Below are 143,807 nucleotides of genomic sequence, written 5' to 3' on the forward strand. Positions count from 1 at the left end.
GAACAGAACCCCCAACTATGACCCTTTTCTTGACTGAATTACATAAAGGCTAGATTTGTGAATACCTGTAGCTCCTCTAGAGTTACTAGGTTCCAAACAAATGGTTACACTGGATTTAATTTTATGTATATCGGAGTAAAAAAAAAAAAAGGTTGAAAATGAAATTTTTTCCTAATAAAATACATTAAATTTCGTTGTAACAAAACAGAAATGTGTCAGTACTATTTTTCCAAGGCGCTGGATGTTCTGTTGAAGAATCAGAATTGTTGTTGTAGAACCGAAAGTCCTTTGCTGCAGCTGGGTAAACACATCATCATGTACACGTGACCCGGCAGACTAAAGATGTTGAGGTCAAGCCAGTGTAGGACTTACACCGCCATGCTGACTATGTAAAGGATTCCGTAACAGGAAAAAGACCGGCTTATGTCCGATGTGTTGGACTTGGACCAGCAAGAGCTGCAGGCGTCGTGGTAATCACAGGAGTTGCCTCTCTGCTTATATTTGGAGCTTCTCACCTTGCTGAACTAAGAGTTTGTACCGCACCCTTGGTTATTATTCTGTCTTGGTTGTGCAAACCAAGCATGAGAGTCAAACAAAATTATCTCAACAAGGGACAAAAGACATCAAAGCTGCTTTTATGGTGCTTGAGACTGCACAAAGATGGAAGTGAGAGATCAGCGAGTCTCATGTAACCGCTTAGTCGAAGACCACAAAGGAAGAAGTGAAATGCCTAAAGGCTAAAAATGATTCTTTCAATCATAGCATGCGGAGTTCGCTTTAGTTGACGACATTATGTTTGAAGAACTTGCGTGAATGCCAGTAGGGACAATAATCTATAATTACATTGAATTAAAGAGTAGTTTTGGAACATTGTATGGTCATTTACCTCAATATTTGCTAAGAATACTTATAGAAAAATAAACTGATGTGTGATGTCTTCACAGGAGTTTGTTCACAAACACATAAATGGGTGAATTGCCATTAAAAGACACCAACAACAAGCCGCCATGAACAAATGCTTCATAGGAAAACATACATTTAGAGAGCATGTTTTATTATTTTATTTAAATTCAAACAAGGTCATAAATCAAAACTTAGAAATCCGCTTTTCCAGTCCATGTAAAAGAGCAGCTTATAGCCACATGAGCATAAAACACACACATTGCACGGCAATGCTTCCCTTTAGCCGGTTCGTGTTACAATGCTAACGCCAAACAAGTGACACTTGAGTTCTTCTGCTAAAAGGAATTAACGCAAATGTTTTTTTATTTGGAATAAATACAACTTCACAGACGCACAAAACACCGATAAAAATACAGCAGAGAGGCGACTAAAACCTGGTCAGTTCATAGTCACTGGACCTGTGTGTTCCCGGCCGAGTCCTGCAAGCTTGTCGAAGAGGGAAGATTGCGAATCCTCAACGGTTTCCGCACAGACAAAAAGCCCATCTCCTCCGTTTCTTGTTCATATCAGAACAAACTCGTCCATGCTGTTGCCGTCCTCGTTATTCAGTTTGTCGTTTCTCTGGATGCAAGTGATGCTGCTGCTGATGCTTTCCTCCTCCACGTCCCGACGCTTCTCCTCGGAGAATATAAACATGGGGTACGTCTCTGCCGACGTGGAGACGGCCTGCGGAGCAGAACGCGTCGATCAAAGCGCTGAGTTTTAAGATTAAAGCACATCGAAATATCTGTTTAAGCCTCTCTGAATTTAAAGGGGCGGTATTATGTGTTTTCCAGCCACATTGTATAATTTTATAGCAAAATCAAGTAATTATGTTACCCTCAGTTATAAAAATGCTTTATATATCAAATATGACTTAGAAGAAATTTGACTTTGTAATTCAACACCTCGAAATTGGGCCTCTGTCTCTTTAAGAAGCTCCGATTCTTTCTGAATCACCGCCTTCAGGAAATTATCAGATGGCTCCTCTATTAACCCATTAGCAACATTTTTACTGAGAAGTAGCTCAAATAATAAGCTCAGCAGATTTGCAGTTCCACCAAATGTTTGCCAATTGCTGCTGGCTAGCAGGGTTAGAACAGTTTTGGGGTTTCTTTATTGTAGCTTAATTTAATTTTGTTGTGACTCTAATAAGTTTGAGCTGGGTTTTAGAGTGAGTTTTCTAGTTTTCATTAGTTAGTCAACATTGTTTAGCTTTAGTTTAGCTTTTATAAGTTATACAATTTTACAGTAGTTTCATACTTGGTTCGTTTTTGGGTGCAGAATGCAAAAAGGTCAAAGCATCCTATTGTCATTACGTATACATTGATTTAGAGTCCCCCCCATTAATTAACGTTTTTATTCATTTTATGTCACAAAGATGTTTTCTGAATTTAATTTTTGTCATTTTGTTGGTTTTAGCCATCTTGATGGCTAGTCTGAAGGAGCCGAGTAGGGGAGTCGTGGGGATTGCTGCTCTGTCAGCGGAGGAGTTTGTCTCAAAGGCGGAGCTAAGTCCACCCAAGCGTTTAGCACAGCTGAGTAGTTGCCACGGGAGATTAAAGGATTTCTCAAACATGCATGAAAGAATTAAAGCAACACTCCAAGTGTGTTTTTGATGAGGGCGTAACATTATAACATTATGTCAAAGCCAATTTTACACAACACAGCCCCTTTGATAAAAAAATGCTACCTTTGATGAATAGCAAGAAGAAAATCGTACCTCGTTCACAGCTGCACACATGAGCTCAAACTCACTTTGATCTTTTGCATAAAATCCTATGGTACAGCTGGGATCCATGCGGGAAAAGGCCATTTTCCTGGGTTGCTTACAGTGAAACGACTGCAAACAGAGACGAGAGATGAGATCAGAAAAACATTCACATTGATATGCAAATACTCACACAACTTTCCCACTTTTTGCCAAATTACCACCAAGAACAACCACATATCTTATTGGGATTTTTTTTTTTTTTGTCGTAGACTAATTTTAAAGTAAAAGAAAAATAAGTTTGAAAACATGGTTTTCAAAATTATGTTTACTGTTTGTACTGACAGAATTTGTGTACGCAAGTAATTTTAACCTTGTCCTGTTTGTTTTTAGCTAGATAAGTTAATCATTGTTCAGGCGTCACAATTATGCGCCACCTTTTTTGGTTTGTCACATAAAAGCCTCCCCATAATACATAAAGTTTGGCCTTTTAAAATGAGACGATCACAGTGAAATTTAGAAAATGATCAGCAACGAGAGATTTTTTTTTTTAATAGTGTAGAACTAATTTGTGTCAGTTCAGACAGAAATCTGAACTGACAGAAAAATGACGAGCTATATTTGCAGGAATGGTTTTTGCTTTACTATGTTTTAACGGCTGATAAACTGAGCAGGTGTCACCAGACGAAACGAGACAGAAAGTGTTAAAAGGGGAAGGAAGTGAAATGCTAACTCATACCTCTAAGGGAAAGTTGTCCTTTTTTATGTTCACTGCAGGCTGGCAGTAGTGAGGGTCTAAGTACAGCAGATGGTCGTCTTTATCAAAGCAGGGATCGAGGGAAGGCAAAATAAAAAAAATATATATATATATTATTTAAAAACAGTGATTAGATGGATCAGATATTGTCGTGACGTCACCAAGTGTACCCTGGAAGCCAACGAAGAACAAAGAGTGCTTTGGTTTGCCACCAATGATCCCGATGCAGCACTGCAGCATCAGAAGTTTCTAGAAAGAAAATGCATGAATAGAACATACCTGTTGGTTGTTGTTTTAGCAGGTAGAACAGAATAAAAATGCAATTTCTGGACATTTTAGCCTATTTTATTGAGCAAAAATGGTCTCAGTCCAGACTCTCGCTGACTGATTAGCACATCTCTGGTCAGAGGATGCCAATTCTCTCCTCATTAACAACAGAGCCATGTATAGTTCAAGTACTTTGACGCAGGGGATGTAGGAAGGATTGAGCTCCTGTCCTCCGAGCCGGACAGGAACCAGGACGATGACGGACTTCCAGCTTTGAGGGAGGGGCCGTTCACACAGCCCTCTGACATCCTGGAGGTAGACTAAAATAAAAAAAATAAAGAAAAGTAATAAAAACTATTAAACTACAGCATGCTGAGCTAAAAGGGTAATTCAGCTTCATATTTACTATTAGAAATACACCAATTGGAATTAGATTGAAAACTGACCGTTTTCTGTTGATCACTTTTTTTTTCTCATCCATTAAAGGCATCAAACCAAAGAAATCTCATTATTTTCAGCTCTGATTCACTTTTTTGAGTTTAATAGAAATCAAATATTGTTTTAGCTGTATACAGATTGATGGAATCATTTTGTAATCCTGCTGGATTCAAAACTTCTCCAACCTATTAAAGGGGTAGCATTACATATCTTCCAGGCATGTAGTGCCATTTTATAGCACAAAAAAGTTATTATGTAACCTTCAGTTGTGATACAAATGCTTCATATATCAAATATGACTTTAAATAAATTTCACATCGTAATTCAATGCCTTGAAATTGGGTCTCTGTCTCTTTAAGAAGCTCCTGCTCTTTGTGAAACTCCGCCTTCAGGAAGTCATCATGTTGTTAACCCTTTAACAACGTTTTTAAATCAGCCTTTCACGGAGAAGTAGCTCCTATAAAGAACTCATGATGCTAACTGGTGTTTGCTAATTGCTGTTGGCTAGTCTGAAGGAGCTCAAAGGCTCCTTTAATCTCCCGTGAAAGGTTGCCACGGGAGATTAAAGGATTTCTCAAACATGCATGAACAAATCAAGGCAACACTCCAGGTATGTTTTTGATGTGGGAATAACTTTAAACACAATGTAAAGCTATAAATAGCCGACTTTACATGACATGGCATCATTATAGTTGTTAGACCGTAATAAAAAAAATTGGAAATCGGTTTAGACAAAAAAAACCTGACCGGCACATCTCTAGTTTACACATGTAATGTGGAAACCACTTACTGGTGCAGTCTTGTGCAACATAAATGACCAGATTGGGGAGATCCACCGAAGCCGCCACAGCTTTCCTGAAAACAGGACCACATTCACCATCAGAGTATGAAGAATCTCTCGCTCTGACGCTCCAACAGCTGCGAGGGATTCATTCAGTTCTCACTTCAGGATGTGAGCCACGATGGATGGGCCGTACCAGTCGCCGGCCTTCTTCCCTGAGCTTTGCCCCAGCTCCACCAGCTTGTGTATGCCGAACGGGGCCGTGGGGTGGTCAGCGAACCAGCCCACCACCCTCCTGTGTGTGGCTTCCATGGGTCTGTCCAGGAGGGAGCCGACGCTAAGCTTCCGCCCCCTCTTACTCCCGACTTCCCCTGCCGTCCAGTCGGCTGGGTGGAGCAGGTCCAGGTCGTCCTTGACGGAGGAGTACCGCACAGGCCAAGTCCAGTCTAGAAGAAGTTCCGAGACTATTTTTTCCCCCCAAAATGTTACTCAATTACATCATGCACAGTCATGGAAGTAAAAAGTTTTTAGCAGTTTGGCAAGCTTTGTAGCTGCAGTTTTTGCTGCGACCATTTTCCCATTTTATTCGATTTTGAAAGAGTTGACGTCTGCGAGTTCACTGCAGCTACGCCTGTCGCCATAAGCAGTTAAACAATTCATCAAATCGCAGGATAAGTTAGAATGAGCTTGATCATTTCCATTCTGATGATTCATATTTTTTTTAAGGGAAATGTTGTTCATGGAGACTTCATGATTCCATTTTATTCATGATTTCAGTTGTGTGTGGTTTTTATTTGCGTTTTGTTCGTTGTTTTCATTCGCTGCGTTTCACTCTGGATATTTAAAATGTCTTACCGTTCCAGAGTGAAGAGTTCTGTACAAAGTTAATTTGTTCAGTTTAAGAGTGAACTTGCATTGTTATGCCATTACTATTATATTACTTGAATATGGTCTCAAAATGACAATATTATCATTTATCGCAGTAATTTCTGTGATAATTTATCATCCAGCAAACTGTTTTACTGTGACAGGGCTAACTGCAGCGATACAATCTTCTATAAAATTGCATCTTGTTCCTGCTCTCAATGTTGTCAGCAGTTATAGGTGTGACAGTTCTCATGCTTACTCACCGCCATGTGTGACTCTGTGACAGTTTCAGTGAGGTTCTCTTTGTAAATGAAAAGGGTTTCATTTGAATGTCGTAACATTTAAGTTAGCAGCGTGAAGCTAATAACTATTTTAGTTATCGATTAATCTTCTGATTGTTCTGATTAAATAGATTTTTTTTTAAAACTGGCACATTCTGCAGATTTCTCATTTAAGCTTTTTTATAAAATATTAGAAATACATAAAAATACGCAAATAAACAAATAATTTAATTCTATTTTTAAACAACAAAGAAGGCTTCTTAATCTTAAAAGCAAAAATGTGTGTATTTTTGTACATTCTTGGCTTAATTACCGCTCTAAATGTGTTTTTAGCAAATGACTTGTTGAGTCTGTACACTCGAGTCAGCGATTAATTGAATATTAAATTAGTTGACAATTACTTCAATCATCGATTCACCACGATTAATCGAATCGATCGTTTCAGGCCAAACAACAACTGTGCGATTTGTGGACACTTGAGGCCAACGAGCAGTTTAAATGAAAGTCATTCAAACTGTGAAAAACATTTAGATTGTCATGTAAAACAAATAATTAACAAAATACCATGCCTGGCCCAAAATACACACACAAAAAGTGTCACATCAACAGTTTGATCAAAACAGCTAATTAAAAGAGCATGTTTTCATTTTCCTTCTCCCATTACATTATATTTGCTTGTTTAATTGTGTGTGTTGTATCAAGAAAACCCGAGATCATCCCACTTCCCCATGCTGGAGATTTTAGTTTAACAGTAACAATAAAACAAAGTTATCTTTAAAATCAATCACACAAGTGACATCGAAGACCCAACAGTAGACTCAAACTTCAACGGAATCAATCTGGTTGTGTGTGTCGTTTTTGTCTCCTGCAAACTTTGCTTTGTTTTCACCTGCGGGCATCAGGTGTATGAGCAGGCCGTGAGCCAGCAGCATCTGGCCCGTACGCAGAACACACCCCCAGCCGCTGTCTGTGGTCAGAGAGGAGCCCGGCAGCTGAGGGAAGCCCCGTCTGTACGTCAGCCACAGGAAGGACGCGAAGGAGCGGCGGAAACGCTCCCCGTCCCCTGAAAGGGTTCAGAGACGGAGTTGAAAACTTTTTCGAAATGTTACGAAAAGCCGCGCGGTCGAATGTTTGGTTTGGTTGACCGCACCGCTGTCTTTGAGATTGTAGGTTTTCCCCAGCATGATGAGTGGCGAGCTCTTGTTAAATTTGGATTTCTGCTTCAAGGACCAGCCTGGTGAAGTAAAGAGAGGGGTTCATTAATTCTTCTTCTTCTAAAAAAAAAAAAAAAGAACTACGTATTTGTTGTACGGATGCAAAGTATTGATTAATAAATTAATTTAAATTTGATTAGTCTTATGCAATTAAATGATAAGCGTCCATTTTCTCAAAAACAGAGCCTTTTATGTCTGTCCACAACATGACGAAGTTAATTTTTTCTAATATGCTGAATAAAAAAAAAATTATTACATTTTAACATTATTTTGTGTCAGTTGTATAACATACTGACTGAGTAAACTGAAAACTGTGGTTCTCAAGTAATTAAACTTAGTCATATTTATAAAATATAACCAAACAAGAACCTTTTAAGTTCCTGAGCAGAAAAACAAAGGATGAAAAAAAATAAATAAAATATGTGAAAAAAATTAAATTCCCACGAACAGAAAAATATTCACATATTAGTCCCGTCTGTGGTTGCTTTTGAAGAAATATTAAAATTTGGCTCCATAAAGTGCATTAACGTGGGACAGCTTTCAAAGCTCAACCGTGCTTATCGGCACAATGTTTATTACTGTCATGTTGCAAGTTTTTAATTTTATGCAGGGTCGCTGTAGATATAGAAAAAGAAGAGTAAATTTCCGACAAAACTCAAGAAATTTTCTAGGAAAAACACGGTTTTTTCCGGAGAATTAATCTAACATTTTTTTGAGTTAACTGGCGGAAATTTACTCCTATTCTCCATCTGCCGCGACCCTAATACGCCGTCGTAGATATCCTCCCTTTTGTAGCATATCAGTGATATTGATACGCTTTGCCATGCAGCTCGGCTGAATGAACGCAATTAAGGTCAAACTTAACGAGCTTGTCGAGTGTTTATTTCAAAACAGAAGCGCATAAAGTGCATTTTGTGTCCCGCACCGGACTCTGAACAGTCATTTGTTTTTCCCGTTCTTCTGTACCGTCACCATCTTTAATCCTGGAACCCCACGGATGACGCCCTCTGCTGGATGGCGGCCAAACTACAAAACTAAAAGAAGGTCTAAGCGGATGTCAGTACTTAATCGACTAAAATGAATTTTAACCTAATAAACCATTAATTAATACTTAATCGTAAGTAGATTAATTGTATCTCTAACATGTAGGAAACAATAAAAAAACAAAAAAAAAAAACAAACTGACCATATCTGACGCTGTTCCATGCTGAGACCAGCTTGGATTTCAATTTGCTTTTGTCCTCTGCAACCCGGTCCTCGTAGAACCTCTCCTGACTCAAAGACCCAGCAGACACAGAGGGGAGGAGGTCCCAGTCATCCAACTGGTCGACCGCGGCGGACCTGCCGTAAACATAGGTGGAGGACGTGGTGGGGTCCATGACTACAGCCAGCCGATCACCATGTCCGAGTGAGTAGTGCTGCTCCCATCTCTCCTGATCACCACAGAGGTCTATGCGCCATAAAACACAGAACATAAAGCGTTAACCGTTTCCTACTGCCCACACGTGACACAAGTAGCCGTCCACAATGAATCCCACTGCTTCTACTGGCACAAACGAGCTCCTTTCCCACCGCGTCGGATCAGCCAATAAAAACCAAAGCAAATCACTTAGTGAGATAATAAACGGAGACAGCAGACATGTGACAGCACCCTGCGACTAATGGAATTTCAGGTATGTCACTTTAACTGCTGCAGCTGCTGCTGCTGGTTCCCAGCGACACTTGCACAGTCATAGTTGTCACCACACTGTGGTTGATGTGAAAGACTTCACACACTATCAGAGAACGCTGCGGCCGGGCACTGGGTCAGTCAGCTGCAGTGCAAAATGGAGGAAACGGACGAAAATAAATGAAAAACAAAAACACACCAAAAATAAATTAACTTGTTTGTAATGGTTGGTTATAACAAAGATTGGCATTATTGAACTGCTTGGTTACAGATGCTTTCAGTCTGCTGATTTCCAAGCTAAGGGTCAGGACCCTCACAAGATAAGCCCTTAGGCAGGTAGTGTCCAAATGTTTTGCCCAAGTTCAAAGTATTCAGGGGCCAACATTTTATTCCCCCACCCCCACAATTGAAAACTTTTAATTATTATTGTGAATTCTTTCTCTTTTACCTCCACAACAATAAATAAAACATGTAATATTTGACCTTTTTTTCGTTCAGAACTTTTGTTTGTGTCAACATGTTCATTTTAAACTGTAAATGAATGCAATAAATGAATAAAAAAAACTATTTGCCTTAACATTTACAGTCATTTCACTGTTTGAGCTTATTAGTTTCTTTTTTTTTTCTTTTAAAGTCTGATGTGTAAAATGTTTTTTTACTTTATTTCCAGCAACAAAAATACAGATCTTCTTCTGCAACTTTGCTATCTGATATCCATTATCAGATGTAATGCATGAGTGTGCCTGAGTCTGTGTTTGAATACAAACATGACGGATGTTTGCGACACAGCTTATTATGAGATAGAAATAAAAGCAAAAAAATAAAATATTCTAAGTAAAGAAAAGTTATTGGTATAATTTTCAGCTTAAAAAGTTATAAACTTGGCATGGAAAATTTCATCCTGCAGAAAAGAAAATTACAAAGAGTGTCAGAGGGCTACATGTTGCGGTCAGGAGCCACATAAAATGATTCCAAGGGCCATCAATGACCCCCAGGCCGCACTTTGGACACCCCTGACCTAAAAAGAGAAAATGTAATTGATGCAGAAAAACAAGGTTTGCTCCTGTTCAAGCCTCACCACACCATCCCACTGTGGAGAATCGGCTGCTGGACGGATGAGTTCACGAAGCTCCACTTCCAGCAAGTCCATAACAGGCATGTGACCGACTCTTAAGTGGTGGAGAAAATTTTTGAAAATAAATTCACTCAAAGGAAACTTCAATTTCAACAAAACTCTTGTTTTTTTTTTTTTTTAGATGAGGTGAGTTTTTTGGCCACATTTAATTTGGTAAAACTGCGATGGAAGCACTTTTTTTCCCGCATCGCACAAGTCACATGATCAACAACTGGACGTTGCCACTGGTGCAAACCACGCAGAAGACGACGACAGGAAGTAGTTGGAGGATCGTGTTATTTTCTGACTTATCTAACTAACTTATTCACACGATTTTAATTGTGTTTCTTACTTAAAGGAAAAAGCGCAATTGCAAAATTAAACTTTTTCAACATACTGAAAGTTGTACGCTCATTCGTAACGGAAAAGCAGCTTAGTTATGATCAAAACAATATCATTCTTTGGTCAATTATTGGAACATGCCAAGTTATAGTCATTACAGAAAAAAAAACTGAATAAAGTTAGATTTAGCAGGTTAGACCACAATCAAGGTCTACCAGGAAAATGTTCTTATTTTTAATTTATTTATTTGCTTTGTTATGTAGGAACATTAATTTTTTTTCTTACGCATTATTAACATTTTAATTTTCTGGGCGGAAACGTGAAAAAATGGGTGAGAGGAAACACAATCTATTTCTTATTATCATAATTAGTTTAATAATCTAAATAAGTAGACTAAAAGCAAATAAAAAGTGTAAGTGAAGTAAAAATTTCAGACATTTGATGGCTTAAAAATATTAATATTTCATCATTTTAGGGAGAATGGTTAAAAACATAAAAATCAAGATGAAACATTACTTTGTTAGATCCGATCCGACTTTCTATTCTGAACAGTAACAAAGTCAACGTGCTTTGTGCTCTTCGTGCAGGAGTCTTAAATGCAGGTAACACACATCTGGGCCATTTGCACGTGATTTGCAACGACAATATATCACCATGGGACCATTTTAATGACTTCCAGCCGTTAAAGTACACTTTTAAGCGGGTCCTCGTCAGTAAAATAAAGCTCACCTTCTCTGTGGTGTCGTCATTTCTCCTCCGTCCAAACTGTGATACTTTCTGACTACATTTACGAAGCACCGCCGCGCTGGTTGTTGTTGCGTTGCGGTTCCTTCGACTCCAACCTGCGAACCGTCGAGCGTTGAAACAGCAACAGAGGACAGAGCGAAGTCATTTCCTGTTTACGGTGGTCACGTACTCGACCTTCTGTGATTGGTCTCTTTTCCTCTCTCTCTTCTGCTGCACAAGCTGTGGCAGTATGGCAAGCCGTTTTAGCATAAATTCGGTTTCGTCTGACTATGCATTTGGACTAGACAAAACTACATTTTGACTATCCGGAATGGTAATTTAAGTTAGCTGCGTTTACATTCTGACTAGTAAGAATAATAATTCGAGATATCTTCAATTACATTTTGACGAGTCACAATTCATTTCAAGATATCTCAAATTACGACACTGGGTCCGTCATTTGACGGGACACGTCCGTAATTGCAATTTAAGATATCTTGAACTTAATTATCACTAGTCAAAATCACAATTTTTAGATATCTGAATGAAGAATTGCGTGGAAGGCCCTTTGTGCTGTCCAAACAGTTGCCTGCAGAATTTTATGTTTCCTGCACAAAATTGTCAGTAGGCTAAATGCCACAACGTAGAAAGAGCTCGGCGATGTTGGATATGCGGAGAACGCAAAACTTCATTAACTAGAAGACTGCTTCTCAAATCTGCAAAGAATTTCCTGTTTATTCATTTCCGACAAACCGAATGCACTTATCTTTTGTCAGTTTTTCTATTTGTCATTGTTTTATCAAACTTTCAAATTGCCACATTAGTCAGGGACGTTTTGACTATACAGAATACATATCCAGGATATCAGTAATGTCATTCTGACTAGTCAGAATGTTAATTTAAGATATCTTAAATAGAACAGCTGTGTAATTCAAGAGATCTCTAGTTCATTTAGAGATATCTTAAAAGGACTTTTGACTGGTCAAAATTACAATTCAAGATATCTTTAATTTAGTTTTATCTAGTCATTATTTGCTTTTAAGATATCTATAATTTAGTTTTCACTAGTCAAAACTACATACCTCCTATCCAAAAATAAATGTAAGATATCTCGAATGATGTCACTCGAGATATCTTTAGTTAGAATTATGACTAACTAGTCAAAACTAAAATAGAGGTATCTTGAATTTACTTTATGACTAGTCATAATTTAATTGTACATATCTGAAATGTGCATTTCAGATAGTCAGCAATTCATTGTAGATATCTTGAACTGAAGTCTCCATACAACTCTATGGTAAATCTGACGTCATTTCGACTAGTCAGAATGTAATTAGAGATATCGCAAATAAGCATTTTGTCTAGTCAAAATATAATTAGCGATATCTTAAATCGCTAAAACGTCTAGTCAGTGGCGCAAAAGGTGGCTATGCAGTGTATGCAATGCATAGGGGCGCTGCACTAGAGGGGGCGCAAAAACGATGTGGGGAATTTTTTTTATATAGTCAGCATTTTATGTACTTAACAGCTGTTTGTGTATGAAATGATCAATAACAGAGGAACAGCACTGATTAGGCGCCCCCCTCCCATACAGGCAGCTTGGGCAGCGGCTGAGGCGCGTTTTGTTTTCTTTTAAATTTGTAGTAATGCCTCAACAACAGGGAGCTAAAGATGGGGCGCAGAAAAAAACTCCGGGGCCCAAAACAGAAAACGGAAGAGGGGGAAGGATAAAGATGTTGGAGAGACGAAGAAAAGCTTTTCAAAGTGGCTGAAAGACAGAAGGTAAGAAATGTCCGTGTATCAGCAAGAGAGTTGTAAATATTCAGGTTAGCTTAAGCTAGCCTACAATGATGATGTTCGCATCCACCTCAAAAATATGTAGTTGCGGCCCTGGCTGCAGCAAACACAGTTTGACTCTGATAATGTGTCGGATGAATGAGCACGTGACGTCAGCGCAGCAGGTGCAAAGAGCCCATTGGTACATTGATCCTGTAGCCAGAGAAACTGTAATCTGTTTTGGATTCTTTAAACTGGACTGCAAACATTTGTTTTTGTTTTATATTGGCAATAAAAATAAAGGTTTTAGGAGCAGAGCTAATGGTGCATTTGAAATCCATGAAGGCTATGTGTTCCTCTGTTTGATCAATGACTATTTACCAAGAGAATTAGTTTTAGTTTCACTGAATCAATTAAAAGTAAGTCCTGTAGATTTAATATTTCTCTATCTTAATAAAGTTTTGTTCATTATTAAAAGAATGTTAAGATGTCCAGAATCAGCTGCAGCTTGTTTTTTTTTTAATCTGCGCAAAGAATAATTAACATTCTTATCTAATATTTTAATTCTTATAATTCTACATAATTATTACTCAGATTTTTATAAACATCCTTTGGACCATGCAAAGCATTTTAGCTGTTTCTCTATAAGATCTATTTTCTATTTCCAGTTATTAAGTTCTTCCAAACTGCTATGAGAGCAACTTGAACACAACGATCATTTTAATTTGATATTTGTTCAAATCATCTTTCCATTCTCTTACTTTGACTCACTTGCTCCTTGCCTTTCTCCTTATTTCCAAATCACCACATGTGCCTACTTACCAAACCTACTACTGAGTTTATTAATTCCTGCAAACCATGAGCTAGTAGTTTTCATCATTATTTTTCTTTCTATGAAACTTTAACTGTTTAAAGTTTCCTCATCCTTTTCCTTCTTAAAAAAACTTTCATATTCCCCTTTCTTGTGTTTCACATTCCTGTCTGTTACTTGTTTTCCTTTATGACTTTTGTTCCAGTTTTTAGATATTTTTTTATTTATTATATTCATCTACTTATTCCTGTATATATTTATTTAGTTAGTGTTTCATTTAGTCATCTATTTATTTGCCAACACACTGTTATCACAATCTTCTGTTTCCTTAATTTCTTGGCTCTTTCTTTAGTTTTTAATTTTATCCTATAGTTCTAGTTCTATTTTAGTATTTAATTAACCTTTTAACCTGTACTTTACTATCCATTTATTCAGATATTTTCTATTTTATCAGGGTCCTGCCCTTCAACACACTCCCAATATTTTCACTGCTGTTAATCTTTTGATTTACATTTACTGTTGAAATATAAAGCAGTAATTCGTTCAATGGTTGTTAATGGCGAGTTTGCTATGCCGCCATCTGCTGTGTATTCTCCAGTACTGCAGTTATTTTGCTACCATTCCGGACAATTTAAATGAATTCATTTATAAAAGAAATTAAACGAACACATATTGAAACACTTCTCTCCACTTCCTGCTATTTTTACCCATTTTAAACAATTTAGACCAGTTTGTCAACACCTAGGCTGTTCTAAAAACTGGTTTCTTTTTTATAGTGGGTAACAATTAAAAATACCAATTGTGGTAATCCTTTCTTGGACTCTTACGAGTGGAGGATTCTTGCCTCTGCATCCTCAATTGGTTTGCTCCTTCCAAACCCGCTACTTTAAATGAGATAAAATACCTAAAGGTGTTTATACCTCCAATCACACTTCAGTTCCGGAGCTGAAGCGTCTTCACGCAGGACTCCGCCGCCCTGTTTTTTACGGAATGAAACTTTTAAGACGGATTTAAGCGGCTGCTCGCTGGACTCCGCCATCCAATTATCACCACAACAGCATTAAAGTTAAAGCCGTTTAGTTTCAGCTGTTAGAGCCCAGGATTCACGGCGTTTCTTACACAGGATTTCTTTTAACGCGAACGCCATCAACTCATTCACGCTTTTCTTTTAAAAGAGAATTTACTCTCAGTTAACGGAGTCCCGTCAAGCGTCAGATTCCAGCTGGTAAACCAAATACCAGTCCCGGAAAAAGATCTAAACTCATTCTGAAGAGTTTAGCCGTGCGCACGGTCCTTCTGGATTCGGTCTCACCCGCTGGAATCCTTCAGGATCTTGGGATCCGGCTTCGAAGGACCAAATTAATGTCAGGTTCATCTACCTAAGCATTCTCAAACTGAAAAAGAAGAGAGAGACAAGTGAGTTTTAGATTTACTTGCAAGGAGAACAGACAGCAGCGTGCTTTAGTTACAATCTACCCGCTCTAAAACAGCTCCTCCCAGAGACTTTCTGTTTATTTCCTTAGGGCGGTCCTAGTTACAGAGCCTATTCAGGGGTCTCAAACTCCAGTCCTCGAGGGCCGCAGTCCTGCAACTTTTAGATGTGCCTCTGCTGCACCACACCTGAACAGAATAATTAGGTCATTAAGGCTCTGGAAAACTACACAAGGAGGAGGTCATCAAGTCATTTCAATCCAGTGTTTTGTACCTGTGGCACATCTAAAAACTGCAGGACTGCGGCCCTCGAGGCCTGGAGTTTGAGACCCCTGGATTTGGTTATCTTGAGTTAATCACATAGCAGCTGCTTCTTCCGTTCTCTTGAGTCACAGGTGTGTTGCACCTGCAAGCTGCCGTAATGTAGAATACAAAATTCAGAGTTCTTGTTTATTTCCTTCTGTAGAAACGATGCAGGAACTGATGAACCCACAGAACAAGGAGGTGTCTTGTGCATCCGTGTCTCATGTACAGTTCCTCTGTTTCTGGTTCATAAACTTCGACCCTTAATCATCCGTCAGTCATCACTCTTGCTGCAGACCATCTGGTGTCAGCTTCCAGTTTGACCCGTTTAGATGTCTTCCTGCAAGCATCTCTCACTAGGCACAAATTCCAAAAGCAAACAAGAGTATTTATATTTGTAATTAATTTAAACGCATCACTATCCCACAAACATCCTGTTTCCAGCAACCCAAAATACCCTTTTCTGTTAAAAAAAAACCCAGGGTGGCACCCAATACGCCAACGTACTTGAACTGTACAAATGCATAAAAATTCTCCCTACTTTCTGACATGCTGATAATTCCTCTTCCTGGATATTTACCCTGACTGGTTCTTCCCTTTGCTGGACATCTTTGCTTTTTTCCGCCACCCTGGATTTGATCCTGTCATTTTTGATCTTCAGAGATACAATCTCTTTATTTAACTCTTCATTTTCTCTCTCTAGCCACTCGAGTTTTTCTGTTGTTTCTCTTAATTTATCCTCTGCAGTGTTTCTCTGTTTTTTCCGGTCCTCTTCCAGTTTATGTTTTATTCTTAATTTGGCTTCATTATCACATCTTAGTTGGCGTATATTTTCATTTTCTTCCTCCAGGTCCAGATGAATTTTTCTGATTTGTTTTTTGTAAAATGCATTTGATTTTAAAAGTAAGCTATTTTCCTCATGCCAGTTGTGTGTCTTGTCCGTTCTGTTTAGTCGCTCTAGTTTAATCTTCAGACTTTCTACGGTTTTCTGAAGCTCTTGGTTCTCCTCCTGCAGCTTGCTGCGATTCTTCTGTAAATTGTTAATTTTTGCCAGCAAAAAATGTTCTTCTTCCATCTTTGCTCTCTGGTTCAAACTGCAAATGAATTTCTCTGTGGAATCTGGCAATACAAAGGCAGCCGCCAGTGATGTCATAGACAGGATGAGTGACATCACTGTGACATCAAAGCCACAAGAAGTCTGTTGGGTGTGGGGGAGGGGGGGATGTTTTTTTTTAAAACTTTATTCACAGACACACTGTACAACGACAGAGTGAAACATTTGTTCTGCCTCCAGAAAAAAAACAAATACAGATAAATATATTCAAGATGAAGAAAAAGCTACGGGGCTTCGGTTCCCAACTGTTCATTCAAAGCAGTACAGAGTTCAATTGTTTTAATAGCTATTTTCTGTCTTTGATAGTCTGGATATAAAACTTAAGTTCATTGTAAAATGCAGCAAAGCATGGCTTCCCCTACCTGGAACAATGAATATGATATTTAAATAGTGACAATAAAGGATTTATGAGAAACTCTGAACTGTTGGGCTCTTTGCACCTCAGCTTCCGCGTTCGGGGCAAAGCGGCTCAATCTTTTCCGATCTATTGAAAAAGGCTCTTTCCACTGGGCGTCTGCAGGGCTTGTCCAAGGTAACAATTAATGATGTACATCGATCCGAAGCCCCGACAATAAGCTGGAGAAAGGTTTTAAGATGTTCGCCTCGTTATACACAGATACGAAGGTGAGTTTTACTTTCTTTAAACTTTGTGGCTAACATTAGCTTTAGCTTATGCTAGACATTTTTCTTGTAAAAATGTGCTATTTAAGTATCTAAACATTTTTCATCCATTCTAACGGACAATGTTTTTACCTTGTTTTCAAGTATATTACCTGCGTTTATTGTCGTTAGTGTCAGAGACCAAGTAACGGTCTAGGGTACTATAATGTCCCCTCCAGTTCTCCCCGGTTCCTACGCCTACGGCTCTGACTGTATTCCTGGACCTGTGCTTCTGTCTGCTCTGTCCTCTCAACCCTCAGCTGATCACAGTACAGTCACAACGCTCATACTACTGTTCCTTCCTGTTGAAAGGGAGTTGTTCTCCACCACAGTCGCCCCGTGCTTTAGATGTAGAAATTGTTGGTAAATCAACAATCAGATGGGCTTAATTTATATCCACTAATCAGTTTGTAACAGTGATGAACTAAAATTGTGACTGGATCTGAATCTAAGTATTTTTTGTTCAAATGAATTGAATTGATTTAAACTGAATTTAGGCCAAACCAGACAAAAACTGGTTTGGATGAATTTGACCTGGTTGAATTATAAAGTGGACTAAGCTGACAGCAGTGCAGTAAATTCCCTGGTAGATGGCTTTGCTGACTTTATATTTGATAAAAACAAAGTGGACATGAACAGCAGATGGCGTTGCTGTCCAAATCCTCTCTGACTGTGGAATAAACTTCACACTGGACTTCAAGCACGGTCGATTCTGTGCCTCTACACTTTTCCTTTAGGTTCTGGGACCTTAATTCCCAAACTAAAGTCAAAATGTATTTTCATCTATAAAGGCAACTGGGCAACTTTATATCCCAAGTATGACGCTCATGATGTTGTCAGATTACTTTACGACTAAGTGTCTTCAGTCAGAGGCTTCATCAAGTTTGCTGTAATGCAGACTGCTACAAGAGATCCTTCCTAACAACCATTTGAAGAACCTTGAATAACATGATATTTAACCATATTTTACTTAATTTTAGGATCAATAATGTATTCTTGAATTCAAATTGAATTTAACTTTGTATGTCTCTTGAGACTCCAGTGGTTGTCTACACCTTCTGAATCTCTCCCAAATTCTTTATTGGGCTTCGTTTCACAATCCTGACAGATGTGCACATTGTCCTACCACACTTTCTTTCTTCCACTCAACTTTCCATTAACACGCTTGCATATAGAGCTTTGTGGCGTACCCTTCAACATTTTGTCAAGATAATAAAAATAACGTATTACATAAATCAAATATATAAATGAGTTTACTTTTTCTAACTCAAGTATTCAAATAAAACTTTTAGACAATCTTCTAATTTATTTAAACCCCTCCACATGCTGGCTTGCACGCCGAACCTCCCGACAACTTGCAGGTGTTGTAGCCAGTGGCGCAAAAGGTGGCGCATAGGGGCGCAAAAACGATGTGGGGATTTTTTTTTTATATATAGTCAGCATTTTATGTACTTAACAGCTGCTTGTGTATGAAATGATCAATAACAGAGGAACAGCACTGATTAGGCGCCCCCCTCCCTGCCAGCCGCTCTCCCCTCCCATACAGGCAGCTTGGGCAGCGGCTGAGGCGCGTTTTCTTTCTTTTAAATTTGTAGTAATGCCTCGACAACAGGGAGCTAAAGATGGGGCGCAGAAAAAACTCCGGGGCCCAAAACAGAAAACGGAAGAGGGGGAAGGATAAAGATGTTGGAGAGACGAAGAAAAGCTTTTCAAAGTGGCTGAAAGACAGAAGGTAAGAAATGTCCGTGTATCAGCAAGAGAGTTGTAAATATTCAGTTTTTCTTAAGCTAGCCTAAAACGATGATGTTCGCATCCACCTCAAAAATATATAGTTGCGCCCCTGCGTCTAGTCATAAGACAATTTGAGATATCTGGAATGCAAGGGCGTAGGTTTGGTCTACGTTTTGGTGGGACCTTACAACTTACTAAACTAATTAATGTAGATTTTCGTTTATTTATTTTGTTTTTGTTAAAGAATACATATGTTTTTTTTTTTTTTTAAATTAATATGGCAAAAATTGGTCGGGACTATTTTATATCCCTTGAATATTGGTCGTGACATGTCACGACCGTCCATACCCAAACCTACGCCCATGCTGGAATGTAAGGGCGGCAAAACCGAATTTATGTTAAAACGGCTTGCCATACTTGCCATAGAGGAACCGTTGGCTCAGAAGGTGCGTCTTGGTGGTTTTTTCTTCTTCAACCCTCCCGCAGTTCCAGGTCGACGCTCGGTAAGAACCAGGTATACGTCACTGTCGGACGACGGGGAAAGCGAAGGCGGTGTCCCTTGTTCAGCCCGTCAGTTCCCGAAGCCACACACACAAAAAATACTGTAGTAGGACACCTCAGGCTGAAAGGTCAAAAAGCTCACGCGGGGGTCAACTCGACTACTTCTGAGACTGCGGCAGGGTCAAGTATGGCAGCAAGGCTGCCCAGACTTTTTTCACACTGGAAAACACCTTTCCCATTTCAAATAAGTTTAATCATTTTATTGGGATTATTTTTCTTTTTATTTACCCTGCAAGTAATTAAACATATACAATATTTTAATGAAAAGAAAAGGAAGAAAAAGAGCATATTATAGTAGGTCCATATAAGAGTCTCGTATATTTTTGCCTACCAAAGAAAACTGTACAAAAACATGTCTAGTTGGCATAGAAATAGTTTTTAAGGCTACATTAAAAGTCAATGAGATCCTTCTGTGAAAGCACTGGCTGTTTTTAGCCAAACTTTATACGTGCCCAAGTCTGTTTTTAAATAAAAAGTCGCTGGATGATTGTGGCCCTGAGTAAGAGGGGGGAAAAAAACATGACTCACGAAAGAAAGTACTTTGTATCTTTAAATCTAAGAAGATTGGAAAATCTTCTTAAAGATGAGCTCAAATGGCTGGAGGGCCAAATTTGCGGTATATTTAAACTACGTTCCAGGGCCACGCAAAATTTTCCCCAGGCTGCACTGACCGAAATGGAAAACAGTATGCATAGAGATTACAGCAAGCATGCAGGTTCTCGACTCAAGATAAGATCTAAACACAACTTTTTGACCTAGATGTGCACCACTATTCAGTCGAGAAAACTTAACACAAAATGCACCATTGAAGAAAATCTCAGATAATACCAAGGGTTTCTGACACATTTTATTTCCTTTCTAGTTGGAATTTCATTTGACATTAGTTATTCACAAGAGCTGCTGTAAAAAAAAGAAAGAAAAAAGGTCAAACACTTGGACACACTTGGACACACATGGACGCGACAGTAATGTTAGCAACTTCGACCACACATATATGGTGGGGGTATTTAATGATCTATTTCAATATTACGCGGAATATTTTCAACAGTACATCGGCATCTTAAATAAATAAATACAAAATTCAATAAATAGAATTTAAAAGAAAGAAATGTAAAAAAAAAGCTGGAACTCTTCCCACATATACGCTCGAAGCCAGGTGTTTATGTTCGCTGTATGAAGAAAAAAATGAACCCGTTTTTTAAACTGTCCCGACATTATCTCAAACTACATTTCCTCCTTTTGGTCAGTTATGATTACCAAAATTATTTGTGTTTGCTAAATGTCAGAGAGAGGATTTTTAACAATTTGCTTTATAAGATATGAAGGCCATATAAAGTATTGATATGGTCTTTTAAAGCTTCTGATAGGTTAATTTATGCTGAATTTAAGTTAAGAGGGCAAGATACTGCTTCATTATGTAAAATCACAAGAAATTAGGAAAAGAATTATACAAAGTTTTGCACACATTTAATGGGACACTTTGAAAAAACTCGTTCTTTTGATTTAGAAAAAGTTTTACCACTAGGATGGGGCGGTTTGTGTCCATATTGAAAGTAGTTTATCTCGCAAAATTGCAATGGAAAGCCCTTTTACATCATCAACAACTGGATGTTGCCACTGGCGCAAACCACGAAGAAAACGACAGGAAGTGGTTGGAGAATCATGGCGGCATGTTTTTTTGATTTTTTATGACGTTTTGCGTGAACAAACTTATTCACGCGTGATTTTAATTGAGTTTCTTGTTTAATGGAAACACCACAGTTGCAAAATAATTTTTTTTCCACTTCTCAACATCTCAACTGTGAAATACAGGGATGGCATCATCATGATGGGGGAATTTTCTTGCTGCGGGAGGGACAGGTGCACCTGTCAGATTTCAAAACATCATCTGGGACTTAAAGTTTGGGCACAAAGCGGTCTTCTAAATGGACAATCGTCCTACTCATGGAGCCTAGTTACAAAAACTGGCTTGAAGACCACAAGATTAACGTTTTGTAGTGGACATCATAAAACATCATAGTAATTTTAGGCAGAGCTAAAAAGGTGTATGTCAGGCGACCTACAAATCCAGGGCAGGACACTCTGGGGAAAAAAATATTTTTAATCTCAATTAGTTTTTTCCCTGGTTAAATAAAAACCTGAAAATCCTGACTCTGTTGTATCAGCAGTAATGGGCCAAAATTCCAGAAAACTGTTGTTGGAGAGAAAGAGACGAATCTAAATATACATTTCTCTCATAATTGCAACATATAATTAATAGAGATAATTTTAGCAATCTTGACAAAAGGAAACTTGGTTGTAAACCAGACAACAACACACACAAAAAAAACAAACTGTCTTTTCATACAGTGAATGTAAAGTACTGACTATAAATGTATTGATGAAACGCAACATAAAGTGCAATTTGGTCACACACGAAACACTGGTGTTTATTGCTAAAACTACAACATCATGAGAGATAAGATGGAGATTGTAATTGAAATCAATGTAAACATGTCTGCCTATGCATAAAAACTATAAACTATGCACAAACAAAAGTTCCACAGACTGAGGATATGGGACACTTAACGTTCCTGTTCTCTAAAATTTCTGGCTCTATGTCATGTTGTCCACAAGGTGGCAGTCTAAGACAGGTCCGATACCTTGACACTACATTTTAACACACAACAACAAAGAAGACCTCACCACTAAGGTACTCTGAACAAATCTATGCTCCAGGCTTTTCTCACAGACAGTGATGCTCAGTGTTACAGGACTGAGCACTGATGGATTGCATATTGTTTAACATTTAAGTAAGAAAAAACCCAACAACAACAATGATGACCACATAACCTTTAAGTAAAAACACTGGCCCTTCCCGTTTCACCTAATATGATACCACGAACTGTAGCTTAGCGTGAGAGAAAAAGAGTGACAGAAAACCTGCTCTCTCCTCTAAGTGCTACTTTCCATGTGCGTCTTTACTTGCTACCACGCTCTGAGCGAACATATTGTACATACTGTAATCTAAAATATAGAATTGCACATATCACTATAACCAGCAGACACCACCTTTAAAAATGAAACAATATATGTCTGCTTGAGTTATTGTAAGCTTTATGCTGTTTTCTGTATTTGTCTGGAGCACAATGTAAACTTGGATACCCAGGAGACACAAAAAGACGGGACAATAGTGGCATTGGCAGCGCATTGCATAGTGTCCCTGTGCAAGTTCATCTAATGTATTCCTCTCAATCCCATTGACAGTCGGCCCTTAAACAGAGCCGAGGGAAACTGTCTGATCCATCCTTCAACTCTGTCACTGCAAGCATTTTGGTTTCTTGGTCCAGTTTCTGCTGTGTGTACAGCGACTCCTCAGCCCGCCATACAGAAGGTGTCACATTCTGTTTGTGACACCTTCAATTACCTAAACAAAGTACAAAATGACAATGCCATACAAAAGTATTTATACCCCTCAAACCTTCTGCGATGTTACAACCGCAATGTATTTTATTGAAATTTGATGTGTTTTGACGGTTTCGCTGTGGTGACGAAGTTCAAGCCCAATAGCGGAGCTAGTTTTTTGTTTCGTGCGTTTGCCAACTTTAAAACGTTAAGCACATTTAGCTTCCCTTAAATTAAAATTTCCAGATAAACTCTAAAGCTAATTTACTTGGCTGTTTTGCAAACTCACTGAATAAAACTTTCAAGCTTTATTCCACTGAATAAAGCTTGACTTTGGCCAAAATCATAATATTCCAGTCAGAGGTGGGAGCACTAATTCGCTAACATGCTAATAGCGGAACTAATTTTTTTTGTTTTTGCTAACTTTGAAAACGTTAAGCACACTTAGCTTCCCTTAAATCAAACTTTGCAGATAAATTCTAAAGCAGTAATTTACTTGGCTGTTTTGTAAACGTTCAGTTGAATAAAGTTTGACATCTGTGTTGAAGTTTTGGTTATTGACTTAAGAATCCTTCAGGTAATTAGACATTTATATTTACTACATTATTTACTATTGACATTTACCATGTTCACACCGAACAAAATAAAAAAACCTATTGTATTTATGTCTTTATGTAGAGAGCAACATAAATGCAATCTCTTGGTAGATTATAGAATATGCAAATTATAGTGTCAAAATTAAATTGGTGCTTGTAGTCTTTTGAGGACAGACATAATTTGAAGTACAGAAAAATACTAGAAGACAACCTGTTGAATGATTTAGCTCAAAGGGCATGGCCCAGTCAAAGTACAGACCTAAATCCAATTTAGAATTTGTGGCGAAAGCTTTGAAAAAGCATTTTTTTTTGCAAGGCGTTGAAAGCATGAAAACTCACTCTATCGGTGACACATTTTAGTACCTGAACTTCAAATAAATACAGCATAGAACTAAACGACATCCCTGGAACCAATAGCTGAAATGTGAGTAATGCCCTTTTCTACCAGAATCCCACTTCTACACAGTCAAAAGTCTGCTTGTCAAGTTGAAAGGTTGTTCACAGTGTTTTCTATCTCAAGGTCTGCAGTATATTATTCATCTTGTTTAAATAGTCTGTCATTCTCCTTAATCAGACATGCATGAAGACATATGCATTTCTTTTTTACAATATACACAACATGTTGAGATGACCATACAGTACATACACAGGCCTACATCAAAACACCATGTACACATTTTCACAACAATAGTTGATCATTGTTGACATCTTTTCTACTTCTTTTTGATTTGGTGTATTTTTTTTAATATAGTTTTGTTCAGGCATTGCTATCTCTGCCTCATACAAATTCATATGTTATGTCAGTCTGATGCTACAGTTAAAGGCATTACATGGGGCAGTCTGTGTTTCTGAAGCTTTCACATCACGAGTGATGTTTAGCGCTCCGACTGTTACCTTTCTCAGAGTGAGCAGTGGCCGTGGTGAAGCCCCGAGCCCCTCGGTGGACCCCTGTGGATGAGGCCTCTGCTTTCCCCGCTGTGCTTCCCTTCTTCTCTTCACTTGACTTTGAGGCGTCTTTCACTTTGCTGCCCTCTTGAGACCCTCCTTTCATGGGACCCAGGACCGTCTTAGCCACACTCGTGAGTTGGGTGACGAAGCTGGTCTTGTCCCCCGGAGACATGGCCCGTAGTTTGCTTGAGCATGGCGAGGCAGCGTTTGAGGAAGGGGACGCTGGGTTTTCCTCCAGGACTTCCAGTTGAGCCTTCTCCTCTTTGACGCCACGGCTGCTGCTTGCCGACTTCTCTGCTCTGAGCCTGGGTGCTGAGTGCGTTTTAGCCAGGGATGGAACTGGCGGTCCAGGTACTTTGGTCTTCGTCGTATCAGTTGCCCTGTCGCCGCCACTGATTCCTCTTTTATCTCCAGTCTCTGAGCCTATATGCTGCTTGAACTGCTCAGTGGTCAATGTTTTCTGGAGGTTTGCTTTCTCTACACCTACAGTGCTTTTTTCTTTCTCTTCTGTCTTCTCCCGAGTTTTGGTAACATGTAACGCATCTGTCTGCACACTCTGCTGCTTTGTGTCTTGTTGTGGGCTCTTGGATATGTCTGGAGTTTTCTCGCCAGCTTTGGCCTGAAAGTCTGTTGCCTCCAAAGTTGACACTTTTGTACCTAAATGCTTGATCCCAGCGCCTGTTCTGATGTCTGTAGATGAGGTACTAGTCTTTGTTTCAGCTGCCTTCGTACCACCGCTACTCTTTTCAACCTCATTGAGTGGTGCCTTGCTTGTATCAACACTTGTCTTAGACTCTGTTGGAGAAACCGACCTTACATTTGGCAACTCAGAGAGCTCAGACGCTGACGGAACAACATCTTTCTCCTTTACTGTCACAAGCGTGTCTCTGCTGAGCAGCGATTCCTGCCTCCCCAGCTTCCTCACATGGTTCAGCGATAAAATATCTGCTCCCATAGGAGAAGAAGGGGAGGAAGACGAGGACGGAGAGGGTGGAGCAGGTCCATTCTCTCCTTCTATCTCCAGCAAACTCTGCAGACTGTGTTCGCAGTGGAAGGACTCTCTCCTGTAGTCCCCGTGAGACACCTCTAAGCTATGCTTGCGCAACGACACTCCTCCGGTCAGAGGGGAGGGTGACGACGACGACGAAGAGGAGGAAGGTAGGACGGGTGCCCCGAGCTTTTCCGCAGACTGTACCCGCTGCAGCAGGGGAGACCTGGGTGGCTCGGCACTCTTGGGACGAGGGCGGGCGACTGGAGGCGAGGAGTGCAGCTTGGCGGGGAACATTTGGGTGGTGTTGGAGCTCCCCACCGTGTGGCCCGTAACAGGTGGAGGGGAGGAGGTGGTAGGGGACGGGGTGTGAGCCAGAGGGGATAGCGGGATGTTACCGGCGGATTTGCAGCGGGCCGAGCGGTACTGGCGGTGAAGCTTGGGGGACAGGCCGTGCAGGGAGCTGGGCCTCATGTGGTGGGAAGTCGCTGGGGAGTTGGGAGTGCTTGATGCCGGAGAGCTGCTCTGGGATGACGTACCTGAGGACACAGTCATGTTATCACTGTCTTTGATACTAAGACAGTAGGTGCGTCTTAATAAACAATATCGTTAAACATTGTATAGTAGGCTACCTCTATGATTTTGCGACTGCCTTTTTGAGTTTTTGGAATCAATTTCACTGACTTTGTGGTGCTACGTTAGGAATATTTGCAAGAAATTTTGCAATACAAACATTTTGATCTCAGACTTGACTTTAAGGAAGGCTGAGGCAGCAGTGTACTAGAAGTAAGAAATACTGCCGTCTGTAGGTGGGAGTTTGCAGCCTCTAGCTGTGTTTCCATTGACCACATATTTGTGCAATTGGACATTTTGAAAATAAATTTGCTTAATTTTGGAAAAAACTCTTTTTTTTAATAAAAAGTTTTGGCCATAGGATGAGGCGGGCTTTCTTGGGCGTATCATAATTTATTTATTTCGCAGAACTGTCATGCAAATGCTTTTTTCACATCATACAAGTTATATGATAAACAACTGGACTTTGCCGGTGGCTTTATTTTACAGACAGTTGTCTTACTAACCCAGATAAGTGGATTCCAGAGTGGAGCGGTAGCTCTGTGTGGGGGAGCGGGCAGAAAAGCTGTGGGTAGGGGACCCCGGCAGGCTGTCTCCAGATGAAAGAGAGCGATTTAAGGACGAGAGGCTCCGGCTGGTGTGGAGCAGGTTGGACTGCTTTGTGATTTTCCTGAAGAGTGAACTTCGTTTTTTACTGAAAAATAAACAAAACAAAGTGCGATAAGGTGAATAAAGCCTCCTAGTAGAGTTAGAGAAAACTAATCTGTTTTTTGGGGACGCACTCTTGGCCCTCCTTGACTCTGGTCCTTTTGCTGCGACGTGCCATTTTAGATTTGTAGCTGGACTTGCGGGCAGGCCCCACCTTTATGGAGGTATTCTCAAAGGGAGTAGTCGCGACTGTAACTTTGTTTCCGCTCTGTGGATCGCACATATTTACACATTTTTAATCAGTTTATGACAAGCAGTGTAATATCAGGGAAGTGTTTTCCTCCCAAATGTGGTTTTATTTTACCTTCAGGATGAGCTCCACTACTTCTGTATGGACTAGGCCGTGGACCGACTCCCCGTTTACGTGAGTTATGAGGTCTCCAGCTTTAAGACCAGCCTCCTGGGCAGGACCTCCATCTTCAACATGCTGCAAAGAAGTGGATAGTATAACATAAATGATCTCCAAAAAATGTAAATACCACTTTGACGCTTCAACTTTTTTGCAATTTGTTACAGTACAGACACAAACTCAAAGGAATTTATGTGGGTTTTATGCTACTCTTACCCAAACCATGTGATGCACGCTGTAAATGTCACTGTCTCCTATGTAGACCCGGATCGCCCGGAGGGTGAAGCCGTACTTCTTCCCGGAGCGGTGGATGGTGATGGGAGAGTGCAGGACGTTCACCATGGGACAGAAGTCTCTGCTTGGAGACGAGTCGCGGGAGGACGGGTTGGACGGCAGGGAGCGAGGCGACATGGGGCTGGGCAGTGGGGACGCAACGTGCTGCTCCACTGGGCAGAAAGACGACAGAATGAAAGTTACGATATGTAACTTTTGTAAAAAATATGTTTTTTACATATTTGTTAAAACTGTCACCACGTTGTGACAGTATGGTATGAAGCAGATGATTTGTGATTAGATCGAGCTCCTCCACCGCCAGGTCAGAAACAACCAATCAGAGCAAGGAGGAAGGTCTTAGCACCGTCAATCACCCTCATGTACACGCGTGGAGAAACAACTGTTCCAGAAAAACTGTTTATTGGCAAACCAGTCGCAGTGCGCAATAAATCAATTAATCACATGATAAATTAAAGCAAGCTGGATCATTTTCATTTTGTTTTTCTTGTGTCTTTGTTTCTACCAAAGACTGTATGAAGAAAGGCTTCAGTCTGATGCTTTGGGCCCCGCCATCCCCCGTTCTGGAGGGCAATTTTGTTTATAGAGACGTCAATATCTATCTCATTTGTTATTTTAGTTGTTTTGGATGTTCAAAAGGTCTTCCATTTCCAGTATTAAATGTGCTTTACAAATGAAAGTTTATTGATCTTTGAGAAGGGTGTACTTGCGTTACTATGCCAGTAATATACTTGAAAATGATCTCAAAACAACAATATTATTGTTTATCGCAATAATTTCTGTGACAATTTATAGCAAAATTTTCAATCGTAACAGGCCTAGTCGTCGGTGGGCATGCTAACTAACATGACTATTCAGGGTAAACACTGCTATCAGGAAGAAGCTGTAGCGTAGCAAAGAGCAATGGGGAGGGAAGCTGTGGCCAGCGCGTATATAAGCATGATTAACAGCAATAAGACCTTCCTCATAGCTCTGATTGGTTGTTGCTAGTTAGCACTGGAAGCTCTGGAAGAAGGCAAAGAAGCTCAATTTTTTTCACAGATTATCTGTCTCATGCCATATTTTCACAACATAGAGATAGTGCAACAAACGTGAATTAATATTTTTTTTTGTAAAAGTTACATTCAGCAGCTAAAGTGAGGCTTCACCTGCTGGAATGATGACAGACAGAGCAGTGGCCGACGCAGACTTGATGACTTTAGTTCCTGGTCGCGAGTTTCGCTTGTCTCCTTCGGACGAGAGCTGCTGGTGTCTGACCCTCCGCAACACCAGGTCCGTGGCGGCCCCACGGGGCCCCTGGAGATCAGGAAGACCCAGACTGCTCGTACTGCCTGGCAGCGGCAGCGACGCGTCGGCAGGTCTCAAAAGTTTGTCTAGGACAAAGCAGAACCATGAAACCAAATGGCGCATAGACGCTCCAGGGCCTTACCCGATGCCATGTGGCCCCTACCATCTTTAAGGAGCGTCCTCAGGTCTCCGTGGGAGGGGATGGCCCCTTCCAGGGAAGTCCCCCTGGTCTTGACGGGAGGCTGCTTCCCTGGACCCAGCGGCTCGGCGTTCAGCTCCTGAGGTGAGGCGAAGCGGCTCATATCCATCAGGGCGGAGAAGCGCCTGCGAGCCCCGGACGGCGGGCTGGAGTCACTTTCAGTAAAGAAGGACTCCGAACAGGACAGGCGCTTCCTAGAAAAGCGAGGCAACCACACTTAGAGCATCAGCGGCAGATGGCAAAATATGAATAAAAAAAGTTAAACGTAATTTGGCCGGGGGTTTTTTTTGTGTACATTTCCGGTGAACTTGTCCTCCAGCTCTTGTCTCGTAGGGTGACGCTTCCCAAGCTTTCTCGCTTGGCTACCCGGTCCTCCCTGGGAACCTTGTGCTCCCGTAGAGTCACAGTGTGGGGTTTGTGCTCCAGCTGGGACAGATGCTCCATACTGCTGTACACCTGCAGGTCGGTGCAGCAATCCAGTTAGGGGATTAGAAATTAACAGAAAATCTGGTCAGAATTTTACATCCACTCATATTATTTTTGGCCTTTTTAATGTTTTCCTCAAACTACTACACACAGACTCAAATACATATACTCCTAAAAATAGAGTATTTATATACCTGAGAAATTCACAACCATCTGTATGGTGGGATATTTGACAACTTTTCTTATCAAAAGGATTCATTTAACTTAGCAATTTTTCTGGCACAAACTTGGAATTTAAGTACAGTTCAGAACTTTTTAATAGAATTGCAAATTGAGTCATTCGAGTGGCTTCTCAACCTGGTTTAACTGCTTCAAAAGCTGTTTTGATTTACATTTTAGGGATGTGCTCAGTTAGACATTAGGAGGTGCTAGAGCACCTGCCCTTTTTCCTCTGGACACAAAAGGTGCCCTTCTGAAATCATTCTTTTGTTTAATTTTCTGGTGAATTTGGTAGTCGCTATAACAAGAGCCCCACATATTTCTAATTTTGCTTGACACGACACCATCACCCCCAACTATACTTGCCTATAGAAGAGGATTAGGAACACCGAAAAAGAATTCCAACTTTAAAGTTAAATTCAAACTTTTTTTTTTCTGACTTCAGAAGTCAGAATTCCCAGAAAAAAGTCAGAATTCTGAGATGCTCATAACGAGTGGACGCAACCGTCTAACCGGCACTGATTCTGACGGGTTCAGACCTTGCTGAAGCGAGGGGAGCAGGACGAGAAGCGATGGATCTCCACCGGCTCATCGTCGTTGGTGTCATCCTCGTCGTAGGACTGGACGTGATGGTAGCGTTCCGACCGAGCTGGGGACGAGAAGGAATTCATTTCACTGGACTCATCTACCAGTCTGATGATCCGTTTCAGCAGACTTTCAAACTTTCGACTTGACTCCCACTTTTCCAGGAATGCTACAGGGCGAACTTACTGTCAAAATAACTGGTGTCTTCTTCTGACTCCAGGTGAGGGATGAACTCAGCTTTCTGTCTCAGCAGGCTGTTCCAGTCCACCTCTGCAAAAAATGAGTGCTGCTTGACTTCGAAAGCACCACCTGCAGGGGATGGGGAGGGGGGATGGGGAAACGCAGGAGAAGACGGACAGTCAGGTAGGCGATAAATGTGGCCCGAAAGCCTGCAGGCGGACTCTGACCCCAACAGAAGCTGACTTGTCTGACTAAACTCAGCTGACAATCAGAAATGCACGACGACAGCCCGTCTGGGTTTAAGATACCCAGGAAGAACTCCCTGTGGTACTTCAGCCAATGGTGTACCATTTGCTGAAGCTAGTGTACATATAACACAGTCTGAAAGTGCTGTGCTACAAAATGCTGCAGTAACAACATTCAAACCCCAAATCATACATTGTACTTTGAGTCCGAATATGATCGAAACAGACGTCACAGTTCCATTCATTTGATTCAAGCGTGTTTAATGTGTTCACATCAGGAAAGCCCTTTGGCCCACCTGTTTAGTTTAGTTTGGAGCAAAAGCGGACTTTATTATTTTCATTTTGTGCGGTTTGCTTTCACATTGTGCTATTTCACAAGCGGAAAACTGTGAATTTGAAAACAAAGCAACAGAAACGACAACTAAAATGTTGTAAATGTCTGTAAATGAAACTGCCCTTCAAAAAAAAGGACTGCTTGACACCAACGCACCAGACTGAAGACTTTTGCCAATTTTTGGTAAAACGAGAGAGAAAAATGATAAATCATGCAATAAAATTATTAAGTTTGTTTTATTTGATCATGCAATTAATTGATTTCTTGCTTATTGGGACAGGCTTATGAATCAGCTGGGACTCATAGTGATTGAGTCCCATACATGCTACTATAGCATGTATGATTTCATTACAATCACTACATGCTGTAGTAGCGTTAGCTACACTAAAGGGATCATTTTTACCACAGATCCCAGCAACGGTGGCTCATGAAGTGAATAAGACGCATGTTTCCTGCAGCTGGTTCGGATCTAGGTAGATTTGTTCACCAGAAGCGAGCCGCACCAGACTTCTTTTGGAAGCGGACCGAGACCACCTGAAAAAGTGCGCCTCGGTCCGGTCGTCTGGTCTACACCGGAATTCACTTCAGCGTATTCGCACCGGCACAAAAGGTCCGGACCAATGGAGGGAAACCGTTTAAAGCAAACCAAATGTGCCAGGCGTGAAAAAGCATTGAAAAGTTGCAGGGCTCAATCTGAGTTAGATTAGAATACCTCATCGAGACCATGCAGTTAAAGCTGTGTGTGGAGTGGAAGGCGCCTGACCTGTGCCCAGTCGCACCAGAGGATTCGTCTGCAGCAGAGAGGAGATCAGGTGCTGGGCGTCCACAGGAAGAGCCTCGTCTCCATCTGGCCACACAATGTCATCTGCAGCGAAGACGCAATACGAGGATGAGTACAATTTACATTCAGAGCCTGTGTTAGATCCACATGGAGGACATATGTTAACGTCAACAGCTGCGTTTCCATTCACTGTATAATTACACAATTTGACATTTTGAACTCGTGTTTTTGGATAAATAGTTTTGGTGGTACGACGAGGTTTTTGTTTTAGGTCATATCAAAACTGGTTTATTTTGCAAAACTGGAATGGAAACACTTCTCACAACTGAATGTTGCCACTAGCTCAAACCACAAAGAAGAGGACAACAGGAAGTAATTGGAGGATGATGTTTTTTAATAACTTATCGCGTGAATACTCTTAGTCACATGGGATTTTGATCCAGTTTCTCAGTGAATGGAAACACCACAGTTGCGAAATTGTGTTTTTCCAAGTTTTTCCAAGAATTGATAGTTCTGTCTGTCTCTATGTTGCCCTGCGACAGACTGGCGACCTGTCCAGGGTGAACCCCGCCTCTCGCCCAGAACGTTAGCTGGAGATAGACACCAGCACCCCTCCCGACCCCACTATGGACAAGGGTGTTAGAAAATGGATGGACGGTGTTTTTCCGACATCAGCAGAAGATCGACAACATTTTCAATGGAAGCGCAGCTACGGAGACGTGGGATCCCTCACCTGTGATGACTTGTCCAAACAATTCCTCTGGCGTGTCTCCAAAGAAAGGCACGCAACCCACCAGGAACTCATACAGGATGATGCCCATTGCCCACCAGTCCACTGGCTTCCCATAACCCTGACGCAGAATCACCTCCGGCGCGATGTACTCTGGGGTTCCACACACCTAAAAGAGGAACAAGACTCGACTGAATCAGCTATTACCTTATTTTGTGACAGTTCCTCTCAGTCTTGCTTTACTGATAGAGGTGTGTGCATTTCCTTCAACCTGTCTCGGACTAATATGTTGCGGTAGAGGTACAGCACCTACAGAAGCGTAACGTCTGGTCAGGTAAAATCCCCTCGCAGATGCCAAGACTAGATGAAAGCCCCACTGGTGTGCGTTTTCATGTGCAGATGGGCGCGCGTTGAACGCTAACAGCTTTTTTTTGTCTACAGCATGGGAAATAATGAGGTGTTCAAAGCAGGAGCAGAGAATAAAAGAACATAAAGCCGCGTAAAAGAGACGGCGTGTGATTGTGACGGCTGGCGGAAATACTGCTCTATTGTTCCGCCAGCCGCTAAAGGTCTCATTTTATCAGGCTTCAAATATGCCTGCCGCACAACGAGAGGGGAATAGCTTTTCACAGAAAAAGGAAGACATCAAAGCATCCCCTTATGTGTAAAGTTTGACTGGACCGTAAATGAATCCTTCTACCCCTGTGTTGTTGGCAAAATAACAGAAACGGCAGTTACATTGTGAATTTGAGTTATATTTTTTAAAGGAGCAGGCAATTCTTTGAGTTTTATAGCATGTTATAATGTTATTCTCTCATCAGAACCATACCTGGTTTGTTGCCTGGACTATTTCATGCATGTTTGAGAAATCCTTTAATCTCCCATGGCAACCATTCAGCTGTGCAAAGCGCCTACTTGGACTTAGCTCCACCTTCAAGGTGCAGCTCCTCCTCTTTTTGAGGCATAGCTAACGGTTTCCAAGCTTCCACCTCACACGGCAGCCCTCCCGTTTGACTCCCCCACTCAGCTCCTTCAGACTAGCCAACAGCAATTAGCAAACATCTGGTTTACTTCTCAGTGAAATGCTGGTTGTTAGAGGGTTAGTAGAGGAGCGATGTGATAGCTTTCTTAAGGCGGAGTTACAGAAAGCAGTTTTTAAAGAGACAGAGGCCCAATTTCAAGGCACTGAATCAGAAAGTAAAATTTCTCTTAAGTCATATATGATATATACAGCATTTTTATAACAACTAAAGGTAACAGAGTTACTTAATTATGCTATGAAATGTCACTATGTGCCAGGAAAACACACAACATTACCCCTTTAAGTGTTGCAGAATTACTCATATTTCTTCTGCATTTTTCTTTTTTTTTTATGTCAAACCTTAAAAATTGACAGGTTTTATTGGATTTTATTGTGCGCCAGTGAAACATTGGAAGGATTTTCTTCTTTTTTCTTTCTTTTAAATTCTCTTTTTTCTTCTTTACAAATTAACTTCTTTAGCTTTAATAAAATTACGAACAAGTGGACCAGTTATGTGACTTCCGAGGCAGCTGGTTGCACTTCACTTTATTTCAGAAAAAGGGAATTTCCTCTTCAAAAACATGGATTTTACAGATGGACACATTAAAACATTTGCCAGTGAGATGATATGATTTGTTTTACATACTGGTGCTGCATCATGTAAGACGGGTTCCATCCCTCTCCATTTTTCTACACATACCTGTTTATCCAAAAACTCCCGTGTGTCCTTCTCTATGTGCCCTTCATACAGGTTGGTGGTCAGACTCATCAGGCCGATCTTAGACAGACCGAAGTCAGTCAGCTTGATGTGTCCCATTGACGTTATTAAGAGGCTGTGAATAGAAAACACGCAATCAAGCACCTTAAACACTTCAGCAACGTTTCGAGGTGAAGCAACTCCGCCTTACTTGTCAGGCTTGAGGTCTCGGTGGACGATGCCGTAGTTGTGCAGGTACTCCAGCGCGAGGACAGTCTCTGCGAAGTACATGCGCGCCATTTCCACAGGCAGAGCCCCGATGTTCTTCAGCAACGTGGCACAATCCCCTCCTGCAAACAGAGAACCCGGAGTGTCTTCAGTCTCTCTCTCTCAGGGCGTTTTCACACCTGGTACTCCCGTAGACTCGCTTCGATTGGAGACTAAAGTTACAACACTTTTTTTTCTTTCGAAAAAATTTATTGTTACTTAACACATTTTAAAAACATGGCTTTTTACATTTATACAGAAATGTTCCTTTTTTTCTTTAATAAATACAATTCATTCTCACTTGCTACACTTTCAGTTGCTGCTGTTCACTTTCATTCTGCACTGTGTCAAACGACGCGAACCCTTTGAAAAATCTGATCCCCTTCCTCGCCTGTGGTGGCGCTGCACCAGGAACCACTGAATTAAACAACACAAAAACCTCAGAAGAAGACGCGAGTGAAACTTCCTTTTTTATGAAATGGAAAAAAAAAAGGTATAGCTTCAGATTTCATCGGTTGTAGGTCAAAGACCGCGATCCATTTCTCCTGCTGGCACTAGACTCACACATTTGTTTTTGTTGTATTTACCCAGAATGCCATGTGCTGTTGTCCCCTTCCTGCTTTTGAAGACATGTCCAGTCTGGTTGGGTCGACATATTAACTTGTACCACTTCATAGTTTACTTTAGTAGAATCAAGACCTAGGCTGCGGGCGGACCAGAGTTGGTTTGGTTCAAAGTTAGAATACGCATTCACACCTCTTAAAACGAACCGGACTTTCTAGGCAAACAGACAAGAGTTGGCGGATAAAAGCGAGCTAAACAGGGCTGGTGTAAACACCTCCTTACCCAAACCTTTAAACCTTCCACCTAAGAGAAAGTGCAACAGTCCAAAGGCAGGACAGAAAAGTGAGTAATTATTAGTCTATAAGTGAAGATGGCTGCTCTGAGTCAGCCTGCATGGAGTGACTCAAGGACGATTGGTACATCTGGTGTTCAGACCTTAATAACCCAGACAATCACCTGTGAATGCAATAGAAAAAATGCTCACTTTTGTGTGTAGAGGTTGGACTCACTGGTGGCTCATTTTGCAGGCAGTAATAAAATAGCAGAACTGTAAAAGCCTGTTGAGGATTTGCCTGGAGGTCTTAATCTGCCCGGCAACGCTTCATGCTAAAATAAAACGCCTCCAAAAAGTGAGTACGCCGTTTCAACTTTTCCACATTATAAACAAAAGCCTTAAGCCTAAAGGTATTTGTTGTTTTTCCCCTCCTTCGCTAACAAAAATAGTGCATAACAGTGATTCCTAAGAAGAAACATATGGGCTTGTCATTTGCAAAGTTACAAAATCAAAAATTAACAGCAATAATTTGGGTTATTTAGCCTCAAAAAAGAGAGAAAAAACTAGGGTTTATTTTTCAGTCATATTTTCAGTGTGTTTAGTTAGCTTGCTGGCTAAATATTTAGTTTGAAGCTAAATATGTGGAGCGAAATATTTAGTTCCAAACCTTTATTAAACCTAAAGCTAAATATTTAGTTTGTAAACCTATTACTTAGCTTGCTAACTAAATATTTAGTTTGTAACAAAATATTTAATTTGTTAATAAAATACTTATCTTGCTAACTGAGTATTTACTTTGAACCCATGAGATTTATAAATGTATGAATAACATGGCCGAAATCTAAGTGATATTAACTAACTTGGTTTTACGTGTTTTTTAAATAAGTTTTACAGTATAAGAAGAATGAATAGTAAAGACACATCTACATGTCTGAAACAAATTGGTTCCTCCCTAAAAATGATGCTCCTGCGGGTTGAAATTTTAGAGACAAATTCTGAAAAGCTTACAAATAGTTTATAAACTAATTACAAACTAGATTTCTTTCTCAGACGCTTCCAAACGCTTGTACATCCCAGTCTCCGTCTCCAAGCGCTCACCTTCCACGTACTCCATGACCATGCAGAGATGGCGGCGCGTTTCGAAGGAACAGAACATGGAGACGACGAAGGGGTTCTCTGCAAACGTCAGGATGTCCCTTTCCACAAACGCCTGCTGGATTTGGTTCCTCAGGATCAGGTTCTGCTTGTTGATCTTCTTCATGGCAAACCGCTGGCGCGTCTCCAAATGACGCACCAAGTACACGGCGCTGGTTCACATGTAAACACACATGAACACGCACACACACAGACGCCTGGTTCACTTCTGTTTAAGGCAGACAGACTACAGAGGATGCTACGTTGAGCTGCTTACCCGTACGCTCCGTTACTGATCAGCTTGATGGTCTGGAAGTCTGCTTCTCCTGGAGGTTTTATTGCTCTGATTTTTCCCTGTGGATCACAGAGGAGCAGCTGCTGTGATGGATGGGATTCAGGTTGAGCAGAAATTATTTGTATAAATGCTAAAAATGTTGATTCAGAATGTAAAAAAAAAAAAACAACATTTTTTTTAAGTTGGAAGCTTGCCTAATGCTGAAAGGAAAGCCCAGAGTGATCCAGGTTTCTGAATGCCAGCAGGAATTAGCTTAATTGGTTGCTTCCATGCAGAGTCATTAGGAAATGGGGCAACAGGGTAATAAAGTAAATCAAACAGGTCTGAGGGAAATAAAAAGAGAGGAAATTCTAAAACAGATGCCTCTTTTTTTATGTATTAGCCTCTTCGTGCAAAATGTTTCATGAATGCAAAAGCAGTTTTCAAAGCAACCCTTCGCTGTATGGAAATGTGAGAAGTGTTTGAAAGGGAATGTTGTTAGGAGATGGGACGGAAAATCTCTCCATGCTGCAAGGATGGAAAAGTATGGAAGGACTGGTTAAGATAAGGAAACGTGTTTCAATTTACAGAGTTTAATACTGATAACTGAACAGTTATCATCCATCCATTCATCATTCATCCACCCATTTACCATCCATCCATCCATCCATCCATCCATCCATCCATCCATCCATCCATCCATCCATCCATCCATCCATCCATCCATCCATCCATCCATCCATCCATCCATCCATCCATCCATCCATCCATCCATCCATGCATGTCAGGATCTGTGTTTTTCTGTGTCCTTAAGTCTCTTCGTTGTCCTGTCCTCCCCTTGATTGTTCCCAGGTGTGTCTCGTCTCTGTGATTACCCTCCCATGTATTTAACTCCACCTGTGTTCTTTGTTCCTCGTCGGGTCCTTGTCAATGTCTTGTCGTTTGTCCATTTGTGTAGCCTGTTGCTACCAGTGCTGAGCCCTAGCCTTCTGCTCAACTGTGCTGCCAGGTTTTTGGATTTTTGAGCCTACTTTCATCATTAAACTTCCATTATTCATCTCATCTGGGTCTACAGCGTCTGCCTCACCACCTCACCCCGCACACCGTGATAATCCATCCATCCATCCATCACTAACTCGTCCTCCCTCCTCCTGATCTTCAGCAGGTCCTCCAACACAAGGAGGCGCTGTTCTGTAGAACTGACGAAACATTTTGGTCTCACCTCTGTGGAGTCGTCTGTTTCAGGCGTCACTGGTCCCTCGCTGTCGTAACTTTCCAGCTTCACCATGTCTGATGACAGACAAGTCAGTGGTCAGTCATTCTCTTTCCAAACTGGGGATTTTTTTATTTTATTTTTTTACAATCTTTTGGTCCCCAACCTTCTACTGGGTCCCTGGTCAGTCCCAGCTGGCTGATGATGTAACGGGGAATGTCAGTTTTCATCAGATGACCCTCCTTGGCATGGTCCTCCGCTGCCTCCAGGAGATGGTAAAACTCTTCCGGGTTAAACTCCTGGGGACCAGAGCCGTTCAATAAGCTGCTGTAAACTAGCAGACATTTTTTCATTCTCTCTGTAATAACACTAAGGAGCAACAAATTCTAAGCTTTCTGAAATCAATTTAGGGATTGAGCTTCCTGTGAAGTGATATAGTTAAACTTAAATGTATTTAAATCCCTTGTGAATTTAGGCCAGAGCTCAAATTATGAGGGATAACTACATGAACTGCAAGAGATAAATATATATATATTATTTTTTATTTACTATTTAAGTTCATTATTAAGATTTGAAATGCCTCGCCAACACAAACGGTTCCGCACAAATGCGCCAACGCTAATAAGTCGCGAGCGTGTGATTTGCGTGATCAATTCGTCTCCGCGTTGTCGCTCTTTTTCGACTGCCAATCTGAAACCAATCCGGCATGGAGCGCGTCCTGCAGGGCTGCAGCGTTGAGACACAGTCAAACTGCGCTCCACGGATAAACACACGCCTCAAACGACGCCACGGTCACGGCCCGACCGACTCAGACTGGAAAGCAGCCAATCAGCAGGTCTGCTGGAATTAGCTGCACGGCAGCAAGACGAATTTTAATCTAAATGCAAATGTCTTCTCTGGCTGCACAAACAGCCTTCAACCTATGGGGTTCCCCCCATTTTTGATTTTCCAAAGCCTCTCCTCTCCTCATGCGTAATAGATTACGGTACTTAAAAAATTGTAATGGGCTTAGAAATCAACACACGGGCTCGTGTTTATTTAGAGAAAAAATCAATTTCCACCTCAAGTCTCGGGAGCTTGGCCGACGCCTTGTAAAGAAGGTCTTGGATCATCGCAGTTAAATGAAACTCACCAGACACTCCAGGAGCCTCGCAGGTCGGGAAATGATGATTAGAAGCTTCTTCACCAGCTCCGTCACAAAGGCAACTTCAGAGCTTTCAGAGCGCTTGAAGGCCTGAGAGAGAGACAGAGAAAGAGGCACAAACACGCTAATGTAGAGTTAAAAACAGCAGTCTGTGCAAAGGGAAGAAAAGAAAGGCATGATCACACATGAGGGAAGAAAAGAAACGCAAAATAACAGCAAAAGAGAAAGTGTTGTGGAACAGTGAGATCTTCAAATTCTGCATCACAGTTTAAAATATGTGCAGCTGAGAGCAGAAGTTAGCATACCCCAAATAAAACGTGTGGAAAACATGCAAAAAAAAAAAAAAGGAAATCAGGAAGGGGGCAAACACTTTTTCACGCCACTATATGCATGCCCATCCCATATTTTCCTTTTTTTTATTTGCAAGTGAAAAGGAATACATGAATCATTTATTTTCTACGACGCCATATTAGGGCCATGGCAGATGTATAAAAGAGAGGTACATTTCCGCCAAAGAAATCTCAGAAATCTTTGAGAAAAAACTTGGACATTTCCGAAAGTCAAAAACTTTCTCAAAATTTCTGAGTTTTCTCTGGAAAATTGTCAACATTTCAAACTCACAAATTTCTCTGTTGTTTCTGGAAAATTCCTGAAATTAATCTAAAGATTTCTGAGTTTTTTCTAGCAAATTTTCAACTTCTCAAACTCAGAAACGTCTAAGTTTTTTTTTTAAGAAAACTTCTGAAGTTAATCTCAAAATATCTGAATTTTTTCGTTGCCAATTTACAATGACCCTAATACGCCATTGTACTTTTCCACTTCATAGACACGGACTACTTTGTGTTGCTCTGCAACATAAGATCCCTGTATGTGTATGAAAGTTTATGTTTGTAACATTACAAAATGAAACGGAGAAAAGAGCGCTTCTACAAAATACCCAATAAGATCTGTTTTTACTAGCTGCATGCCAGTGCATTATTTTGAACTCACATCATGAAGCAGCTTCTCCAGGTTCTCTTGCAGTTCAAAGAAGTAGACAGAAGTGATGAGGCCCTCGCGTGATTTGGCCAGGCAGTCTCTGGCCAGCTCGGCGATCTGGTGATGGATGAAGCTGAGGACCCCGTCGGCCAGAGGAAGAACGCTCTCGGGTGAGAAGGCGTGGGTGAACTCGGCTAGCCTCTCCTCCATCTGCGCCGTGGCCTGGCGACAACGAACAGAGAGAGAGAAACAATAACAAGTGGAAAGATTAATGATCCAGGATGTGGTTTAAAAAAAAAAAAAAGATTCCTTCCTATATAGCCAAGAAAGCGTCATTGCGACGGTTGTACTCTGCCGTATATTCTGATTTTGTCGCGATGTCTGTTTTTGCTAATCAACTTTTATGAAAAAGACGCCAGAAAAACAAAACGTTTCTATTACCGATGAAATCCTCAGTGTGATTTTTATCAGGGTGAAAGCTTTCAGCTCACGTCCTCCTGACGTTAACCTCAGGCAGAAAGCATGAGGTAGGAAAACCAAACAGTTCGGAGCTGCACAATGTTCACAGTAAACATTTCTTTTATGAGGACACAGCTAAAAAGTTTGGGGGAAGAAAAGAACTAAAAGGAATAATATTTCTTTCTTAATATTATTGAATTTTCTAAATTTTATTTTTAATTGTGTAAATATTTATTGGGTTTTACAATAAACCCAATAAATATTTATATGGGTTTACAGTATGTCTCGATTAAACAAGATGACTCTGTATGTCTTTGTATGACTTTAACATTATTCTCTGAGGGGGGCAACATTTTTTAGAAGGGGGCAATGGGCCCCACAGACCCTGTTTAGGGCGCGCCACTGCCAACCCGTGGGAGAGAGCAAAGTTAATATTGTCCCTGAATAAGTAGCATTTGTAGCATCGCTTAATATGATTTCATAGGGTTTTATCAGAGGCTGAGCTCCCCTCACTGGATCTGATGTTCAAGCAGGAAGGATATGTGTTTTATAGGATTTGTCATACTGAAATTCTGCTTTATTGCTTTAAGATAAAGCAATTACTTTGGAACAGAACCGATTACAATTGGTTTCATTCTCGGTGAAGAAGAAATGTATTGTGGAATATGCCAGAGTTACCTTTGGAAACCGTTCTTTGTACACATGGTTCATCATGACGATCTCATTGTCATAGCAGGAGGAGGAGCGTCCCGGGCTGGAAGAGGGAAATACACCTCAAAATATTACAACATTTTAAACAGAAATGCACTGAGAAATCAGCCGGTGTCCAGAATGTCTTTTTTAGCTTCAACGGACCCGACGCTACCCTCTTCAGTGTGAAAACTTTTACCAAGGAAAGAAGTTAGGTGAAGTTAGCTTTTTTACTAGCACTGCGGTAAATGAGTCACAAGATACTTCGAAAGAAATGGATTCTCCAGGAGAGACGAAGACGTCTACAGTAATTCAGGCTGGGAGTTAGCTGAACTTTCTACGGAAAATGGCTGTTTTTTTTGTGTTTTGGGGTTTTTTTGGAACTAGAAAAGAATTAGCAACTCTAAGTTGTTACGGTTAGAATATCCATTTTGGAAAGAACACAGAGAGTAAATGCTGTTTGTATCATGCTAGCAGCGCTAAGCGCTAACATAACAGAGAAATACAGTCATTATCTATTACACACACAAATACACGCCGTCTGACATCAAGTCTGCTTAGATAGAAATACTCATGGCAGGAAGACTTAAAAAAACACAATTATGGATTCAAGTCCTCCTATCTTATATTGTAGAGAAACCATAATCAGCTACCATTAGCACAAAGGCTTACAAAAAAAACCTAGATCTGAAATCCCATACAGCGTTCTGATTGGTTCATCTTGTCATTTATAATCTTTAATCCTGAAAATATGTTTGATTAAGGTTAGAAACAGATCAAGGTCATGATTAAAGCAACACTAGTCTTTATTGCCAAGCCAAATTCTTGCTGATACAACCATAAAATCAATTAATTTTACTGTGATTTGTGGTGATTGACCAAACTACAAAACAAGTGGAGCATTTCAAATGGAGGGAAAACATTGTGGCGTGGCAGGAATCTGTATTCATCCATTAAAAATGTAATCAGATTAACCACACTAGCGCTGTGATTAATCACGATTAATCGCTATGCTTAACTTTGGTTGTAATGCATGTTTTAAACCCCCCCCAAAAGGTTTAAGAATATGTTCTCGTCTCAAACCAAACATCTCAGTTTTCCAGGTCTTCATGTTCAGGAAGGTTAAAAAAAAGTAATTTTGTATCACACATAATCTAGAAATGTTAACTATAAACTGGCTGAGCTTCAGTGGAAGGATAATTCACAGTTCTAATGAGCAGGCTACATGCTAGCTTGCTTTTATCCAAACGTCCATCGCTGTGTTTTTAAAGTGAAATTTGCCGCTGAGCTCACCAGTCTGACTCTCCTTGCTCATCTTTTCAGTCGCGTTTACAACTCTGCATTGTTGACCGCAGTACAAGACCCTTCAGCGCGCTGCTTTGAACTAAGCAAGACTCTAGGTGAGATGCTTTTAGGTCAGAATAAGTAATCTGCATTATGTAATATTAGCAGGTTAAATGTTTTAGATTAATCACATGCTTTAATGCTTTGACACTGGCAGCCCTGATATATGTGAATATGTCTAAATTTCTGGAGAAGAATACGCAAAAATATTAGTGTCCACATGTGGAAAGCTACGGAGCCCCTAAGGGGACATGGAGAGGGGAAAAAAAGGGAAAGAAATCCCGACTTATTATCTCGAGATCCCGACTTATTATCTCGAGATCCCGACTTATTATCCCGACTTATTATCTCGAGATCCCGCGACATTTCTGAAAAATCGCGAGTTACTTTTTTGGGGGGGAAAGGCATGTTTTTATGCGGTAAACGTGGGGGAGTGTGTCTACATTGATTATGGAGGACGACTTATATCATTTTCTGCGGTCCAGAGATGTCCCAGAGGAGGATATCATGCACATGCAAAGAGACAAGGTAAATATAATCGCATAAAACATTGTTTGATAAATATCCGCTCAGTGAAAAACTACGTTTGATAGCCTTAGCTAAGAACCGCTTTGTATTTTATCAAGAAAAACTTGTTTTATCTGTTAAAGTTTGACCACACATTCTACAATTTGTCTTCAAAAAAGGGGGTTACTATGGCAACGGCACAACAAATTATGCGACCCATAACTAGCAGCGATAGTGCTACACAAGAAGTCTTCGCATGGCTTTCTGAAATACAACTATTACTATATATATATATATATATATATATATATATATATATATATATAAAGATGTGGATGTCTTTATTCTAATTATTTTTTTTTTTTTTATGTCTCCAGGTGGACAAGGCTGTGCTGTCTATAATGACAGACGAACAGATGACCAATTACATCACTTCATATGGTGACAGAATAGCAGTTCTGTCTTTTTGTCAGCAAAGTACACTTATTGCAGAAAAAGATACTCTTCTCCAGAACTTAAGAGATAAAATTGGAGCACGGAAAATGAGATCTAGGACCAAAAGAGCTGTTTGTAGCACATCTGGTTTGTTCCAAATGCAAGGGGTGGAGATGGCAAGAGGAAGAAGTAAGGCAGCAGGGAGGACTTCGAGAAAAATTGAAATTGGGTGGCTTCATTTTCACATTGATGAATACCAACAAGTGAGAACAAGAAATGGTGGAGGAACGAGGCATGCAACAGTGGATAAAAGTACAACTGTTTCTCAAATTCTTGAAATGGGAAAGGAGCTTTTTTTTCCAGATGGGACCTCCACCAAAGGGGTAATTGAAGACTTTCTTTTTGAAGTTTGTGACTTCAAAAAAAATCTGATTTCTTTAGATGAAACAGTCGGAAATCTTTATGAAAAAACCAAGCTGAAGCTTCTACGGTTTTACATGTGCACAAAGAAAGAAGAAACAGTTCAGTATTCATCTGAAGAAGATTGTCAAAGTCCTGAACAACCAAATGACATGGATTCAACCCCAACAGCTAGAAAAGGATCTTTTGGTGAAATGGAGGATTGTGATGATCAAACTTTGAATCACCTAGACTCTTCCTACAACCATTCTGGAGTTGTTGATTTTACAGATCCACCTCATTCTGGATCCACACCTCGGCAGCCCCAGCCCTTCAGCTCTGAAAATTCTGGATCTGTTCCACACATAGATGAGGGAGACACGGTTGTATGGAATCCTGAAGAGGACCTAATTGGATTGGATGATGACAGTGACATAGTCGTTGTAACACTAAATTATGACAACACTGAAGAAGTTGTACAGGTAAGATCAGAAACGCTTTGGCGTGATACGATTTAGATACTTATAGAAGTGATATGTGACATTTGAATTGAGGTAAAATAGTAACATATTATTTGGTAGAATTTACATAGTTTTTTTGTGATGTATTTTTAATCAACTGTGAAATAAATATCTATCTTAAGGCAAAGGTATGAATAGTTTAACACTTGTGTTGTGTGCTGTAATCAAACATAACTTTATATATTACAATACTGTACAACTTTGTCATTCAGGACGATCTCAGCAGTCCCTTTGGACACGGTTCCCCGATACTGTTGCCTTCAGCCAGGAGTCTCTTCTCATCACAAATGCAAACCAGTAATATGAAGGCAGGACAAACTGGCCAGGTGAAATGGACACAGTCAATACAACCCAGAGCTCATTTTCTCCTCTGTAATGAACAACTCAGTACCACCTTTTTTTTAAAGGTCATGCAATTATTACATCTTTTGAATTGAATACATATTTTTTTATTGAATTGAATATATATTTTTCATTTAATTGAATTGGTATTTTCTATTTAATTAAAAAAAATCATATGAAAGTATTAAAGTATGGATTAAGCAGAAGGGTTAGTGTTCCACCAGATCTTCCAAAGTTCTACAAATTAGCTTGGTAATCATAACATAGTAATGAAGAGAATATTAACAAACAAATGTCCAATCTGTTTGTAGAAATCTTATATTTGTATCTGTGTTGTTAATAATGGTTATTGCTTTATCTTTTACCCAGGACTCTGGCTTGATTCCACCCGAAGATTCTCACCCAAGTTCAAGCGGTCTACTGCCCCAATCTGTTTCAGCTGGTAACTCAGAAAATCTAGCAAACCATCTACATGTGTCAATTCGCAGGATCAAGGTTGTGGAAGATCTTTTGGCTGTGTTTATGGAAAACAACCTTTTGAATCAGACTTTAAAAATGGAGTTTGTGAATGAAAGAGCAATCGATGATGCTGGGGTATCAAGGGAGGTTTACACTGCATTTTGGGAGCAGTTTTTGGAACAGTGTGAGGGTGAAACAGAGCGAGTTCCCAGGTTGAGGCCTGACTTTTGTGAGTCTAAATGGCAAGCCATTGGACACATTTGGGTCAAAGGATTTCTAGACCATGGAGTCATTCCAGTGAGGCTATCGAAAGCTTTCATTTTAGCTTGTGTCCATGGAATTGAATCAGTGGATGATGATGTATTGATCCCATCATTTCTCAACTACCTCCCTCTAGTAGAGAGATCAGCTGTTGAGAAGGCTCTACAGGGCACCATGGATCAAGGTGATGAAGAGGACTTGCTAGACCTCTTCACAAGGATGGGGTCCCACTTCCTGCCTCCCAATGAGAACATTCAGCAGGCCATTGAAACCATGGCTCACAAGGCAATTCTTCAAGAGCCAAAGTATATATTGGATTGCTTCTCCACATCCATGGCATGTGTACAAGTGGAACTTGCTGACAAGAAAAGTCTGTTGTCTTTGTATGAAAAAAAGAAGGCCTCAGGTAAAAGACTGTTACAGCTGTTTGAATCAGCAAATGTGACGCTGTCCCAGAGAGAACAGACAACCTTTAACCACCTTCAACGTTTTGTAAAAAATGCTGATGAAGACAAGGCCGAAAAAATACTGCGTTTCTGCACCGGCTCTTCTGTAATCTGTGTTGACAAAATTCTCATTTGTTTCAACACTGAAACCGGGCTTAATAGAAGGCCTGTTGCTCGCACCTGTGGAGCTACCCTAGAACTTCCTTGCACTTATAGTTCTTACCCAGACTTTCGCACAGAGTTCGACAACATCCTCTCCAGTAATTACTTTGAAATGGACATAATTTGAAGTTGATGGGAGGTATTTACAGCACCTTTTTGTTTTGGTTGGAAATTTTGAATGCAGTTTTTTTTTTTTTCTAAATTTCATATTTAAATATTTAATGCATTCAGTCATATAGCAATTGATTTTATGTTTTCATGGTTTGGCTGTATGTTTTTGTTACTTTACATTTCAATTGTATTTATTTTCAAAGATACCTTGTGAATAATACAAATTAATGTAAAAATTACTTTTCCGCAAGATTTTAAGATCTTGTTTTAAGTAAATAATTCCTTAATATTGATCAAAAAGTACTGTTTATATTGGAAAATTATTTAACTTATAACAAGATATTTTTCCTATAAGTTAATTTATCTGCCAATAGAGCAAGTACTTTCTCATCAATATTAAAGAATTACTTACTTAAAACTCTATATGTTGCTGAAAAGTTACTTTTAAGTTAATTTGTCTTATTTTAAGTGTAATAGGATATTTTCACTAGAAACTAGACCAGAATTACTTGTTAAGATTTTGTTTTTCAATGTATGAAGAAGTGCTCCTTTGATTTGATCATATTCTAACCCCTTTTTTTGTAATTAAACAGAAATGTGTTCTCATTTTCTTTCAAGATGCTGTACTACAAGACCGATCTGTTGATGTAGCCTCTGTGCAATGTTGCTTTAAGCAGAGTTTGTTCTTTCAGTAAGGTTTACTGTTTAAGCTTTTAGATGTTTTTACAGATTTTTTAAAAAGTTCATAATTGTGTTTACAACCCTTATTAACTTCAGAGGCAAGAAATATGCATTTTGCTTTGTATCATGTTGATTGTTTCAAATACTTTTCCTTTCTTTATAGCATTTCAAATTTTAAAAAGTTAATTAATGCAACATTTATTTTAAAAATAGAATGGCAGGACAGAGTTTATCACTTAAAAGAAGCATTTTGTTTTGATCACAGAATTACATTTTCAGATAAGTATTATTTATACTAAATACCCTTATTTTCCTTTTATGTTTATCTTTGTTTGACAAGTAAATATTTGCTTTCACAGAGTTTATTTTCATCTGAAACAGATATTGCATATTTACAAAATGGTTAGAAGCAGTTGAATAAACTGGCAGTTCATGAAACTCAAATGAACAATACATTTCTTCATTGTCCCTTCTAGAGAACATAATGAAATACTTTTGAAAGAAAAGAAACACAGTTTGTTTACATCTGCATGCCATTCTAAGTGGGCTTGTAAAGGTGCTGAAAAATGTTCTTGCTTGCAGTCAGCACATTTTAAAGTGATGCAATGATTGCCTCTCTTAGATGCATATACAAGTTCAAAGCCTGGTAAGCGTCTGTGGGTAAGGTCAGATGGGACTCTGCCATAAGGATGTTGCAGAGGTCAAAGACATCTGGATCACATGGTTTGGTCAGTCGAGAAATGCACTCATTTTTGCATACTTCAACATGTTCCTCTTCAACAAGGCAAAGAAAGTCTCTTGTCCTGTAGAGCTCAGGTAATGCATACATCACATTGGGTCGACCACTGGGGACATTTCTGTTGTTTGATGGCCTGATGGAGTGTGCATTCCAAACCTGGGCAGTATCATCCAGCTCATCCTGTCACAAAGAACACATGAATATGAGAATCATACACACTCATCTGTCTTAAAATTAGTAAATTATAAGAGTCATAAATAGGGATAGGAATTCCTAAAAACTTTGCAATACCAATTTCATTATGATTATTAATTATTGATTTTATTTTCATCAATTCTCAATGAGTTAGAGAATAAAGTCCTTAATTTAAAATTTGCACCATGTTGTATTCAATTCAAACAAAACTGAAGGTGGCTTAAAAAAGAAGAATCCTGCAGTTAGATTACAATTTTAACATGAAATTCAACTTTTTGCACATCAACAATGTTTGCGAACACAATTTTGCATGTTTCACATCTCAGGAAAAATCTTTCAAGACTTACAGTGTCTCCAGCTATGGTTAAACACATTATTATATGTGTATTGTTATTTAAACATCTGAGAAAGCTACGCAACTTCAAGTATGCAAGATCAAATCATGGTCATACTGATTTATTTAGTCCACTGCTTAAACTAGTGGACTTAACACATAGCATTTATGTGTTAATGAAAATGATGTCTTGCTTACAGCTAAGGAAAATATAACATTTTAGATTAGAATATTACATCACACCAATAAAAACACTAAACTCCTGCTTTAAGGTTATTTTAAAGTGCTTTTAATTTGACAATACTCATCCCAAATTCTAATTTATTGAATATGACTGTACATATAACTGAGATTGAGACTATTCATACAGTACAGAGCTGATATTAAAACAATAACCTTGATATGGAAGCATCTAAACTTGCCTGGCAGAAGAGCCAGAGTCCATTCCTCCCCCAGGGACCCTCAGACCTCCCTGAGGATCACGGCTAAGCAACATGTCAAACACTGTACATTCAATAGTCATTTGCATGATGTGTGTTAATTTTTTGGGACGTTGGAAGGATTTGTTCCCTTTATTGTGATTCAAGCTTTGTTTGGGTCCTAGTCTTTTTTTGTAGAATATAACCACACTTTGGAACCCATAATGTGTCCTCGGTCCAAAGTAGACTGATCTCGCTATTCTGTTGAGTTCTCCAGAGTTCTGGTATGACTTTATTATTTGATCTGAATGTCAAATGAACTACGTTGGGACTATTTGTTTGGAAACACAGCGGATGCGTGTGCGAGCACCGGCCACCGGCTCTTGCTGCAGTTAAGTTGCGCAGCATCCGCTGTGTTTAAAAACAAGTAATCCCTCTAGGATCTCAGTTTGCTATTATTATCCAAACATAAATAAATTATTAAGATTAACTCACCTGTATGATCCCCATGCAGCAAAACTGAAGAAGGTTTTTGTCTAAAAATCCACCATCAAAGTAACCGTTGTCTCTGATGTCTCCAAAAAGGGACAACCAGAACTCCACACACTGGTTACGAAGGAAACGCCACCAATATTCAATTCTTTGATTAGCTGTACTTGCTCCTTCCAGGTAACTGTCAAGGGTCTCGTTTGGTTCCGTTGGTACAAGGAAACGCTGGAAACTTCTCACATGGCCATTTTCGGTTCCAAGATCACCACGTACAACTCTAGGGCAGCCATTTAAACGCTGCACCGCTTCGATGTAATACCCCCCGATCACCTTTGGATTACTACTTGTTGTGTAAGCATTAAGCCAGATTATTTTTCTTGAAAACCCATCAATACTTGCGTTGATGCATATTCCATATGGTTTAAGTTTGTCGTAGGAGTCCATGTGCCAGATGAAGTTTGGTCCCTTTGAAAAGTAATTTCTCCGTCTGAGACGTCTTGCCTGCCTCAGTGCCACCCCTTGGGGATCCAATTCCTTCAACACAAAGCGCACATCTTCTTTTCTCACACGAAGTCCATGCTCTCTGCATTTAGCGTACATCCATCGGTAACCGTGAAGCTGTCCAGAGGACTGTAGCTGGTTATTAATGAATTCTACCAAAACTGCCAAGTCGGAAAAGGACTTGCGCCGAATGAGTCCCCGCGCTCTGAAAACTCTCTTCAGATGTCTCTCACTAATACTAAATCCATGTCTGCTGTCAAGCACTGATTTAATGTGTTTATACTCAAGCCCAAGCTCGAAATAAAAATCTATATATCTACCCCATGGGTGGGTGTCCTCCATCACTGTGATTAGGTCGTTATGTACTGATGTCGGGATCTCGAGATAATAAGTCGGGATCTCGGGATCTCGAGATAATAAGTCGGGATCTCGAGATAATAAGTCGGGATAATAAGTCGGGATCTCGAGATAATAAGTCGGGATCTCGAGATAATAAGTCGGGATTTCTTTCCTTTTTTTTTCTCTCCATGTCCCCTTAGGGGCTCCGTAGAAAGCTGATAGGGTGGTATCCCAAAATGTTTTTACAAAGTTATATTCAGTTTGGGGGACTGAATATAAATGAATGCCACACTTACAGATTTTTATTTGTAAAGAAAATACAAAATAACATTCCTAATTTTCCTTTCACTATACAAGGATGAAATAGTCTGTAGGTCTGGCAGATAAAATCCCAATAAAACCCACAGAAGCCCGTGAGTCACTGTCAGGATCAGAGTCCAGAGAAGGAAGGACGGGTTCGTGATGATTAGCAGTCGCAGCAAAGTTTCGCCTCATTCCCATTCTGACGTCAGTTGCTACTGGCTGCTAGCCTCGACGGAATTAAACAAGCGTATTCATGTCTACGTAAACGAGCACTGCTCTCCGTTTCTTAACAGCGAGGCAACTTAGCGTTCTGTTCACTCCGGAACGTTATTGAGAAAGAGAAACAAAGCGGGCGGGGGAGTGTTTTTGGCGGCGGACCGCTGCCTCTAACTGCCGGCGCCATAGACATAATATAAGGGTAGACGCCGCATTGGTCGCTCCGGCGCAGGAAATACGGCGGCCATCTTAGAGCGGTATACCCTCGTACTTTGCTGAACCAAAACAACAGAAGATGCCTCAGTTCTGCTCGGCTTATTCGTGTTTAAATCTACGAACTGTTGATGTCAGGGACCGGGGGATAACTTTTCACAAGTAAGAATGACATATTATTGTTAGTATGTTGTGAATGTAATATTACTGTACTGTATTTATGCCCACCAGCGAAATGACAGCAAATGTTAGCTATCGGTCTTCAGCCGGAGATTTGATGACAGGAATATGTTTCAAACAGGCCTACTCACAATTTCAGTAGCTTTGTTTAATTATCATTATCAACAAATTTTAATCAAATTTGGAGTTTTATGTTCTTTAAAATATGAAGATCAAAAATAGTGAGTGTAACGTTTTTCTGAATGCTCAGCTTAAGCAGGCAACAAGGCTCCTTAGTTTCAACCGTTGCAAATAACATGGACCTCATTCGGACAATGTTTTTGTGTACACACTCCCAGATATCACGTTTTTGTTTTAAAGGTTTCCAAAAGATAAAGAGAGGAGGAAGAGGTGGGAAATAGCTTTGAGGAGGGATGGATTCACTGCAAGTGATTCATCTGTACTATGCAGTGAGCATTTCAAAACGGAGGATTTTGACAAAACAGGTCAGATTGTCAGACTGAGAGCTGATGTGATACCATCAATTTTCAGCTTCCCAGTTCACCTTCAAAGAGTAGGTGCATTATTAAAAGTTCATTAGCATTCATAAATGTGCATAATGTTAGCCTTAAGGGATATATGTGTGTTTATGTACAGGTAGTATATACTGTGAAGTCCATATTCATAAGGTTTTTACATTTAAGGTTGAAAACTACAGAACTACAATAACCTCCACAAAAGCCCAAAGTAGTGAGTATGTGGCCTCTCAAGATGACCCAGAAACTTGTAGTTCAGACCTGCAACCTCAGTCTAATGATGTGAGTATTTTTTCTATTGTAAATATCATATCATAATGGTCAAGATCATATTAAAATCTAAATTATTTTCTAACCCTCATGTTGAATGTTCTCACAAATAAAACAAATAAAACCAACATAGTTGAAGACACACACAGTGCTGCTGTCGTCTGAAAGAAAGTGTGCCATAGTGATGTCTAAGTGATGGGTGATGTCCATCTCTCTGTCTTTAGGATCATTGCTATGCTTTGCCAGCTTCTCTTACCGCTGTCACTGCAAAACATAAGAGAGCGTTGGCAAGAGTGGAATATCTGGAGCGGGACAAGAAAAACACCATGGCCAGAGAGAAGAGGGCAAAGACCACAGCAAAGTCACTTTTTATATATATATATATATATATATATATATATATATATATATATATATATATATATATATATATATATATGTGTGTGTGTATGTATAAGGCTATTAGATTGTGTAAAAATGTAATGAATATGTAAATACTGTCACAACAGATAAGTATGCATGTGTGTATGTGTGTATATATGAGATTATCGGAATATATACATAATGTGTGTGAATAAATTGCATCTTTGGTTGTATCTTGCAAAACATGTCATACTTTAAAACATTGTATTCCACCAAAATTATTTAAATATGCTAAACTATACGTTCCTATACATGCAATTTTAATAGCTGTATGCCTAAAATTTAATTATGTGACAATGTGATTACTATTCAGCGTGTTATGATCTATTAAATGCGCTGATCCTTTATTGTGCCTGCCAAATATATAAGGCTGAGTGGAGTGGTATACCGCTCCAAGATGGCCGCCCTAAATCTCGTCAGCTCCAATAGGCGAGAGCGGCCCATGAGGCGTCTATCCATATATTATGTCTATGGGCGGCGCTGCTGACCTGAGGCTGCGGGAGCGAGGGCGCATGCGCGGGGAGCAGCGGCCCCCGTCGTCGTCCGTGATGCTCTCGGTGCTGCCAAAGTGCTTGGATAAGAAGTGGAGCTCGTCCATGGTGGGCTGGGAGGGCAGCTGGTGCAGCCGCTCCTGAGAGGAGCTGGACGACTGGATGGACAGAGAAGAAGAAGAAGAAAATGGAGGGGAAAAAGAGGGTAAGAAAGGGCAGAACACGACGTAGCCGGATTGGAGAAATGACGTGCCAGAAAATGAGCGGCAGCTAATGTTCTTGGAAGGAGGCAAAATAAACGAGGCTTTGAAAGGTATATAATTACAGCGTCTGTAGCTCCACAGCAGGATGACAGAGCGCAGCTGAAACGTTAATGAAGTCGTCCTGTGAGCCTCACGAATCTGTCCATCACCAGCCTTTTTTAATATTCATATAGCCGAACAAATCAGTTCGGCCTCATCAGAGCAGAGACGCTGGACCTCGTCCAATTATTCGTTTCGCTAAGAGATCGATCGCCAATTCATCAAAAGTGACAGGCCAATTCAAAACGGGAGGCCGGATGAACTGCAACTCTTTTGTCACGAAAAGGGCGCACAAATCCTGGGCGCTAAAATGACCGCAGCTTTGATTATGAAGGCGATTCTTCCGGAGAGACCAGGCAGTTTTATGAGTCAGTATAGATTCATGGTGTGTTCTCTTTGAACGCAGAAGTGGGATTTTCCCACTTTGTTTCGATTATTGATTATTCTGACGATTAATCGGATAAACATATTTGCCGTATTCCGCACATTTTTCATTCCACCACTTAAATCTTCATTGTTGACATGAAAAATGTGAGTAGAAAAATTATTCCAATCCTTTTTCAAATAAAAAAAAAAATTAAGCATTTTATTGGGTAAAATGCAATAAGATCATAATTTTTTTTAGTGAACGCTTCTGATCCATTCGCAGCTATAGACACATAAAAAGCAGTTGATTCATTTTTTAATGAATCATCGGAATAGTAAAATGTGCGTAGTAGGAGATTTTTTTTTACAGAATTTGAGAGAAGTGAAGCTAAAACAACCACTCAAATTAATATATCAAACGCAAAAAAAACAAACTGCGATACAAAATGACAGAGCAAACAAAGGAGTTATTCTAAATCTAGTTATGCCATCTACCATCTCATAGTAAGAGGAGAACAAGCCACTCATTTAGGAGTTTTTGGACAAATAGAATTACAGAAAAATCTTAAATGTAAAATGTCTGTCCCTAGTACAATGTTTCCTTATTTACTGGTCTGGGTGTGTTGTGTTTATTTTTTATTTTTTGCCATTTTTGAGTCTGTACCAATTACTAAATTAGTTGACAGCAATCGATTAATCACGATTAATCGTTTCAGCCCTGTTGGAAATACCACACGAACGCCCAACCCAAGTCGGAACTTCCCAAGTTTAGCATTCAGCCTTGAGTCGTGAAAATAATCAATACTTCAATTCAATCAATACTGGAGAAATGAGTTGTTCAAAGATGCTTGGTTGTCTCAAAAATAATAATAGACAAAACATAATAAAACTTTGCCCAATCTGTTGCACTTCTTCCAATAGTTGCTAGAAATTTTAAATTCTGCTAACACGACTTTAAAAACCACATGTGACACGTTTTAGATAAGGAAAACAAAAAACATTTTACAGCGTCAATGCAAATGAGCACATGAAGGAGTCGAAGAGGAAAAGTTTCACATTCTTTGTGGAAAAAGATTTGAAACAAGTGATCAAATAAAAATTGAATGTTCATCCCAAAAATGTGCCAGGTTTTATAGTCCCGACAGCTTCATGGATTTTCATATTGGATTCTAAGCTGGAATTTCAACTTGAACAACTGGGATGTGACGGATTAGGTAGGAGAAAAAGTTACTACCGTTGAGCTGGGAGTGTTGGTGCCATATCCAGAGGAGGGCAGAGACGCCAAAGACCATCTCCTCCCGTCCGCTCTGCAGGGAACACAGATATCAAAACCACAGCCAATTACAACCTTAATTAAATGTTAGGATCCACACCAAGTACAGGATAACTGTCCTGAAATGTTTTGGAAATAAAAGACTAAAAGGTTCGTTTTCATATTTTCGATTCACCCGCTTTGTTGCCCTTGTAGGTGCAAGCGTTAGACAGAGATGTCTTCTGAAAATAACTCAATCAGATTGGATTTAGATGATTCATTTCCAGGTCATTGTGTGTCTATTTGATGATCAGATTAAATCAAAAGGCAATTTGCTGCATTGAATTAACAGGCTAAAAGCATCATGGGATTTTTTAAAACAAACATTGTGTAATTATTACAGAGTCCCTAAAGAAGAAATTGAAGGGGAAAAAACTTTCTTGTACGCAAAGATAGTATATGTTGTCAACCAGAAAGTATCTAGTGAGCTAAAGAACGTTTTTTGTTTTTTTTTCCTTGCATTGTCCCTTTAGGGATGCCATACATTTTTATACATAGTCATGGTCTTATTTTGCGTTGCTTTATCACAGAAAAAAATAAATACATTATTCTAGCAACGCATTTATATTTTGATCTAAACTCTATTTGAAATTACTTGATTTTAACCTAAATTAACACCTCAAGTGTAAAAAAACAAAACAAAAATCTTTAACAACCTCAGATTTTATACTGCAAAAGTGCGATACAAAATGACACAGCAAACAAACGAGTTATTCCAAATGGAATTCTCTCCGTAGTAAAACGAGGACAGGCCTCATTTAGTGAGCGTACAGTCGAACAGTGACATGCAGGCGGGAAGATTTGATAAATGAGGATGAAGAATTGCAGTAGTGGTAGCCGAGCCGCGAGCGTCTCCGCTGGCAGCTCCACGTCTGACCGAGAGCAAACGACGACGGTCAGTGTAAGTAGACTTCCTTATACACATCTCTGACTTCAGAAAGCATCTCTGCATGCTCTCATTAAAAAGTTTTTTTTTTTCTTTTTTGCTCATTCATTATAAGTCACTCAACTTCCATTAGAAAACTGCGTGAGCGACAGCTGCCATGTATTTATTTCCATGCCAGACATCAAAGAAAACCTATTTTCAAACTGAAAAATGTGTTCAAGAAATTTCACTACACATCCGGTGGGATGTGGGGTAAAAGGGCTCGATTTCATTGGCTGAGCAAAAAAAAAAGTCAATCCCAGATGATTGGTTGTGAACAAACCGAGCTCAAACACAAAGAAAATATTAAACCGGTAGCATCAGATTGTAACTATGGCAACACAACAATCAAATAATGATCATTTTACAAAGTAAACTTGCTAAATTCATGTAAGTATTGAATTAAAAAGATATATTTTAATGAATCTATGCTGAAACCACCAAATAAAATTGAATTGTATTCCCAATATCAATAAACAAATATGTAAGTTTTTGATGATCTGTTTTAAAATGGAAGCATTTGCAGGAGCCCAGACGTGGATTAGTTCACTTTTGCCTCTGTTTAGAAACACAGAAGTTCTCCAGCTGGTGGTTCACAGTCAGTGTGCAGTTCAGCTGCTGCTGCTCTGGTTAATATTTATCTGCAGTAAGGGACCTCCAGCCACCCGACACACCAAAACGCCAATTTCCTGCCTTCAGTGTCGGGAATTTGAACGTTGGAGCGACAAAGTCGGAGCATAAATTATAATCTTCCAGGCTGAAAACTAATTAACTGGTGTTATCAAAAACATAAGAGCAGATGTTATGTTTCTCCAGTGACAGTAATGTAACCTATTAATAATTACAGCTATGTTTTCAGTTATAATATTTTCATTTTGATATATAGACACATATGATGCACACTTTGATTCAAATGACCCAAATCTGGTATGTAGGTGGTATACAAGTATCTGTTTGAACAGATTGTTTTAAAGTATTTAGTAATATTTTTAGTCTGATCTACTTGGTGGTGGAAGACTGTAAGAAAATTTGAGATAAAAACCCGCTGAATTTGGTAGACTTTTTCAGTAAACGTGCTTACTCCTCAGGATACGATCACTTTTCGCCATTCTGCTCTTTATAGAGTAATGCTGAGAGTCTAACACCACTGATACTCTGGCCTCATTACAGCTAATATGCTATCTGAACTTTAAGAAACTGCTTCCTTAATTATGAACTGCTTTGTGTTGGTTTATCACATAAAAGTTTCAGAAACAATGAAATCCACACCCTGAAGGCTAAGGCTTTAGGGTTAGCATCAAGAAACGTAACCTATTAGCTCTAAATTTCCATAATAATGTGTTTTTATCAATTTCTGTATGAGCTCAGTGGTTGTGTAGATCGGTTAGAGCTACCAGAAAACAGTTCTTGCTCGCAGGTGTAGTTCTCCTTAGCAGATGCCGTTCTTATTAGCATAGCAGGTATTGTTCTCGTTAGCATAGCTTCTATTCAAATTCAAATATACTTTATTAATCCCAAAGGGAAATTAAATGTCGTTGTAGCTCATTATAGTTCTTGTTAGCATAGCGGTTACAGTTCTCTTTAGCAGGTACATTTTCATCACCTCCAAAAGCACAAAAACAACCTTTAACCACGTGTATGGAACTGAACACATCACTATAGTACAGGCGTAATGACCATCATATTAATACGATTTTTACTGATTTAACATGAGCTGTGGATTAAATAAAGCGTAATATGAACATACTGACAGTATGTCAGTATGTTGACAGACTGAAGCCTCCTTGTCTCAACACTGCAGCAAGCTGAGTAAACACAGGTGCTGTGATTGTAATTGGGCGGTCCGGTCACACATGACTCGGCTTGCTGTGTTGTGATCACCTGCGACATTCCACAGGAAGCGTGAAAACGCTAACAACAACAGACCAACACCTCTGGTCCTCTGAGACTCATCTGATCCCCGGCTATTTTCTCTCTAAGCTAAACTGACTTCTGTCTGCCGTTTTTATTATTATTATTATTTTACATATATGATGTACATCTGCTTCACAGTGTATGAGAATATCATTTAAAATGCAGTATTTTGTGACTTCTATGTACCATATAGATTAATTTTCCTTGGGATGATGCATTGCAAGCGTTTATTTCTGTTCATGTGAATCATAAATCCTTTTTTTTTTTTTGTAATTATAGTTTATACCTAATGGGAATCCAAAATTCAGTTCCTCTGAAAATTAGAGAAGACAAATAAAAGATGATTTTTTAAAGGTAGAAATGTTATGTAGGGATGTTATGGCCTACATAATCATCGGCAATCATAAGACTGCTTTTTGAATGCAACAATAATGATTTTTTTCTGAATAAAAGCTACCATTTATTTCAATCACTGAAAAGGCAAAAATAAAAAGTATCAGATAATCTGTGGAACGTTTAACGCAATAAACACTTTTTAAAAATAATGATTTTTTTTAATACAAAGCATTGTCAAGCTATTTATTCTAAACACTGACAAAAGATAAAGAATAAATTCCTTCAAGATCATTTTTGGAACCGTTTAACGCAATAAGCACTGTTTAAAAAATAATCATGTTCTTGTGATATTTTAATCGCAAAAACATCATGTTTGATTGTTTTCATTGTTTCATTTCATTGTATATCATTGAATTAAGGAAAAATAATAATAAAAAAACAACAACAACAACAAAAACCAAGATATTTTTGCTACAGTGAAATCAAATTTGTGACAACATTCCAGTCTGATGAAGGGCACAGAAATGTCAGACCTTCTGGAGGAGGCGAATGAGAAGTGTGCAGGGTTGCTGGGGGAGAAGTTTCTGGGGCTGTCCAGGGGGCTGCTTCCTGAGGGGACAGCGAGACAAAAGGCAAACAAGAGTCAGAGAAGGTCACAGCAACGGGGGACGTTTTATCCTGTAACGCACGCTAAACCTGTGGATCTAAATGGCGATGCATCCTAGTTGGTACGGAAAGCTGTATGGGACAAAGGATTGGGAAACTGATGGAGGTTAAGACGCATATTGTTGATTTTTACAGCTCAGATTCCTGGAGGACAACCCCCACACCCCTTTGTCCAATTGAGTTTGTTGTTTTGTTCAACCAAACTCAAACTCCTGACTTTACTAATAATTAAAAAATTAAATGAAATTCTCCTTTCACTTTTAAGCTGTTGTCACAATGTTTCTTATCTTTCCATACTTGGTGACATTTTCGCTTAAAGAAATGAGGTGTTTTGAAAAATCAGCTGCGTGTTAGTATGACCAGTGCTTCACTACAAAAGGTGTAAATCAGAGTTGGGTTATATTGCAAATCCCACAGTATCAGATAGGGCAACAGGCAGTAGTTGTGTGGTTATGTTGAAAAGCCATAAGAGACTGTGGTGTGATAGGAATATTAACAACATGATCCAAAGAAAGTGTCCTTTTTTGCAAACTAATTGGATTGACTGAAACATGTATTATTGATCCGCTGAAGGATGGCGTCACAGATCAATTTCACTGAGCCAGAGGGGTCAAGCTCATTTTCATTTTGGACCAAATCAAGTTCATGAATGTCCTCAAAGGGCCTGTTGTGGTAGAACATATTGATGAACCTACAGTTTGTCTGTCTCTGTGTCACGAAAATATAACATGACACAGATAATCTGTGAAACAAAACTCAGGTCCTCTGCCTTCTCCAAGTGCAAACTAGAAACAACCAATCAGAGCCAGGAGGAGGGGCTTAGCGCTGTCAATGAAGCTTGTGTACACGCTGGTCACAACCTTCTTTCCCCCTCTCCCCCTCGCTCTCCGCTACTCTACAGATTCTTCACGATAACAGTCTACAAGGAATGCTAATGCTAGTTAGCATAGCCACTGATGACGGCGGATATAAAAAATACACATTTAGCCCCCTGCTAAATGAGCATGTGCACATTTAGCAGGAAATACCCAAGCTTGAATGAGAGCGCTAAGACCCGCCTCCTGACTCTGATTGGTCGGGTCTTGACAGAGAGCTATGCATTTCTTCAGATGGCAATAGTAGCAGGTGGAGGAGCTGAACATTTTCACACATTATCCGTCTTATGCTGTCACAACATATAAGATGGCATATGTTTTATACTGTCGGTTAACAAATATGCAAAAGATGTATATATATATATATTTTTTAATAAAAGTTACATCCTGCAGCTTTAAGATCGTGAGCGTACCGAGGTGACCCGGGAGAGGGGAGTGCGGGCGAGGCAGCGTGGGAGACGTGGTTGTCAGGATCAGACTCTTCCTGTTGCTCGTGCGGCAACTGCAGAGAAAAAAACAACAACATAAAAACAGCAGGGGAAGGAAAAAACACGTGTGAAGTTCCACCAGCAGAGTTTAGTTGGGATATTATGCTGCCGAGACGGCAGTGATGAAGAGAATTTAATTTCCTCGCCCATTCAGACCCGTCTCCTCGGAGCTGACATTACACACAGGAGAAACGTGCAGGACGGAGCCGCTCTGCTACGACTTCAGTTAAATATATTCAACCAATCATCACGTCACATCGACAATAATCCAACTCTAATCTAATTCATCTACCAAATATTACATCCAACAAATGGAAAACTAAGAACTTTCCAACCTTCTTTCATTGTAAACAGTGAAAAATATTAACAAATAAATTAGTATTTGTTTATTATTTTATAAAGTATTAACATAGCATCATAGTTATTATTTAATTTTAGTTCCAATCTTTTTATTAGATTTGATATTTTTCTCCTATTTATTTATTTTGACATTTAAAAAAACCTTAATGTCACATTTTCTTTTATATTTATTTTTTATATCTAATCTGCATTTATTTCACTTTCTTAAGCATGAGGGGAAGAGGAAATATTAGAGGAGCAAATAAATCAATCTATGATTTAAAAAATCATAGTGAATAGAGAAATATTAGAAAAATTCTCAATATTTAGAAAAATTCTGAAAAATGTGACGGTAAGTAAAAAAAAATCGTATTGAATATTTTTTTCGATACAATATGAAAAATTAAACCATTAATAAAAGAATAGTTGACCCGAACCTTGTACATGAACAGAGAACATATTTGTTTAATGGAGCTAAAAAAAAAAAAACATTAAGAAAAATAGCAAACACACAAAATTCTTTGGATCTAAAATGAAAATTTCTTACAAAAAAAAAGGCTTACTTTTCGTTAGATTTTTATTTCTTAATACTTTAGACTTGACAATTTTGACTTTTGTGACAAAAAGTTTGCTCACCTCTGTTCTAGGTGGGGGAAAAAACAGTAGGGATTCTAAGTATATTCAACCTATAGCTTCTTTAAACTTTACGAACTTCTCCACAGAACAAATAAAACAAAAACAGAGTAATGCACAATGTTAGCAGCAGAGTCACTCGTGTTTAATGGATCGCCAAGAGAAACCTGCTGAAAACAAACACAGTGCCGTCCTTGAGCCAGATTATAAAATGCTCTCAGAACAGCAGCAAACATTCAGACAGAGCGCTGCCGAAGCAAGTTCAAAATTTTAAGCGTGACGCCCGAGGCCTGCTTTCCACCGGACGGTCGGTTAAGATAAAATAAATAAATAAAAAGAAAAGCACTCCGACGTACTTAGGAATGATTTGTAGCCCAGAGATCTGGACTGACGTTAGAATGATGAAGCAAAAAAAAATAAATAAAAAATGGAGAAAGAGAGAAAGTCTTGTCTGGAACAAGCAGGAGATTAAAGCTAAATAAACCAAAATGGTAGTGGAGAGTCAGTAGAAAAGAAAAAGTCGTGTCGGAAAAGGTTAAAGGTGTTGCTCATTCGACCAAAAATAAGTAAACATGGCCCAGATTTCCTTCTCCAGACCCAAACGGACCCATAAAGCGCCAGCTGTAGGAACAAACGACCCTTAAAGAAGGAGAAGCGTAAAAAAAAAGAAAATTTGGTTTGGGTTGAAAATCAGAAATTTAGCTCATTTAGTTCAGGAGAGAAAGAGAGAGGGGGCGGGGGGAGAAAAACTTTGCCACCCTCTAAAAGCCCAGAGGAGATGTGGTGGAGAAAAGGAGGAGCTTTCACGTGACGGCTTGTTGCTACGCAGAGAGCGTCGGGGGAGACCGCCGAGAATGCCAACCAGGGAGGAGGGGAGGAAGAGGACAAGGAGGAAGAGGGCGAACACAAGAAATGATCTAATGGTGACACAATGTGAAACGGCAATGAGGTCGTCCGCGTCAGGAAGAGGAAGCTGGCAGCAAATTGTTGCGTTAGGAGGCAAGTTTGGAAAAAGGGTTTTGATTCCCCCCCCCCCCCCCCCCCCCCCAGGAAGTGAAAGAGTTTGAAAGAATAAACTCGTTTGTTCTGATTGTGAAAAGATTGGCAGCAGCAGAAATAAGCAAAGCAAGACAACAAGAAAAGAAAGAAACAAGGATGAGAAGTTAGAGAAGCTGATTGGGTCGGTGGAGAACAATGCCCCCAAACTTTTACTGAATGTAAAAATGGAACATGAATACGCAAACAAACAACAAAGAGTTACGGGAGAAAATGACTCGTATCGCCATATACGACATAAAAGTTTTATATCGGTCGTTATTGATAATTATTGATTAGGGGTTTTTTTAAATATCTGAAATACTACTAAACTGGTGTGCTGTTATTTTGTATTTTTAAGCAGCTAAGAGAAACGGTGGGAAAACATGAAACTGTTGCTGCGCAAGATACTCAGCAGGTCGTTGCCAGGTAACCAAAAAGCGAGTAAGTTGATGGGACCGACCGATCTTGCTCAGCTGGCCGTGAGAGGTTGACTAAGTAAAGCCTTTCTTCTGCCTACATCTCCCAGAATGCTGTGCGGCTCTGGATTGGAATATTCCAGAATATATTTCTAAGGTTATCTAACCGTATAGCCACAGCTTGTGAAGTGTCGTTTGGAAATGTTCGGTGAAATAATATCCACAATACAGTTCTTCTAATAATAATTTAAAAAAAGTATATTTAAGCTGCAATAAATTCATGGATTCTTCAAGCTGCTGCTGAATAGAAATGAGATCTAAAGAGAGTGCAAGCATTGGTTTCACTGTTAAAAAACCAATGCTGTCACACCAAAAAAAGTTATTTAATTTGAATAATTCTAAAATCAGATATAGCTTGAACAAAACCAATAAAATTAGCTGTAACAAATTTTATATATATATATATATATATATATATATATATATATATATATATATATATATATATATATATATGTGTGTGTGTATTTTAAGTCTGTTCAAAGAAACTTTTTTTTTTTTCAGTGTAGAAAAATAAAAACAAACAGAAGCAAACAGAATCTTGCTGGAGAGAAGAAGGCAGAGACCTTTACTGGAAACATTAAGTAATGGAAGATGCTGCGCGATCCGCCATGAAGCGCCGGGCTTCTGTAGGGGGACAGCTGCAGCAGACGCACCGGCCTCACTTCGACCTTGCTTGGTTTATAGCTAACTGCTCGGCTTGTTTAGTTAAGGTCCAGGAGTGTTTATGAGTAGAGAATGTGAACATTTAGCTTTCATTTGTGTGAAAGATTTGTAGCAGACACACACACACACACACACACACACAAAAGAAGAAAAAAAACTGCATGAAGGTGATGTCTTTGTGTTTGTGCCGTTTCCACAGACGCACAGCACACCTGAGCCTCAGCACCCGAGGGACAAACACATGCATGTTTTTATTTTCTATTATAACATCTGTTTTTTTTATATACAAAATTTGAATTCTTTGTTACCATTTCACTATTTTACAATTATCTGGATTGGCTCTCAACCAAGACAGATTTAGGTAAAAAGTAATGTCACCAATCAACATAATCAAAATATCAGTGACAAAAGTTGGTCGGGAGCGAATATATAAATATATATATACCATCTACTACTGTAGGACAGCCTTAAAACAGTCTTTAATAATAGAAAAACTGAGGAACCTCCTGTCCTAATGAGGAACAACAATGGAGTCAAAGCTAGAAGTGTGTCTTCCGCTCTCGTTTCTCAGTAAACAGCTCCCTAATGGAAGAGCAGAAGAAGGCACAACAACCTCCACCCATTTCCCTTCCAGTTTCCTTCAATCGCTAGTATTTTCTTTAGACTCGTTACGCCTTTACATAGTCAGGTTTGGGAGCTACAAACATTTTCTGACACATTAAATTATGATATTCTCATTCTGAAATGATAAGACAAGGTTTCTTCTTTAATAACCTTAGAGTAGTTTAAATCATTTGTTATAAATTACAACAATAGGTTGTCATAAGCAGGTTTTGGATTATGGTTACAAACAATTTCTGAAGGTGTACCACAGGGCTCGATTCTTGGTCCACTTCTTTTTACTTTGTAAAATATTTGCTTGGTGCAGGTTTCCAGATGTGTGAAACAAAACAAAAAAACAACAACAACTTTATTTTTCCTCTAGTGTCCACTCTTATAGTTTGTAATCTGCAAATTATTGAAGAAGTTTAATCATTTTAATAACAACATTAAAAAGTTGAGAATTTTGTCAAGATGTACTGCAGAGGTGCAGAAGCTAACTTGCATACGTATAGACTAATTCAAACTAAACAGAAGCATAAAGTAACAATTGTGTGATAATGAATGATGATATTTCTTATTTCTTAAATACCTTGTTGGAATTGTATTGTGTTTTTATGTATTGTTGGGTCTTAATGGACTTTATACTACTAACTTTTATATTTATACATTAAACTGTGTACATTTCTGTTACATGTTATTGTTGCATATAGATAAAGCTCAATTAAGGACAAATATTGCAAATGGAACAAAAGTAATTGGGCCATATAAAAATAAACTCATAAATGAAAATGGAAAGGGACTCCCACAGGTCATAGTGACTTTTGCTACAAATCACGCTGGATTTGAACATCATTTCGGGCAGCAAAGCAGCTCAGACGTCCATGTTTCTGATCATGTGTCAGGCCACAGGTGGGCATCGGCAATCTCTCGCAAACCGGGAACAATGAAGTCACTCAGAAGCTCAGCAGGACATCCACTGGGGACGGAGCCAAAGAGGAAACCCCTGGAGCTCGAATGTCAGCTTTAGTTTCACATAGTTGAAATTAAAGCGATTAAAAATATAAGTTAAACGCTTGGTTAACAGAATGAATGTGTTTCATATTGTAGTTTAAATTATGGTCACTACTTTTTTTACCGTGTACCATCGAATAAGCGTCTCTGCGTAAAAGTCAGCCTTCAGAAAAATCCACCTTTTACTCGATCCGGTTGGCTCATGTAATCATTAGCTGACTGTTAATCGGTCAACCTGAAGCCGGGCCAGAAATATCTCTATGAGTCACCAAAAGCCACGTTTCAATAAAATGCTCTGCCACATCAATCAGAGTCAAGCCAGACAAAACGTCAGAACCGGGGCCAAACGTTCACGATGACGTATCATTTTAGCCTATATAAAAAATACTTAAGAGCCTTGCTATTCCTCTGTTATGTGTTTCTATGTCTCACCCAAATCCCTGTGCATTTGCAGATCCCTTCAGTACTGGCAGCCTGTCACTGACCTACAGAAACTCTAGTTTTACTAGTTCCAGCTAAGCTAGCTTAGATGTAAACAAAGTCCACATGCTAACACGTTCACAAGTGTCTTCAAATTCACTCCAGCACTAGTCCGAACAAAACCTCCAGGTTTATTAGAAAATGTTGTTGACACAGACTGCACTTTATAAATGTGTTACCATAGTAACACATTTATAAACTATGTGTTACACATGTGTTACCATAGTAACACATTTATAAAGTGTTACCATTTAAGTTAAGTTATCCTCCATGAGTTAACGTTTGTCGAAATGGATTCCTTGCTAAGCCTGCTAAGAGGAAAATGGTGGCGGTGGCGGGGAGGGAGTACTGGAAAACAGAGACCTAGAAACAATAAAAAAATATTAAGTATTTTCATCCTTTTTAAAATGTAATTTCTCAGTTTTGAAAATATTATTAGTAAAGTATTCAGCCTGCTGTTGCATACAAAAGTCGCTCAACAAACAGCTCTCACAGGCAGGCTAAAACCATTTGGAAAACCTTAAGAAGCTTCTACATTGTTAACTAGTTTAGAAGCTACTTCTGTAAACAACAGAAAAAAGAAAAGGCAGCAGAGATATAATACCAGAGAAATAAAATATAACATCTCGGGCGTGCCGTGGTGGCGTAGTGGTTAGCGCGACCCATATTTGGAGGCCTTGAGTCCGCCATCGCGGGTTCGACTCCCGGACCCGACAATATTTGCCGCATGTCTTCCCCCCTCTCCTTCCCCGTTTCCTGTCAGCCTACTGTCATATAAGGGACACTAGAGCCCACAAAAGACCCCTGGAGGGGTAAATATATATATATATATATATATATATATATATAATATCTCTAGCTAACAGCTAACCGTTAGCTAGAGATGCTAAAGTTAGCGACTGCTTTGGAGCTTCCTTTGTGCTGTAAACTAAGGCCTATTTCAGTGAGCCTATATTTGTTCACCTCTAGTTCAAAATCTAAGACTGTGACTGGTCAAACTACAATTAGATAATTCCACCATGAACCAGGATATTGTTTTTAATATAGGCTAGCTGAGATTAGCCTATTATAAAATGGAAACAGAAACATTTTTTATGCTATTTTCCTCTTCCATTAACAACTATACAATCAGGCAAGTATAAAAATCAGTTTTTATTTATTCACACAGTTTGCTTTTCTCCTCAGCAGGCATGTTTTTATGGCCATTAACTTAAATTAGGTGTCTTTAATCGGGGAGCCATGAAGGACATCAATTGCCACCACGGCCCTGGAGCTTACCCAATGTCATTGAATTTCCTTCTTGAACAATCAACACTTTAGCTTAATGTTGACCAATGAAAACTCTGGTGACAATGTATAGCCGTTGCTAATTCCTTGGCAGTCAGTGAAAACAATAATGCTAAAAAAGTGATGTTGTGAGTGGGAGTCTTTGCAAACCACTTCCTCTGGTTCATTATTAAACTGGCGTGGATGGATACCACAAAAACAGCAGTCCAGAAACAAAAAAAAAGACATCCACTCAACTTTAGAAAATATAAAATAAACCATTTATCCAACATCAACACTTTCAGACCTTCAGTAAGATAGTAGCAACTCAAACTCACATGGTTATTACCTCAGACCTCACAGACTTTACAAAAAAAAACACTTTAGACTTTACATAAAACATACTGCTGCCTGACCTTCCATCTACCCAAACCACAAAAACAAGACAAAAATCCTCCCTGCTCGATATCCCAGCCCTTTGCGGTACCTTTTAGTGCGTCGGAACATGCTGCCGGTTGGATTTCTGCTGCGAATGTATCAAGGCACAAAACACAGGCGAAATTTCAGCCCGCTCTGACACATACGGTGGGTCCCACATCCTTTGGCGACTGCGTGTCTGAGCAAGTGAGTCCAAGAAGCAAAAGGTGAGGGAGGGAAGAGAGAACGAGAGAGAAAGAGGGAGTGCTGAGGGGAGGAAGGGTGGGTCGCTCGTATAGAAAGGAATAACAAAAGACAGCAGGGGATTATGGGTCGTTTTATCCAGGCTATGATGTACTTTTGCAATTTTTTGCTTTCAACTCTGTTAAAAGCTCTCACTGCAAGGCACCATGAATGAAGGAAGCAGAGGAAAGAGATGTTAGCTTTTCACAACGACTAAAGGCCGACCGTAGTCAGGGTTGTTACGCAACAACGAGAAAGGGTTTGAAGTGGTGGAAGATTAAGAGAGCATAGCTAATTGGGAGGTAGGCGACATACGCAGACAAGCTGTGAACGGCTGGGTTTACCCTCGAATGGATGCAGCAGGCAGACCGAGCGAGGAGCCAACTCCACTCAGCTCATCCATAATGGAGGGCGGACTAATGGCCTCCGACTGAGGGAGACGGCATGTGATGAGCGGGAGAAAGCAGCATGCCCAATCCCACATTTAAAGATGACTTGGTTCAAATTTTGCTTACGTTGCTTTTGTCCATTTTCTTGCATTTTATTTCAAAGCACTTTAAAAAGAGAAGAAAAAAAAGCCCAACCACATTTGTTCTGGCAGGTTTATGTTTGGGAGGCAGATTCCTTCATGGACAGTGACTTTGCAATTTCCATCCATGAGTTCTCAGCTGTTTGACGATCTTTGGAGGCTTGTAAAAACGAGGCCTTGTCCTACACCGTTTGCTTCGTCCGGAGGGTCTGAGAAACGATTGCTTCCTGGAGGCGTGGACTCTGTTGAGGTTTTAAATTGTCCCCAGTTGCTAGCATCTGCCCGTGACGCATGAAATGCATTACTAGCTCGATGCTAAGAAGCTGGAAATTGTCTGAGCTCTAGACAACCATCCTCCAATGCTAAGAGAGAAGTGCAGAGCCGAATGAGGTGGCTGTTAATGTTGATCCAATATTTGGAAACGTTGCCAATTCAGACTGAATGTCTTCGCTCACTTCCTACGGTTGTCATTGCTAAAACTACAGGCAGGCTACAGTTCTAAAACAATGCAGAGAATTGAAATCGTCGTTCACAACTTTTCCTTCTGTTTGCTGATTGGTCCAGGGGAGAAACTACAGGAGACAATCCAAGTCAATGGGAGAAATCCTCCCTGTGAGCAAGACGATACAATTTTGTCATGTGGCTAGGTCAACAAGAGCCGAATTTGACACTTCGGATAAAGTATGAGAAAGCCTAAAAGCCTTAAAGCTGCAGTATGTAACTTTTATATTAAAAAAATATTTTTCACATATATTTAATCTGCCACGACGTCATGAGACTACAGTATGACACAGATAATCTGTCCAAAAAAAAATCCAGTTGCTCTGCAGTGCTAACTGCAAACAACCAATCAGAGCCAGGAGGCGGGTCTTAGCGCTGTCCATCATGCCCGCTTATCCCTCCTGCCTTACTCTGTGCTACAATGCAGCTTGAGCCTGCCATGAATACTAAGGCTAGTTAGCATGGTCGCGGACAAACAGTTTTTGTGGAACAGCAAGTTGTTTCTCCACCATTAGTGCATTTGTTTCAGACGGCGACGGCACCTCATGGAGGAGGTGGAGGAGATCGATCTTTTTGCAGATTATCTGACTCATTTTATAGTGTCACGACATAGTGACAGTTTTAACAAATATGTAAAAAAATGCATATTTTATAAAAAATTACATGCTGCAGCTTTAAATGTGGGAAGGTGGCAGAACAGTCTCCAAGGGTTTAGAGAAAGATAACACCCTTTCCAGGCCTTCATGCTCTATGAAAAAGAAACCTGTATTATACAAAAACAGAACAATTAAAAGCTTACTTGTAGAATATTATCTACTCAAAACCTCTGTTTAGAGTAGAACAACAAGAGAATCATAAGTTAAGCTAATCGATTGTCTTTACGCCTCATTCTTGGTCTCGCTGACAGACACAGCTACACATTTCACTATCAAAACTCATTTTTCCATGTGTTCTACTCCAAAACGTGTCATCAAAACAAACCGAAACGTTTAAACAGTTGACACCTCGTCTCAAGAATTCACGTTTTGATCCGCAGTTCTCAGTTTCTTTACGAAGCCTTTTTTCAAAGTTTTCCACAAAGTCATTTTAACAAAGAAAGCGTCTAAACTGCGGGATGCCTGTTTTAACCAGGCAAAACCGGTTCAGATGCACGATGCTGCGTTTTTAAGTCCAAAAACTTCCCTTTGACTCCTTCGTGTTTATTCTTAAACATAACCCCTGCTATTATTGTTCATGTTTAGAGTGAAAACACCCAGAAAGGAGAAGCAGAACAATAAAATGTGCGGAAAAGTAGGTGTGTGTGTGTGTGTGTATGGGGGGGGGGAGGGGGGGGGGGGAATGAAAGTGATGGATTAATAACCAATAAGCAGTGGGTATGAATTATTTTCAGCACCATGGACAGAATCCACAGATTGTCGCCGGTCGTAATCAGAGTCTCACACACTCCAGCTGCTCTTCCTCCACACCCTCCTCTTCCTCGGCTCTCTCACACAAGCCCTCCGACCGCGTGCTAGGCTCACACTGACACGCCAGGTCCGCGTGCTGCTTTACTGCTCGTTTCACGAAAGGAGAGGCGGGAAGAGTCGAGGCGGCGAGCGGGAAAGGAAGTAAACAAAGGGAAAACACTCACCTGCTGTTCTTGCGCGGCAGCGGCAGCGGCAGGTCCTGCTGGCAGCAACAAAGAGAAGGAGGAGAGTAAAAAAAAAAGAGAGAGATCAGGTGCGGAAAAAACTCCCCAAAGTGAATTCATGTGAACATTTAAAGACGAATGCAGCGTTTACTGGATGACGTCATCGGTTGTTGGCAAGCTCTGCTAATCCGCCTCATTTGCATTTGCCGCTCCTGTAAATCTCTTAAAGCCAGTAGGGATGTGTTATGTAACTTTGATGCTGTCTATATCATTAGATGGAATTTGTTTCTTCATCTTCTTTTATTATTATTATTATTATTATTATTATTATTATTATTATTGTAAAGCACAATAACACCAGCTGCTTTTCTTACATTAACCATAAATCTGCTCAAATGGAAATTAGGGAAATAAATTTGCCTTATTGAACAAATTTGCAATTTTGAAGAAAAAAAAGAAAAAAGAAAACACGTCATTTGATAGGCGGTTTTTGCACCAGGATGAGGTGCATTTTTTTTTTTCTCGGCCGAATCGAAACAGATTTATTTGGCAAAATCCGTTTTTGGCCGAGTTATGAATATGTGTAACTGTTTACGTCTGTCATCATGATTTTTTTAAATGACGTATCGCGCGTGACTGTAATTTTATTTCTGAAAGAAAAGAAGAAATACATATAGATGTAAAAAAAAAAAAAAAAAGTGCAGATTTTATTTTTATTTTTAAATGGTTTTGATTGTTTATTTTTGCTCTCTTCCGTGCTTTTGCAACAGCCTCCTCTAATTGTGGTTGAACACATGAATTAAATACGGCACAATAAAAAAAATAAATAACACATTCAAATCGAGCCCTTCCTGTGTGTAACTCTATCCTCGGTCCCCTAAGCCTTCCTCCGCCGCAGCGCTTCAGAAACCAAAAGACCTGCTGTGCCGTCGATGTCAAATGGTGATTGGTCTGCTCCTCGCGGACCGATGGGAATCGCTTCACAGTGACCCTTAATCACCCAGAGCGACTCTGGCAGCTCGTCCTGATTACTTCAACACTCGCGTGACGGTGACACATTTTGTGTGGGAACGCAGATTTGCGTGTTTTGGTTCCTGACAGCGCCGAGCTCTGAACACTCAGAGCACCGGGAGGACGGCGGCGGGGAGCGGGACCAGCTGAAAGAGGCGTATGACTGTGACGTGGAAGGTGAAGGATACACCATCGCCAACATTTAAAAAAAAAAAAAAAAGTAAATCTGAAAAGTGTGGTTGGTATTTTCATCAGCAACTTGGGTGCGTTTGTAGTTCTAACACAGAACGTGTTTGATGTAAACAAGCCCCGTGTAGCTCTGGCTGGATGTAAAGGGCCGCTATTCTGCTGGAGATTGAACCTCCACCCCAGGCTTTAGCAGGCTCCGTCCATCTTCTCCTTTCAATCAGCCTTACCATACGTATAGCACAGAGAAAACTACACGAGAACGCGCAATAGAGAGAAAGACGGACAGAATCACAAAGACAGAGAAAAACAAAGACAGAAAGAAAGAAAACAAGAAACAAAGAAGTTCTTCAGAATGTAACAAACATGTCCTGCGGACACGGCGCCGCTCCTATCAGTCACTCATCCCAGAAGATCTGTACTTGACTCACCCTGCGGGTACAACAAGCGACAAAATGGAGCTGGAAGACGTTAATCCAAAGCTAAACGTGGGGAAAGTTAAACTACTAAGGCAACAGCAGTTTAAAATAATATGTCTGGTTTACTTCGGGTTCAGGCTTTTAAATAGAGTTCACACAATGTGTACAGGATCGGTTTGGATTTCTGTTTGTTTTTAGGCCCAATCTGAACTCGGCTTCCTTGCCACCGTCACGTTTTCTACTGGATTTTATTTATGGGTATCAGGGAAAATGTGGCTCAACACGGATTTTTGAATTTGTAAAATCTATCACCGAAAATTCAAATAAAAATACATAGAAGTTTTAGTTTTTTTAGCAAGACGAGGGGAGGAAAAGCTCAAATACTTCACACGTTGCCTTACTCCAGCTCGCCCTTTCCTTCTCCTCGCCTCCGGGTCAGAAGTCCAAATCAACCCTGACGTTCAGCTGCGTGCCTGCAGGGTTAACTAGGACAGAGCTTTCCCTTCACAAGGTCGAGTAAATATTCAACTCATTGATCCCTCTTCACTTTGTCCTGCATTGATCTGGCTAATTGGCCCTGGGCTGTCAAAGCCAAGGAGAAGATGACTTACAAGAGCGAGATGCATTAAGAGAAGCCAGTTTTAACGCTTCAACTGGAGTGAAAACTGTGTCAAAGCAGAGTTGGCATTACACCGAGTGCTGGTTAGATTTTGTTATTATTATTATTACACCCATATTATTATTATTATTATTAAAAAGAGAGTAGATTTAGTTATAGAGATTTGAGGTTTACTCACAAAATTAGGCATAAAGGCTCAAATATGTTCATACATCCCCACTAATATTTCATCATCTTCCTAAAACAATAAGTCACTTTAAAAAAAGAAAAAGAAAAAGTGACTTATTATTTTAGGAAGGTAACAATTTGGGGGGGGAAAAAAGTGTCTTAAGTTGCAAAGAAACCACACGTTTTGTGTCAACAAGCTACTGGCTTAACTAACTGGAGATTTGACTGTACTTATGATCAGAAATGGCGAAGTTCATTTATATTTTTATTTCCTTTCACAGGGATTTAATGAGCCTTCATTTATTCAGTCCAAAACACTAAAAAGTCAGTTTCTTAACTGAAGGAACTGTTTTTTGTTTCGGCGTCTGCGTTTCGGGTCACTGTCCGCCTGGAAGCCCATCGAGCTTTTCATGTAAGGAGAAATTCTAGAATTTGGAAACAATTCTCTGTTTTCACCACTGCAGCCGTTTTGATCCTCAACATGATGCTGCCACCGCCATATCTTACAATTAGAAGTGTGTTCTTTGGTTTTCAAAGCCTAAGGTCGGATCCTACAAACATTCTTCCTGTCACTGAGGCCAAAATCTGCAGCCGAATCTTTGTCTCATCAAAGCATTAATATTTCTCCAAACGGCATTTTGGTAGCTGCAGATTTTATTTTTGGAACAGAGGCTTCTTTGTTTTTCAGTATCTAATGATACTGTTCCAGCACCCTAACGGTCTTGAACCTTGATAGATTTTGTTGTTTCCAGTCACCCTGACCTCTAGAGGGCGCCGGTTTGGCTCAAACAGTCGAAACATGTTAAAAGGGAACGCATGACAGCTGGTTCTGGACTGCGTACGGCATGCTAACACGAAGCTAATGGAGTGGCGCTAACTTCATCCCCTTTGAAAAGTTGTGCTTCAAACTTCAGAATAAAATGTTTTCAATGTTGAACTTGCAAATTAAAAAAAATAAATAATCAAAATTTTCCTTTAACTTTTTGCTCTAAAAAAAATCACTGGTTTTCATTGTTGTGTGATCATTTCACCCTAGAAAACCCCCCCAAAACAGTTCAAATACATTTAGAGGCCCAAAATCAACAGGATCTTTATGAAGATAATTACAAATGTATGTATAGATTATATAGATAGCAAGACATTGAATTCATCCTGACAATAAGTTAAAAATTAAAATCTTGCTGTTTTTCTGGGAGGCATCACTCAGTAGATTACACCACCACATTGACCTCAGCTCCCCGCAAAAGGTTACGCTACAAAATTAATACTTGTTTGCATATTTGCATGTTGCCCCTTCAGCAGCAAAACCATCAGAAGACAATGGACAATAATTCTGTTGGTGGCGTCCCCAAATGCCACTCCAGTCCTCCCATTGAATACTTAACAACGGAGTAGATTAAGTGGTGGAAGAGAAGGTTAAAAACTCATTAAAATTCAAAGTGTTGACGTCCCGGAGCAACGGCACACGGTTTACCTTCAGACGGTCAAACCAGCGACGCAAATAACAGATAAAAAGGTCAGGGCTGCAGTAAGTTATCAAAACAGATACCAAATGTGCAACAAAAACAAATCTATGCTTGGTTTCCATGTAAAATATTATTGAGATCTGATAGCATTTTTGACCTGATCGGATCTTTTTTATAAATTTATTTATTTTTTTTTATAGATGTTGAGTAAGCAGTAACCAAATGATTGTCATCTCAGTTTCAGGTAACCATGTCTCAATTTTTTTACAGCTAGGAAATGAGCTCTGAGTGTGTTACAGCCACATGTTAATACATTAACCCCGGTGGAGCGCGTAGCAAAGGGCAAACAAAATGTTTCCATCTCTACCTCCTCGCAGCAGACCTGCTCAGTTTAAAATGGACGTAATTAACTCGCTAAAATGAACCGAAGCCGTCCTTTAAATTGTCCCGGCTTCCATGTTGACAACATTTACGAGTTCGGAGCGTTGGGGAAAAAGCATTTTTTTTCCTTTACAGATCTCTTCTGTTTTTGCTTTGTTTTTGTTTTTTCAAACTGAAATGTTTCATATAATTAAATTTCAATATCAATCAAAGATAACCAACAATGACCTGAATTTGTTAGAATTAAACATGCGCTTGGTTCGTTTAAAGGGGCAGTGTTATGTACTTTCCATTTTATAGCACAACTACTGTTACCTCCAGTTGCTATTAAAAAAAAACCCCTACATATATCCAAATCTGACTGAAAAGAAATTTGATGCCTTGAAATTGGGCGTCTGTCTCTTTAAGAAGCTCCAGCTCCTTCTGAAACTCCGCCTTCAGGAAGTCATCGCAACATGGTAACGTTTCACCAATTGACATGCTGTGACATTGGGGCTGAATTACAAAAAAAAAGTTTCAAGAAAAAGTGAAAAAAAATATTTTTTTTTGCAATAATTTAACAAATCTTTTCGTCACTGATTTCAAATGCTTGTGGCAGAAGTTGTTGCACACAACCAGTTGTTAGGTTGGGGGGTGTAGTAACTTTTTGACAGAGGGCCAGGTTGGTTTAGATAACCTCTCTTCTTAATAAAGTCCCACAGTGATTTCATCCTGAATAAAAAACAAACAAATAAAAAAGTCACAGTTTGCAATACTCCCACAGCTGCTGCTGCTCAAAGTCTCACTATTTCAATAAAGGGAGGATAAAAATTCAATATAAACCGACTGGAACAAAAAAAAAAGCTTCTTTCCTCATATGTGGGTCTGACCAAATATTCTGAAGGCCGTGGCTCAAAGCAGATTCTCCTGCGGTTTAATTATCTTGACGGAATAGCGTGCTCATTGCTCACTGCACGGCTGCCTTCCCCACGCCGCTGCGTTCACAGATGCAGCTTGGAAAAACGGCAGACTAAAAGCAGATGTGGGACGCCGAGGGATCAGCACAGCTGAGACTAAATGCTAATGAATCTCTCCGTTGATGTAGGTCGGTTGTTTACACAAAGCACCTTCTGATTCCTGACCATGTTTTTTTAAGTTGAGCCACAGCTCGCGGTAGATCCAGGGTTAGCTGGATCCTCGGGGGACCAGAAAGCTGAGATTTGAGCTAAGAAATGATAGTCTGATCCCTTTAGCTCCAGGCTGTCGGTCCGACAGGGTTAGCATGTGAGCACGTGTTCCCGGGATTGAACGAATAAAGGGAAACATCAGTGTTCATACACTCTTAAGTAGAGCTGAGTATCTGAGCCTGATGCAAAAGTATTTCCATGTACAAACCAATATTAGGGCAGAAAGTTCATAATTACTAACGGTGCTACACTTATTTGAGACACTATTCGCACAAACGTTAACGTACGAAGTCGTGAAACAGTAGCTACCCCACTCAGAGGTTTTGTTTTTGGTGTTTTTAGCGTCACTGCATTTTAGCTGAAGGTATTGGTCACCAGCTGTGTTTCCATTCACCATAATAATGTGCAATTTGACATTTCAAAATTAAATCAGGAAGCACAAAAATGTCTAAAAAGCTCTGGTTTTTTGTCTTTTTTGCCATCACAAGATCAACAATCGGATGTTACCGCTGGTGCAGTCTACGAAGAAGGAGACGACGACAGGAAGTGGTTGGAGGAAGATGGCGTGGTATGTTTTTTTTAATGACATACAACATGAACAAACTAATTCATGGATGATTTTAATCATGTTTCTTATTTCACAATTTCATAATTGTATGTCGTTTTTTACATCAGCGCAATGTTGACAAAGTTTTGAGCACATCTGTAATTGGAACACAGCTGGTGTTGAGCAGGAATGCTTTCGTCTCGGTGATGGAAACACTTCCAATAGTGGAGCTAATTTTTCATTTAGGGCTTTAGCATTTTGCCTAACTTTGAAAACATTTAGCTCACTTAGCTTCCAGATAAATCCCAAGGCTCTAATTTACCTGTCTGTTTTCTAAAATTTCACTTTAATCAAGTTCTACATCTGTGTTGGAGTTTTGGCGATTATAAATATGGTTGAATTTAGCGCTTCAGCATTAGCTTCAGCTAAATACCTTGTTTGTATAGCTTTGTATTAGCTCTGTGGCTTTAGCACAGCTAACTTTCTTACTAGCGGTGCCCACCACTGATTTGTTGGAACTGTAAGTACAGCCGTAACAGCAAATGATCAAATAAAGGCAGTTCTGTAAAAGTATTAACGCTGGGAGGTTTGTTGAAAGGCATGTGTCCTTCTCTTTCCACTTTATGACACAAAATCCAAGTAAAATACTGAAATGTTGTTACATCAAAATGGGAACAATTTCAAAGGGTTAAGCTGTAAGTTTGAGCACATTGCTCATCACCTAGGGATTTACATTTGAACGGTTCACTTGCCAATTTACTAGCAAGTGAGAATGTGACGGGATTTAAGGTGTGCTTAGAGATGAAGTATGGGCCAGTCAGGGACAAACATTAGATGCAGCCAGTAAAAGCGGTCGTAAGCTACAGCCATAAAAACCTCTTACGACTCTGGACTGAAGAAATGAGACGAGGAAAAGGAAAGGAAAGAGAAGCCAGGTTATGAGAAAATAAGATTAGCTAAGCAGCATGAATATAAAGTGCTCTGCTCACTCAGGACGGCGAGGCCGTTCATTTTGTCAGACAGTGGAGAGCTGGCCGGGAGACAAACAACGATCAATCGGAGAGTACGCATGGGGAAGATGACTTGTGCGCTCTTTGTGTTCTACGATAACCCAATAAAACCTTTGCGGCTCTCATCATACGGGCAGCACAACTTTAACCGACATGAGAAGCAGCCAGGATTCGTCTGAGAAACAGATTGGGAGCAAATGTGAATCGTTCCTTCGCACCCGCAGGCAAATGAAGCCCAAATCGGACTTTTTTCACGGCAGTCTGAACAGACCGGTTCCGATCTTTTCACCATCTTAAAGAAAAAAATGAAATAAAACATCCGATTCGTGCCGCTTCCACATGCGGTGATAAATCAGAAACGTGTCCGATAGTTTTCCAAGCGTCTGCAGTCGGAACGGTCATGTCGCACTTAATCCGACTTTTACGTCGCTGCGAAATGCAACGTGATTCTGCGCCGGAAGCAGGATGTAAACAATGGCTGGGAAAAAAAAAAATCATAATTCTGAAATTATGATTGAAGTTTGTGTCACTGAAGCGCACTGACTTACACACCCAACCGGACGTCTTCTCTTCACAAGCTTCAGTCAGTGCTCCACGTAAAAACGTCGCCCGATTTTAGCAAGCAACTTTCTGGAATACGGTTGATATGGTTTATGCAATCACAATCTAAGCTTTAATGTTTTCTTTAAAGATCTGATATCAATTGGACCACTTCCTTGAAAAATAAAGACGTATGCGTTCTTGTCTGCGTGTTATTAGGTGGCACAAAGACCACGCTCTTGTTATGTAAGTCATGTCAGAGAAAAAGCCTCATGGTTGTGACCTCTGACCTCAGCCGCAGAGAAGAGGGGTGTGTCACCATATGGTGCTGAAAGAAGGGGTGTGTGTGTGTGTGTGTGTGTGTGTGGGTGGGGGAGTGCGTGGGCGGGGGAGTGTTGGTGAGAGAGAGTGAGGCCCAAGGGACTGACATGGCAGCTTAACAGAGCATGCAAATCCAATCAGTTGTCATCAAACCATTTCATACACACACAGCCATAAAGATGACATGTGAACATGAAATGTGTGTGTAGACGTAAAATGCCTGCATGCTTTTATACCGTAACACTTATTCTTACACAGAAAGCATCCATACTCTTTAAACTTACATACAGGTAAATGTTTCCATACAAGAATATTCACGTGTCCGAATGAAACAGTTCAAGTTCAGACCTACGTTAAATTGAGAATCTTTGAAAAGACTTGTTTTTTAACAGCTACTCTCTAACCGATCTGAGCGTGAGTTGTTTTGAAAAAAAACAAAACAGTGCAGCCTCTTCATGTTTATCACATAATGTCCTGGGAAGATCAATTTCAGTCGAGGTTGTAGCAAAGTGCGTAGTGAAAGCAGAGAATCGAATAATATCAGCTAAAGTTGCTTTTCAAGATGGTGGGGACGTTTTTCAAGATGGCCACCATGTTTGTTGTCACGGCGAGTCAATTTTCGCGCTGAAACCGGGAATTTAGGTGAATGTGTTCGGTGTCGAGTCGCAGCGCATCATGATTCCTTGATCTTGTGTTTCCTTTTGACGGTGGACGCTTTTCAAAATGGCCGCCATGGTTGTAATGGAGAATATGTGTTTGCACTGGTGGGCTAACGGCTAACGGCGGACAAAAATTCTGACTGCAGAGTCATGATCCTCCGTTTCAGCAAAACAAGCCGCCAGCGCGCAGTTTTGGAAATGAAATGCGTCGCAGCGGGAGGGAGCTGCGCGCAAACCACACACATGGCCCGCAGGCCCCCTGCTCATCTCTGCTCAGTTCACTTGACTGAACCGCAACGTGGCGGAGGGAGGGGCCGAGGGAGAAGGCGAGGGCGGGGTCGTGACCCCTGGTTGCCTCGGAGTAGATGAGCGCAGTCGTTTGGACGCATCATATCGACACGCATCGGTGCCCATCCGTCCCACGTGGATCTAGTGCAGCAGACGGTGCCGAGTGGGGTTGGGGGTTGACGGGGAAGGCTAAACCCCGACGTTAGGTGAGCGAGAGCAAAGCCGCACGCATCAGAACATTAAATGTGTGTGACCTGAATTACGGCACGCAGAAACTTCCTGTCTTGGAGTGGAATCGGGTCACGTTGTGGCAATAGGCTTAAGCAGAGAGTCTGGGGGGGAGAGAAAGGTATAAGGAAGCCTTCTTTTGAAGAGCTTTGTTTTCTTTGTGGTTTTATAATCAGCTTGTTTTAATCTGAAAATAAAATAACAAAACATTTCTGCAAACTCAGTCATAAGTCAGTTTGCAAATTGACCCCAAGGATTTCAGCCGGATTTAGTTTAGGTCAAATAGCCATGAAAGAAGTTTGAATTTGTGTCTGATGAAGCACTTCACCATTAACATGACTTTGTTTCTTTTATTGTTATCCTGTTGAAAAACCATAGAGAACCTATTTTAGTTTGCTAGTAGACCACTAAATTTTCATTGAAGATCTCCTGACATATTAAAGGGGCTTTATTATATGATTTCCAGCCAGATACTATCATCATTTTATAGCATAATCAAGTAACTATGTTGACTTCACTTGTTATAAAAATGCTGTATATATCAAGAAATGTGTTAAAAGAAAATTTTACTTTGTAATTCAGCACTTTGAAATTGGGCCTCTGTCTCTTTAAAACCTACTATTTCTGAATCTCCGCCTTCAGGAAGTCATCACAACATGGCTCCTCTATTAACCCTTTAACCACGTTTTGTTTTTACCAGAGTTTCACCCAGAAGTGGCTCCTATAATGAGCTCAGCTGATGCGCAGTTCCATCAGGTGTTTGCTAATTGCTGCTGGCTAGTCTGAAGGAGCTGAGTGGGGGAGGGCTGCTCTGTGAGACGGAAGCTTGGAAACTTCAGCTCTGAGGAGGAGCTTTGTCCTCGAAGGCGGGGCTAGGTCCAACCAGGCGTTTTGCATAACTGAATAGTTGCCATGGAGATTAAAGGAGTTCTTAAACATGCAAGAAAGAACAAAAGAAACACTCCAGGAATGTTTGTGATGAGGGAATAACATTATAACATGTTGTAAAGCTAAAAAAAAGTCAATTTTACACAACACTGCCCCTATAAAAAAGTGTAAAGAAACAAACCTCTAAAAGGCTCGACTGGGCATAGAGTGCATTTTCATAATCCTGTTTAATGCCAAACCTACTAGGCGTATGTGTTTCCAAAAAAGGCCAATCTTAGTTTCTTCTGATGAAACACATGGTAATGGCAGAATCATGCAGAATCACATTGCTTTTCTTCAGTGTGGCAGAAATCTAACTGGTTATCCGCACTGTGAAACATGGTGGTGGCAGAATCATGATTTGATAGGATCCGGATCGCAGTCTTCTGGTTCGTGAAGAGGGTGTGTTATAGGCGCACCGATAAATCTGCTACAGTTCCCTTAATCTTGGGAGATTGGCGATCAGCTGATACTTGCATGCGAAACCGATCCTACCTACCTTTGCAAGGGTCTAAAAAATTAAATTCAATTAAAAAAACTAGCCACTTCTCTACTGTGAAAATGGACCCATCCACCAGCAGGAAACGGACTGCGGCGCAGGGCATTCTGGGTGAATACAACCAAAACAAACGTGCTAGCCCTCGCACTGGAGGGAGAAACCACCTCTAAAATCTGATGCCGCTTCATTGTTGTTTACATTTTGAGAAGAAGGAAGTCGCGCTCTTCTTCTTTTAAGGTTTTTCATGTAGTTTCGTTAAGTGGTTCATGGTGTAGCGCCACCACAGGCGTGGAGGGGAACAGTTTTTTTTGGTTTGTTTTTGACTAGCTCTGATCATTTCACACAGTGCAGTATGAAAAATGTTGCTCCCCAAATCGAACTGAGTCTACCGGACTATCAGGTGTGAAAACACCTTAAGAAATGGACATTTCAAGCAAAGAAATATAAATAAATAAATTATGTTTTTCATGGGTTTTTTTTTAAAGGTAAATGACTGGCCAGAAAACTGTACACTTAAATTTGACAAACCAAAACTTAGAATAAGAAGAGAGAAAGAGAGAGAGAGAGCTTTTCCATCCATCAGGCAGAACTCCAGCCTGCTGCGGTCGGCTCACCTGCAGCCTGCGGCGCCTGATTATCCCCGAGTCATCCATGGCGTAACGAGGCGGGCATGCAGGGCTTCCCCTCGCCTCGCTAAATCAATCCTTTGACCCTGAACCGATATGTCTCTTTGAGCAGGCAGGGCGAATGCATCCGAACTGTCCACCACAAAAACAAACACACACACACACACACCCACACACACACAGCGGCACTCTGAGTGAGACCGGGGTCACGTAGAGGAAATCCGCGGACGCACGCGCTTGTCAAGCGTTGCCATTCGCTCTGTTTTTTCCTCTTTCTCATAGAAAATGAAATAAGAAATAATTATAATCTATCCTCACAACAAACGGCGCAACTCCTTTCAGCGTGGTGGCGGTCTGCGCCTCTCTGCGGTCAGACATGCTTGCCCTCTACGCGCTCATGGATCCCGGGAGCATCCTGGACTTCTGCGGGGCTTCGGCGCTGTCCAGCTGGGCGCCAGAGAGGCCTCATGCGGGCTGGTCCGAATCAAAGTTCATCCGGTCCGTTTCTTTTGTCCTTCTTCTTCTTCTTCGTCGTCTTTTGTTAGAGCCAAAAATGTGTCGGCGCGTTTCCGCATCTGCACACAAAGAGCGACGCGTCCACAAACGCCGTTGTTCCTCATCAGGGGTGCGTGGTACCGGGTACAGGAGCCGCGCCGCTCATCCTCACTGAGCTCCTCCGCCGCAGATCTGCTTCTTCCGCTGCCGTAAACATTGAGCGCCTCCTCCCGCAAAACACGCACCCACTTCCCTCTTTGCTTTCTTTCGTTCATTCATTCATAGTTTTTTTGTTTGTTTGGTTTTTTTTATGTTAACTTACCGGGAAGCGGATGGAGTGACAGAAGCGAAAAGCAATAACGCGATATTTCTAATCTTCCCTGGGATTCCCCTACCGCCCCTCCTCCTGTTCCCGAGTGGAGGTCTCTCTCTCTCTCTCTCTCTCTCTCTCTCTCTCTCTCTCTCTCTCTCTCTCTCTCTCTCTCTCTGTGTGTGTGTGTGTGTGTGTGTGTTGGTGGGGTTCTACTTCTGTGAATGTGGTGAACACCCAGCCCAGGTCCCACGCAATTGTCACAACGCTGCAGGGGGCATGCATTTGTCAGATCAGAGATCAGAGATGCCGATTGGTTTTCGTAAAATCAACAGAGAGAGATGAAAAAAGAAAAAGAAAACTGTGGATGAAACGACCTGGTCTCAAATTCAGCACCACAGACAGCGGCGCGTTACCATGGCAGGGCAGCAAAGGTCACCAGCTCCTTCATTTGTCGAAAAACAAAAATGGAGACTAAAGAATCGATCCTAGCAAAAGGATCAACACCTCCTTTACATGTGATCTGATAGATGCAGTGAAAAACAGAGAACAAGGGATTCAGCTTAAATATACCAAACTAACTGGTCACAAGTCCAAAACCTGCAGCACTGCTTCATGTTTACTCGAGAAAAAGTAAAACATAGTTGAGTGGTCCTTGCTGGAGATTAGGACTTTCACACAGTTTTGAGGCAGCATATGGCTCAGGCCGCCCACGCAGCGATGACCTCATCAGCGCCAGACGCAGAAGGAGATCTTCAGGGGAGCGTCCAAGAATGTGGAACCAGCCCACGCTGACCCATCTGAGGGGAAGAGGCAGGAAAAGCTGTTGTTGTTGTTGAGGTGTGAGCAAACAGCAAGATGATTTATGCTTTGCTTTTTTGTTGTGGTAGTGTCTGCTTTTCTGATAAAAAATATATTATGGATAATAAGACAATCTATACTATAGGAAGTAGAAGGAACAGATCGCTAGCTTTCTGACTGGCTATTCAGCTAGCTAGGAAGCCGACTAGCTAACTAGCTATCTGTCTGTCTGACTCTAGCTAGCTAAGAAGCCGACTAGCTAACTAGCTATCTAGCTGTCTGACTCTAGCTAGCTAAGAAGCCAACTAGCTAACTAGCTATATATCTGTCTGACTCTAGCTAGCTAAGAAGCCAACTAGCTAACTAGCTATATATCTGTCTGACTCTAGCTAGCTAAGAAGCCAACTAGCTAACTAGCTATATATCTGTCTGACTCTAGCTAGCTAAGAAGCCGACTAGCTAACTAGCTATCTATTTGTCTGACTCTAGCTAGCTAAGAAGCCAACTAGCTAACTAGCTATCTGTCTGTCTGACTCTAGCTAGCTAGGAAGCCAACTAGCTAACTAGCTATCTGTCTGTCTGACTTTAGCTAGCTAGGAAGCCGACTAGCTAACTAACTGTCAGTCTATGAAGTTACTGCTCTTATGGGTAAAGCTGTTAAATCACAGGGTGTATTGAGTTTTTACACCAACAGCTTTTTAACTTTGGTTCCATCTGATGAAGAACTGACTAAAAATCAGATCATATTCCATAATCAGAGGGAGCTTACTTCCTTTTCACCGTGACTAGGTGATGTTTTATGGAAGCCGAGAACGGACGGTTTCCGCATATCCTTTTTCACGCCGGTCTTCTCGAGATAACGAGTTAAGTTCCAGTTTTCCGCACGTACTTTTCCCGATGATTTTCTCGAGATGACGAGTTAGAATCATGTTCAGCTCACACCAATCTTCTTGTAATCTCGAGAAAAACATGCGGAAACCGCCTAGTCATCTGGAGAAAATGGGAAATTAACTCGACATCTCAAGACAACCTGGAAATTGACTCTCTATCTCGAGAAAGACATCGGAAAAAAATTCTGCAGAGCCATCCAACCATGGCTTCTGTACACTTTTGTACTTTTAATAGTAAAAAAAAAAAAAAATTCCAGAATTTTTGTACGAAGAAAAAACAACAACTGTGAAAACAAAAGAGAAAAGAAATCCTTTTCCCCTGAGCTGCTGCGTCAGTAAGTTGCCCAGACTGACTCCGGGGGGAAAACAGCCCCAGTAAGCAGGCTGTGTTTTAGCGGGATTAAATGTGGCTGTGGAACCGTTTGGCCGGCTGTCAGAGGGCCGGGCCGTCTTAGTGCTGATGGCAGTGGTTTGTTCTGCCGCTTGCTCGCTGTGTAAACCCTGACCAGCAGACAAAACTCTCCCCTCGCACCGTCAGGCTCCTCTCGTCCACACAAAGCCTCGCTGTCTTTCTGATTCTGTCACTTCTGCGAACGCTGCCTGAGCCGCGGGATACCTAACAGGAGAGCGGAGCCTGCTGACCTCCAGGTTTCCTGTACCGTCTGGAAAAGTCTGGAATATTATGTACATTGTTTTGAGATCTGGGTCAGAAGGGGATAAGAAAATAAAATAGGGGATAATATTTCTGTTTCTATACTTTATTCCCAATCAGGATTGGTTTCTAGACTGGGTCGCCCTTTGTGAACTCACAGACAAAATATGTAAAGAAACATCAACTTCTAGAGTTTCTTTCTTGCTTTTGTTCATTGTTCATGAATTATTACATTTGTTTAACATAAATGTGGTGTCTTACCTTCTGATTTTAATTTCCCATGAATTCTTAGGGATTTATTTTGCCTTAGTTTCCCTCACAGCAGAGCTGCTGGATGCTTCCTTCGGTGTTTTTCTTGTCAAGAACCTTTCCGTCTCTCGCTAGCGATGCTAACTTGGTGAGCAAATAACATCTCAATCAACTATTTTGACTTATATTTTATAATAATGGTTGAATTGAATATTTGATGATAAAAACATTAAAACATTTATTAGCTTAATTAGTTTTTTCTCATCTGCCCTCCAACTTCCTCAGGCCCTCCTATCGTCCCCGGCGGCAACCCTGAGGGCCACGGCCCTCAGTTTGAAAAACACTACCCTATTCCACTCTCTAGATCAGTATTCTGTGACCTGCGGGCTCCAGAGCCGGACATGGTTCGTACAAACTTTCACTAGAACTGGTAGACAGCTAAAGTTTTTTTTTTTTTAAAAGAAAAGAAAATGCAGGGTTTTTTTTCTTTTTCAGTTTTTTTAAGTGTCATTGTTTCACTTATACAAAACAATGACACTAAAAGCACAATTAATTTTTATTTTGATCTTCTTTTACTTGGATGGAAACAACAAGCAAATATTGATATTAAGAAAATGTTGCCATCATCTGTCAGAAAAAGTTTCATATTTCTCTGTATTTAAAAATCTGGAATTCGGAATAAATACTGTTTTTTTTTTAAAATTAACAACAGATTTAATGTAGTAGGTATTAATCAAAACTTTTTTTTATTTTTATATTTTTTAAGTCAGGTAATATTTGCAGCTCCCGTGTTATTTAGCTGGACTGAAGACAAAAATACCTTTTAGGACTGAAAAGTTGCAAACCTGTTACTCTGAAAACTTTCATCCATCCTTTTGATTTTAAATATGTGGATTTTGATTCGAAAGATGCATTTTGTAAGTGAATTGAGGGGTAAAAAAAAAACCATGCTAAATATGAAGATTGTCACCGTGGAAGTACAGAATATAGTAGAACTAGAAAATTCCTGAAGAAATTTAACCGGGGCCTGCCAAAGTGTGCCGGTCGCTTGGGACCCAGCGTTCTGATGCTAAAAATTAGCATCAATGCTAAGCTTAGCTAAAAAATTACAAAGCAGCATGTGGAGAACCACAAGAATGTTGACTAACATGGACCTGCAACATTCAGTATGTTAAAATTAATGCATAAGCTAAAATGAGTCAAAATGCTAATGTTAGCATGAATGCTGAGTAGCATGTGGGTATCACTAGCATGTTGTCTTGCATTCACTTCCTCCATTGAGTGTACTGAACATAGCTAATGTATAAGAAATAGCTAAAATGCTTATGTTAGGGAAAAGGATCATAGTGGAAGGAAGTGAAATGCTAATATTTGTGCTAATGCTAATGCATTGCCTTGCTGCGCTAGGCAGCGCACCAGCCTGAGAGGAATATTAAGGCTTTTATTTTGAAATTTTCAGTAAGCTTCATTTCAAAGGGCCAAACTAATCCCATGTGTAACAGTGGTTGGGTTAAATCAGTTATATAATGCCCAAACATTCAGCCTCCTTCTGTAGTAACTCAGAGTTCCTCCATCATTGTAGTTTTTCAACTGCCAACTCAGCCCTCCTCTGTACTAACAGAGTTATAAAATTATTAAACCAAAATTATTTCTTTGTAGCTCTTCTCCAAGCAGGCAACATTTCTTGTCACATTTTACAACAGCAGCAGCAGCAGCAAATGCCTGTAAGTTACATTTAATTTTACTTTTAAGATATTTTTAAGTCACGATTCAAAATTTTAAGCCTGACAGAATGATGACAAACCTACTTAAATTGATGGTTTTAATATACCATTGTCAATCTAAACTTAATATTTAACAATTAAAATCCCTGTTTTAATCCCCAGCCTCCTGAAATATACACTTCCAACGTCCGTCATGATTAATCATTCGCCTCGAATGATTAAGTGACGCAGTTGCAAAGGGTTAATAGTTTGAGTCGTGCAGAACTGACCTGACCGTTTCCATAGCAATGATCAGAAGCCAGACATTCCCCCAGAACTACAGTGAGGTCATTGTTGCTATGACATCTTCAATGACATAGATCTATGTCATAGATCAAAGAACATCTGGGGTTATAAATGCTTCCATCTCAAAACATCAGGTATTTTACGAGCAGCTCTTGGTCTCTCTGTGTTTTACTACGATTTTAAAATGGAAGAAGTGTTAGTCACTTTTTTTTTCCCACTGACGTTTGCCGCTGGATATTTTATTACAACTGGAGTTAAAAAAGTTGTTAACCAACTGCTGCCAGGTGTCAAATTTGAAACCTCTGACTACAAGGACGAGAGCACGGAGTATGATGAGTTTGACGCTTATCTTTGCAAACCTTCTCCGGCTGGAGAAGGTTGCCGGGAGAAAAACGTGAACCATCAGGATGAGCGCACCGTCTCCGAGTACGACATGTTTGAGGAATGTCTTTTGAGTCCTCCATCTGGGAAACCGGAGAAGGATTCCCTGCGTTCTCTGGCCAGAGAAAACGCATCAGACGTTTGCAGTGAGGTTTCAGAGGAGACCTCAGTAGAAGACAGAGATTCTTCCAGTCTCTCTGAAGAGCAAACAGTTGAGTCCAAAAACTCAGCTGTTTGCTCTTCAGAGCAAAAGTCTCCGCCTGCGAACGTTTGCTCTGGAAAGGAGACGGTTGAGCAGAAAACCCAAACTTCTCCTGAATCAACATTAAAAGACCTAACAAAGGAAAAGACATCGGTCCGAGGGGACGCTAGCAAACGTCAACCATATCCCAAGGTCCCAAGACAACCAATTTTACCAGGTTGCGATGTTTGCAACGAAGAAAGAAGACGTCTCGCTGCAATGAGCGAAAGTCAACGGAGACGTTACCTTAAAAAGCTTTGTTGCCCCTTATGTTGATTCCCAGCCTGTCCCATCTGTCACGCTCCTCCTGATCTTTAGTACGGCAGGTTTGCATCTTCTCCATGTGCATGACTGGGTTCTCTCCGGGTACTCCGGCTTCCTCCCACAGTACAAAAAGATTTTGTGCACATTAGATATGGATAATGGAAAAAACATTTTGAACTTGTTTCTAATAATAATTATTATTCTTAGTAATAATAATATGAATACAGTGAACCCTCGTTTTTCGCGGGGGTTGCGTTCCGAAAAGAACCCGTGATAGGCGGAATCCGTGAAATATGTACCTTTATGTTTTACAATTATTTTACAGCATAATTAAATGCTATACATTGAAACCAAAGAACAAAACCTGTTTTCTGGCCCAAGCATTTTTTTTAAACAAATCTAACCGTTTCTTGCTGCTCAAGTCAGTTTATTTATTTTATGTTATTTGTTGTTTTAGCAGGTCTCTTTAAATGAGACAAAGCGTCTCCAGAGAGTTTCCTGTAGAAATAAAGGATTAACAATAAATAAATAAATAAAAAGTGTGTCAAAATAGCAAAAGCACATAATTCTGTAAGAGGGCAAATATGTTTTTCTTTGTGGTGCATTTATTTAGATGTGACACTGTTAAATCTTTGGAGAAAAATTACTTTAAATGGCCTTTATATTTTTTATTAACCCATCTAACATTTATTTATTCCTTCATTTGACGTTCTGAGTTATAATTCCCGTCATAAATACATATCGATACTTTATGTAGAGGCTTTTAATCTCTGAAGATGCGCTACATTGACTAGATGTACTTCCTCAGTAGTTGCACACAGACATTTATGCCTAAAGACTTCCACTAAGTGGATGAGTCAGTGCAGGAGCGAACAGCTTGTCTGACGTTTTGCAGTAAGAACACACTGAACCAATGTGTGTGTGTGTGTGTGGGCGTGTGTGGGGGTGTGTGTGTGTGTGTGGGGGGGGGGGGGGGGGGGGGGTTGGGTTTAGTTTATACCTCATTAGTCTTGTTTGCTCTGTTTTTTCCTGCGGCTGTTACTTAAGTACACACCAGGAACGTCCCACTCCATGTTTTCCGCATTGTACTCCATCTTAAGATAAAACTCACTCTGACCTCTGGTGGTAAGATCAGGTAGTGCAGCACAGAAGCAAATTACGCCATATTACTTAAATTGTCTTTTTTAAACAAATATCTATAATAAAAACAGAAAATAATAATAATAATAAAAAGTCTTGTATTCATTTTCACGTGAGATTAAAAATGTAATGCATCAGTGTTTTGTATGTTTTTGACTTTATCTTCGCATCAAAGATATAAGTTTTATAAAACTTATTTTAAAAAAAATCCAAATCAAACGTGGTCTTTACAAATATCCACCCTACAAAAATAATTACCTCTGTGATTTTTCTTTTGCCACCAATTTATTTTTATTTATTTATATATTTACCTAGATCATCTTTTTGCAAGAAAGGGGTGGTGATCTTTATAAATATATACATATTCTATGTATATATACACATAGTATATGTATATATATATATGTATATATATATATATATATATATATACATATATATATATATATATATATCGACATTAAAAGACCAGTCAAAGGAAAAGAGATCGGTTCGAGGGGACGCTAGCAAACGTCAACCATATCCAAAGGTTGACGTTTGCAGCGACTGCAATATATATATATATATATATATATATATATATATATATATATATATATATATATATATATATTGGCATAGTGTTGCAGGCATAGTGTACAGAAACATCTGTGCAGAATATGGACTGGAAACCCCGAGATCAAAGTGGGAAACACCCCCAAAGGTGACGGAGAACGCCAGAGCTAAGATCCTGTGGGACTTCCAGATCCAGTCAGACAAAATGGTAATGGCGAACCAACCAGACATTGTCGTAGCGGATAAACAACAGAGGAAAGCCGTTGTGGTAGATGTAGCAATACCAAGCGACTGCAACATCAGGAAAAAGGACCACGAGAAACTAGAGAAATACCAGGGCCTCAGGGAGGAACTGGAGAAGGCCTGGAAGGTGAAGACCACAGTGGTGCCTGTGGTCATCGGGGCCCTCGGGGCAGTCACCCCCAAACTGGACTAATGGCTACAACAGATCCCAGGAACAACATCAGACATCTCAGTCCAGAAATGTGCAGTCCTTGGCACAGCCAAGATACTGCGCAGAACCCTCAAGCTCCCAGGCCTCTGGTAGAGGACCCGAGCTCAGAGGATAAGAACCACCCGCGGTGGGTGAGAAGGGAATTTTTATATATATATATATATATATATATATATATATATATATATATATATATATATAGTGTATATATAGATAATATATATGTTATCTCTATATATACATAGTATATATATAAATATATATGTATATATACGTATACTATGTATATATATATACACATAGTGTATATATATATGTAGTATATTCATTATATATATATATGTGTGTGTGTGTGTATACAGTACAGACCAAACGTTTGGACACACCTTTTAATTCAATGAGTTTCCTTTATTTTCATGACTATTGACATTGTAGATTCACACTGAAGGCATCAAAACTATGAATAACACATGTGGAAATATGCACTAAACAAAAAAGTGTAAAACAACAGAAAATACCCCTTATATTCTAGTTTCTTCAAAGTAGCAACCTTTTGCTGTGATTACTGCTTTGACACACTCTGCATTTTCTTGATGAGCTTCAAGAGGTAGTCACCTGAAATGGTTTTCACTTCATAGGCCAACCTGCCCTGTCAGGTTAATAAGTGGGATTTCCTGCCTTATAGTCATAAAAATAAAGAAAACCCATTGAATTAGAAAGGTGTGTCCAAACGTTTGGTCTTTACTGTATATATAATCTTCTTTTTTTCCCCCTAAATCAGGTAAAGGTAAAAGGTAAAAAATGACTTATGCCATTACTTTAGGAAAGTGATTAAATGTTTGAGGATAGTGAAGATAAAGTCAATAATGCATAAAAACATTGATATATTGTTGACAATAAATAAGAAAGTTTTTTTTTATTATTCTCATTTAGGAAACAATGGATTGAATGGTACATGGACCATGTATATGGAAGTAAATATGTGCCATCAGAATTTGAATAAAAAATGCCTCTGAAATTTGAATGTTGTATATTAGTGCTAACTTTTTCAGTGTTAAAATAAATTCAGAATATATTTTTAACATGAAAAAATTGCAGTGTTATTATTTGTACATGAAAAAAAAATTCAGTGTCATTATTTGTACATGGTTGCAATTTTCATGTATTAAAAAAATTCACATTCCTATTTCAAAGTGATCAAATTTTCAATATACATATTTTTCACAGTTTAAATTTTCAGTGTTAAAAAAATTCAGCATATAAAAAAATTCGACTTTTCAAAATTCAAATGCAATATTTTCACTGTCCTCCAATAGACCCTTTTCACATGACGTCACACAACTTCCGTTTTGGCTCGAAGCTGTGTATCCTTAGTTCCGGTGTACATAGTAAGTAATGATAAAGTTGTCTATTTCATATATATATATATGTCATATATATATATATATATATATATATATATATATATATATATATATATATATATATATATATATATATATGTGACGGCCCTGCGGTGCTGTTGTATGTGTGTGCTGTATAGTGCAGGCTGCTTTTCCATTAGGTCCTTGATTGTGGGAGGTGCCTCCCAGACCTGGATGGTATATAAGGAGCGCCGTTCCATCAATTGGTGTGTGTGGCCGGCTGACAACAGAAGCAGACGATCCGGACTCAGAGGCGGCGCTGACACCTTGTGTTTTTTAATAAATGCCTCGCAAGAGGTTAAAACCGTTGGGTTTGCCGTGTCCTCCCTACTTTTGTTGCGGCCATCTGAGTCGGGCCGTAACAAATGGGGGCTCGTCAAAACTTAAATTTCTACCGTTTGGAAATTTGTTGGTTTGAGTGCATGACGTGTTTCATTGATCTTTTTCCTATTTGTAGGAGTACGCGGTGACATCATCGTTGTAGGTGGGCCGCGGCTTTCTTAACCGGTTTGTTTGTTGTGGGCAGCTGTGGCCTGTTTGGTGGATTGGTCTGGTATGCAGGTGAGTGGAATGTTTTGGGGCTTGTGCATCAATGTTGGTTCTGTTCTAGTGATTGTGTCTCCTGCTAGGCTAAGAGGTGCTGTCGCTTTAGACTTCACCTGTTTCTTCTGTTGGTAGTGTCGTGGGGGTTTGCGGTTAGCGTTCACTGTGCAAGCAGTGATCTCGGGGGCATTCCGTGAGATTAATTTCTTACTGGGTTAGTGCTTAATAAACCCGCCGCCGATCCACGTGAAGTGCCAGGAATTAGTTAGGCAGGTGAGTCGTGGCAGGCAGGTTAAGTATAGTGGGGACATAATTACTTTGGGCCCGTTGTGCACTGGTTTCCATTTACTTTCACTTTTCACTGTATTTGCAGTTTCGCTTGTTTTTTCTCTTCCTGTGGTGTGCGATTACAGTTTTGCTTAAGAATGGAGTTTGATCTGGACGATTTTGTAGCTGAGCCTTCTTTGGAGAAGTTTAGTGTGGCTACTAAAAATGATCTCATAGCTATTGCTGCTCAGTTTGAAGTACCTCTGGTTAAGCAGGAGAAAAAGGAGGTTATTGAAAGGCGACTGTATGCCGCGTTGGTTGAGCAACACATTTTGCCACCTCCCGAACCAACCACCTTGGGTGAAGTTGGGGCGTCTAACGCTGAGGTACGTAAAATGGAGTTGGAGTTGGAAATGCGTCGTTTGGAGCTCCGTGAGAGAGAGCTGCACCATCAAGTGGAGATGCGCAGATTGGAATTGGAGGCTGCTGCGAAACGCGAGTCTGCGCGCGTTTCTGTTGATCAGGATGGTAGTTCTGCGCGGGCAGAGTTTGACGTAAACAAATGCATTCGCTTGATTCCACCGTTTACGGAGTTGGATGTGGATAAATATTTCGTCTTGTTTGAACGTGTGGCAAAGACACTGAAGTGGCCTCAGGAGGTTTGGCCGCTGCTTTTGCAGTGCGTTTTTACTGGTAAAGCGCAGGAAGCCTATGCTTCGCTGTCAGCTGGTGACAGTTTAAATTATAATAAAGTGAAGAGTGCAGTGGAGAAAGCCTATGAACTCGTGCCTGAGGCATATAGACAAAACTTTCGCCACTGTAAGAAAGCCGCCATTCAAAGTTACACTGAATTTGGCCGTATTAAAACAGCCTTATTTGATCGGTGGTGCGCTGCACAGGACGTTAGGAACTTTGATCAGCTCCGCGACCTGATTTTGTTGGAGGAATTTAAAAATGGCTTACCGGAAAACATCGCAACTTACGTAAATGAGCAGAAAGTTAAGAATGTGTCAGAGGCTGCAGTGTTGGCAGACGATTACGTGCTGACTCATAAGGATTTTTCAGATCATGTGGGTTTCAACCCATTTTTTGGGCGGAACGTGAACCGCATTGATCGGGTTGGTGTCGCTACGCAAATTGAGGCGAGACAGTTTAAAAGTCCGGTCCAAGATAGTCGGGTTTGTCACTACTGTCACAGACGTGGACACATTAAAGCGAATTGTCATCAGCTCAAGATTGAAACGAAAAAGTTTCACACTGCTCCTGAAGGAGTTGGCTTGGCTGCGCCGGTGCGGAGTCCTTCAATGACCACCAGGAGCGCTCGCTCTTCTGAAGTAGGTGACTCGTATCTGCCTTTCATTCGTGAGGGGTTTGTGTTACTGCCAAACGGCGGGGAAAGGGTTCAAGTTAAGATTCTGAGAGACACTGGGGCGTTTGATTCTTTCATTAGAGCTGACGTGTTGCCGTTCTCGGCAGAGTCTGAGACAGGTGCCTGTGTTCCGATTCGGGGAATGGGATTAAACGTAATGTTTGTTCCATTACATGAAGTGTCTCTCGAGTGCGAACTATTTACTGGTGTCGCACAATTAGCTGTGCGCCCTGCTTTGCCAATTGATGGAGTCTCTGTGATTTTGGGTAACGGTTTAGCTGGAACGCGTTTGTGGGCGGACACTGTGCCGTGGGATGGCCTGGTTACGACGGAGCCAGTTGAGCGAGTCATTTCTCAGGTTGATGAGAATCACAGGGAATTCTCAGATGTATTTACCGCATGCGCAGTTACTCGGGCCATGGCGCGCGCGCGGAGCGGGAAAGAGGAGAAATGTGCGACTAAAATTAATTTGCCTTTGTCCAGTTTTCCTGTGTCTCTGTCTTGCAGTGCGTTCACGGCGGAGCAGCAAGCTGATGTTTCTTTGAAGACTCTTTTCGATCAGGTGCGCCCGCTGAGTGAAATAACGGACTGTGCATGTGGATACTTCCTGCAGGACGCGTTGTTGGTGAGGAAATGGTCACCACATGCTGCCATTGTGGGTGAGCCGGTGTTTCAGGTAGTGGTTCCCAGTAAACTCCGCTCCGCAGTGTTAAAAGTTGCTCATGACGAGGCTGGCCATTCTGGTGTGCGCAAAACGTATGACCGGGTTCTGAGACATTTTTTCTGGCCGCGTCTTAAAAAGGACGTTTCGTCTTATATTAAAATGTGTCATGTCTGTCAGCTCATTGCCAAGCCTAATCAGGTTTTGAAACCGTTTCCTTTAAGCCCCATTATTGCCACCTCTGAACCATTTGAGCATTTGATGATCGACTGCGTGGGCCCGTTACCCCGCTCAAAGGCTGGGTCATCATATCTGCTCACTGTGATGTGTCAAACTACACGTTATCCAGCAGCTTATCCGTTACGTACAATTACTGCTAAGTCAGTTGTACGTGCACTCACTCAGTTCTTTTTGGTGTTTGGCATCCCTAAAGTAATACAGTCTGACCAAGGAACTAATTTTTCATCTCATTTGTTCAGTCAGGTTCTGAAACAGCTACGGGTGCGACATAGTAAAGCGACAGCGTATCACCCAGAAAGTCAGGGGGCCTTAGAGCGCTTCCACCAGTCTCTGAAGTCTCTCCTGCGCGCTTACTGTACAGAACTGGCGGGTGACTGGGAGGAAGGTTTGCCTTGGCTAATGCTGGCCGCCAGGGAGGTAACCCAGGAAAGCACCGGGTTTAGCCCGAATGAACTGGTTTTTGCGCACACCGTGAAGGGTCCGTTGGCTGTGGTGGCGGACGGGCTGACAGAGCCTGCTCCACCGAAAAACCTGGTGGATTATGTTAATGGTTTCAGAAGACGCTTATATTTGGCACGGGAACTCGTTAAGGAGAAATTGACTGTGGCGCAGAAGAAAATGAAAAGCTTGTTCGATCGGCGTGCTGAGGCGCGCATATTTCTGCCGGGCGATCAAGTGTTGGCTTTGTGTCCAGTCGTGACTTCTCCGTTTCGGGCGAAGTTCACTGGTCCGTATACAGTTCTGGAGCGGGTTTCCGATCAGAACTATCTGCTATCTATGCCAGAGCGGAGAATGAAAACCCAGTTGTGTCATGTCAACATATTAAAACCGTATTATGCTCGTGATGTTGATTTATTTCAGCCAGAGAGTAATGTTGCCACGCCTGCGTGTGCCGTAGACAACCTTGCTGGGAGGAGCGAGACTTTCAGCACCACGGACAGCGCTCTGTCACCTGTGGGGGATGACGGTGACATGGATGGGTTGGACAGCTCCCTGATTCATGGGCGTCTTGAAAACTCTGAAACTTTGAGTAAATTGGACACGTTGTTGGCTCACTTACCTGCAGGTCATGCTATGCAGTTAGCAGAGCTGATAAGAGAATTTCCATGCCTATTTTCGGACACGCCTGGTCGTACACATTTGATTGAACACGATGTGGATGTGGGAGACTCTAAACCCATAAAGCAACGATTTTACAGGGTGAATCTGGAGAAGCGCGAACGCTTGGATGCTGAAGTGGATTACATGCTTCGTAATGGGATTGCAGAACCGAGTATGTCCAGTTGGGCATCACCTTGTATTCTGGTTCCCAAGTCTGATAACACTCCGCGTTTCTGCTCGGATTTTCGCAAGCTTAACGCTGTTACAAAACCAGATTGTTTCCCGTTACCGAGAATGGATGATTGTGTCGACCAGGTGGGTTCTGCTAACTTTGTCAGTAAATTTGATCTTTTTAAAGGTTACTGGCAGGTGCCATTGACAAAGCGTGCACGTGAAGTGTCGGCGTTTGTTACACCTACAGGCTTGTATTCTTATACTGTAATGCCGTTTGGTCTGAGAAATGCGCCGGCGACGTTTCAAAGGCTAATGAACAGAGTGGTTGGTGACATGACTGGTTGTGCGGTTTACTTGGACGACGTGGTGGTGTATTCCAACACGTGGGAAGAGCACGTGGAGCGCATCCGGGAGCTTTTCACTCGTTTGGCGGGGGCAAGGTTAACGGTTAACTTGGCCAAATGCGAGTTTGGAAGGGCGACTGTTACCTATTTAGGTCGTGTGGTTGGCCAAGGTGAGGTCCGCCCTGTTGCAGCAAAGGTTCAGGCGGTAGAGCAGTTTCCTGTTCCTGCTTCAAAGAAGGAGCTAATGCGTTTTCTTGGGCTGGTGGGATATTACAGATGTTTTTGTCGGAACTTCTCATCTGTGGTGGTGCCGCTGACAAATTTGCTGCGCAAGGACGTAAAGTTTGAGTGGTCTACCATTTGTCAACAGGCTTTTGAGCAGGTGAAAAGGCTCCTCTGTGCTGCTCCTGTATTGGCTGCACCACGTCTTAGACATCCTTTCCAGCTCTACGTGGACGCCAGTCACGTGGGTGCTGGAGCTGTCCTTACACAGACTGATGACCTGGGTATTGGCAGGCCGATCATAATCCGCTGACGTTCCTGTCATCACTGAAATGTCCAAATCAGCGTTTGATTCGCTGGTCATTGTTCCTGCAGTCCTACAATCTGGATATTCATTACATTAAAGGAAAAGACAATGTCATGGCCGATGCGTTATCGCGCGCCCCACTTTTGTAGCATGTTTGTTTTTTTTGTGCCTGTTTTACTTCCTGTTCCCTTTCTTTGTTCCTTAAAAGAGCTTCTGAGTGCACCAGTTGCTGGTCTGGAGAGTGAACTGAGGAAAGAACCTGTACATTTAACATCAACTTGGCTAAGTATAATATGTGGGAAAAAGCAACATGTTAATGGTGACTGGGCTTGCCTTGCACTTGTGGTGAATTTAGGTTGGCGCAGGGTTCCATATAGGAACCTGCTTTTTTATGGGCGGGGGTGTGACGGCCCTGCGGTGCTGTTGTATGTGTGTGCTGTATAGTGCAGGCTGCTTTTCCATTAGGTCCTTGATTGTGGGAGGTGCCTCCCAGACCTGGATGGTATATAAGGAGCGCCGTTCCATCAATTGGTGTGTGTGGCCGGCTGACAACAGAAGCAGACGATCCGGACTCAGAGGCGGCGCTGACACCTTGTGTTTTTTAATAAATGCCTCGCAAGAGGTTAAAACCGTTGGGTTTGCCGTGTCCTCCCTACTTTTGTTGCGGCCATCTGAGCCGGGCCGTAACTATATATATATATAGAGAGAGAGAGAGAGAGAGAGAGAGAGAGAGAGAGAGAGAGAGAGAGAGAGAGAGAGAGAGAGAGAGAGATGTATAAATCTGACAGCATATGTTGATCAGACAGATCACCGGAGCATGGAGTTTACACAGTCTCTAAAACATTTGCCTAAAATAAGATTTGAAGATATATCACGATTTGCAAACCAGTTCTCTCTGACAAAAAAATCTAAATTAGACAAAGGCTACAAATTCTTCACCGAACAATACCTGTTTGACTATGAAGGTAGGTATTTTTGTTTTGCGTAACCGTTAGCTTAGCATTAGTGAATTTTGTTAGCTAGCTAACTACGTGACATAACTGTTCCTTAACCAGAACTTTTTACTGTTTTTGAACTATAACGTTTTAGGCTCTAATCTTGATCAGATTATTAAATTATAGACTGGAGTTGCCACTCATCCCATAAAATAGGGATTTGTTTGTTATAAGCAGAGATGTCCGGTGCCGCCGCTGCTTTGTAATGCCTTTAATCGGACCACTTTTTCGGTAACGAATAATCTAACGAGTTCGTATTTCAAATCCAGTAATCAGATTAAAGTTATTTATCCAAATCATTGCACATTAATATTTTCTTGTGTATTTATTTTTATTCCTTCTTTGCGTCTTTGGGAGAGACTCTGTGACAGTTAGCAGTGACAGAAACATGAACAGTGCATGGAGATGCGCATTTTGTTGCTGGAAAAACAGAAATATCGTCAAGCCCAACTGTTATTTGTGGCTTTTGTCTTGTTTTTTCTAAACTTATAAAAAATAATGATTCACCGGTAAATGAACCTCTAAACGTTACATCACTGACAGGCGGCGGTGTATATGTTTCCTAACTGTGGCTAAAGCTGCTGCTAGCTGGTTTACTCATGATCGGAAGCTGGTTCCTTTGAATACAGTTGGAGAATGGTAAATTGACAATGACTGATAACGGTTATCTAACACGTAAACACCGTTTTATAAAATACAGAGAGTGAACCTCTAACGTTACAGCGCTGACAGGCGGCGGTGTATATGTTTCCTAACTGTGGCTAAAGCTGCTGCTAGCTGGTTTACTCATGATCAGAGGCTGGTTCCTTTGAATACAGTTGGAGAATGGTAAATTGACAATGACTTATAACGGTTATCTAGCACGTAAACACTGTTTTATAAAACACAGAAAGTGAACCTCTAAACGTTACAGCGCTGACAGAGAGTATATTTTTCCTAAATGTGGCTAAAGCTGCTGCTAGGTGGTTTACTCTCCGATCGGAGGCTGTTTATTTTATACACAGATAGAGAATGGTGAATTTACAATGATTAGTAACAGCTATCTAACACTTAAATGCTGTTATTATTAAACTTACCTTTTATTATATCCTTAAGATTATGAGAATGCGGGAAGTTTTCAGCTTGGTTCCCAAGGCAAAATCACACCGGAAGTAAAGATACCCAGTTTTGAGTTATGGCGGCCATTGTCTGACGTCACTGTGAAAAGGGTCTATTCAACTTGCTCAAATTCGCTGTCTCAAATTCAGCGTCTAAAAATTCGCTGTAAAAGTGGCGAGGTGACTTCAGGTCACAGACATTAGCAATGGATGTCAGATTCCAGGACCCAGCTAATCACGTGACGCAACCGTCATATTGAAGAAATACCAGCGTCACCCAGGCTGGCGACCATGGAGGCGTAATGCTTTCATATTTCTGTAGTATATTTTATTTTGCGCATGAAGTTTGATACATTATCTTAAAGCTTGATTTAAAACACGGTTTTGGGCCGTTGTTAATCTTACACCATGTAGTGCTAGCATATTACCTCTAGCTACCTCCTAGCCCCCCCAGCCCCTCCCCGCTGCCCCACACCCAATTTACCCCGTTTTATTTCAAAAAGAAATACCACTTGCGCCAAGTCTAGAATCTTGAAAGAGAACTGATGGGTGGCGACTTTCTGGGTTGTTTGATTGTTGTCTTAGGTGAGACTGAGACAGGCAGTCTTAGTAAAGTGTAATTTTTCAGGAGATGCTACCGCTAATGTACTAAGCTAATATGGCTGCTGCCTTGTGTGCTTCAAGGAGGGGCTGTGATAACTCACAATCCAGTTTTAATCTTAGCTCAAAATTCAAACAGTTGAATTGCATGCATGTTTGTGTGTTCTCTCTGTGTAGTCTAGCTCTATCTCAACATGTGGCTCTAGAACTGATGTGGATTTTAATAAAAAGTAAAACTGTCTTGAATGTTTCCAGTTACTTTAGTCTTACAAAACATACTAAGTTATCCATAAGTTGCGGACGTATGGTAAATTAGAATTGAAAATGTGATTGTGGCTTTGTTCTCTTCCACAGCCACACCACCTGAACTGAAAGAAATGATGAGATTCTGGACCGGATGGGAAAATCTGCCGTCGAGTCTGTCTGTGGAGATTGTTCATGGAAACTACCCAACAGCTGCCACTTGCTACTGCAGGAGTTACAAATCTTTCAGTGGTGAGTTGCATTTCCTCTACGCAAACTGGCTTTGGCTTGCTTTGAATGATCGACCTGTAAAAAAAAAAAAAAAAAAAAATCTACATTTAAGCTGTAGCAGTTCTTTGTTTGTGAAGCAGCTTTGTTCAAATGAACGTTTTGTTGAAATGTAGAATCAATTCAATTTTCTGAATTTGTCAGATGATTACATATAATCATATGTATTGAACAAGTGATTCAATACATATGAATGTATTGAATTCATATTCATTGAATATGAATTCAATACATATGAATGTATGTAATACATATGATACATAGTAATCATATGTATTACTCATTAGAGTAACGTTGTATTACTCTAGTTCCTCTAGTTTTGTCAAATTCAAAACTAGAGGAACTAGAATGACACAATGTTCAGAGTAGGTATTTCATTTCTCTGAGTCTGTACTGTTTATACAGGCAGTTTTAAATATGAAACTGAAATGGTTTTTATGCAAAATTTTATTGAATGTACTTAGATGAGTTCATATATGCTTGAAGTATTAGAAAATAAATGACATAAGACAAACAAAACTTTTTTCTGATTCTTATAATGCAAGAAATGTAAAGTCCTAGAACAATGTACAAATGTACCTACTAGGTTCCTTTTGAGTAAAGAAAAAACAATCAAATTACAAATTTAGAACATTTTAGTTCTTAAACATGTCTACCATAAAGACACTAAAATTCACCTTTGTGGTAACATGATCAGCATTTTGCTTTACATTTCATAAATGGTGAATTTTGAAACTGGTACAGAAGCTTATTGCTATTTAATCCAGGGGAAAAAAATCGAGCCCTATCACGTTATAACGTCATACGTATCTTATTAAAACGTGATAGTTATCTTGTTAAAACATGATACGCATCTTGTATAAACATGATAATTTTATGTCCAGGAAGTGGCGATATTATGCCAGGCTAGTACAGTGGCTAACAGGACTTGGTCGAGTTTCCCTTCATGTTTAGCCTAAAACACGGAGATCCTGATGCTGCTTTGCACTGTGGTTGAAACCAATAATAGCAGGCACACTCTGAGCAGGATCCTAAACAGAACGGGACTGCACAGACGGAAACGTCAGTCTGATCCTCTAGCTGTGGCAGCGATCCTAACTGATTCTGGATCGAAGCTGAAGTTGGCTTTCGATTGTAGCTCCTCAGTCCTCTGGCTTGCAGAAGGGCCTTTACCATTCGGTACCCAGAGTGAGGCTGCCTGGATTTAATGTCTCTCTCACACATTGGTCTAAGTCAGGGGTCGGCAACCTTTTCTATTCAAAGAGCCATTTGGGACCGCCTCCCAATGAAAAGAAAGCACTTGGAGCCACAACCCATTTTGACGTCATATATATAAAACCTATATGCTATGTACAAAAATCGATACTATGTTGCGTTTATGAAATCAACGAACTGCTGCAGAGAACACAACATTTTATTTCTGCATGTAACAAAACGCATTTTACACTTTGTTGATGCTCAATTTCAAACAAAACACCCTCTGTCTATTTGGGTCTTTGTGTTTAAGAAATAAAAATCGAAACTTACCCAACCTGCACTGAAGGAAACATAGAAACAGAATGCAGTTACCTGTCCTCCTCTTATTCAGGAGATAAAAATCAAAACTTATCCAAATATTATCCACCGGCACTGAACGAACCAAGCAAACCAAAAAATGCGCAGTCTGCTTCTGTGTCCCATCGCGTGTGTGGGGTCACCTGTCCTCCTGAATTAAAAAAAAAGACTATCTCACTTAACAATATATAGTTATGTATTTATATTTGTAGATAATCTCCATCTGTAAATGGCTTACCATGCTTGATTATTTCCTGAGTAGCCACGAAACTGGCACATGTAGTGAAATTTGCGTCTTAATCCACTTCTTGAAGTGACTCCTGCTCGCTTCTACGGAGGCCTCTAGGGGACATGGCGAATTGTTTTCTTTTGCGTTCCCTCGCAATACTTTTGCGTTCCCTCGCAATACTGTACTGGTCAGTTATGCAGCATAATTGAATCCTACTAGCCTTTCTTACGGTGGGCGCCGTACTTTCTGCTTTAATATAAGGTTATGTGAGGTTTTTCCGTGAATGTTAGTATCTTTTTGTGAAATATCTGAAGTTTTATATCTTTCTTTAGGATAGAAAGGCACCACAAACCTACGATATAAACAGAAACCTTCCGTAAGTAGGAAAGAAATAAAAACACATTATAATTTGGACTATTTCTGAGTTATTATCGCGGGTAATAAATCACCTGACAGTTTTGATTGTGTCTCTGTTGTGTTCTAGTCTGAATGGTTTAAAGAGCTGCTTTCAGTGCCGCTCCATCTTAGCCTTAACAGACATAAACATGCAATAAAAAATAAATTGATTTTCAATCAGTGTTTTGCACCAAACAGTTTTTACTATTAACAAGTTTTTATTATTAAAAACACGACAAACTAATGATGGTAAAGGGCCGCACTGGGTTAACTCGGGGAATCTCATCTGTCCGTGTATCAATCAACTCCAAACCTTTTCTTTGTTCTGTCACAATTATCGATTTATTCCATTTTGATGATCAGGCTCCAAACTTTGCCAGGACTGACCGCCCCGCTCACACAAAGCCAGTATCCTTCCCATTCATACCTGGTGACGTCACTCCCACGTCGACACACTAAGTGTCAAAGCCTCCTGCTCCTGTCATATCAATAATGACTTATTTCATTCATATGGCTCTTACAGAGCCTCAGTGAAAACTTGTTTATTATTATTGCATACTGTACTGCATAACATAACAGTACAGTATTGCGAGGGAACGCAAAAGAAAAAAAATCCCCCATGTCCCTTAAGGGGCTCCGTACGCTTCAGCCTTTCGCATCAGCTCCGAAACGGCCTTTTTTCTCTCCTCTCCCTCGGGATATTTTTTTTTTAGCAAAGACAGAGTGTTTGCTCTTGAAATGTCTTTCAACATTTGACTTCTTGCTGTTTGCCAGTCTGTCACCACATATTAAGCAGACTGGTGAACCAGTTTCATCAGCGGTGAAAGCAAAATGATCTGTCCACGTAGCATTAAATGTTCTGCCATCTTCAGAATGTTTCCTTTTCTTGGATTTATTCATGATGTATCTTCCAGGCAAGGATCAAAAAGTCTAGTCACTAGACCATCTTAACACATGATTACGCTTTAAAATTTCACTGTAGCTCTGTGTTTTCTTCAGGACTGTCCCATCAACTCTGACCAGCTTCCCTGTTCTTAAAACAGAGCAGCTCCCCTCCTCCCACTCCCACAGCATGATGCTGTCACTGCGTTTCCATGAACATTTGTTTACGCGCATTTTAACGAACCGCATTAGAAACGGTTGATGGAAACAGCAAAATTTGAAATAACTCCCTTAATTTTGCAAAAACGTTTTCCGCTCACTTGAAGTGGCTTTTGGCTTTTCTGAAAAAGAGCTGATGTGGTAAAGAAGAGATGGAAAAACATTTGCTGAAAAAGCTCTGAGGTAACGAACTCTTGGACCCACTGGTGGGTCGGTGCCTTACCAAAGGCACACAATTCCAAATGGGTTCTTATGTACGTGTCTATATTAAAAAAGAAAAAAATGTGGAAATCTGAGTTTGAAAAGTTGAAGATTTGCTAGAAATAATTCAAATTTTGAGAATAATCTCAGAAAAAACACAAACATTTCTGACTCAAAAGTTTTGAACTTTTGGACTTTCAAAAGTTGAAAGTTTTTGACTTTTGAAACTCAGAAATTTGCTTGTTTTTTTTCTATAACATTTCAGAGTTTTGGCAGGAATTTTCTCTGTGGATTTTCTTTCTATCTACAATGGCCTTAATACGCCATTGTACATTTGTGTGTGTTAGCGTGGATGACAACCGTTCCGAAACAGATTCTGTGTGTATTATATTAGCTTTTAAAATGTTTTTTTTTATTCAGGTGGGTGTGTACAAGGCCTGAGAATCTGATGAGGTCACAACTGACCAATTAGATTGGAGCATTTTGAAAGCCTAAATATATATTTTAAATTTCCAAAGAAAAATAGCTATATTGTAGTCTATATTCTAGATGAAATTGATCATCTTTTCATTAACTATATGACATCAAAACATGCCAACACTATTATATCTTTGTCCATGTCCAGTCTTACGTTCATCTAGACTGCCATGCCTGCATTGGAGGTGATCTGCAGCCTGATTGGCTGGCTGTGCCTCTACCTGTTGTTCTGCTCCACCTTCTCTCACCGAGGGCCCGAGTGGAACTGCCGCCTGGTCACCTTGACCCATATGGCGTCATCATAGTGCTGCTGACGGCATACGTTGTGTTTGTTGACGGTCCCTGGCCCTTCACACATGCAGGTCAGCAGCAAAACACAGAAACTGTGATGCGATGGTTCAGTTCGAAGGCAAACATGGCGCATTGTTACTCAGAACAATAAATCCAAAGCCAATGTACGATGGTTCTCTATGTTTAAACCAAATATTAAGTGGTTTTTATTAAGAATGACTGAGATAATTTTGGAAGTCTGATTACCAGAAGTTGAAAAAAGACCAGAAACCATTCTGCTGCTGTTGAGTCTGAAGACATGCTGAGCATGGACACAAAAACAGGTTCGGTGGGTTTAGCTTTGCAAAGAATAAGGGGTTAAAAGTATCACACTAAACCTGTAGATCTCAAAAAATGATTTGAAGACGGCTGTTATTGGTCCAATAGTTACATTCTTATAGGATTAAGATTTCATTTTTTTATCTTCTCTGCAGGTACAGAAAACACTGACCTCCAGATATTTGCCCTGGCAGTCTGCCTCGGCTACTTCTTCTTTGACCTGGGTTGGTGCGTGTGCTACCGGAGCGAGGGCCCAGTCATGCTGGCGCATCACGCCGCCAGCATCGTGGGCATCCTCCTGGCGCTGCTGATGGGCGTGTCGGGCTGTGAGACCTGCGGGGTGATCTTCGGCAGCGAGATCACCAACCCGCTGCTGCAGAGCCGCTGGTTCCTCCGCCAGCTGGGACTCTACGACAGCCTGCTGGGCGACGCCGTGGACCTGCTCTTCATCCTGCTGTTCGCCGCGGTGCGCGTCGGCCTGGGGACCGTCATGTTTTATTGCGAGCTCACTTCGCCCAGGACTTTGCTGATAATGAAGCTTGGCGGCGTGGTCATGTATCTGCTGGCCTGGGTGTTCATGGTGGACATCGCCAGGTTCGGCTACAAGAAGACCAGGGCCAAATACAGGAAGTGGATGGTGAACCGCGAGCTCAAAGAGACAAGCGAAGAAAAACCAGTTGGGCACGAAGAGTGATTGAGAAGACTAACTCAACCGCTTTCACATGTTTTTAACAGACGCTCCATGAATTTATTTATTTTATCTGCGGTACAGTGGACTGCAACATTTTTAAAGTCTGTGTAAAAACAATTCTGAAAAACCTTGATAAGTACATTTATTTTGCAAACTAAATAATGATCTGACAGCGAGCAGAGCATGCGCATTAAGAGGTCCGACCTTTAGAGGAACTGCCAGCAGGGGGCGCAACTACATACATACTTTCCGAGGTGTATGCGAACATGTCATCGCCCCCCCTGCTCCCTGACATAAACTTGTATAACTCATTTTTAATTAAAGTATCAATAATAATAATTGTACATATATGTGAATAAATTGTTGCCCTCAGGGCAATTAAAAAAGAATGAAACAAAAAACAGGGCAATATTTCATAATTTAATATATATTTGAGCCAAAGAGCCACTTCTGTTAGCCTGTGTCTAGAACCGCCTGTGAGCTGCAGGTCTGAGGCTTTTTGTTAGCATGTTTTCTATCATTCTTATAGCTTCATAGGAAGCCTGATCCAAACTGGCAACCCACATTAATAAAATGGTGAAATAATATTGACCACAAAACAAGGAGGGTTAGGGTGAGAACTGTCCATATAGTACCGTGGAAGAAATGTTTGAAGGCTTGTGCATGAATCAAGATGTATTTGAATCAGCATATAAACGATTTAGTAGGAATGGTGTTGAAAAGGCAAATTAAAGAAATCTGGATTCATCCATATAGTAGACCGCTGTTAAAAGCTTGGAATGCAAATATTGATATCCAATATTGTGTTGATGCATATGCATGTTGTGTTTATATTGTATCTTACATGTCAAAGATTTAACGTGAAATTGGTTTTCTTCTAGGAAATGGACAGAAAGAGAAGCAGCCAAAGAAGGAAATGTTTGTGCTAAAGAAGCTTTAAAGAGATTTGGTAGAGTCTATTTGCATAACCGTGATGTTTGTGCTCAGGAAGCAGTGTATAGACTCACCAACATGCATTTAAAGGAGTGTTCTCGGAGCGTTATTTTTATTCCAACTGGTGATAATATTGTGAAAATGAGTTTTCCCATTTCTGTTTTGAGACAAAAGCTAGATCACAGGATCTTACCCCAAAAGACATGTGGATGACTGAGATAGTCGACCGCTATAAGAATAGGCCGAATGATAATGTGTTTAATAATAGGTGCCTGGTTAAGTTTGCTTCAGATTATAGCGTTTTGACAAAAAATGAGAAATGTAGAAATGCAATAAAGTTGAATAATGACTTTGGGTTTATTGCAAAAATAATTTGGACAAAACCAGCAGCTGTTCGATATGCGCGTTTCTCTGAAACAAAAGAGCCAGAAAAGTTTTACCAAAGCATAATGCAGTTATTTCTACCTTATCGCTTTGATAGTGAACTCAAGTCTTCAAGTTGTGCAGCCTTTGGTGAGTTTTACAGAACTGGTTTGTTTGGATTTGTTGATGGAACAAAACCTTCAGTAAAGTCTGTCGTAGATTTAAGTAGGAGTGAGTTTGAGTTGGAATCTGTGGACAATGTTACTGGTGATGTAATGCTGGAAGACGATGGGCTGAATGGTGTTCTGAGGTTGAACTGGAACGCTTGGAGTGTGTGGTATTACAAGAAGGAAGACAAATAGAAAACAGTGATCAGGAACAAATACCTGATTTAAGTCTGCAGTGTAAAGACGTTTCATTATTTGAGAAAAATAAATTAGAAGAATTGAAAGCCTTGCATTGATTAGATCTTTGGATGAAAAACAGTTCTCTGTTTTTTTTTGTTTTTTTTTATCAAATCAGGCAGTATTGTTTAGCCAAGCTTAATGGAATAAATCCTTAATAACTGCACATTTTTATTACAGGTGGTGCTGGCACAGGAAAAAAATAATTTAATCAGGGCAATTGAATATGAATCAAAACGTTTATTGTCGACTGTGCGTCGATAGTTGCTTATCAGAAGTGTTGTTATTGGGTAAAGGAGCACATGTGTAAAAATGTGATGGCTGATATCTGACATCCGGGAGATGAGTTATTGTCACTTCCTGTTTAGTAGTGAAAGATTAGCAAGAACTTCCTGTAGGGTTTGATAGACCAGATAGTGACTTCCTGTTGGAAGTGGGAGGGGCGCAGGTTATGTCATCAGGTAACCATGTGAATGTGATGAGGGCTGGTCTATAATGACACATAGAAAGTCTGATGCAGTTCTGACTTTGTAACATCAAATAACTTGATGCAATAACATCAAGTTATTGCACCTTGATGTTTTATGGCAAACAGTCAGACTTTGACACTAAGCCACGCCCACATGAAAAATCCTGTGATAACTGTTTGACCTTCAGTGCCTCAAGGTTATGCTGAGTGATTCTGAAGTCCGTATCTCAAAAGCTGATAACGACTTCGATCAGATGCGACGTCTATAAAAAAGAGGAAATGGCGGCTTTGATCCAAAATGGCCGTCTTCCTGTTGAGTTTGGACCATGGCGACTTTTTTTGTAGGTCCTGACCAGATACACATGTGTACCAAGTTTCATGAGTCTGGGTTGAAGCATGACTTGGGGCTGATTTTTTAAAAACTTCTAGGGGGCGCTGTAGATAAATTAGGCCACGCCCACCAAGGATTCTTATGGATTCCTGTCTGGGGCTGGATAAGGATCCATCCCAGTAAGTTTGGTGCAACTCAGCTTGAAACTGTGGAATTTAGAGCCAAACATATGGCAGCGGCGTGACCTGTCACTTCGCTGCGTCGCCATGGCCACGCCCTCCATTGAAAACTCTTAGCACTTTAAAGCAAGTGAGCCCAATTGTTATCTGTCATTCAACACAAAATCATCTTGATTAGGTCAAGAGAGCCAGAGATAACGCTTTCCAAGAAAAAAAAGGCACTTCCTGTTCTGATGGGGCGGGGCTTAGACGTCAGACTATGACGATATAGGATCACCAGGCGTCCAATCAGGATCACTCTTGCCAAGTTTGGTGCAGTTCAGTCGAAACATGTGGAATCTAGAGCCAAACATATGGCAATAGCGTTACAGGTCACTTCGCCACGCCGCCGCGCTCCATCGAAACCAGTCAGGGTTGGAATACACAACCACTCATACCACAGCAGGTACGGAAAACCACAAACGCAAAAATTCAATCATGTAGAAATCTACTGTTAATGTCTTCATGTTAAATAAAAAATATTACTTCATATTTAAGTATTTAGTCATTATTTCAGCTTGACTATTCAGAACTGTTCTGATCGTTTCCATAGCAACGATCAGAAGCAAGACCTTGCCCCAGAAGTCCAGTGAGCTCACTGATGAGGTCATAGATGACATCATGTACATCACAATAGATCAAAGAAGTTCTAAAGACTTAATGTGTTGCGCTCCAACATTGAGCCCAAACAGTTTTCAGAGACCAGAAGCCAACATGAAGATCAGTGATCGTTTCAGAGGCTTTTTGGATCATTTCCATTTCCACCAGGGAGCGAATGAGGAGAGCGAGGACGGATTAAACCCCATTAAGATGACCCACAACATGAGACGCTTTGAAAAAGACATGAGACCTGTGGAACACTTTTTTAGAAACCTGTCTGCTTTGTCCAGCTGGCACTCTGTGCACATGACTGCCTGTTTTTTCTTCCTCTACATGTGCACAGTGTGGCTTGGCTGGACCGTTTCCTTCGTCGTGCTCTTCATGATTCTCCAGCTTTCTGTAAATTATTTAATTTCCAAAGGCTGGAGGATCGAGTGGAGCATCATACCCGACATGGGTGAGCCAGTGGAACATCTACAAGAGAACCTAAATATGGTTCAGATGTTCCACTGGATTGCCAAAACTGCTCAGAAAACCCAGAAGCTTTTTGGAAACATGGCTGACATGCTTGAGAAGATAAAAAACCTCTGCATGTGGGCCCGGCCAGAGCTCACTGTTAGGTTCTACGTGGGACTTTGGCTGGTGTTTATCTTCTCATGCATGTTTCCATTCCGGCTGCTGGGTTTTGTCATAGGTGTTTCTGTAGGGATCAAGATTTTTATCATCAACTTGATCTTTGAAAGGTTCCCAAAGCTGCGGCAGCAGTTTGACGTCCCCTACAACTTCTGGGCTAATTTACCCACTGACCTGCAGCTGAGGGACCCCAGAAACACCTTGCTGAGCAGATGGAAGGCCAAAGCAAAGGCCCGATGGAGCACGGCCCGAAGGAGCATTTCTGATGCTCTTCTCGGTGCCAGAAGGAGGCGCCTTTTCCCTCCACGCTCCCGCTTCATCGGGACCTTTCATGCATGGCGACGTCGGGTATGGCGACGATAGCGGACAAAAGTGTGTCCCAGGTCTCGCAGGATGACGGGAGCAACTGCTTTTGGAAAAGCGTTTCATGTTCAAGGAACAACCAACGGATGTCTGTGGGAAAAGGTAAGAAATGAAGTCACACCTGACGTTACGGTTTCTCCAGCCCCTCCTCTTGATCAAGGAACTTTTGGAGAGGAGCTAAAACTAACAAATTCAGAAGATGAAAGAATCCCAGAACAAATCCTTATTGACCATTTCGAGGCTGGAGAAATCTGACTGAACATGTGTCCTGATGTGTTCAGTTAAATCAAATTATGGGATTTAAAGGTAAAAAGATTTGACAGGTTTCCTGTTTGCAGGTTTCTCTCCGGGTGCTCCGGCTTCCTGCCACAGTCTGAAATTAAGACTGTTTAGTTAATTGGCCTCTAAATTGTGCTCAGGTGTGATTAAAACATTTCTTTTCTTTTCCTTGACTAAACCGTTTGCCTGGGTCTGAATTCCTGCCTGGGATCTTCTGTCTTCATGGGGTTTGCAGTTTCTCCGGTTCTCTCCGGCTTCCTCCCAGAGTCCAAAAAAAATGATTGTTGATTTATTTGGCTTGTCTAGTTGACCTTTGCCCCATGTCTTCTTCCCTCTCTTTTGCTTAAAGTAGTTTTGGCCAAAACTACTTTTAGCAAATATCAAAAAGTAGTTTCCTGTTTGCAGGTTTCTCTCCGGGTACTCCGGCTTCCTGCCACAGTCTAAAATCACGACTGTTTAGTTCATTGGTCTCTGAATTCTGCTAAGGTGTGATTGAAACATTTCTTTTATTTTCTGAAATGTTTGCCTGGGTCATCTTGCTGTGGATTGCCACATGACTGCCCCTTGCTGTGGCAATCCATCTGCTCAGGAAGGTGTTTGTGGTTCAGCTGCAGGTCGGTGGGTAAATTAGCCCAGAAGGTGTAGGGGGCGTCAAGCCGCTGCCGCAGCTTCGGGAACCCAGCCTGGGCTCTTCTGTCTTCATGGGGATTGAATGTTCTCCAAGTGGGGCCAAAACTATCCATCCATCCACTAAGGGGGCAACTTCGTTGGCGCAGGAGCCGAATCCCTGGAGATCCCTGGATCCGGCGGACAATGTCGGCACAGGGGCCAGACCACCTGGAGGCGACGAGGGAGCCCTGGGACCACCTGGAGGCGACGAGGGAGCCCTGGGACCACCTGGAGGCGTCGAGGGAGCCCTGGGACAACCTGGAGGCGACGAGGGAGCCCTGGGACCACCTGGAGGCGACGAGGGAGCCCTGGGACCACCTGGAGGCGACGAGGGAGACCTGGGACCACCTGGAGGCGACGAGGGAGCCCTGGGACCACCTGGAGGCGACGAGGGAGACCTGGGACCACCTGGAGGCGACGAGGGAGCCCTGGGACCACCTGGAGGCGACGAGGGAGCCCTGGAACCACCTGGAGGCGACGAGGGAGCTCTGGGACCACCTGGAGGCGACGAGGGAGCCCTGGGACCACCTGGAGGCGTCGCGGGAGCCCTGGGACCACCTGGAGGCGACGAGGGAGCTCTGGGACCACCTGGAGGCGACGAGGGAGCTCTGGGACCACCTGGAGGCGACGAGGGAGCTCTGGGACCACCTGGAGGCGACGAGGGAGCTCTGGGACTGTGGCTGGCCTTTATCTTCTCATGCATATTTATGGAAATAAATATGTGCCATCAGAATTTGAATAAAAAATGCCTCTGAAATTTGAATGTTGTATATTAGTGCTTACTAGAGGAACTAGAATGACACAATGGTCAGAGTAGGTATTTCATTTCTCTGAGTCTGTACTGTTTATACAGGCAGTTTTAAATATGAAACTGAAATAGGTTTTTATGCAAAATTTTATTGAATGTGCTTAGATGAGTTCATATATGCTTGAAGTATTAGAAAATAAATGACATAAGACAAACAAAACTTTTTTCTGATTCTTATAATGCAAGAAATGTAAAGTCCTAGAACAATGTACAAATGTACCTACTAGGTTCCTTTTGAGGAAAGAAAAAACAATCAAATTACAAATTTAGAACATTTTAGTTCTTAAACATGTCTACCATAAAGACACTAAAATTCACCTTTGTGGTAACATGATCAGCATTTTGCTTTACATTTCATAAATGGTGAATTTTGAAACTGGTACAGAAGCTTATTGCTATTTAATCCAGGGGAAAAAAATCGAGCGCTATCACGTTATAACGTCATACGTATCTTATTAAAACGTGATAGTTATCTTGTTAAAACATGATACGCATCTTGTATAAACATGATAATTTTATGTCCAGGAAGTGGCGATATTATGCCAGGCTAGTACAGTGGCTAACAGGACTTGGTCGAGTTTCCCTTCATGTTTAGCCTAAAACACGGAGATCCTGATGCTGCTTTGCACTGTGGTTGAAACCAATAATAGCAGGCACACTCTGAGCAGGATCCTAAACAGAACCGGACTGCACAGACGGAAACGTCAGTCCGATCCTCTAGCTGTGGCGGCGATCCTAACTGATTCTGGATCGAAGCTGAAGTTGGCTTTCGATTGTAGCTCCTCAGTCCTCTGGCTTGCAGAAGGGCCTTTACCATTCGGTACCCAGAGTGAGGCTGCCTGGATCTAATGTCTCTCTCACACATTGGTCTAAGTCATCATCTGACATGGTGGTGTATAATGCCCTCACTGAAAGCCCAGATTGTATTTTGTATTCTAAATAAATGTCTTCCATTTATTTCATTTACCCACCTAGCTTCCCATATTTTCTTGCTTTCTTTCCAAATTATACTTTTGCCTTCAGATTTAGATAACTTTATTTGCATATCAATATCATCTTTTTTAATTGTCTCCTTAGCCAGCCTGTCCGCTCTTTCATTCCCCATATTACCTACATGAGCAGGAGTCCAGAATAATACAACATTTTCATTTTGTTCACATATCCTATGATGAACCGCCATAATCTCATATAAAATATTTCAGCCTGGGTGACGCTGGTATTTCTTCAATATGACGGTCGTGTCACGTGATTAGCTGGGAGCCTGGAATCTGACATCCATTGCTAATGTCTGTGACCTGAAGTCACCTCGCCACTTTTACAGCGAATTTTTAGACGTTGAATTTGAGACAGCGAATTTGAGCAAGTTGAATTGGAGGACACTGAAAATATTGCATTTGAATTTTGAAAAGTTGAATTATTTTATATGCTGAATTTTTTAACACTGAAAATTTAAACTGTGAAAAATATGTATATTGAAAATTTGATCACTTTGAAATAGGAATGTGAATTTTTTTAATACATGAAAATTGCAACCATGTACAAATAATGACACTGAATTTTTTTCATGTACAAATAATGACACTGAAATTTTTTCATGTTAAAAATATATTCTGAATTTATTTTAACACTGAAAAAGTTAGCACTAATATACAATATTCAAATTTCATAGGCATTTTTTATTCAAATTCTGATGGCACATATTTACTTCCATACATGTATTACTATAAATATTTAACATGACATTCATGCTGTGGAGTTCAATGGAAAGCATGAAAAACCTGTATGTTTAAAATGATGTGCCTGCTGAAACCCCTGTTGGTTTAATTCTCAGACATCTTTAGGTGCCCATTTATCTGCCTGTAACACTTTGACATGACACAACTTTATCTTTTCACCTTGTAGAAATTCTCCTATCTGTCTCATGATGCTTGTATATATTTTGTCCTCAGTCGTTCTCTAGTGACTTTATAAAGCTTTGTCAGATTTATTTGTTCATTCTACCTGGATTAGGGGTCTCCAATGTGTGGCCTGTGGACCATTTGTGGCCCTCGACATGATTTTGTTCGGCCCCTAGCCGCACGCCAAGAATGGTAAAAATTTGGCCAGCAAAGCAGAAAACAATCGATGGCCCAAGAAAATTGGAAATTGTCTACCTTTCCTTTCAATAAGGCTAGAATCCGAAGCCCCTTTTTACGTTTTGGATCTGTATTGATGTACAGATTTCATCAACATTTTGTTTATTGTAGAGCAAGTAAAACATAAAGAGACAAAAAACAAAGAAGAAACTAATTGTTGCATTTTTAATTTATTACATTTTGTGACCTGTCAGTAGTTTAAATTTGCCAGTTTTGTGCAAAAAGTTTTCACACCACAGGCCTAGATCATTTCCTTTTGGTGAAACTATTCTCTTGTTATCTGCGTGGGGTCACTTGTTGTGACCCCGGAAGGTTTTGGTCCAGAAATAACTGGAACTGTTTAGAAATTGAATCTGACTTAACAAAAACACCAAGTCCTAGTATGACTTACTATTATATGAAAATTGTTCAAATACAGTCATTGGTGGCCAACTAGCCTGGCCACACAGAGAGTGATTAACAGCGGGAAGACCCGCCTCCTGGCTCTGATTGGTTGTTTTTAGTTCACACTGGGAGAAAGCAGAGGAGCTCGATTTTTTTTTTCAGATTAAGCTATACTGTCAGAACATAGTGACAGTGTCAACGAATTAATTTTTTAAATAAAACTTACGTACTACAGCTTTAAAGCCAGGACGTTAGGTATTGAGCTAACTCCGCCTTTGTCTGTTTCCGGTCGGTTAAAATGGAAAACGAGATGTAATTTCTCTGTTTAACTCTTCAGTATGAAAAGGCAACAAGGCATTAGCTTCTTCTTGTAATGCTCCTTTACGTTTAAAGCCCACATTCGTGTCTTCCCAAACCTTGCTTTTAGTTCCACGCACCCACGGACTGACGTCACCTCTCAGAGTAGCAGACAGGAGCAGCAGGTATCGCGTGTAATCCTGTTGGCTGCAGTGTTTCCTTGCGAGCCGCCGGTCGCCTCACCTGCTGGCGGCCCGGCGGCGTTTCCCAGCGGGACGTCACTAAGCTTACACCGGCGCGCGCGCGCGCTGTCCATGACAAATTTACTCTGCGAGAGGATCAGACGAAACTCACACGGACCAATTAAAGGAAAGACATGCGCTGAATGGAAGGTACGGGAGTGTTTGCGCTAAGAGCATCGATTAAAAGTGGACCGACGTGTAGTTTTTAATATTCAGACAAGTGAAAATACCCGCTATGATAGTTGTCTCTAACAAAAAAAACAACCAATAATACATATACAAGCATGCGTTTAAACACGTACACAAGAAAGCAATGTTTTGCAAAACAAGAATCAGTCATTTTAGCTACTGTGCGTGTTCGAAAATGACTGAGAAAAAGTTTATACTTTTTCCCAAAAAAGCAAAAGTAATGCTACGGAGTGAAAAATTTTTATTACTTCTTTCAAATTAGAAACTTTAAATACACTAGGGCTACGGTGCCTTTAAAAGATTTGCGAATTGGGTTAATTAAGTTAATCTGAGGCACAGCTGTGGCTTAATTTCAAGGCAATGCCTCAAACAAACAGAGTTGAGTGACGTCATAGGTCAGGTCAGGTTCATCTTTTTTAGATCTGTTTATAATCTCTTCATTTCAGATGTTGACATATCTTTTTTTCTCAGTATTTGGGAGAATTGCCTTTTGAAACTGTGTGACTTTGGTTTAACAGTTTGAGTTTTGTTTTCACTGGAATTTTCTGGAATTTTGGCCCATTCCTCCAGACAGAACAGGTGTGTAACTGAGCCAGGTTTATTCACACACACACACACACACACACACACACACACGCACACACCTGTTCAGGTCTTTTTTTAAATATGTTGATCTTAAGCCATTTTGGCTGTAAGTTTAGGGTTATTGTCCATCTGGAAGAATAATTTGCACCTGAGATGTAATTTCTCTATTTAACTCTTCACTATGAAAAGGCAACAAGGCATTAGCTTCTTCTTGTTTCTAGCTTCAAGCCTGCTTATTGTGACAGGCTTCCTGCTAAGCCTGTCACAATAAGCAGGTAATCAATGAATTGCACGATAAATAGAAATGAGCCCAATAGTTTCTCTTCTAATGATTAATATTTTTTTGTGGTCAATTTTTTTTTTTTTTACTTAGTCATCATAAACCATTTTGTTTATGGTTCCTGTTGTTTTTGCTTCATTTAAATGTTTATTTTGGATATTTAAGATGTCTTCCAGTTCCCGTGCGAAGTGTTCTGTACAAAATGAATATTTATTGGCGTTTGAGAGGGCGAACTTACATTCTCATGTCATTGCTTTACTTGAAAATGGTCTCAAAACAACAATATTATTTAAATTACTGGAACAATTTATCGTGACACGTCTTCCTGGTTCATGTCGTCAATATTTCCACATTGTGTTCTTCCCTCTCGTGATGTCATCACTCTGTTTTAATATTGATCAATACTCTGAACTAAAGCAAAATTTAAAAAGTTTAACGACACGAATGAGAACAGGACTGAGTAAATATCTAAGACGTTTTTTGTTTTTTTTTGTTTAAGTCGGTGCAGCTTCCAAATCTTAGGTCAACTTGTAATTGGGTGCAGCTTTAAGGCAGACTGTGCTAACATTAGCTTTTCCCCCTTTAGACATGTGGAGATAAAGACGTACCTGTCAGAGTGCCCAGGTAATCTAATTGCGGTGACGCAAACGGTTCCAAAACAGAACCTGGCTGGATCCAAAAAGCAGAAAACGCAAATCTGCTGCTTTCTGCTCAGCCTGACGCGAAAAGTCACAGATGCGATCGTATATTCTTGCTCGCAAAGATATTTGATTCTTTTTTTCTTTCCATTTTTCTGTTGGCACCACAAGCCTCAATTTATTTGATTGGTATTCCTCCGTCTTCTCATCAACTCTGACCAGAGTCTATGTCTCTGCTGAGGGAAAAACATCCCCACAACATGATGCAGCCGCCGCTGTGTTTTGCTTCCCCTGCAGAAAAATCCAGTTATTTCACCTAGTGTGTTGACAGTGTTGGAAAATTCTGTATTAGTACATTTTTGGTACATTTTTGTTGTGAGATATGCTGGTTACAGGATAAGGAGCAACAGGTTTTCTGTGTTCAGTACTTTTTAAAGCAGCTTGCTGTTTCTGCCGTAGATCAGAAGGGATAAAGTGGTTTTCATTCTGGGCCATATTAACATTATGACTGTCGTGAATGCGACATATGCGCAGATGTATGACGTCACTCGCCACATCAATCACGGATTATAACTCAACATTAAATAAGTCTGAAGCAGCTGTGTCGAAAAACTAAGAAATACTGCCACCTGCAGGTGGGAGTTGGCATTGCTCAAATGAAATGTTTTGACCGTTTTTGCAGAAAATTTGCAATCAACTCACAGCTATTCAGTAGCTCGGAAGAAATGCTGGGGATTGTTTTTGCGTGAATTTTTGTGATTGTGGAATCGCGACAGACTGATACAGTTTGACGTCTTGAGTCACAAAAAGCTTCGGCAAGACATATTTGGACACATGTTCCTTACACTACCTGATCTTATGTAAACTTGTTACTCTATAAATAGCGTTATTTGTATAAAGGAGACTGACTTGAGTAGCGAGTACACAAGCAGCTTTTGTTAATATAGTATTGTGTGTATGACTGGAATAAAATGGAGGATGAATTATGGTGCGATTTGATGCTTCAGGCAGATCTGAGGACAGAAGCGCTGCTGACAAAGTGAAAGGAGCAGCTTGATTTGTCTCGCCTATTGATCCGCTTCCTCTCTGCAGGTGTCATCTCTGCAGCAGAGTTATGGAACAAACAGAGCTGTTTGATGGGATTCTCCTCAGCCATCCGTCTAACGCCGCCGCCACGCCGAAATGAATCTGTCTGGGCGTCTGTCAAGTCGTACATCTTCCCAAAGGTGCACCAACACATGCTCGAGCGGTGAGATCTGTTTCTTGTTTGTGCCTCTTTTCCCCATCCTTATTGTCACAAAATAGGTTGGATCGTGACTCTGTGTCTCGTTTTCTGGCTGCTGATGTTAGAAGGGAAAATGAGGTCAGATAATAGGATACTAACCTGGATATAAAAGAGATGACTGTCAAGATAAAACATGTTGTCTTGAAAGGATTTACGTTGGGAACAGCCCCAGATCTTCTGACATCAAATGAAATAGTTTTAAATGTGTACAAAGTTTTTAGGCTTGTATATATTTGGAGCACACTATTTGTAAGGTTTGATTCATTGTTGACCTTTCGTTTGACACAATGAAGGGTCATCTTTGACCAGATCTTTGCATTTGTCTGTCCTAGGCAAATGCTTGGTGTTGAGGTTAGGGTTGGGCTTTCAGGTGTTTGAGGTGTTGGTCCCAGTTCTGTTCAATTTTTGGGGTTTGGTGATTGTCTCTGGGTTCCATGGAACTTGATGACACAGGTGCCATTGGCCCCAGGGTGGATGTGCCAAGACCTCCTCCCCTTGGTGACTGAGTTACGTATCTACCCCACAGGGAGGAGAGCATTTTACCCCCTGCAGTCCTCCCTTCCCCATGCTTCACTCAGTACGTCACACCACCACTCATGTACGGGTTTGGGGTGCAGGTATTTTCGGGGTTGGAGGTGTGGGGAAGCTTCTGGAGTACCTCAATCCTTTAAAAAAATTAATCGACTACCAAATCAACCAGTTTTGAGAGTGGACAAATATTAGGGTTGAATTATACCAGGAGCAAATGGCTTCAAATCTTGGGTGTTTCTCAACGACTTTAAAAGGAGCGTTTAACTAAATATGAGCAAATGAGTTGTGCACACAGATCTTCAAAATCATTGTATGTTAACTTATTGTACCTTGAGGGGGAAAAAAAGAGTCCAAACAAATAGATAAAAGCCTCAAATTATCATCATCATGCCCGTGATAAGAGTGCATGTAAATGTCTGACTGGAACTAGAGACTTAATCCTGCTCCTCACAGGTTAAATGATCTGCCTGAGCCGACATCGATCCCCAAGCACAATTAAGGAGACTCAATGACTTTGGTTTGTTCTATTAACGAGTCCTGTCTGAACAGTTTGCACCGGGGACAGGAGACCTAGTTTATCCTGTCGACCTCCCACAGCTGCCGCTGACGCACGCCGGCGTCAAGCTGAGTCTGAGGATTTGACGTGTGCAAACAAGGCCGACTAGATAAAGAAGCGCGTTTTTGTGAGGGGGGGAAGAGAAGCAGGTGCACCGAGCTGCAGCAAGAAGAACACTGTCCGTCATCCTGACAAAAAAGAGAGAAGCAAAGACATTTGGATCCATCTTGGAGTTGTTGTTTTCAGCGGCCGCCTGTCGGAGCAGCAGCCATGGAGCCGGTCTCTCAGACGGTGGAGGTGACGGACGCCCAGAGGCCATCAGCGTCCACTCACTGGAGGTTCGTGCCAAAGCGGGGAGCCTCGTCTCAGTTCGTGGGGAGCACCATCATGATTTTATCCACTTACGCCGTTGCCACCATGACCATGAATTTGGGGAAAAACATCCAGGACAGAAGAATGAGACCAAACGGCAGCTAGAGTCAAAAGGACCTGGACACTGCCTTTACTGCCGAAATGGTTCACCCCACTTCCACCGACTCAACCCATCAAACTTCACCTCTACACTGCCAAGAGGAGGTGACAGTTTCAACTGACTTTACACTCCACAATGGAAGTTCATGAATGGACAGTAAAATGGAAGCAGTTTCGCCATAAGGCCATGCGGTGGCGGTGTTGGACCTCTTCCTGTCTCAATCTGCTGCCGCCCCAAAGGAGGCTGTGCCTGTATTGGTTCAGCTTCTGCTTCGGCAACATGGGCATCATCGAGCAAAACCCATGAGAAGATGCAACAAGTCCTACGACCAAAATAACCATCCAAACAAATTACCCATCTGTTTTACATTGACTTGAACATTTTTTTGGTGAATGCATTGTCTGAGTTTGCTTGAGGTAGATAAAAAAAAATGATGTGTAGATAATAATAAAAAAATTCACTCTGGAATGAAGCACTGTGCTTTATTTATAGTCACTCGCTTTGCAAGAAATCCGACAGAAAAGGTCACGGAAGTTAGGTTTTTGCCAGAAAACAGACCCTCTATACACATATGTGGCACCTTTAGTTGCTATTTCTCCCTGAGTGTGATATAATACATTAAAAACACATATGACACACACTTTTGTCATGAAATCCTTTTATTTTGACAAATCGCAAATGTGTTGTTTGTCCTGATGAAGCTGCTTGTGGCCTGAGGTCGTTAGTGGTTCAGGTCTTTCAAGGCATATGAACTTTACTCCCCGATGGCGAGTAAAGTTCAGGGTAATTTTCCAAATGAGCGGGAAGCTTTTAAACAGCTTAAGGAGCATCCGGTGTTAAGTATGTGTAGCGTCAAGGAAGCATGTTTTCAAGTCTCCTCGACCTTCGGATGTTATGTTTAACGCCCTGGCTAATCCGAAAATCCCAGGAGATGAACTAAATGCATAATGGGTGAGATTTTAGTAAAGGTGTCTCACCCAAACTGAGGTGTGTTCAGCAGCGCTACGTCTGACCAGTCCTAAATCTACTTTACACTAACCTCATAGCAGCAGCATTACATAAAGAGTTCAACACAGCAAAACAAACCAACAGTTAACTATAACAGAGTAACTTCTCTATAGTGATAAAAATGGCCATTTTATAATTTGTGACAGGAGTACGGTATTGTGAAAAAGAATTTCTTGCATTACAGATTGCTTCTGTTTTTGGTTCATTGCTGAATTATAATTTTTCAGGCTATCAGATAAATTTTAATAAAGATGACACGAGTAAATGCAAAAGTCACTTTTTTTTTATACCTATGTGATCCTATGGAAAAAGAAATTGCCCACTAAATATAATAACTGATTCTTATCGTCAACAGTCTTCATTACGATATTGTTTCCGTACCTTTTCGAACATGTACCGTTTCAGGACATGCCAGAGTAATCACATGGATTCAAGTCAGGAGTTTAATTTGGCCACCCTAAAACCTTTAGTTTGTGAACTCATGGCCAGGCATTATCCTGCAGGGTTTTCTTACAGAGAGCAGAATTTATTCTTCTCCGGTGAAATTAAACCAGAAACGTTGGTTAGTCACAGTTAATACATGGTTTAACCAGGGCTGGTATTACTTTTCCACACAAGGCCAGGTTTGCTTGGACAACTTTCTTCCTTTAATAAATGAAATGCATTTTGGTTTTTAATTAGATGATCTTTGTCTGAACATCGGTACCATGTGAAACATTGCAAATGTGACCAAAACGGCAAAAACAGAGCAAATGGGTAAGAGGGGCTTCAAGGCTGTTTTTGTTGAAGTCACAAATGATCTACTTACAGCTTCACTTTCTAGGCACATGAGTTGGTTCCTTCTACTTCTTCTCCTCTGCTATGCCCAACCTCCAAGGAGTTCCCCAACGTTCCTGTCTTGAACCACTCCTCTGCTCTATACACAAATTCTTCTTCAAAGTACCAAGTGAAAGCCGTCAATGCTGGCGCCAGTTGTCACCCCAAACCACGCTTTTTCTGCTGGATTCCATATTAGATACAAAATCTTTTTCATCTGAAGTCTCTTCTTGGGTTTTGGCTTCTTGTTCAGTGACTGTACAACTTTCTTCACCCTTATCCTCTATCACAGATTGTCAGGTTCCTTCTGTCTGTACAGAGATTTCAGTGTTGCTGCTCAGACCTTTCAAATGCTTTCAATTATGACATTTGCATGACTTTCTACTTGGTTAAAACTCTTGACAGTTTCAACAAACAAACATGGTTTGGGGGCCACTATTCTCCTAAGGATACAGACTGACTTTAGTACAGTAAGGGACTAATGGATGGGGTGATGTATTGTAAAATTAGTGATTAGAACCTTCTTCTTTCTTCCAGAGGACAACAGCTGGATTGTCATCACCCAGCTCATCCAATACCCCAATTACAGGAAAGCATCCTGCCAAGGCAACGAAGGAGTGGCTTGAGAAGAGGATACCCTGAGATGAAGGAACATCCCGGTCGGTCTCCAGATCTCAATCCTACAGAAATCAACGTAGAAAGGTGAACTGAAGTGGCAGCTAAGAAACCTAAAGGGTTTAGAAGTGTTTGGTACACAGGAGTGGGATTCTGAGAGGTGTGTAAACCCAGTGACATCCAACGAGGATAGCCTTACTCGCACTCGCCAAGTAAAGTTTTTTCAACAAGAATCAATTAAATGTTTCCAGGAGGATCAAATATTTATGATAAATGTTGAGTCATTCACTAGATCTACAAGAAAAACTAACAAAAATACAAAACAAGGATCCGCAGAGAATTCCTTCTTTCTTTGACTTTGGTTTCCACTAAAGAGTTTTGCCATTTTGGAGAAATAGGTCAGTGGATCAAAGAAAATACCAAACAGGGGAATCAGTCATTCAGAAAGGACGAGTGAGGCTACATGGCAACTGAGGGCTTATGCAGGGTCTAAACACAGGCAGTGCCCCAATCTGGTTAAATGAGAAAGAGGGTACACACAGAGATCTCTGTTGGCCTGCTTTGTCCTCTCTCTCTTTCTCTTTCTCTCTCTCTCACTTCCCTGAATAGCTCCCGCACAAAGATATTGTTATTTTGTCTCTAATTACCAGATGAAGAGCTGTTTGTCTGCATGCCTCTCGCTCCACCGCTCTCACCCCCAGAAATAAAGTGCTCAGTGGTGATGACCCTGGACAGTTACAAAACAGTCTGCTGGATCACAGGGGCCATGGGAGCCCTTTCTGTCTCCATGAGTATCTGGTTGTGCTAAGGTTATGCTATGTTAGTTTTCTGCCAATACAACACTTCTTGCATAGAAACCATTAAGTTCTGTTTTGGTCTCATCAGTTGGTCTTTTCACAGCTTTCTCTTGATAATACACTTTTCCTTACACCTCTTCTATAAATGCCGGGTTTGTGGAGTGTACAACTGACAGTAGTCTTATCAACACACTCTTCCTCCTTAGAGTTGGGTCTCTTCAGCTCCTCCAGAACTACCATGTCAACATCAATGTTATGCTTTTGAAGCCCCTTTTGCTCTGGTGTGGCTTTAGTCTGTTCTTCCCAACTCAGCTCTGGCCAGATTTCCCCCTGCTTTTTGGAACCACTCCAAGGTGGTACAAGAAAGGTCAAGCATTGTGCGCAAGTGACTTGATTGACAACAGACTTAATTTGTTTGGACCTTGGATTTGGATGGGCAAAGACAATACTTGCAAACTCCTCAAACAACAACATCTCAACCACCGTTTTCAATAGGCTATGAGACCGTAATAGTTGGCAAGATGGCAAGCTGCATATCAATAATTCCATGGTCAAACTTTGAGGTCCAAAGCTTTTTATCAATTGTGGTGGAAGGGTACGGCGTCAACCTTAGGGGGCAACCCCGACAAAGAAATATACCTAAAGACTTCAGAGAAACTGGTCACCCAAAGGTACGCGCAATGACGTCATTGGAACATTGACCGCAGCTGCTGCACACTCATGGCCCGTACATATTCCCACATTCCCAACCAGGTTCCTGCCCATATTCATGCCCTCATAGTGAGGAACACGCTGTCAATGGAGACAAACCCAACTTGACCAGAACCAAACCAGACATTACTTGACAATGGACAAGGGGATTTACATAGCATAATAAAGAACAAACTTTGATCAAAGTCAAAGAGTACGTATGCTAATTGAAATATAAAAAATAACTACAAGCCACTCTTTGGTGTCTCATATTCCATTCTGTCAAAGATTTATTTTTTATTAGACGTTCGGAGGATTCTACGATCTGAGCAGTACTGACATGAAAAAGCAAAGTAACATGTGAATGGTTTGAAGTTGCGTCATACCCTTTCTATTTTCAGATGACTGACTGAACAGTGCTTTGTAGGATGTTTGAAGCTTAGGATTGTGATGGTTGTTCCTCTAACAAGACATTTATGCTAAGATTAAATCGCAGAAAGTATCGCATTGTATTTTATTAGGAATATTAGGGTTATGGGAGCAGAATATAAACGCTGAAGCTTCTTCGTTGTTCTGTTAAACAGTTTAAGGAGTATGAGTGCAAGGCATCGTATCTAGGCCACAAGACAGTCCCTATCTGCCATTCAGGCCAAAAGCCTTAGGAGCATTCTGGAGCCAGAGAGAAAGAGATGAACCCAGCCAGGGATTAGGCTGGCACAACAGGTCCAAGAGGATGTGAGATTACAAGAGAGGAGCAACAACAACACACACAGGGTAAACCTGCTCACATGTTTACGTAACAGTTCAGCTCATGCACCTCGGCGTGTCTGCAAAACAACATATTAATGCCCTGTAAGAACTTCATCTGCTTTTTATTTTGCATATCGGGGAACAGAAAAATGACCTCTGTGTTGGGTGAAGGGGAATGTTTTTTTTTTGCAAAGTGCAGCAGCTTCCCGAGCTTTGTTCCGCAGAGAGCTTTGTTCTCTGCCCTCAGCATATCATCCAGTATTAAATCTCATCCTGCAACCTCCTCTGACCCTGTCATCTGCGGGAAATGTCCTGACCTCAACTGAGCCGGGTGCCCGGACAGGTGTGACTCAGCACCTGTTTGTCAGCCTCTGGGACTGAAGGGCAAAGCATCAGTTTTAAATCAAATCTTCTGGGTGTGTGTTTTTCCAGCAGTCCTTGGACGGGTGGAAGGAAAGCTGTCAACAAGGAGGATTTGGAAAACATCCTATTGGGAGATTAACAAGGACAGAGCCCCGGTCCTTCTCTGTGCATGTGTGAGCGCTTGCGTGCAGGAGAGAAAGAAAGAGGGAGGGACAGACAGGACATCCCAGCGTGTGACAGATGGAGGAGGGAGGTGGGGGTGAGCTGCCTGGTAGGAGGCTGGCATGTTTTCCCATCTAAACCGGTGACAAAGTGGCGAGCAGTGGCTCCCCGGAGCAGAGGAGATCACAGCCACCGCACGGAGAGGGACGCGGAGCGGGAGGAGAGCCGAGCACCGCGCAGCCTGCAGCCGCTGGAGCCACAGCATCGGGGCGGGGATCAGAACCGAGCCACATCGGAGGGAGCGACGTTTTTTTTTCTTTTTTCTTTTTAAACCCGGCGAACGGGTGAGTAAAGAAGCGGTGGATCCGGTTATTTCCACGTGATTCGGTTGGTTTTCATTGACGAGTGACGCCGAAGGGTGTCGAAGCTAATCGACTAAAAAATGCATCCGAAAAAAATAAACCGGTATAAAGGTGAAAAAAAATATGCCTGTTTAAAGGTCGTCGGGTCACAAACTCGGAAATTAAAAGCACTTTGTGATGTTTAAGTTGGTAAGTTTTTTTTTTGTGTTTTTTTTTTAAGAAATCACCTTAACTTGAAAATCTCCTGTTTTAGCCCCAGTTTGTCCATTCAGACTCACTTTTTATGTTTTAGTTCCGTTTCTGGCAAATCCCAACAGTTATGGGTTCATCTCTCCGTCATTCTTTGGGTCAGCATCACTACACTCCAAAAACGAATTTTGCAACATATTCAATTTTTGCTGTTGAAAACATTTACATTCACATCATTTGTAATTATAACATTTTAGGTGTCTTAGCTGTTTAAGTCGCTGTTTTCCAATCAGAAATACTGATTCAGATGTGCCCTAGGTGTAACAACAAGGATCGCGTCTGGAGTTTATTTCGGTCAAACAGATTTGTTTAAGTCGTGCTGCTATGTAGGTTAGTCTGCACACCGGTCAGTACCTGGTCAGACTAAACCACTGTGCTTGTCATCCACCTCAGCTCAGTGCCCCAGAGCCAACTAATCAGTTCCACCACGTTTGGGTCATCTGGTTGGCTCTTCTTACTCAATAACCGTCCCTGCCTATGGAAGTCCAGACGTGCCACAATTCAATAAAGATATAAATAGTTAAATTAAAACTGTAAGCAGTCTGATTAATGTCTATAATTACTTAAACAGGTTGATCATAAAATTTGTTACGAAAAGCACATGTCATTATTGCAGTAGGTATAGGCTGCAGGAAGGCATTTGATTCAATTTAATTCTTAAGTATCAAAGTTAGTAGGCAGGGCGAACTCTGAATAAATCAGTACTATTGATAAGAAGTTGAGTTGCTATGCAGATTAATGAACCGGTGTAACAACTGAAATTATTTTATAGTTTAATGTTACTTTTAATCACAAAATAAATGTTGAAATTATTTTAAAATAATTGTTCAAAAATATGTTATTTATTATTTACATGATTCCCATATCTGCATGACATGGCAATTCAAATTGATTTATCCCCTGTTTGATCTCGAAAATAAATATGTAGTTTTTATTTTTGTCGTTTTTTTTTTGTTTTCAGAAGAAAAAACTGTTTTGAATAATCTCTACTCAGCTCTTGACTTTCTGTTCCAGTCCATATATCCTGATGGTTATCCTTACCTGAGGTTGCCTTGATTCCAAAGCAGCATAAAAATGTTCATATTTTTGTGTTTTCACAAACAAAAGGCAAAAAATAATCAAAAAGTGTGGAATAATCTCCGTTCAGTGGAGATGGGTTTTAGATTGAGTCCAAATTCCTTCAAAAGCAGTAAAAATAATCTTTTAGCTGAGCACAAATCACAAGTCTGGTCAAAATCACAGCTATATATTCTAACAGCAGTAAAAACTGTCCACAACATAAGTGGACTGGAGATGAAAATAGGTAAAAAAAAATTTGGTTTGGATTCAGCAAAAGGAATTTGCCCTTTCTTTTTGTTTTTAATGGAATGGTGCTACCGCTCCATCACTGAAATACGCCCTGGGTAGCTAACCATAAATGTAAAAAAAAAAAAAAAGTGACAAAGAGAGACTGGCTCTCACACTTCTAAAGTAAGCTTTATTCACTTCTGTGTGCTTGTCTGTTTTAGGCAGCGATCTTGACATTGTGCCTGCTGTGTTTTGACGGTAGGGCGCGTTGTCTGCCGAAACTCCTTCCCATTCCTCCTCCAGATCGGCAGAGATGGGCGTGACTTCCCCCCCGCTGCTGCTGATATGCATATACCTGACGGCAGTCGGCCGGGCGCGCTCGGAGGGCGTCTGCCTCCAGGATGGCAAGCACAAGGCCACGCCCGGCGCGGAGCCACGCCTGTCCGAGTGCGGGCTTTACGCCGACAGTGAGTGCACGCGCTCCGTAAGGTTCCACAATCGTATCTGTGAGCAGGCAGAAATGACAACAGTGGTTTGGTGTTTATTTCATCCTTGCTGCTGCAGACAGCTGCTGCACGGAGGAAGACATCCAGGATATTGCCTATGTTCCTTCTGACAGCAATAAGAATGAACCCTGGGACAAATGTGGTCCTCTGAGCTCAGAGTAAGTCCCATCTGTTCTTGCTTTCTAATAACATCCCGTTTTAATTGTTTCTTCTTCTCATATTAGAATTGTGAGACACACACACAGGGGCGTGTCTACATTTTTTTTTGTTTTCAGGTAGAGGTACAGACGGTAAATTGTAATTTCAACTAAATGGACCTCAGTCTTAAATTACAATGAACTAAAATTTTAACCAAACATGGATCTAGTCACACATTAGACTGTTTAGCTTAGCATAGCTTAACTGTATATTACTCTATTTTTAGCGCCGTTACGCTGACTCTGTTCAACTTATCAACTTATTAAAGTGAAATTATTAGTATAAGACTACATATTGCAAAAACTATTTAATTATAAATAAACATCACAGACATGAACCTGCCAATGGGACGAGAGATGAAAATTAGCCTCATGAGGTTAAAGCTATAATCGCATGTTAAATGTTAATTATGACGTTTTTTGTTTTTTTAAAAATAAACTTAAACTTAGACTTTGAGTGCCAAGTTATGTAAAATATGATATTCACAAACTGACATTGGTGGGTGTGGCCAGGTTAGGTGGCCAATCAGGCTTTAAGGGAAGCCATCGACATCCCTTTGGCCACGCCCCTTTACATCCATCCATCCATTTTCTAATGACTGATCCATTAGAACAGTCATGTTTTTGGACTGTGGGAGGAAGCTGGAGAACCCAGAGAGAACCCACGCATGCACAGGGAGAACATGCAAACTCCATGCAGAAAGACCCCGGGCTGGGAATCAAACCCAGGACCTTCTTGCTGCGAGGCAACAGTGCTACCAACTGCTCCACTGTGCAGCCCATCTTATGATGCAATTTGCTTTAAACTGAATTGTTGCTGAAATGTGCTGTACAAAATAAAGTTGATTCACAAAAGTATTCAAAGCCCTTGACCATTTCCACATTAGGTCAGATTACGACCCACCAAATTCAACTGCATGCAGCTGCATTTCCATCGGCCGTTGTAATTTGACATTTCGAAAAAAAAATTTGCTTAATGTACATGCAGCAATTTTGAAAAATTGAATAAAAAGCTTGATGTGGTGTTTTTTTTTAAATTTTGTGGCCATATTAAAATTGGTTTATTTCACAAAACTGCAAAAGCGTTTTTGGTGTCACACAAGTCACATGGTCAGGAACCGGATGTTGCAATTGGTGCAAACCACGAAGAAGGAGACGACAGGAAGTGAGGAAGATGATGGTGCAACATGTTTTTTAATGACTTACTGTGTGAACAAACTTATTCTTGAGATTTTAATAGCATTTCTTATATGATGGAAACATTGCAATTGTGAAATTGTGGGGAGCTTTTTCGACATTAACGGAACATCGACAACATTTTTGCGCACATTAATAATGAAAACGCAGCTAGTGGCAGGTCAAGACAAAGTACTGCACACCAAGCCCAGCAACGCACGTTGAAATTCCTGGTTGTGACACGTCAAGATGTGGGGAAAAACTTCAAGATGGTGAATACTTTTGAAAGTTTTCATTAAGAATATCATTACTTTTCACACCTGCACAGTACGAGTCACATGCTCACACTTACCCTCGCTGTCTTTCCCTTCCCAGTGACATTGCGGGTCGGTAAGAGTTTGCGGCCTGCGTCTGACGGCTCCTCACGCTGGTAGAAAACTGTTTCCATCTGTCTCCGCAGGTGCGAGGGCTATCTGAAGCGCGTGTCGTGTTTTTACCGCTGCTCCCCTGACGCCTCCCGCTGGCCTCATCCTCACCGCCGCTCGTACATCCAGGCGGTGCCGCTCTGCCACAGCTTCTGCCGTGACTGGTGAGGCTGCCTGAACACAACTCGGTAGCTGTTCCTGCTCACATGTCAGACTCTGGGGGAGAGAAGATACAGTTTTATTAAAAAAAACAAACAGTGCTCAACCCCAAGGCAAAGTGCCCTATAAATAAAACTGCTTTTTTAAAAATTATTTCTCAAAATTTTGGGGTTCAGAGGACATTAACAAATCTGGAGATTTGTGGACAAAACCCCCCCAGAGATAATCCTCTAAATGTTGGAAAACGACTAATGCAAACACAGAAAGATGATTTGAGAGTTTGTAAAGAAATAATACATGTCAAAACTTCCCCACTGAATTTAAAAGTTTAATCTGCTTTCATGCTTTGGGAATTTACTCTGACAGACGGCATCTGAATAAACAGTCTGAGATTATGGAAAATATGTCCGCTTCTGTTGCCAGGACCAAGATGAGAGGAAACAATACCCTGTTTGTGCAGATTATTTGAAGGGACAGATCCACAGTCCAACAGCGGATCGAGCACAAAATGTGCATCAAATCCATTCTCTGCATTCTTAAAAACTGCTATGCTAAAGACAAAACAATTTGCTAATTCGGTACTGTGTCAGACATAGAGCCATCCAGGTTTTGGTTGGTTAACACAACAAGGTTAGATAAGGGGTAATGGGTTGGCATTTAAACCTCTAAAACAGGTTGAAGTGGCTAATGTAATACATTAAGACAAATATCAAGTGGGATGGAAAAAAAATTGACTTCTAAACACAAAGTATTTGGGTTTAAATGAGTTATTTCGACTTTTAGTTGAATTTTGTTATTAATTACCAGATAACAAATAAAAACACCCTTATAATATGTTAAAAGTGTCGGATTAACCAGCAGTTGGCTGTAAATAGCCAACTTCATGTTTAGCTCAAAACACAGGGTAAACATAGCCTGTATGTGTTGACTTTGACTAATTATTTAGTTAGAATCTGAATGTTGAACCAAGCTAGCACTAGCTTGCATTAACTATTAGCAGGTAAAAGGCTAATGTTGTCCTGTAAATAAACTCCCTGTCTAATATGAACTAAGTTCCTTAACACAACAATGTCTTTCGAGGACCATAAACAAAGACAGTTTGTTTATGTGTGCAGTGGACTCCCTAGTTTTACTTATTTGTGAACGGTTGTTTTTAGATATAATTACAAATATCTACAATTCTCAAATACTTGAGACCACTGAGAATACTTGATACCTTTTCTAAAAAACAGTTCAAACACCAAATATGCCTTATTATGCAATAATACGCACAGAGTAAACCAACTCTAGACATTAGCTGCAGAAGCTAACGTCTAGAGTCTTCCTTATCTTAGCTCTAGTAGGTACAGCCAATCTGTGGCAACGAAAATGAACAGCTCTGCTGGATTGGCTGCTTCGGAAACGTGAGAATAATTTCTTGAGAATAATGTGGTGTGATGTTACACCCCCCCCCCCGCCCCCCACACACACACACACCCACACACACAAATGTGAATATTGAACATCCCAGGTTCTACTTTTAGCTAATTTCCCAACTGGGACACAGCTTATGTTTTGCTAACTTGCAGTGTTTAAGCTAGGCACTCACAAGCTCTAACATAGATAGTAATGGTGAAATTAATATAAACGAAAAGGCTTAGGTGTCACAAATATGTGTTTCTGTAAAGAAAAAAATGATCATGAAATGTGCTGAAATTGACCGACGGAAGCTTGATAGCACAGAAACTAGAACTGGCTAATCTGGTTCTGAGAAAAATGAGCCAAACTCTCTTTGGCCAAATCTGTACTGCTAAAACTGTAGGATATTAAAACGGTTTACACGTTTTAAACAGTAAAATGTTTAAAGATAGTTTTAACTGCATCGACATTCCTGGATGGAAATGCTAGCTAAGTTAAGCCTGAACTTAAGATGAAAGTCATCTTTTACTGGGAATAATATTTAAAGTTTCGTGGTGGCTCAGCCAGATTAGGATGATGGCCATTAAAAAAAAAGCAAATATGTTGTTGTTGTTATACTGCAATGTTATTCAGGATTTTACAAGGATTTGCTCACAGAAGCAGGATTCTGATCTACCAGTGTTTCTTTACATGCTACCACGCATGCTACAAAAACAAAACGCACAGCAGCATGCCAAATTGTGAGCTCCAGGGAAGCTGCAAGCTTTATTTTGAGTCCTGATGCTAATTTTAGCTGAACAACCTCTTGATCTTGTCTCATGTAAAAACAGAAAAAAAAATAGACCTTTTAGTTTTAAAAATCAGGCTGTTTTAGAAATAATAAGCGGATAGATTTTTGCCGTTTCTGATTCGTCTTTTATGTGTCTCCAGGTTCGATGCCTGTAGGATGGACATGACGTGTGCTCGCAACTGGGCCAGGGACCCCCGGGGCCAGAACTGCACTGGGACCTGTGTTCAGTATCAGCAGGTAAACACAATCCTTGCACATTCGTCACCATTTCTGTTTTTTACTTCTTATTTTCCACAAAAATAAACACTAATTTATTTAATTAATATCCTTAAAAGACATTTGCTGTATTACCGTATCACAGTCTAAAAGACACACCATAGAAACAGCCACTGTTCCTATTATTATTAGGCTATGTGTTTGCCTTGCATATAGCTCCATAGATCTTTCCATCTCCACAGCATAATGATGCCACCACTGAATTTCACAGTATGGATAGCATGTTCATCCTCATGCGCTATAAAAGACACAAAATCTTACCAAGTTTTTTTTTTTGACTAGTTTCTAGTGCAAATATCTTTCACTTATAACATGGGGAAAATGTCTTGCCATAAGTGAAAAAAATCGGCCATTGGAACTAGCACCTTTTTATAATTTTGGGGGTGCAAATCCGGTCTAAAAAAACATAAAAATAGAACAAATATATACACATTTCAATGAAAAAATAAAAATAAAGCACCAAAATATACACTTTCTTGGCACTGTCAGAGTTCCATACAATGTATTTCCTGGTGGTCATTTGCATCTGTTCAGCAGCATAAACTCAAATACTTTCTGGTCAACTGAAATGCTCAAACGCTTATTATCAGCTTCTAAGTGTCTGATGTTTCCATGGATACCAAATACGTATGTTTAACCAAGTGGAGGTGCAGAAAAAAGTTGAAATCTGTCCCCGGTGCTGGGGGCTATGGAGCTTATTAAGGAATCACTGACTTAAAACAAAAACCCATATTTAGCTGAAAATGTATTTGTAAGTTAGTTTATAAGTCTTATAAAATATTTACACTGGAAAATAGACACACACAAAAAAAAACTTGGTAAGATTTAGTGTTTTTGTGGTGGTAAGCTTTTTTTAGGCCAAAAAGCTCCGTTTTGCTTTATTCTGACCAGAAAGCAAATGGAAGCAGCGGCTTTCTTCTGGCAAATTTTTAAGCTTGTGGTTCCAAGAAATATTTTTTTTTTTAAAAAGCACTGTAAAATAAAAATAAATTGGAGTCTATCCAGCTATTATTTATTTATTTTTTTGCATCAGTATTTATCTAGCTGAGTCCGTCAGCTGAAAGTCTCCGACAGAATGTGCAGGTAGACGGTGTGAGAGCAGGGCTGGCTTTGGAGCATGAGTCTGGCCCCGCTCCGCTGGGCAGGGGCCAGCTGGGTGATTAAAAAACACGCGGAGGGCCGGTGGAGGCCTGCAGCTAACTGAACTCTCACACACCATCGCAGCCCAGCCACGACCTGTCTGTCTCTCCGCCTCCCCTCCTTATCGCCTCCATCCTCTCTCGCGCACAAACGAGCGAGCGCACACCCACAGACCGCAGATCTAATAAGGCAGCTTGCTGGTTATTAGATGATAAGCAGAAATTGCCGAGTGTAGTAAGAGGGAGAATGCGGATGGAAGATCTCTCTGTGTGTGTTTTCTGTGGGTGTACCGCCTGCATAATTCCGGGGCTTTGTGCGCTCCGCCTTGGCCCGTCTTCATGTAGGGCAACGCTTAACGCCGCAAATAGGCTGCAGGAAATTTAAGCCGCTCTGAAACAGACGAATGCAATTAGAAAAAAGTGAAAGCAGTCAGGGAATTTGACAGACTATTTTTTTGATTTGCATCTTTTTTCTTTTGGGAGGGAACGTTAAAAGCAAGAGCGCCGGTTCTTGTTTTTAGGAGGGGGTACGGCTGATTTTCGCTGGAGGCTGGCTCTGTGCACATCCACGCCGTGTCGCCGCGTGACGCGGGTGAATGTATGAGTGAATGCCAAATATGCGTAGGTAAAAAGCGGGGTGTGAGAGCTCAGACTGTGGAAGGTGTCAGTCCGCGTAGCGTCAAGTTAATTCACCTTCAACAGGAAAATAAAATCACCTCTGGCGTTCTCTGTCTCACTCCTGTTTTTGTAGATTTTGGTTACATCATTTGCCTGCCAAGGTCTTCTCTTAGATTTAGTGCTTCTTATTATGTAGGAGAGAGGCTAGGATGGCAAAAACAACATATTTCTGTTGAATACAAAACTACTAATTTATTCTCCTTGAACTTCTTGCACAAATGCAACTCTACTGAGCCGTCTGCCTGAACCCACAGGTCAGGCAGGGAGGGAAATAATCTCAGGAGGAAACTAAGAGACTAATGAAACAGCAGCTCAGGTGAGGAGAATCTGTCAATGTTCCAGCTATTGGCTTTGTGCTTCATTAATCTGAGCTTTATGGAAAAGTGGCAAGAAGAAGTTTGTGTCGGGAACAAAAGCCCGTTCGCTGTTTACCACAAACCTGGGAAAGACGATGCAGTTCATTTGTGTTCGTAAGGCAAAAGTATTGAGTTTGAACTTGGAAAAGAAGTAATCTGGAACACTTCCTGATGACAAAATACCAAGTTAGAGTTTGTCGCCAACGGCAACATCAAAATTCAACATGGCCGCTGGAGGGAACGCATGGATGGCTGCCCTAATAAATCATTTTGTTTGATTTAAATTATTTAAATTTGTTTGACTAAATTAGTCACACTTGCATGGTGGAAATCATTTGTCTGTGTTCAAGTCACTGGAGTTTTAAAATGCATACAACACAGAAATACACTGCTATTAGCTCATATCGCTAACAGCAGTTAGCAAAACACTTCAGAGCGTCGTAATTCATTTTATTGGTTGTTTTGTTTATTTATTTTGGATATTTAAAATGTCTTCCAGTTCCCAGTGTTAAATGTTAATTAATTTTTAAGGTTTATTCATCTCTGTTGCATTCTTAAGCCATGAACTTTATTACTTGAAAAAACAATATTATCGTTTATCGCAATAACTTCTGGGACAATTTATCGTAAAAGCTAAACTTGTTACTGTGACGGGCCTGTGCACCATATTAACAGGTTTTGTTAGATCTGTGCTAAATCTCTCATATCTCAGGTACTCTCCAGGCTAAAGTGATTTTCCAAATATATTTTCTTTAACTCTGTTAAAAGAAAGTCTAAGGCAGGACTTTTTCTTCTTTCTACGTTTCCCGTCTTGGCGTAGTGTGTGTGGTTTCACGATGTGAAGGCTAGAATTAAGTGAGATAAGGAAGGGAAGGACGGCGCATGGCGCCGCAGGAAAAATCTCTATCTGGCTTATTCAATCCCAGCATGTCGTCTAGAGCTACTTGGGCTTGTACCGAATTAAGTTTGGCAGCAAACCATGGCCGCCCGGGGGAGGACTGAAATGTGTGTGTGTGTGTGTGTGTGTGTGTGTGTGTGTTAGCGTCTGTGCTCCCGTGGGTATTATTGGGTCGATGTGATAAGACCAAAGCGTCAGGCAGAGAGCATATGTAGTTAAGAGACACACCCATCGTCCTTTTTGTCCTTCAAACTCGGTAAACATATCACATCTTTTTCTTTTTTTCCAATCAAGTCATTGTGAGGAAATGCTATAAATTATTGGAAGAAGCAGGAAATGATTAACTGGGGGATGACTTGGCATCCTAATGATTGGTTATAGAAAAGGCATGTTTATTTCTACAGCTCCATTCACACACACGGTGTTCTGAAGAAAACAGGAAGTGACCAGAGTGAAGGCTAGTGCTCTCCGTTGTGAACTTCTAGCCTCGCCATTGCCTTCCTATGCAATCTAGCTCTATACTTGTTTCCCTTCACTTCATTCTCCCACGGATTTCTCTGGTGGAATTTCAGCCAAACAGAAGGAGAACGTCGATTTTCTGCGCTGTTTCAGAACTGTAGTCTATAGTTTTAGCAATGGCAGCAGTAGGAAGTGAATCGTCCATGTTGGCCATGTTTAAAAATATTGAATTAACATCAACAGCCATCTTGTTCGGCTCGAGACTTTTCTCTTCACAATGGAGGGTGTTTGTTTACAGCGCAGGCAATTTCGGGTAAGCTTCATAGCGTTGAGCTGGCGCATTACACATGTCACAGCTAAACTTTAGCGATTGGCTAAAATATAAAAGTCCATGGGTAACCCAGTGGAATTGAGCTTCCAAATTTTCTGTATTTCTTTTTGTTTAGTGTGTGATACAATAATAATTTATTTTCTCCAGTTTGCTCAACTTTATCTGTGTTGGTTAATTTTGATGTCTGTCCATTTCATTTTATTGGTGGAAGTAGATTTTATTTTTCTTTATTCTTTGTAATTGCTTCAATTTCTTTTCTTTTTTTGTAGCTTTTTGAGATCTCAACATATATAGGCCATTAGAAATAATATCTAGTGCTACTGATATTGGTATGAGATGCAACAACATTTAATTTCTGTCTGGGAAAAATTTATTGAATTTGTTAAATTATAACATGATTGTGTTGTTCTGTATTACACAAATTTCTAGTCAGACGGAGTGAAGATTGTCATTTTAATGTGGAAAAAGTTAAAATGTCCAAGAGGTTCTGGATACTTTTAATATATTCTAAAAAAAAACCAAAAAAACAACCTAGATTGTGATTTTGCAAACATGCCTTCATTAAAGATGATTAAATGATTGTCAGTTGGAGTTTTAATCATTCTGAACCAGCTTAGAGCTGTTAATCTGCTCTCTGGGGCCCATTAGATGCTGCTATACTAAACCTGAAGTTTTTTTTAACGTTTTTTTTTTAAGTGCTTTATTCAGATTGGCTCTCAAGGTTGGTGTTGTAGACAAGGAGAGGAAAAGCAGCAGGGGTCGAGCAAAGCCGCCTGAGAGAGAAAACACCTGGCAGAGGCAAAGTGTTCTGAAGGCCGGAGCCGCAGCGGAAAGGGCAAAATCAATTATTTCGCTGGATGTTTTCTGCAGCGGGGTAAAGCTCAAGCAGGCCCGAGGGGCAGCGGGAGGACGGACGGACGGACTCGGCACGCAGCTGGCAGGGCTGGAGGAGCGAAACAAACAGGCGTCAGTTTATTCCTGGCGCCAAAGAAGCTAAAAAAAAAAAGTTAGACGAACACAGGAAAAAATTGCGGCCGTTCCGAATATTTTCATTCCTACAGCTCACGGCGGCGCAGGCGGTGCTGCTGCTCAAATCCAACCCGTCGCTCTTGTTTCCGGCAGGAGTATCAGCTCAGACTGTCTGATCCGGCTCCTACAAGGACGAGCGGTCACGACAATTCGTCTTTCGAAGGTTTTGTTGGAAATACAAAATGGCTGCTGTGAAAAAAGTAGAAAACCATCCGTCTTTTTTCCACTACACTACACTTTTAAAGTGGCAGGATCTCGTAAATATTGTTTTTATTTAGCTTTATATTGTATTATAAAGTTATTCCCTCGTCAAAACATTCCTGGGGTGTTGCCTTGATTCTTTCAGGCATGTTTGAGAAATCCTTTAATCTCCATGGCAACCATTGAGCTGTGCAAAACATCTGGGTGGCCTTAGCTAGCGAGCTAGCTCGACCTAGTTTCCAAACTAAGCTTCTGTCTCACAGAACAGAACGTTTTCTGTTCTGTGAGACAGAACAGAATGTAATAAATTATTAAATTAATAATTTATTCATTATTAATAAATTACTGGGACTCCCCCATTCAGCTCCTTCAGACTAGCCATCAGCCACTAGCAAACATGTGCTGACCTCATTAGACAAGCTAATTCTCAGTTAAACACTAGTAAAAAAGGTTGTTTAAGGGTTAATAGAGGAGCCATGTTGTGATAACTTCTTGAAGGCGGAGTTTCAGAAAGAGCAGGAGCTTCTTAAAGAGACAGAGGCCCAATTTCAAGGTGTTACATTTTGAAACCAAATTATGTTTGGTATGTCTGGCATTTTTATAACAACTGAAGCTAACAGATTGATTGTTCCATAAAACATGTCTTAATATATCATTTAGCATCCCATCCAAATACAAAAACTCATAAGTAGATCTTTGCTTTGACTGATTCTGATGTCCCGCCCACCTACACGACCCACAAACAGAGACTCAAAGGCTGTTTTAATTAAGTTTTACGCCGCGTTCCACTGATCCTCCTTTATGTAGCCAGAGAGCAAAGATTTTATTTGCATGCAAGACCTACACCACAAATTACATTATTGTTGTCCACGGCAACGCAGTTTGAAGGGAAAAACTCGGCGCAGATTGGATTAAAGCCGTCATGAGATTTGTGCGCGGCCTCCGCGTCACAATTTGTAATTCCTTGCATTTATTTAAACGGGGACGAGGAAGAGCCCTTTGATTTAAAATCTGATTTACAGGCTAAAGATGCACAGAAGCTCAGCCCACAGTGATGCATATATGGTTCATACTCAGAGTTATACAGAGGCGAAAGTTTAAGAGCATCAAAATTCAGATTCTGCCTAAAACACAGCAAAGCTTTGTCAGTAAAAATAATGGGAAACTTGTTTAAAGATTAATTGATTGGAAAAAAAAGAACAACTTGCTGAGTAATGTAGGACCCAGAGGCTAAGAAAATGCTAAGTTATTGGTTGCTATGGCGATCCCCACCTTTTCAGCCATGTTGGTGAGCCGTACGGTATCAAAGATAATTTCAATGAGCTTAAACTGAAAAAAATATGGAAATATTATTCTACAGTTGTCTTTGATTGTGAAGCTTTTACTGCATATTGATGCAAGTAAACAAACAAACAAACTCTGTCAACATTATCTTTCAATTTTCTTGGTCTGATCCAGTTTACTGGGTTGGTCAAACAAATTTTCTTCTAATTTATTTAATAAGTGTAACGAGATTTGTTTGAATTCATTATTGATAAAAAGAAAACAAACATTCTAGCTTTATTATGGCACGAATTCTCAATTGAAATTAAGAATAAATAAAATTTTTAAAAATTACATTTTAGTTCAGACTTTGACTAGATCAATCCAAAACCTTCACTTTGTGGACTCAAGTAAACTCACGTTTATTTGTGCTGCACATTGATAAAACATCATAAAATCAATCTATGTTAGAAATACGTATATGCAAGGAGTTTTGTGATATTTTTTCCTCATTAAACCCTTTACAAAACCTACAGATGAGACAGGAACCAATAAGCAGACATATGAAAAAAACAAAACATTTTAATTCTTTAAGGAACTTAAACGTCTTGATTTTTGCTATTTGCATATAACTTGACCTAAACAGTAAGGCGGAGGCAGCAGTTTGGAAGAAGAAACACTGCCACCTGCAGGTCGGAGTTAACGGTCTCCATTTTTTGCAAAAAAAAAAATTGCAATAAACTGACAGCTAATAAGTAACGCAGAAGAAATGCTTGCAATTGTTTTTTTTTTTTTGTTTAGTTTTTTTTTACTTGATTTCTGAAATTGTGGATTCCTGGAAAACTGGAGCGACTGAGTGATGTAATTTGTGGTTTGGAATCTGGAGGGAAATATAAAAAAAATATGTTGGATCGAAACATGCTTTAAATGTCGATTTGGGTTCAACAAATAAAGCAGCAATAAAAAAAAGAAACATGTACGGGCAAATTCACAATTGACATATTTTAGCTATTCTCCAGTTTCTTTGATAATCAAGCAAAATTGTGATCATTTTTAATTAAAAAAAATTGTATTAGAAAAGACTAGCTTAAGTGGAAGCTGAAGGAAGTAACGTTTTAACTCGGTATGACTGATCAATTGAAAGCATTTATGTTTGCTAGTCTCACTGAGGGTTGAAACCGTCTCTGGTTTGCGTGGCTGCAGATGTATCAGCACGGCAGGGATCTCTGCGAGAGCCTGTGGGGCGACGCCTTCATGACGGTGGAGGACGACCAGCAGGAGGCCGGAGAGAACGGGGCGGAGGGCCGGCCCTGCGGCTGCCTCACCCTCAGTCCCTCGGACAAGGACGTGATCGCAGCGCTGCGGGCCCAGCAGGACGACCCGGAGGAGCTGGACACCACCAAGGCCGGCCTGCCGCAGTACCGGGCCCCCTGCCGGGCCAAGATGCCGGCGCCGGCCAAGAGCGGCCGGAGGGCGAACTCCGTCCTGCGGAAACGCTCGGTGGAGATCGACGATGTGGAGGGGAGCGGGAGCGGTTTGTAGATCCTGTTCGGTAAAGATGCGTCACTAGTTTCCGATGCGTAATGCTAAACTGTGAAAATAAAGGTGTAACTTTGTTCTACTAAAAATAAAAAATGACCGCATGGGCGTACATATTTACAGCAGCGGGTTAGGGCCACTGTAGATCCAGGAAAACAAGAAGTAAATTTGCGAGATAAAAACTCTGAAATTTTTAGATTAAGCTCAAAGCTTTCTAGAAAAAAACATGGAAATTTCTGAGCACCAAAAGTTTGAAATTTGTGTGGGAAATTTTTTCCTAGAAATATTTAGGTTAATTTCACATATTCTAGAAAAAAGTTTTTCTCTGAGTTGGCAAAGTTGAAAACTTTTTTCACAAGTCCAAAATGTTTGACTTTTTGAGTCCAGTAATATCCAATTTTTTTTTCCAGAACTTGAGATTCTTCTCAAAATATTGGATTTTTTTCCCGCAAATGTTTTACTTTTCAAGCGCCGAAATTTCCACGTTTTCTCCAGATAACTTCTGAGCTTAATATGAACATTTCCTATTTTTTTTCTTGCAAATTTTTGACTTTTTGAGCTCAGAAAATGTTCATGCTTCTTCTATAAAATTTCTGAGATCTAAAAATTTGAGTGTGTCTCGCAAATTTGGTCTTTTTTTTATATATATATATATCTACAATGACCTGGAGAAGCCACCATAGATACCTGTAAGTATTAAAGGCAAACCTCAAAATACTGTAAATGCTTTGATGTTATCAAGAGGTTGTTGGGCAACCAGCCATGTTCTGCATGTGGTAGAAACCGACAGCATCACAACATCTGTAGGGATCCAAAGTGTCGTCCTTCTACATCGGGTCATTTCCCCTATAGAAATATTAAAAACATCATTTTCCAGCCTATGAATCTCCGTTCTTCTGTTTCCAGACATCTAGCTGACTTTAGGCTGTTCATTACTCACTTCTTCCTGTTGTGATTCTGTTCTGTGCAGTCTGCTCGTCATTAAGTAGTAGAGACACTTAGTGCGGTCATTATTATGAATGTAATGTTTTGTTTTGTTTCTATTTCTTCCGGCCTGATCGTGGGCAGATAGTTGGGATGCGCTTCGTACCGGAGAGATGAGGAATATTTAGCAGGAGAAATACGCTGAAGCGGCATTCACGCCACGCAGAGCCAGCGCTGGTAGTTTCATCACTGATGTTTTGCGAGTCTTTCTTTTCTAATTGCGTGTCGAGTAACGTACTGTTAGATGTAAATGTTTTGTAAAAAAAATAATAAATCTGGTTGGTCTGGCGTACGGTGAGCTTGTTGAAATTGGTGTTTTTGTGTTTTTCTGTTTACGTCCTCAATAAAGACGGCCATTGTAAGCGTAACACCGGCCTCGTCATTTGTCGACCCCATTACAAATGAGTGCAAATCAGTTGACGTTCTCCTAAAATTGAAGAAAAACATATTTTGCAATTGTGGTGTTTCCATTAAAAAAGAAACTAAATTGAAGTCACATGTGAATAAGTTTGTTTACGCGTCATGATCCTCCATCTACTTCCTGTCTTCTTCATCATTTCCGTCAGTAGTAACATCCGGTTGTCGAACACGTGACTTGTGTGATGCGAAAGAAGTGTTTCCATTTGCAGTTTGGCGAAATACACTAATTTTGAAAGAGCTGGAAAAACCACCTCATCCAGCACCAAACCTTTTTGAGTTTTTTCAAAATTGCCGTGTTTCCCATTAAGTAATTTATTTTTGAAATGTCAAGCTGCGCAATGTTAAGGCTAATGGCATTGCAGCTACTGGGGGAAACAGTAAGGCATATCTCATCCAAACCTACCAAGACATCTGCAACCGCTGAACGTTCCCAGGGAGAACGAGGAATGTGTTATTAGCCGAGGATTAGCCAAGAGGCTAAGTGACACGTACTCTGCAAATCTGGCTTCACTTGAATTATCCAAGGAGTTTTCAGTTATCTCACCCAAGCAATGCTGTTTGGGATTGTTTGGGAAAATTCACATCTTTAGAAGACCCATCCATGACATCAGATTTCTTCTGCTAGCTCGTCACCATATTAATTTGTCGTTGTCGGGACATAGCTGAAGAATTGTTTCATGAAATTTGTTTCCTCCTCCACTCCTGTAATGTGTGATGTGTCCTGCAGCATGTCCTCAACCTCTTTTTACAGTTTCTTGTTTTAGCAATGTTTTCTCACTACCGTCAGATGCTAATTTACAAACACATCATGACAAGTGTGTTTACCCTCCCACCCAGACAGCTGCCACTCACTGTGCTTTCACATGCACCGCTTTGGGGGAGGAATCCAAATGCTTATTTACAGTTCACTACCTGCTCACTGTACTCTTACATTGTCCGGTTTTGTCCTGAAAGTATCTTGATTTTACACATTTTGCTATTTTGGAAACACAAGCTTTCATGCATTTCCTTGGAATTTTATTTGAGAGAGCACAAACTATTTACAATTGTTGTTTTTTTTACTGCCCATTTTTATTCAGTGCTCCTAGTTATTATGCTGTTTTTTTCCAATTTCCTATGGAAGTCACAAGGGCTGATGATTAATCAAATTAATTGTAATGAATTGATTATTGAAATAATCGTCAATAATCAGTCTATAAAGGGATTTTAACAATGTTCACCCAGGTTCCAGGCACCGGTCCCTGGGTAAAGCTCTGACATTTGCTGCTTCTGGTTGGTCATTCCCAAATGTCTGGAGCTGGGGTTATCATTAGTGTTATACTGTTCAGCTAGCTAGGGTCATTTCAGTTTTTAGCTAGCTAGGGTCATTTCAGTTTTTAGCTAGCTAGGGTCATTTCATCTTTTTAGCTAGCTAGGGTCATTTCAGTGTTTTAGCTAGCTAGGATTATTTCATCTTTTTAGCTAGCTAGGATTATTTCATCTTTTTAGCTAGCTAGGGTTATTTCAGCTGTTTAGCTAGCTAGGATTATTTCATCTTTTTAGCTAGCTAGGGTTATTTCAGCTGTTTAGCTAGCTAGGATTATTTCATCTTTTTAGCTAGCTAGGATTATTTCATCTTTTTAGCTAGCTAGGGTCATTTCAGTTTTTAGCTAGCTAGGGTCATTTCATCTTTTTAGCTAGCTAGGGTCATTTCAGTGTTTTAGCTAGCTAGGATTATTTCATCTTTTTAGCTAGCTAGGATTATTTCATCTTTTTAGCTAGCTAGGGTTATTTCAGCTGTTTAGCTAGCTAGGGTTATTTCAGCTGTTTAGCTAGCTAGGGTTAGGTGTGTTGTGGTAATAGTTAGTCCATAGAAATTGATGAAAAATTATTAGAAGTCAAAGTCCTTGTGAAAATAAAAATGTGTGTGTGTGTGTGTGTTTCTCAGCTATAAGTGTTGAGCTGATTCTTGATTATGCTAGTTATTAGCATCTCCTCTATGAAAGTCACCATTGTAAATTGTAAAATGGAACAGACGGGGTCATAATAAAGGTCGGTTTCATATTATCTCACAGTTTTGAGCCAAAAGCTTTGACCGTATCAGCGCCTCACAAAAGAAGACGAGCTTGCATCATGGCGACAGATGAGACTGGCTTATCTTTGTGGTTTTCTTTCAGCATCGCTCCGGAGTCTGCAAGGCCAATATTCTGCAACAAACTCAATAATTGAGATAAGCTTTGTAATTTGCTTCTGTAAATTTCAAATCTGACCTTCGTGAGAGCTCTTCTGACTCTCTTTTTGTCTCTCGAATGAAAGGAAATCTCCATTGAGCAATGCAGTTGGCATAACGCAGCATTCATAACTCATAAAGTTTTTAGAATTTGACATTTTCACGACACAAACTTTAATGTTTCATGGGATTTTTATGACAGACCAACACAAAGTAGTGGATAGTTTGCTTGAGTTATTTTTTTTTAATGATTTGCGGTTTTTGATCATTTTTTTATTTGTGCTCAATTTTTTTCTATTTGTCTTATGTTCAGTGACGTCAGTCGGACCACTTTTTTCAGTAACGAGTAATCTAACACGTTGCTATTTTATATCCAGTAGACAGACTATACTTATCAAAATCATTTTGCATTACTATTTTCTTTTGGAATTTAATTTTATTTCCTCTACGCGTCTTGTCAAGTGATCGCCGTTTCTATGCGACAGTATCAGCAGCGACAGAAACGTAAACAATGGAGAGAAGAGGGAGATGCGCATTTTGTTGGTAGAAAAACAGGAACTATTTTCAGTTTCTGTCGCCAAGTCCAATTATTATAAGCGGCTGTGGGTTTTTTGTTGTTTTTTTTTTTTTTTAAAGTTGCTCGCAAATTTAATGAGTGGCGGTTTGCGCTTTTTGGGCTCGTTTTTGAACGTGAAGTTGCTCATTTGGGCTTGGTAATAAGCAGACATAAACACCAGAATGTGTCTGACCTCCAGTTAGTTTTAGTCAGGCTCTCCCTGTCCATCATTTTCCGGATGATCCGTCCCGCTGTGCCTTTGTTAATGTCAAGTTAATATATTACCTGTGAATTACGTTGAGCTATCCAGAACATTGGAAACATCGAGACTAATCTGAACAGCGCAATAAACGTGAAAACAGCCACGAATGAACGAGTCCGTAAAGTTGTGCAACTTAACGCCATTATGATTATTAATATTAAGATAAGTGTCACAAATCTGTGCAGCCATCTGAGTTGCGGAGCCGCAGGAGGAGCTCTGCGCTCTGACACCAAACACAGGGCCGTAACGCAGCCTGGAGGCTGGGGGGGTTAAAATCCTTCTTAGAGTTTTCCAGACAATAGTGGACACACAAAAACATGCACAAATTACTAACGTTTTTTTTCGTACTGTAACCATTAAAAAATCTCCCCTTCAGTTCAACTTTATTAGTGGAGCCACATTGTTGATGTTACCATCATAAAATAGCTTACAATTAAGTATTGGCAAAGATCAATGTAATTTTCACAGCGTTGCTTGTTAGCAGCTGCTGAAAGTAACTAAAAAAGTTACTTTAGTTACTTTCCAAATCAAGTAGTCAGTAATCTAACTGAGTTACTTTTTCAAGGAGTAATCAGTAATCCGATTAAAGTTACTTTTTCAAAGTAACTATGCCATCACTGTTTATGTTTAGGGATTCTGTGTTAGTTCATTTTAGTTTTTTATTACTTCAGTCAGAATTATGTTTCATCAAGTCACGTGATCCACAACCGGATGTCGAACCACGAAGAAGAAGAAGAAGACAGGAAGCATGTTTTTTAATGACTTATTGCACCTGGTCAAAATTATTCACGTGATTCTAATTTCGTTTCTTATTTAATGAAAACCCTGCAATTATGAAATTTTTTTTTTTTTTTTTTTTTACATTAGCAGAATACTGACGAAGTTTTGCGCACATTTGTAGTGGAAACGCAATTAGCGAGTTTCTTTAAATCAAGGCTAAAACCAAACTGTTTAGAGTTGCCTTTGACTAGCAGTAACTAAAATTGATCAACATATCTGATGTACTGTATATCCGCTTGACAAATTTGATGATGACTTTTGACAAAATGTCATGTTTACTGCTTGTTTCGTGACTGTATGATTTTTTTATTATTATTTTGTAAAGCACTTTGAACTGCTTTGGCGCTGAATACAAATAAACTACACTTATTAGAGAACAAACAAACGGCACAATGAAGGCAACAAAACACAGAGAGAAAGTTGTGGAGAAGTTTATAGGGTTAGGTTATCAAATATGTCCAGATACCCTCTTTAGTCTGAAAAATGCCTTTTTTTATTATTATTATAATATTATTGTTTATTTTTTGAATATGTATAAAAAATATATGAAGCATAAGAGCTTTATATGAACTGTACTATGTCATAATGTTACTATTTTTTATTATAAATTATTACTAAACCTTTATATAATCATATAAAACCCCACTGAGATCTACATGTATTTAATAACAGAGAAGCAAATAGACATTAGAAATATATAAAAATGTGGAAAAAATTAACAAATTGCATTAGTGGTGACAATAATAACCTAAAAAAACAGTGGCAATTTAATATTTCAAACACTGGTGACAGGATATCCGTTGACATTTTATTTTATTTATTTATTCGTTTATTTTGCAGAACGTTTCTGACGGTTTTAGTTCGACTTGCAGTTCCCAAGCGTTCCCAGCAGAGGGGGCAATTGGCTGAAAGGTTTCATTCTATGTGCATCGCCGTCTCCAGGGTGAAACGTGGTGGTGGCAGCATCGTGCTGCAGGAGAGATTTTCCTCAGTAGGGACATGGAAGCCAATTGGAGTTAAATAAAAACCCAGA

At 40.4% G+C, this 143,807-nt stretch overlaps 6 protein-coding genes and 1 long non-coding RNA gene across 16 annotated transcripts; 4 read left to right on the forward strand and 3 right to left on the reverse strand.

Annotated features, from left to right (window-relative positions):
- Positions 1-1,033: 1,033 nt before the first annotated feature.
- Positions 1,034-11,288, reverse strand: LOC116736140 (cysteine protease ATG4D-like). 4 transcript variants are annotated; one of them, XM_032588445.1, is made up of 11 exons: positions 11,113-11,288; positions 8,445-8,708; positions 7,195-7,278; positions 6,934-7,107; positions 5,060-5,360; positions 4,906-4,970; positions 3,870-3,997; positions 3,581-3,659; positions 3,393-3,469; positions 2,701-2,785; positions 1,034-1,629 (listed from the first exon to the last, which is right to left on the reverse strand). In XM_032588445.1, the coding sequence occupies exons 2-11, from the start codon at positions 8,635-8,637 to the stop codon at positions 1,505-1,507; spliced, it is 1,311 nt and encodes a 436-aa protein (XP_032444336.1). In that variant the 5' UTR covers positions 8,638-8,708; positions 11,113-11,288; the 3' UTR covers positions 1,034-1,504. The 4 variants fall into 4 exon arrangements, with proteins under 4 accessions (XP_032444336.1, XP_032444334.1, XP_032444335.1 ...); XM_032588443.1 differs by having other exon boundaries at positions 2,666-2,785; positions 11,113-11,285; XM_032588444.1 differs by having other exon boundaries at positions 2,666-2,785; positions 5,060-5,342; positions 11,113-11,284.
- A 12,490-nt stretch (positions 11,289-23,778) lies between these two features.
- Positions 23,779-81,280, reverse strand: LOC116736136 (microtubule-associated serine/threonine-protein kinase 1-like). Of its 4 annotated transcripts, XM_032588430.1 has the most exons (28): positions 80,725-81,280; positions 80,395-80,538; positions 69,346-69,383; positions 59,439-59,527; positions 58,018-58,093; positions 54,232-54,304; positions 52,327-52,487; positions 41,023-41,098; positions 39,898-40,107; positions 38,896-38,997; positions 37,930-38,062; positions 37,773-37,840; positions 36,554-36,630; positions 36,241-36,449; positions 34,249-34,387; positions 34,041-34,173; positions 32,323-32,488; positions 31,572-31,673; positions 30,236-30,358; positions 30,004-30,113; positions 29,115-29,275; positions 28,784-29,013; positions 28,482-28,706; positions 27,259-27,488; positions 26,998-27,120; positions 26,768-26,901; positions 26,492-26,679; positions 24,339-25,951 (listed from the first exon to the last, which is right to left on the reverse strand). In XM_032588430.1, exons 2-28 carry the CDS (start codon positions 80,431-80,433, stop codon positions 24,339-24,341), a joined length of 5,028 nt encoding a protein of 1,675 aa, XP_032444321.1. In that variant the 5' UTR covers positions 80,434-80,538; positions 80,725-81,280. The 4 variants fall into 4 exon arrangements, with proteins under 4 accessions (XP_032444320.1, XP_032444321.1, XP_032444322.1 ...); XM_032588429.1 differs by lacking the exon at positions 80,395-80,538 and having other exon boundaries at positions 23,779-25,951; positions 69,346-69,380; XM_032588431.1 differs by having other exon boundaries at positions 69,346-69,380; positions 80,395-81,280.
- LOC116736142 (uncharacterized) lies at positions 43,255-44,693 on the forward strand. The gene is made up of 2 exons (XM_032588448.1): positions 43,255-44,201; positions 44,453-44,693. Exons 1-2 carry the CDS (start codon positions 43,287-43,289, stop codon positions 44,675-44,677), a joined length of 1,140 nt encoding a protein of 379 aa, XP_032444339.1. The 5' UTR covers positions 43,255-43,286; the 3' UTR covers positions 44,678-44,693.
- LOC116736141 (uncharacterized) lies at positions 47,049-49,948 on the reverse strand. Its single transcript, XM_032588447.1, has 2 exons — positions 48,885-49,948; positions 47,049-47,621 (listed from the first exon to the last, which is right to left on the reverse strand). The coding sequence occupies exons 1-2, from the start codon at positions 49,719-49,721 to the stop codon at positions 47,295-47,297; spliced, it is 1,164 nt and encodes a 387-aa protein (XP_032444338.1). The 5' UTR covers positions 49,722-49,948; the 3' UTR covers positions 47,049-47,294.
- LOC116736149 (uncharacterized) lies at positions 50,475-51,682 on the forward strand. The gene is made up of 3 exons (XR_004342493.1): positions 50,475-51,183; positions 51,314-51,427; positions 51,640-51,682. It is a non-coding gene; the product is annotated as an uncharacterized LOC116736149 (long non-coding RNA).
- Positions 81,281-97,712: 16,432 nt separating the features above from the next.
- On the forward strand, positions 97,713-105,263 carry LOC116736147 (TLC domain-containing protein 5-like). Its single transcript, XM_032588459.1, is given in 4 exon segments — positions 97,713-98,686; positions 102,829-102,970; positions 102,973-103,042; positions 103,445-105,263. Coding segments are annotated over 3 exon segments (729 nt in total). The 5' UTR covers positions 97,713-98,686; positions 102,829-102,850; the 3' UTR covers positions 103,984-105,263.
- A 10,635-nt stretch (positions 105,264-115,898) lies between these two features.
- Positions 115,899-138,915, forward strand: rtbdn (retbindin). 4 transcript variants are annotated; one of them, XM_032588457.1, is made up of 7 exons: positions 115,899-116,049; positions 120,006-120,127; positions 125,006-125,210; positions 125,308-125,407; positions 127,083-127,211; positions 129,535-129,631; positions 137,228-138,915. In XM_032588457.1, exons 3-7 carry the CDS (start codon positions 125,057-125,059, stop codon positions 137,564-137,566), a joined length of 819 nt encoding a protein of 272 aa, XP_032444348.1. In that variant the 5' UTR covers positions 115,899-116,049; positions 120,006-120,127; positions 125,006-125,056; the 3' UTR covers positions 137,567-138,915. The 4 variants fall into 4 exon arrangements, with proteins under 4 accessions (XP_032444348.1, XP_032444346.1, XP_032444349.1 ...); XM_032588455.1 differs by lacking the exons at positions 115,899-116,049; positions 120,006-120,127 and adding an exon at positions 122,785-123,189; XM_032588458.1 differs by lacking the exons at positions 115,899-116,049; positions 120,006-120,127 and adding an exon at positions 122,793-123,189 and having other exon boundaries at positions 125,047-125,210.
- The last annotated feature ends 4,892 nt before the right edge of the window (positions 138,916-143,807 follow it).

This window comes from Xiphophorus hellerii, chromosome 16, assembly GCF_003331165.1.
Source record: "Xiphophorus hellerii strain 12219 chromosome 16, Xiphophorus_hellerii-4.1, whole genome shotgun sequence".
NCBI classification, from domain to species: Eukaryota; Metazoa; Chordata; class Actinopteri; order Cyprinodontiformes; family Poeciliidae; genus Xiphophorus; species Xiphophorus hellerii.

Excerpts from the sequence above, each read along its gene's own strand:
- LOC116736140 (XM_032588443.1), bottom strand. The coding sequence starts at position 8,637 with ATGGACCCCACCACGTCCTCCACCTATGTTTACGGCAGGTCCGCCGCG. Across the intron at positions 4,971-5,059 it reads ATCGTGGCTCACATCCTGAA|GAAAGCTGTGGCGGCTTCGG; the intron begins GTGAGAACTGAA and ends TCCTGTTTTCAG. Across the intron at positions 3,660-3,869 it reads CCTACATCCCCTGCGTCAAA|AAACTTCTGATGCTGCAGTG; the intron begins GTACTTGAACTA and ends TTTTCTTTCTAG.
- LOC116736142 (XM_032588448.1), top strand. The coding sequence starts at position 43,287 with ATGACAGACGAACAGATGACCAATTACATCACTTCATATGGTGACAGA. Across the intron at positions 44,202-44,452 it reads ACACTGAAGAAGTTGTACAG|GACGATCTCAGCAGTCCCTT; the intron begins GTAAGATCAGAA and ends TTTGTCATTCAG.
- LOC116736141 (XM_032588447.1), bottom strand. The coding sequence starts at position 49,721 with ATGGAGGACACCCACCCATGGGGTAGATATATAGATTTTTATTTCGAG. Across the intron at positions 47,622-48,884 it reads GCTGCATGGGGATCATACAG|GATGAGCTGGATGATACTGC; the intron begins GTGAGTTAATCT and ends TCTTTGTGACAG.
- LOC116736136 (XM_032588429.1), bottom strand. The coding sequence starts at position 80,784 with ATGTCTGACCGCAGAGAGGCGCAGACCGCCACCACGCTGAAAGGAGTT. Across the intron at positions 41,099-52,326 it reads CCTCGCTCCCGCAGCCTCAG|CCCGGGACGCTCCTCCTCCT; the intron begins GTCAGCAGCGCC and ends TCCCTCTTCCAG. Across the intron at positions 28,707-28,783 it reads GAGGACGCTCCTTAAAGATG|ACAAACTTTTGAGACCTGCC; the intron begins GTAGGGGCCACA and ends GCTTTGTCCTAG.
- rtbdn (XM_032588457.1), top strand. The coding sequence starts at position 125,057 with ATGGGCGTGACTTCCCCCCCGCTGCTGCTGATATGCATATACCTGACG. Across the intron at positions 125,211-125,307 it reads GTGCGGGCTTTACGCCGACA|ACAGCTGCTGCACGGAGGAA; the intron begins GTGAGTGCACGC and ends TTGCTGCTGCAG. Across the intron at positions 125,408-127,082 it reads TGTGGTCCTCTGAGCTCAGA|GTGCGAGGGCTATCTGAAGC; the intron begins GTAAGTCCCATC and ends CTGTCTCCGCAG.